Source organism: Manis pentadactyla, chromosome X (genome assembly GCF_030020395.1).
Source record: "Manis pentadactyla isolate mManPen7 chromosome X, mManPen7.hap1, whole genome shotgun sequence".
NCBI classification, from domain to species: domain Eukaryota; kingdom Metazoa; phylum Chordata; class Mammalia; order Pholidota; family Manidae; genus Manis; species Manis pentadactyla.
Genome location: NC_080038.1, coordinates 42,830,544 through 42,974,722, shown reverse-complemented (window position 1 = coordinate 42,974,722; position 144,179 = coordinate 42,830,544). Strand labels below are relative to the sequence as shown.

General features: G+C 43.7%; 3 protein-coding genes and 1 long non-coding RNA gene across 14 annotated transcripts; 1 reads left to right on the top strand and 3 right to left on the bottom strand.

Annotated features, from left to right (window-relative positions):
- Positions 1-17,616: 17,616 nt before the first annotated feature.
- Positions 17,617-30,359, bottom strand: SUV39H1 (SUV39H1 histone lysine methyltransferase). Of its 3 annotated transcripts, XR_005031135.2 has the most exons (7): positions 30,163-30,356; positions 27,939-28,084; positions 25,952-26,614; positions 20,089-20,235; positions 19,876-20,005; positions 19,437-19,552; positions 19,036-19,162 (listed from the first exon to the last, which is right to left on the bottom strand). XR_005031135.2 is itself a non-coding variant. In XM_036917192.2 (6 exons), exons 1-6 carry the CDS (start codon positions 30,179-30,181, stop codon positions 19,029-19,031), a joined length of 1,239 nt encoding a protein of 412 aa, XP_036773087.1. In that variant the 5' UTR covers positions 30,182-30,354; the 3' UTR covers positions 17,617-19,028. The 3 variants fall into 3 exon arrangements, 1 of the variants encoding a protein (XP_036773087.1); XM_036917192.2 differs by lacking the exon at positions 19,437-19,552 and having other exon boundaries at positions 17,617-19,162; positions 30,163-30,354; XR_008995061.1 differs by having other exon boundaries at positions 19,145-19,162; positions 19,437-20,005; positions 30,163-30,359.
- Positions 30,360-34,542: 4,183 nt separating this feature from the next.
- Positions 34,543-41,330, bottom strand: WAS (WASP actin nucleation promoting factor). Of its 2 annotated transcripts, XM_036917194.2 has the most exons (12): positions 41,132-41,328; positions 40,629-40,769; positions 39,598-39,684; positions 39,396-39,498; positions 39,224-39,283; positions 39,095-39,148; positions 38,243-38,417; positions 37,250-37,292; positions 36,906-37,059; positions 36,304-36,704; positions 35,922-36,036; positions 34,543-34,836 (listed from the first exon to the last, which is right to left on the bottom strand). In XM_036917194.2, the coding sequence occupies exons 1-12, from the start codon at positions 41,258-41,260 to the stop codon at positions 34,781-34,783; spliced, it is 1,518 nt and encodes a 505-aa protein (XP_036773089.2). In that variant the 5' UTR covers positions 41,261-41,328; the 3' UTR covers positions 34,543-34,780. The 2 variants fall into 2 exon arrangements, with proteins under 2 accessions (XP_036773089.2, XP_036773091.2); XM_036917196.2 differs by lacking the exon at positions 40,629-40,769 and having other exon boundaries at positions 41,132-41,330.
- A 17,336-nt stretch (positions 41,331-58,666) lies between these two features.
- On the top strand, positions 58,667-121,987 carry LOC130682029 (uncharacterized). Its single transcript, XR_008995335.1, has 2 exons — positions 58,667-59,876; positions 121,656-121,987. It is a non-coding gene; the product is annotated as an uncharacterized LOC130682029 (long non-coding RNA).
- Positions 117,989-138,807, bottom strand: WDR13 (WD repeat domain 13). 8 transcript variants are annotated; one of them, XR_008995333.1, is made up of 11 exons: positions 138,657-138,800; positions 138,242-138,321; positions 137,320-137,560; positions 136,562-136,671; positions 136,319-136,449; positions 135,440-135,747; positions 134,492-134,672; positions 134,255-134,396; positions 132,795-132,913; positions 119,657-119,835; positions 117,989-118,621 (listed from the first exon to the last, which is right to left on the bottom strand). XR_008995333.1 is itself a non-coding variant. In XM_036917203.2 (10 exons), exons 2-10 carry the CDS (start codon positions 138,280-138,282, stop codon positions 119,813-119,815), a joined length of 1,296 nt encoding a protein of 431 aa, XP_036773098.1. In that variant the 5' UTR covers positions 138,283-138,321; positions 138,657-138,800; the 3' UTR covers positions 117,989-119,812. The 8 variants fall into 8 exon arrangements, 5 of the variants coding, with proteins under 5 accessions (XP_036773098.1, XP_036773094.1, XP_036773093.1 ...); XR_008995332.1 differs by having other exon boundaries at positions 117,989-118,604; XR_008995334.1 differs by having other exon boundaries at positions 117,989-118,604; positions 119,702-119,835.
- Positions 138,808-144,179: the final 5,372 nt, after the last annotated feature.

Genomic DNA, 144,179 nt, shown 5'->3' with positions numbered 1-144,179 from the left:
ACAACACAGTCATTCAACATTGACCCATATTATCAAGACCTCACCCCCTCCATTGCGGTCACTGTCTATCAGTGTACTAAGATGCTATAGAGTCATTAACTGTCTTCTCCATGCTGTACTACCGTCCCAGTAACCTACCTATATTGTGATTGGGAATTATAGTGCCCCTTAATCCCCTTCTTCCTCCCCACATACCCTCCCCAAACTTTCCCTTTGGTGACCACTAGTCCCTTCCCTTGGTGTCTATGAGTCTATGATTTTTTTGTTCCTTCTGTTTTGCTCTGTTTTTATATTCTACAAATGAGTGAAATCATTTGGTATTTGTCTCTCTCCACCTAACTTATTTCACTGAGCATAATACCCTCTAGATCCATCCACATTGTTGCAAATGGCAGGATTTCTTTTCTTTTTATGGAGGAATAATATTCCATTGTGTATATGTACCCCATCTTCTCTATCCATTCATCTATTAATGGATATTTAGGTTGCTTCCATATCTTGGCTATTGTAAATAGTGCAGCAATAAACAAAGGGGTTCACATGTCTTTTTGAATCTGAGAACTTGTTTTCTTTGGGTAAATTCCTAGGAGTGGAATTACTGGGTCAAATGGTATTTTTATTTTTACTTTTTTGAGGAACCTCCATATTGCTTTCCATAGCAGTTGAAGCAATATACATACTCACCAACATTGTAGGAGGGTTCCCTTTTCTCTGCATCCTCACCAGCATTTGTTGTTTCTTGTCTTCTGGATGGTGGCCATCCTAACTGGTATGAGGTGATATCTCACTGTGATTTTAATTTGCATTTCCCTGATGATTAGTGATGTGGGGCATCTTTTCATGTGCCTCTTGGCCATCTGTATTTCTTTTTCTAATTTTTTATTGAGGTATGATTGATATACACTCTTATGAAGGTTTCACATGAAAAAACAATGTGGTTAATACATTTACCCATATTATCAAGTCCCCACCCATACCCCAGTGCAGTCACTGTCCATCAGTGCAGCAAGTTGCCAGAGATCCACTATGTCCCTTCTCTGTGATACACTGTTCTCCCGTGATCCCCCACACCATGTGTACTAAACATAATACCCCTCAGTCCCCTTCTCCCTCCCTCCCACCGGCCCTCCCACACCCCTCCCCTTTGGTAACCACTAGTTCATTCTTGGAGTCTCTGAGTCTGCAGCCATTTTGTTCCTTCAGTTTTGCTTCATTGTTATACTCCACAAATGAGGGAAATCATTTGGCATTTGTCTTTCTCTGCCTGGCTTATTTCACTGAGCATGTCCTCCAGCTCCATCCAAGTTACTGCAAATGGTAGGATTTGTTTCTTTCTTATGGCTGCATAGTATTCCATTGTATATATGTACCACAACTTCTTTATCCATTCATCTACTGATGGACACTTAGGTTGCTTCCATATCTTGGCTATTGTAAAAAGTGCTGCAATAAACATAGGAGTGCATATGTCTTTTTGAATCTGAGAAGTTGTATTCTTTGGGTATATTCCAAGGAGTGGGATTCCAAGGTGAAATGGTATTTCTATTTCAGTTTTTTGAGGAACCTCCATATTGCTTTCCACAATGGTTGAACTAGCTTACATTCCCACCAGCGGTGTAGGAGGGTTTCCCTTTCTCCATATCCTCACCAGCATTTGTTGCTCGTAGTCTTTTTGATGCTGGCCATCCTTACTGGTGTGAGGTGATATCTCATTGTGGTTTTAATTTGCATTTCACTGCTGATTAGTGATGTGGAGCATCTTTTCATGTGTCTGTTGGCCATCTGAATTTCTTCTTTGGAGAACTGTCTCTTCTTATCCTCTGCCCATTTGTCAATCGGGTTATTTGCTGTTTGGGTGTTGAGGTGTGTAAGTTCTTTATATATTTTGGATGTTAACCCCTTGTCGGATATGTCATTTACAAATATATTCTCCCATACTGTAGGATGCCATTTTGTTTTGTTGATGATGTCCTTTGCTGTACAGAAACTTTTTAGTTTCATGTGGTCCCATGAGTTCATTTTTGCTTTTGTTTCCCTTTCTCAAGGAGATGGGTTCAGGAAGAAGTTGCTCATGCTTATATTCAGGAGATGTTTGCTTATGTTGTCTTCTAAGAGTTTTGCGGTTTCATGACTTACATTCAAGTCTTTAATCCATTTTGAGTTTACTTTTGTGTGTGGGGTTAAACAATAATCCAGTTTCATTCTCTTGCATGTAGCTGTCCAGTTTTGCCAACACCAGCTGTTGAAGAGGCTGTCATTTCCCCATTGTATGTCCATGGTTCCTTTATCATATATTAATTGACCATATATGGTTGGGTTTATATCAGGGTTCTCTAGTATGTTCCATTGGTCTATGGGTCTGTTCTTGTGCCAGTACCAAATTGTCTTGATTACTGTGGCTCTGTAGTAGAGCTTGAAGTTGGGGAGCATAATCTCCCCAGCTTTATTCTTCCTTCTCAGGATTGCTTTGGCTATTCGAGGTCTTTTTCGGTTCCTTATGAATTTTAGGATGATTTTCTCTAGTGCATTGAAGAATGCTGTAGGTATTTTGATAGTAATTGCATGGAATCTATAGATTGCTTTAGGCAGGATGGCCATTTTGACAATATTAATTCTTCCTATCCATGAGCATGGGACGCCATTTATTGGTATCTTCTTTAATTTCTCTCATGAATGTCTTGTAGTATGCAGAGTATAGGTCTTTTGCTTTCTTGGTTAGGTTTATTCCTAGGTATTTTATTCTTTTTGATGCAATTGTGAATAGAATTGTTTTCCTGATTTCTCTTTCTGCTAGTTCATTGTTGGTGTGTAGGAATGCCACAGATTTCTGTGTACTAATTTTGTATCCTGCAACTTTGCTGAATTCAGATATTAGATCTAGTAGTTTTGGAGTGGATTCTTTAGGGTTTTTTATGTACAATATCATGTCATCTGCAAACAGGGACAGTTCAACTTCTTCCTTGCCAATCTGGATGCCTTTTATTTCTTTGTGTTGTCTGATTGCTGTGGCTAGGACCTCCAGTACTATGTTGAATAGCAGTGGGGAGAGTGGGCATCCTTGTCTTGTTCCCAATCTTAAAGGAAAAGCTTTCAGCTTCTCACTGGTAAGTATGATGTTGGATGTGAGTTTGTGATATATGGCCTTTATTATGTTGAGGTACTTGCCCTCTATACCCATTTTGTTGAGAGTTTTTATCATGAATGGATGTTGAATTTTGTCAAATGTTTTTCAGCATCTATGGAGATGATTATGTGGATTTTGTCCTTCTTTATGTTGATGTGGTGAATGATGTTGATGGATTTTCAAATGTTGTACCATCCTTGCATCTCTGGCATAAATTCTACTTGATCATGATGAGTGATCTTTTTTTTTTTTTAAATAATTATTTTTTATTGAAGGGTAGTTGACGCACAGTATTACATTACATTAGTTTCAAGTGTACAACACAGTGGTAGAACATTTATATACATAATTAAAGGTTCCAGCTATCACCCTACCAAGCTGTTACAATATCTTGACTATATTCCTTATGCTATACATTACATCCCGGTTACTTATTTATTTTACCATTGGAAGTCTGTCCTTTTTTTTTTTTTTTTTTTTTTTTTGTGAGGGCATCTCTCATATTTATTGATCAAATGGTTGTTAACGACAATAAAATTCTGTATAGGGGAGTCAATGCTCAATGCACAATCATTAATTGACCCAAAGCCTAATTTTCATCAGTCTCCAATCTTCTGAGGCATAACAAACAAGTTCTTACATGTAGAACAAATTCTTACATAATGAATAAGTTACATAGTGAACAGTACAAGGGCAATCATCACAGAAACTTTCGGTTTTGCTCATGCATTATGAACTCTAAACAGTCAGTTCAAATATGAATACTCATCTGGTTTTTATACTTGATTTATATGTGGATACCACATTTCTCTCTTTATTATTATTATTTTTAATAAAATGCTGAAGTGGTAGGTAGATACAAGATAAAGGTAGAAAACATAGTTTAGTGTTGTAAGAGAGCAAATGTAAATGATCAGGTGTGTGCCTGTAGACTATGTGTTAATCCAAGCTAGACCAGGGCAATAAAACATCCACGTATGCAGAAGATTTCTCTCAGAACAGGGGAGGTGAGGTTCTAAGCCTCACCTCTGTTGATCCCCAATTTCTCACCTGATGGCCCCCCTGCGACTGTGCCTGTCTTAGGTTGTTCCTCCCTTGAGGAATCTTACCCGTCTCTGGCTAACCAGTCATTTTCCGGGGCCATAAAGGGAAATGTGAAGTTCGTAAGTGAGAGGGAAGCCTTATTGTTTGAAAAGGTTAGCTTTTTACTTCTTTGCATATTTATGCCCTGTGGCTTCTATGCCCAGCATTTGTCTTGAGGTATCTTTACCACTTGGAGGAGTTATGATACTCGGTAAATTTGATATGAGGCACGAATTCTATTTAAGGGTTGTAATTAGGAAGGAAGAAGAAAAGCTATAGAAGTAGCAGGCGGAAGAAAACATGGGAAGATTGATTATTTCTTTGACATATCTTCTTGTAGAGTAACTTCAGCATGTATAGGTTTTAAGCTACTACTTAAATTGCGCACACACATTAACATAATAGGAGTATAGTTACATAACCAAAGCATATCTGTAATTACCAGCCATCTCCAGTGAAACCAGGAAAACCATTAAGGCACCTCAGGCATTTGTGAAAACTTATCTATGATATGGTGGATATTGTCCAACTGAACTTGAACAGTCTGAGAGAAATCAGACAAATTAAAACAACCCATTCCTGGGGACTGTTCACATGCCATATGTTCTTTTAACAGTAAATAGTCTGTAGTTGTAAGAGTTTGGAGTACTACAATTTGCACTTCTCCAAATTCTTGGTTGAGTTCCAACAGTATAGATCCAGTCAAATTTGTTGTTTTACTGTATGCACAGGCCAGCTTAGATATCTCCTTCCTCATTCCCATGGCAAGTCCAGGAACTGGTGGGATGAGTGCATCTACAGCTGTAGCAGTGCGTGGATCTTTGTTGGGGTTTTTTGATGATCATCTTCTGGCATGAGTCTTCCAGAGAGTGTAGATGTTGGAAGTTCTTTTTCATATCGTATCTTAGTTCATTTTCGGGGTAGCCCAATTAGGCTTTGATCCTCTGTATAAACATACACAGACCCTTTGCCTACACGTTTATATGCCCTTTATACCCTTGTGTAGAACTCGTTGGAGGTTACCACACAGGAACTGCCCTTTTTTTTTTTTTTGCTTTGTTTTTGGTATCACTAATCTACACTTACATGATGAATATTATGTTTACTAGGCTCTCCCCTAGACCAGGTCTCCCCTATAAACCCCTTTACAGTCACTGTCCATCAGCATAGCAAAATGTTGTAGAATCACTACTTGCCTTCTCTGTGTTGTACAGCCCTCCCTTTTCTCCTACCCACCCCATGCATGTTAATCTTAATATCCCCCTACTTCTCCCCCCCTTATCCCTCCCTACCCACCCATCCTCCCCAGTCCCTTTCCCTTTGGTACCTGTTAGTCCATTCTTGAGTTCTGTGATTCTGCTGCTGTTTTGTTCCTTCAGTTTTTCCTTTGTTCTTATATTCCACAGATAAGTGAAATCATTTGGTATTTCTCTTTCTCCGCTTGGCTTGTTTCACTGAGCATAATACCCTCCAGCTCCATCCATGTTGCTGCAAATGATTGGATTTGCCCTTTTCTTATGGCTGAGTAGTATTCCATTGTGTATATGTACCACATCTTCTTTATCCACTCATCTATTGATGGACATTTAGGTTGCTTCCAATTCTTGGCTATTGTAAATAGTGCTGCAATAAACATAGGGGTGCATCTGTCTTTCTCAAACTTGATTGCTGCGTTCTTAGGGTAAATTCCTAGGAGTGGAATTCCTGGGTCAAATGGTAAGTCTGTTTTGAGCATTTTGATATACCTCCATACTGCTTTCCACAATGGTTGAACTAACTTACATTCCCACCAGCAGTGTAGGATGATTCCCCTTTCTCCACAGCCTCGCCAACATTTGTTGTTGTTTGTCTTTTGGATGGCAGCCATCCTTACTGGTGTGAGGTGATACCTCATTGTAGTTTTAATTTGCATTTCTCTGATAATTAGCGATGTGGAGCATCTTTTCATGTGTCTGTTGGCCATCTGTATTTCTTTTTTGGAGAACTGTCTGTTCAGTTCCTCTGCCCATTTTTTAATTGGGTTATTTGTTTTTTGTTTGTTGAGGCGTGTGAGCTCCTTATATATTCTTGACGTCAAGCCTTTATCGGATGTGTCATTTTCAAATATATTCTCCCATACTGTAGGGGTTCTTCTTGTTCTATTGATGGTGTCTTTTGCTGTACAGAAGCTTTTCAGCTTAATATAGTCACACTTACTCATTTTTGCTGTTGTTTTCCTTGCCCGGGGAGATATGTTCAAGAAGAGGTCACTCATGTTTATGTCTAAGAGGTTTTCCCCTATGTTTTCTTCCAAGAGTTTAATGGTTTCATGGCTTACATTCAGGTCTTTGATCCATTTTGAGTTTATTTTTGTATATGGGGTTAGACAATGGTCCAGTTTCATTCTCCTACATGTAGCTGTCCAGTTTTGCCAGCACCACCTGTTGAAGAGACTGTCATTTCGCCATTGTATGTCCATGGCTCCTTTATCAAATATTAATTGACCATATATGTCTGGGTTAATGCCTGGATTCTCTAGTCTGTTCCATTGGTCTGTGGCTCTGCTCTTGTGCCAGTATCAAATTGTCTTGATTACTATGGCTTTATAGTAGAGCTTGAAGTTGGGGAGTGAGATCCCCCCTACTTTATTCTTCTTTCTCAGGATTGCTTTGGCTATTCGGGGTCTTTGGTGTTTCCATATGAATTTTTGAATTATTTGTTCCAGTTCATTGAAGAATGTTGCTGGTAGTTTCATAGGGATTGCATCAAATCTGTATATTGCTTTGGGCAGGATGGCCATTTTAACGATATTAATTCTTCCTAGCCACGAGCATGGGATGAGTTTCCATCTGTTAGTATCCCCTTTAATTTCTCTTAAGAGTGACTTGTAGTTTTCAGAGTATAAGTCTTTCACTTCTTTGGTTAGGTTTGTTCCTAGGTATTTTATTTTTTTTGATTCAATTGTGAATGGAGTTGTTTTCCTGATTTCTCTTTCTGTTGGTTCATTGTTAGTATATAGGAAAGCCACAGATTTCTGTGTGTTGATTTTGTATCCTGCAACTTTGCTGTATTCCGATATCAGTTCTAGTAGTTTTGGGGTGGAGTCTTTAGGGTTTTTTATGTACAGTATCATGTCATCTGCAAATAGTGACAGTTTAACTTCTTCTTTACCAATCTGGATTCCTTGTATTTCTTTATTTTGTCTGATTGCCGTGGCTAGGACCTCCAGTACTATGTTAAATAACAGTGGGGAGAGTGGGCATCCCTGTCTAGTTCCCGATCTCAGCGGAAATGCTTTCAGCTTCTCGCTGTTCAATATAATGTTGGCTGTGGGATTATCATAGATGGCCTTTATTATGTTGAGCTACTTCCCCTCTATTCCCATTTTGCTGAGAGTTTTTATTATGAACGGATGTTGGGTTTTGTTGAATGCTTTTTCAGCATCTATGGAGATGATCATATGGTTTTTGTCTTTCTTTTTGTTGATGTGGTGGATGATGTTGATGGACTTTCGAATGTTGTACCATCCTTGCATCCCTGGGATGAATCCCACTTGGTCATGGTGTATGATCCTTTTGATGTATTTTTTAATTCGGTTTGCTAACATTTTGTTGCGTATTTTTGCATCTACGTTCATCAGGGATATTTGTCTGTAGTTTTCTTTTTTGGTGGGGTCTTGGCCTGGTTTTGGTATTAGGGTGATGTTGGCTTCATAGAATGAGTTTGGGAGTATTCTCTCCTCTTCTATTTTTTGGAAAACTTTAAGGAGAATGGGTATTATGTCTTTTCTGTATGTCTGATAAAATTCTGAGGTAAATCCATCTGGCCTGGGGGTTTTGTTCTTTGGTAGTTTTTTGATTACCAATTCAATTTCGTTGCTGGTAATCGGTCTGTTTAGATTTTCTGTTTCTTTCTGGGTCAGTGTTGGAAGGTTGCATTTTTCTAGGAAGTTGTCCATTTCTCCTAGGTTTTCCAGCTTGTTAGCATATAGGTTTTCATAGTATTCTCTAATAATTCTTTGTATTCCTGTGATGTCCGTCATGATTTTTCCTTTCTCGTTTCTGATTCTGTTGATGTGTATTGACTCTCTTATTCTCTTAAAAGTCTGGCTAGAGGCTTATCTATTTTGTTTATTTTCTCAAAGAACCAGCTCTTGGTTTCATTGATTGTTTCTATTGTTTTATTCTTCTCAATTTTGTTTATTTCTTCTCTCATCTTTATTATATCCCTCTGTCTGCTGACCTTAGGCCTCATTTGTTCTTCTTTTTCCAATTTTGATAATTGTGGCATTAGACTATTCATTTGGGATTGTTCTTCCTTCTTTAAATATGCCTGGATTGCTATATACTTTCCTCTTAAGACTGCTTTTGCTGCATCCCACAGAAGTTGGGACTTTGTGTTGTTGTTGTCATTTCTTTCCATATATTGCTGGATCTCCATTTTAATTTGGTCGTTGATCCACTGATTATTTAGGAGCATGTTGTTAAGCCTCCATGTGTTTGTGAGCCTTTTTGCTTTCTTTGTACAATTTATTTGTAGTTTTATACCTTTGTCGTCTGAAAAGTTGGTTGGTAGGTTTTCAATCTTTTGGAATTTACTGAGGCTCTTTTTGTGGCCTACTACGTGGTCTATTCTGGAGAATGTTCCATGTGCACTTGAGAAGAATGTGTTTCCTATTGCTTTTGGCTGTAGAGTTCTGTAGATGTCTATTAGGTCCATCTGTTCTAGTGTGTTGTTTAGTGCCTCTGTGTCCTTACTTATTTTCTGTCTGGTGGATCTGTCCTTTGGAGCGAGTGGTGTGTTAAAGTCTCCCAAAATGAATGCATTGCATTCTCTTTCCTCCTTTAATTCTGTTAGTATTTGTTTCAGATATGCTGGTGCTCCTGTGTTGGGTGCATATATACTTAGAATAGTTATATCCTCTTGTTGGACTGAGCCCTTTATCATTATGTGATGTTCTTCTTTATCTCTTGTTACTTTCTTTGTTTTGAAGTCTATTTTGTCTGATACTAGTATTGCTAACACCTGCTTTTTTCTCTCTGTTGTTTGCATGGAAGATCTTTCTCTATCCCTTGACTTTTCATCTGTGCATGTCTTTGGGTTTGAGTTGAGTGTCTTGTAAGCAGCATATAGATGGGTCTTGCTTTTTTATCCATTCTATTGCTCTGTGTCTTTTGATTGGTGCATTTAGTCCATTTACATTTAGGGTGATTATTGAAAGATATGTACTTATTGCCATTGCAAGCTTTAGATTCGTGTTTACCAAAGGTTTAAGGTTAGCTTGTTTACTACCTTACTGTCTGACTTAACTCGCTTATTGAACTGTTATAAACACAGTCTGATGATTATTTCTTTCCCTTCTTTTTCCTCCTCCTCCATTTTTCATATGTTGGGTGTTTTGTTCTGTGCTCTTTTTAGGAGTGCTCCCATCTAGAGCAGTCCCTCTAAGATACCCGGTAGAGGTGGTTTGTGGGAGGCAAATTCCCTCAAGTTTTGTTTGTCTTGCAATTGTTTAATCCCTCCTTCATATTTAAATGATAATCGTGCTGGATACAGTATCCTTGTTTCAAGGCCCTTCTGTTTCATTGCATTAAATATATCATGCCATTCTCTTCTGGCCTGTAAGGTTTCTGTTGAGAAGTCTTATGATAGCTTGATGGGTTTTCCTTTGTAGATGACCTTTTTTCTCTCTCTGGCTGCCTTTAATACTCTGTCCTTGTCCTTGATCTCTGCCATTTTAATTATTATGTGTCTTGGTGTTGTCCTCTTTGGGTCCCATCTCTCAGGAGTTCTGTGTGCCTCTGTAGTCTGAGCAACTATTTCCTCCCCCAGTTTGGGAAAGTTCTCAGCAATTATTTCTTCAAAGACATTTTCTATCCCTTTTTCTCTCTCTTCTTCCTCTGGTACCCCTATAATACGGATATTGTTCCTTTTGGATTGGTCACACATTTCTCTTAATATTGTTTCATTCCTGGATATCCTTTTATTTCTTTCTGCATCAGCTTCTATGTGTTCCTGTTCTCTGGTTTCTATACCATGAATGGCCTCTTGCATCTTATCCATTCTGCTTATAAATCCTTCCAGAGTTTGTTTCACTTCTGTAATCTCCCTCTGGACGTCTGTGATCTCCCTCTGGACGTCTGTACTCTCCCTCCAGACTTCATCCCTTAGCTCTTGCATATTTCTCTGCAGCTCTGTCAGCATGTTTATGATTTCTATTTTGAATTCTTTTTCAGGGAGACTGGTTAGGTCTGCCCCTGCAGATCCTTTCTCAGGTGTTGTTTGAACTATCTTGGACTGACTGGACTAAATTTTTTTGCCTTTTCATGGTGATAGCGGTGGCTGTAGGCAGGTTGCAGGTGTGTCAGCTGGGAGAAGAAAGTCCTTTCCTGCTTGCTGGATGCCTTGCTCTTTGCTGCCTGTGACAGTTACCTGCACTCCCGGAGCAGCCACTGGGTTAGTCCCCTAAGCTGCTGTGGGCAGGGTCTCCATCAGAGCAGCACAGAGCCCTGCGGCGAGTGGCAGGCATGCCAGATGCGCTCCTCCGTGCTAGCAGCACCCCTGCCGGGCAGCTGTGTAGCAGCAGCGGCCTTTGCGGCTGGCCCAGGCGGCTGTGCATTGGGCTGTGATTCCAGTCGACTGCTGGGAGTGCGCCTGCTCCCTCTGGCTCCGCTGCAGTTGTGCGCAGGGCTCTCCCACATGGGCCTCTACCGGGCTCCTCTGGCTTCACTGCCGCTGGTGTGGGCGAGCCGTGCCCGGGCTGTTCAATCGCACCACTGCAGGCTCGCACAAGCCTCTCTTGGTCCCGTCTGGCACCGCTGGTGCACAGATCTGCTCCCAGTCACTTCCGGTGCTGCCGTCCCTGGCACACGCTGCCACTCTCCCGCTACTGGGCTGGTGTGTTGGGGTCCGCGCCAGTTGGAGGAACGACTGGCAAGCTGCTTAGTGCCGTGAGGGGCTTCAGAGCTGCACTGCCTCCCTGGGGTTTAGGGTGCCTAAGTTTCCCTGGGTTTCCCAGCTGCTGGCTATGTGTGCCGCGACAACTTCATCCAGCTATGGGGTCCCTGTCTCTTTAAGACTTGCAGAAAGCACTTGCTATTCTTTTGTCTCAGGGGCGCTGGTTCCGGGGACCTGCCCACAGGTTTGCTTTTCCGTTTCTTTAATATCCAGCACCCCGTGCACCTTGTGTCTGCGTTCCGGGTGCAGATTTCTAGAGCTGGTTGTTTAGCAGTCCTGGGCTTTCACTCCCTCCCGGTTCCAACTCCTTTCTTCCTGCCAAGTTTTGGGGTGGGGGAGCATTCGGGTCCCGCCTGGCCGCGGCTTGTATCTTACCCCCTTCGTGTGATGTTGAGTTCTCACAGATGTAGATGTATCCTGGCTGTTGTACTGCATCCACTGGTGTCTCTCTTAGGAATAGTTGTATTTATTGTATTTTCATAAATATATGTGTTTTGGGGAGGAGATTTCCTCTGAACTACTCACGCCACCATCTTCCCATGTTCCCCCTCAAGAGATCCTTTTTTCTCTGTTTTTTGGCTTCTTTGTTTTCTTGCTCCCTAATTTCCAGATCACATACAACTTTTTCAACCTGTGTAAGCCTGCTATTGATTCCGTCCATTGTATTTTTCATTTCAGATATTGTATGAGAGTGAGTTCTTACAACTTGGTGGGTTTCATTCCCAGGGTGTCAGAACTATGAGTACTATTAGGTGAATATCCCAGAACATATCTCTCATCTTTTACATGTATATCTTAGGATAGAAGTTTTCTGATCTCTAATGTATGACTGCCGATGTGAAGTCTTTGAGCACTTCCTGGGCATATGGCCCAGGATATGAGGTTTCTCTTTGTGCATTCATGTTTGCTTTGGTCAAATAATGGATCACCAAATATGGCCTCACCCTGTTCTTGGGACTTACAAATACGTTGTCTTAACCTCAAATAAAAAAGGACTTTGCAGGTATGTATTAGGTAAGCATCCTGAGATGAGGCAAGTATCTTGGATTATCCAGGAGGACTCCAATCATAAGGGTCTTTGTGTAAGGGAGGCAGGACCTTCAGGATCTCAGAAAACTAAGGGACTGTGTATTTTGAGCTGGAGAGGGTCATGTGATAATGGAGAGAGTTGAAGCTAAAACACTCAAATCCTGTGATCGCTTTGTAGGCTGTGCTGTAAGATGTCATGGCTGCCATCTGGTGTATTTTCTGGGTACTTTTTTCAGCACATGGAGTGTCTAGCTTGATTGTGGATGTGCATTGCAGGATTTGAAGTCTCTGATCTGTTTGTTTTGTATGTTCCAGGATGTGAGGTCTCTAAATTGTTCGTCCATGTATTTTGCTGGGTTGGAATTCTCTGACCTGCGTGTGGGTGTGAGTCTAGGCTGTGAAGTCTCTCACTAATCTTTTTGTCAGTGTACATCCCAGGACATGAGCCCTCTGATCTGTTTGTGGGTATATTCCCCTACATGTGAGAATTAACTGTCTCCATGTGTGATTTGTAGGTTTTCAGGTATCTGATCTGTTGGTCTCTGTCCAAGGATGAGACTCTCTGAGGTGTGTGAGTATGTTTCCCAACATGTGATTTCTCTAAGCCATTTGTGGGTATGTCTTCCAGAATATGTGTCTCTCTCCACTTTGTGTGTGTACTTTGCTTGTGGGAGGTCTCTGATCTGTTTGCAGCTATCTTCCTAGGATTTCAGGTCACTGATATGTTTCAGGGTATGTGTCTCAGGATCTGTTATCTATAGTCTCTTTGTGGGTGTAGTCCCCAGATGTAAGGTCTCTGACTTGTCTGTCTTATGTTCCAGGATGCAATGTTTGTGGTTTGTGGGTGAGTTTTGCAGGATTTTATGCCTGTGATCTATTTGAGGGTGAGTCCTAGGATATGAGGTTTCTGATCTGTTTCTGTGCATATTTCCCAGCATGTGAGGTCTGTGAACATGTTGTCACTGTATGTCCCAGGATGTGATATCTCTGATTTCTTCATCTGTATTGTCAAGCATTTGAGGTCTCTGATTTGTTTCTTGTTATTTGTTCCAGAATGTGAAATCCCAAACTGTGGGTATATATTCCAGTGTGTGTGGTCTCTGATCTGCTTGTGGGTGTATATGCCAGTGTTTGAGGTCTCTAATCTTTTTGTGCATTTATTCCCCAGGATTTTATAGTGTATTTCCTAGAATGTGCATCTCTCTGGTCTTTTTTAATGTATATCCCAGGGTAGGCGTATCTGACACCTTCATGGGTGCATGTCCCATGGTGTGTGCTCTCTTATGTTTTGTGGGTGTGTTGTAGGATATGAGGTCTCTGTTGTGATTGTGGGTGTATGTCCTAAGACATGAGTTCTCTGACCTCTTTTTGGGTTTATATCCTAGGATGAGAGGTCTTTCATCTAGTTCTGTGTGTATTTTGAGCTTGCAAGGTCTGTTACCCATCTGTGGGTATATGTCCGAGAAGTGTCTGATGTGTTTGAGGGTCTGTGTCCCAGGATGTCAGATTTGTTTGTGTGTGTGAGATGTCTGATCCCTTTGTGGGTGTATGTCTTAGGATGTGAGGGCTTGTTTTTGTATGTTTGTCAACAGCGTGAGGTCTCTAATCTGTTTGCGGCTCTATGTCCCAGACTGTCAGGTTCTGACCTGTATTTCTTTGTACCAGCATGTGAGGTCTCTGAGGTATTTAGGATTTATGTCCCAGGGTTTGAGTCTCTGGTCTCTTTGTGGGTGTAGGTCCCAATATATGAGGTCCCTGATCCATTATTTGATTTATTTCCTAGGATATGAGTGCTCTGGTCTGTTTGTGGGTATGTGCCCCACCATGAGAAGTATCTATTCTTTTTGTGTGCGTATGTTACAGGGATTGAGGTCTAAGGTCTGCTCGTAGGTATATATTCCAGGATGCTAGTTCTATGAAATATTTGTGGGTGTGTTTTTACGCATGTGTGATTTTTTATCTTTTTCTGCGTAGGTCACAGGACGTGAGGTCTGTTCTTTTAGGGTGTGTATTTCCTAGAGTGTAGAATCTCTGAGCTGTTTGTGTGTGTGTGTGTGTCCCAGGCTGTGAGGTCCCTGATCTGTCCGGGTGTATATGTCCCTTGATCTGAGGTCTCTGAATTATTTGATGTTCTGCATCCAGCATGTTAATACTTGGAATTAAATTTGGGGGTCTATAATCTAAGTCTCAGAAGGCTTTCTGAATCCTGGATTCTGGGGTTCTGAGCTTTTCTGGTCTACATTCCAGGGATGAGTGTATTCAGCTATTTGTGTGACTGTGTCTATTGGACTGTCTCTGAGCTATTTGGCCCCTGTGTCCTAGAATACGTGGTACCTGAGCTCTTTCGGTTTTGGAGTTCTTGTTCCTTGACCTGTTTGGGATGTATTTTCAGGTATGAAGTCTCTTCCTTTTGGGTGGTCTCAGTCCTTGAGTGTGATACATCTAACTCATTAGGGTTACTATTTTGTTCCAGGGTCACAGACTCTGAGCTTTTTATGGGGCACGGTGTGCCACTTAGTGAGTTTCCTGAGCTGTTTGGGGTCTTTATTCAGTGTGTTAATCTCTCAGTTCTGTGGTGGTCCCTGCAGAATATGGTGTCTCTGAATGACTTAGATGTCTCTCCTTTCAGGTATGAGGTGGCTGAGCTGTTTGGGGTCTGTGACCCTTATCTGAGGACTCTGATGTGTTTGAGTGTCTGTGCCCAGGGTGTCACCCCTCTGAACTGTTTTGAGCCCATGTTTCAGGGAATGAGTTCTCTGTGATGTGGGTTGTCCTTGGGTGTGATTTTTTTTGGAGCAGTTTCAGTATCTATGTCCAGAGTTTGAGGTCTTTCTACTGATGTCTTCCTACTATTTGGAGCCTCTGAGGGGCTTCACCCACTGTGCTCCAGAGTGTGAGATTTCTGATCTCTGTATCCCTTGCTTTTGAGGTCCCTAACTGTTGGGGGCTGTTTACAAGGGTGAGGTAGCTCCTGCTGGGGGGATCTCAGTCCCAGGGTATGAGGTCTTTCACTTACTAGGGGTCTATTTCCAGGGTTTGAGGTATCTGAGCAGTTTGGGGTTCTGTTACCAGTTTATGATGTCTCGGGTATTTGAGGGGTCTGTGTCCAGGTTGTTATGTCTCTGAGCTGTGTAGGGGTCTGTGTCCTTGGGTGTAAAGTTTGTTAACTCTGAGCATTTTGGCATTGTATGTCTGGTATGTGACATCTCTGACCTGCATGTCTGCTTTCCAGATTGTGAGGTCAATTAACTCTTATGGTGTGTTTGTCCCATAATGTGAGGTGTTGAACCATGTGGGCCTGTGTAGCCAACATGTGCTGTTTCTGAGGTTTTTGTGTCTGTATTCCAGGTTAGAAGTACTCTGAGCTGTTTAAGAGCCTATGTGCATGATGTGAGGTCCCCAAGTGGTTTTAGGTCTGTGTCCCAGTTATGAGGTCTCTCTGCTGTTTGTGGCACAGACTTTGAACAGAATGTAAGGTTTCTAGACTCTTTGGTGAGCTGTGTCCATGAGCATCGGATGTCTGAAATCTCTCTGGATATGAGTACAAAGTGGGAATTCCATGAATGCTTTTGGGGTCTGAGTCCAAGGTGTGACATTTCTGAGTCATCTGGAGGTCTGTGTTGAGTGTGAGAATTCCAAGTTCTTTGGGGATTTCAGCCGAGGATCTGAGGTTTCTAAGCCATTTGGAGTCTGTGTCCAGAATGTGTGATCTCAGAGTTATCTGGGGTCTGTATCACAGGGTGTGAAGTCTCTAAGCTATGTAGAGAGTATGTGTCCAGACTGAACCAGAGTGGGAAGCCTCTGAGCTGTTTGGAGATCTGTGTATGAAGGCTCTGAGCTTTTTTTTGGGAAACCTAGTCCAGTACATGACATCTATGAACAGGAATGTATTGAGGTTGCAAGGTCTATGAGCTGGTTTAGGGCCTGTGTTCTAGCATACGTGATTTTGGAGTTCTCTCGTATCATGGTTCAAGGTGTGAGGTCCCTGGGTGGTCTGGCGGTCTGAGAAGAGGGTGCTGTCTCTGAACTGTTTGCCCATCTTTATCCCAGTTTGTGAATTCTCTGAGAAAGTGGTGGGTCTTTATCCCAAGTTGTGAAGTCTCTGAGCTTTGGGTGGGGTCTGTAATCAGATTTTCAGGTCTCTCAGCTCTTCGGGTGTAAGGGTCAAAGTGTTGAATTACATGAGGCATTTGGTAGTCTTTCCTAAGACGTCCTATGAACAGTTTAGGGGTTTATGTCAGGTGTGAGTTCTCTTGAGCTATATCTACATCTGTTTCCCAGAGACAGAATTCCCTGAACAGGGTTTGTTTCCAGTCTGAGATCTCTAAGCCCTTTGGGCATCTGTGTCCGAGACTGAAGTCTCTTGTTTGTGGCATGTGCTCTAGGGAATGTCTCTGGGATGTTCAGTGCTCTATTTTCTGAGTAACTTGGGGGATCTGTGTCCAATGTATGAGGTTTTGAAAGCATTTAGGGGCCTGTGTTCAGAGGATGAGGTCTCTCGGAGTTTGGGCAGTCTGTGTCCGGGGTATCACATCTCAGCTGTTTGGGGTATGTCCCAGGGTGTGAGGTCTCCAAGCAGTTTGGGAACCGAGGATCAGTGGGTGAAGGTTCCAAGTTGCTTGCGTGGCAGTATCCCAGGTTGTGAGATCTGTGTGATGTTTGCAAATCTCTCATCCAGAAAGTTGTCTGATGCATTTGGGGTCTGATTCCCAGCATTTGAGGTCTCAGTGCTCTGTGGGAGTCTGTATTCCAGTTTCAGTGTAGCCTGTAATTTTAGGGTGTGTGCAGGTATGAGATCTGAACTGTATAGAGATATATATCCCAGGTGTAAGGTCTCGGATGTGTCTCAGTCACTACCCCGGGTATGAGGTCTATGAGCTGTTTGGAGGCCTGTCCTAGCTGCCCTGTATGTGAGGTCTCTGAGCAAAAACAAAGGGTACTGGCTCACATTCAGGTTAAGGGATGATAAAAGTGTATTTGAAGCATCATTATTTCCTCTGCTTTATACCCTGGCACATATAGGTGCTCAATAAATATTTGCAGAAATAGCCTCCCCCAGCACACACACTTTTCTCTTTGAATGCACTCAGCAGGCTTTGGGTTCAAAGCCTCTTAATTGCAGAGAGGGTCCAGCTAGAATTCTGTATTTCTGTATCCTCATTTCATTTATTTCTCTGGTTATTTTTGCTTGTTCATGGCAAGTGATAATGGTTTTTTCATTCAGACAATGGATTTAGCTTGCTTTTTCAGTGCATTTAAAATTTAAGTATAAAAAAGCAAGCTTATTTTAGGTCAAGATATATGCAGATGATGATGCAAGAAGTGCAGTGTGGGAAGCGATAATTAAATGGCTGAGGTTTGAGTAACACACTCCTGGGCACCCCACCTCCTGGCCTCAGCTTCCAACCCCCACCTGCACCATGCCTTCAATCCCCACACCTTGGTTTGTTCAGTCAGTAATTCATTTTATTGATGTCTACCCCAGGCTGGGTAGGGCTGAGGGATATACAGAGGAGAATCAGATTCAGCCCATTCCTGAAGGTCAGCCTGGGGGCGGAGAGCATGGACACACAGACACACACACACACGCAAACAGACACACAGATCCAGCATCTGGTGGCAGGGCACACAGCCTCATGTAGGGGCACTCTGGGCACAGGTAGTCTGGGAAGGCTTCCTAGAGAAAACCTCACAGGGGTAGCAAGGGGCGAAAGCCTTCACCTTTTGTACGTTTGTGGCCAGGTAACTTTTTGAGTCCAGTGGACCCAAGGTGAGTGCAGAGGGCTGGGGGCTGGGGCTGGCAGGCAGCACAGGCTTCCTGCTTAACTCACCACACCCCCATTCTCGGCCTGTACTTTTGTCTTCTGCCACAGGGCTCTTTCCTGGGATCCACCTCCATAGTTTTCAAGGCTTCCCTGAGACAATCCACATGGACCAGGTGCTCTGCCCAGTCAGTGCCTGACACCTCACCAGCACCCCATCAATGCACATTTTCATCCTAAGTGCTATCTATACAGCCTAGCTAGGGCTCTGTTCCAGCTCTGAGTAGTCCCAGCAGTCATCACACCACAGGTCAGGGCTCCCAGTGCCCTCTGAGCTCCAGAAAGCCCTGAGTGCCTTCTATGCTCTCCCAAAGGCAGAGCTGCGTCTCAGCCCACGTTAAGGGCTGGAAAAGTCTGAACCACCTACCCATCATGGTCAGTGGGCCAGGAGCATCCAGACCCCTTCCAGTAGCATATGGGTGTCCACTTCTCAGATGCACAGCCCTGAGACCCTACAGCTCTTAGGCCAATGCTAGCTGGCGCTTGAGCATGAGCAGAAACCAGACTAAGCCCCCAGCCCTGGAGACCTCCTTTCTTTCACAAGCACAGAATTTCTGTGGTAGGGAAATCAACCAGGCTGGGAACTCTGGGCTCTGATGTCACCCTGCCCTGGGGCTGCTTCTCCACACCCTCAGGGCAGTAGGGAGAGGGCCTACACAAGACCCCTCAAGCTCTAGGCAGAAGCAGGTACAAAAGCAGATGTCTTTCTATTCTGGGGCTGGGCTGGGGCTCACCCTATGGACCTACCTCCTTGACAGGCCAGGAATGCCAACTGCAGAAAGCTCTGGTGTTGAAAAATTATTTCTGAAGGTAGGCTGGGTGGGGGGTTGTTAAGTGCAACCCACAGATGGGGCCAGGACAGGCAGAGGGGACTCCCAGAGTCAGTCCTCACTGCAGCCCCACAGCCCTGAGCATGGGGCACGTGGGGGGCAGCAGGAGGCCCTGGCAGTTATTCCTCAATAGGAGGGCAGAAGTGGGTGGGTGGGGTGGGAGGCTTCAGGCCCCCATGGTCAGTCTGGCCTGACTCCAAAAGGCTAGAAGAGGTATTTGCGGCAGGATGCAGTCCCACACTTGCACTCGATACGGACACGCTTCTTGGGGGAGCCAGGGAGCCCGGCCAGGCCAAAGTTGGAGTCCATGCGGGTGCTCTCCATGTCCACTGGGTCCACTGTAGAGTCACAGCCAGGGAGGGTGGGGAAGGAGGGGATGGTTAGAAGGCCTAGGTGTTGGGTCCAGCTGCCCTTTTTACCAGGAGACCCAGAGAGAGCAGGGCTGGGGCTGGGGTCAGGAGTGGGGCATGGGGTCGGTGGTTTGGGGCTAGGGCCAGGACTCAGCACTGAAGGGGTGCTCAAGTTTAGGAAGATGGCCAGGGGCTCGGGAGAGGCAGGGGGCTGTCAGAGGTTACCAGGAGGGTCATGTCAGGCTCAGAAATGGAGGGTCACCTGGACATCCAGAGGGGCATCTCAACTCTCCTGCCAAAGATCCCCCCTCAAGTGTCTCAGAGGTGGCTAGTTTGTCAAGAAGGGGATTGGATGGAGGCCACAAGGGTGTCCAGAGGCTTGGAATGAGGAAGGCCAAAGGGGGTTAGGAAGAGGAAGGGTTGGGGAACTGGGGAGATTCAGGTAAGACCGAACTCAGGAGAAGTGCCTTAGCTATCCAGCCAAACGTCCTCCACCAGGAGCCCTGGGAGAAGCTGGTATGAGTATCTCAGGACTGGGGTCCAGGGGCTGGTCATGAGGGGACCCCCAAGGGGTGTGCAGGGGTCAAGGAGTCCAGATGGGAGGCGGAGGGTCAGGAAGAGCATCTTAAAGTTCCTTGGGGAAGGGTCCTCGTGTCTCACATCACTGTGTGCCCCTGGCCCGAGTCCCTTGCCACCCCCACCTTGCATGTTGTAATCAAAGGTAAGCTCCTCGCCTGCCCGGATAGTTCTCGTGGCAAAGAAAGCGATGCGGGGCAGCCGCTCATCAAGGTTGTCTATGAAGACGTTGTATACCTGGAGGTTGGGGTCACACTGGGCAAAAAACAACAGCAGGAGGGTGAGGAGGGGCCCCAGCCTGCTCCTCCCAACCCCCCTCCCGCCTGCAGGGTACCCACACTGTGGTTGACAAAGTGGGAAATGTTGCCATAATAGGCAGCATCCACTGTGTACACATCCTCCACGTAGTCCAGGTCGAAGAGATAGGTGGCGCCCTGGCGGTCGTAGATCTGGCCCCGCCGCTCTGCCTCCTCTGAGGTAATGATCTGAGAAGAGGGCCATGGGGAGGGGAGATTGGCCAGAAGTCTCAGGAAGGCCAGTGCAGCTCCTGAGCCCCAGCCTGGCCTCTCAAGAGGAAAGCAAGCTAGCAAAGTGGCACCCCTGCCCCGTGGCTGGCTCAGGAAGGACAGCAGGCACAGAGACACGGGAGGTGGTGATGCAGAGGGCCTGTCAGTCCTTCTTGGGAGACTGGGCCTCAGTTGCCCGCCACCCATCCCTTCTCAGGCCTCTGGGTAGCATGGGGAGTTTCCTAGTGGTGGGCCATGGCTGGCCACAAGGTACAGTAGTGAGAGAGACACCCATAATGGGACAGAGTGAGCAGACCCAGATCAAGAGCAAGAAAAAAAGATCCAGAGCTCACTGAGAGAGGTGGGGAGAGCGTGGAGAGAGAGGCTGACAGCTTAAGAGCAAGTGTGGGAGCCAGCACCAGAGAAGCAAGCATGCAGGGCTGTGCAGGCAGCAAGGACATGGAGCAGGGAGAGAAGGAAGAGACGGAATGGTGGGAAGAGGGGGACAAAATGAATGGGAAAGAGATGCAAACAAGAGAGCTAGAGGCAGAGCGCTGGAAACAAGACTCTTAATATGGAAGACCTAGGTCCAGAGAGAAGACCAAGACCACTGAGACAGTCTGAGATCGCAAGGAAGGCTGAGGCCAAAGCCTCAGAGAGAGAAGGAATATGAAAGGGAGGAGCTGAGATCACACGTGAGGACCCTGCCCTTGGCCCTGACACAGTGCAGTGCCAACAACTGGGACTTCAGACAGCAGGAGGCCTCCCCTCCTGCCCCCTGGGTCCCCCACTGTCCTCAGAAACTCGAGGCTGTAACGCCATGCTAGCCCCATCCTGCCCCTTGCCTCCCACATGCTGGCGGTGGGTTCTCCACCTCCCCCTGCCCCACCAAATCTCTCCTCTCCATCCCTCATGTCTTCTCTAACCCCCAGGCCAACCACAGTCTTCCAGTAATCCCCAAGTGGAGCCAGTCATGCCCATCTCTGAGTAAGAGGCCCCTCAGCACCCAAGACTGCTCCCTCCTCAGCCTAGCCTGCCTCCAGACCAGGGCAGACCTGATTCTCCACTCCTGGGCTTCCTGCTACCTCCACCCACCTGAGACAAGTGCCCACACAGTGCACAGCACACAGCAGACACGCCATAAATGCCTTTTATTTTTGGTCTGCTTTCTAGCCTGGTGACCTGTCCTGTGTCCAGCAGCAGGCCTACATGCGACTCAAACACTGCCCCCATACACACACACTCCTTCCTTTCCTCTCCCTTGGTCAGAGACCCACTGCCCACCACCACCCCACTGCCGACACTGGACACAGACCCTAACCCACCCCAGCCTCCTTCCTCACTCACCCTTATACCCGCCGGTGACCATGTTCTCTCTACTTTCAGTTTTGACCACCCTCCGTTTTCTCCAGCCAGGATGGAGAAAACATGCCTCACACCATCACCTCCAGCCTCTGCTACAGGCTAAATGCTGATCAACAATGGCTTGAGAAGACCAGCATCTACCCCTTGAGTCATGCTGCTCACTGCCAGGCACTCCAACTCCATTCCCTAAGGAACTTGGCTCTCCCACACTCCAAATTTTTGCCTGTTTGTTCACTCATTCATTCAGTGGATTTTTATGAGGCCTACCCTGTGCCTGATCCCAGGGGTCAGGGGCCAGTGTCAGCTGGGGTCACAGTATGGTGACAGAGAAGTGGACTCAGACACCCACTGTGCGAGAAGCTGATCAAGAAACCCAGTGCTTAGGGTTCCCAGGGCAATGGAAAAGAGATACACCATCTAAAGCAAGGTGCAGATTATAAAAGGGCTTTGAAACCCGATTTAAGAGTGTTACTCCTCTTGAGGGACACAATGGAAGCCACAGAAGCATTTTGAGGAGTACATCAAGGTCAATCTCCCTCTGCCTCCCAGAGAACATGCACTCTTCCTTGTGGCATCAGCTCCAACAGGTAACACTTCTGTGTGCAGCCATCCTGAGCCTCCCACGTCCCCCCACAGAAGCAGCTGCCTCTGGGAAATGCTGGGATCAAAGGGCAGCCTCTGCTGGGCTGCTGAGCTTAATGGGTGGTGCCTGAGTCATCTCCTTTTACCCCTTCCTGACCAGAGGGAATGCCTCACATCTTCCCCAGTCTTCATCTGCCGGCCAGTTCTGCCCCTACCTGCTCCGTGAGTCTCACCAGGAGTGAGTCACATGGCAAACCCCACGACACAAACGGTTCCTTCTGTCTTCTTTTCAGTCCCACTTTAAGGGTTGGTGTGCCCTGAAAACGGAACAAACCAGTCCATATCCCTGTTCCCTAGCAGCTCTCCAGTGACTGGAAAAGATCCATGGGCTATAAGCTGGCAGTTTGGGAAGGATATCGATGTGAATGGGGAACAAGGAGACTCGAAGTCTGGTCGCTGCTCTGCCCCACCTGGATATGGGATCCTGAATGTTCTCTCCCTGTTTACTCAGCCAAAAACAAAACCAAAAATACTCTACCAGATCTACCAATTTTAGACCCTTGGGCCTTTTTAACCTACTTTACTATCCTGGTAACTCTGAGGACACAACACCTCCCTAGGCCTCAGTTTTCTCATCTATACGATGGGGACAATGACAATAATCCCAACCTGACAGGGGCTGTTGTAAAGATCCAACGATATCAGGGATGTGACAGCTGTTTCTATTTTTTAGTTGGGACATGAGCAACGCTAGGAGTGGTTATGAGTACTGTTATCTCATCCAAATCTAACATGCTCCCTGATTAAGTGCCCTTTCCCAAGAAAGGAAAAACTGCTAATTAAATAATGACATGCCATCATTTAATTAAACTAATTAAGTGAGACCTTCATTTCAGAACTGTTAAAATGTGAAGAAAATGCATGTTAATGGATAAAACAGGCTCTCATTCTTTGCTGGGTAAGGCTGGGGATGTTCTGACGGAAAGTGGATGGGTGAAAAGGGGAGGAAGGGTGCTCCCGTGGAAGGATTGTTAGTGCAGAGGAGGAGAGGCATGAGAGCGAATGCTGTGTCTGGAATGTAGGATAGCATGGTGAACCGGTATGGGGTGTATGTCCTCGATTACATAACACCAGACAGGGTTGGGGACAGCCATACATAATCAAGTAAATACATACTTCTGCAATGAAGTTTATGAATAGTCACACCAAGTAGTACAGACAGATCATAAATAGGCCCATATCAGGTCTGGTTGGATTCTGTGGACACATGAGTTACAAAAAACTTCTGGTTTTCTGAGCATTTTGAAATTCTTGAATTTTGGACTGTAATGGCTAACATTTATTAAAGACTTAACTGTTCAGGTACTTCTTCAAAGAGCTTACATACTCATTTAATTCTTATAACAAGTGTATGGGGTGGGTACTGTTATCATTTCCATTCTACAGATTAGCAAACTGAGCCACTGCAGTGGAGCTAGGATTCAACCTTGGGCAGTCAGTCTCCAGGGCCCACCCTCCTGACCACTTGTCCATGTTGTCTCCTCACAGTAGGATGCAGGAAGAGGAGTTTAGTTCCAGCAGTGTCTGGGGGCCTATGGTGCCATCAGGAGGCCCCAGAGATCTCAGGGTATCAGAGGAGGGCCTGCAAGTCACTGAATGTGGCAGGAGGGAGGCCTAAAAATAGCTTAAAGAGTGTGTGCAGAGTGGGAAGAATGGGGACAGGGAGTGAAGCCCCTAGAAGTTCCAATGTTTACAGCATGAAGCAGTAAGGACCCTAAGGCAGAGCTGCCCAAGCAGTATCTGGACCACGGGATTAGTGGGGGGTGGCTGCAGGCTCTGCCACTTCCTCGCCTGTCAGACTTCTGTGTTGTAAACAGCTGCTTCTCGAGATTGTCAGTACAGTGAGGCTAGAGACACACCTTGCTCTGGACGTCCTCTAGAAATGTCAGGCTCCTATGGGGCTGGACACCTCCTCCATACCAGTGATATCCCTCTGAGGTGTTAACATCTCTACACTGTTTGGGTCCCTCTGAGCTCTGGACATCTCCTCCAAAGTATCAGGACACCAAGATGTGACCACTTCCTCCAGGCTATCAGAGTCCTCTTAGGTGTGGATCCGATCTCCTTCAGACTGTCACATTCCCTTTAGGGCGAGGACACTTCTTTTTCCTGACTGTCAGGACAGTGTGGGTATAGACGCTTCCTAAGTCAGACTTCCAGGGTCCTCTGCAGTGTGGAGAGCTCACCCCCTTCGTCCAGGTCACTCTAGGACGTGGCCACCTCTTCGTGTAGATTGTTAGTCCTCTCTCCCCAGACTTACTGGAACCCTCTGGGGTGTGGCTACATCCTCCTTACTCCAGACTGTCAGGTCCTTTGACATGTGCACATTTCCTCCACTAGACAATCAGGATTACCTGGGGGTGTGGCCATCTCCTCATCCAGACTATCAGGGTCCTCTACAGGACCTCTACCTCTAGACTGTCTCTACCCCCAGGGTTATGACCCTCTCTACTTCATAGTTCGTCAGAGCGGGAGCCTCTCCTCTTTATCAGTGTCATTACTACAGTGCAGACATCCTCAGGTGTGTGTCCCTTAGGCCAGCTTCTGTTACTTCCCAACCATACCACACCCCTAAGAGACCTACAGACACAGAAAGGCATTTGGGATTGTCACTGTGACAGGGCACACTCACAGATTTGAATGGTCAAGGTCCAGGGATGTTCGGTGTTCCTGAACACTGAGATACATGAGATGGCCCTACATAACAAAGAATTGCCCTACCCCAAATGCCCACGACGATCCACCTTAGAACGTGACACACGCTACGGCAGACACTTGATAGTTATTCACCCAAACCCTTTTTGTTTTTCACGGGGGCACACAGCTAAATCATACTTCCCAGGTGCTCCCTTGCACCATGGTAAGGCCAGTGACTCAGTTCCAGCCAGTGGGTGTGGGCAGAAGTGATGTGCACTGCATCCAGGCCTGGCGCATTAGAAACCTCCACTTCTACCCCTACTCTTGGCCCACTTGCCAGGCAATGCCAAGGATCAGATGCAGCTCCAAGGCTCTAAGGCACAGAAAAGGCACAAGAGGGAAAGAGCCTGGGTGGTCACACCACCATGTAGGATATGACTCAAAAACCCACGTTAGACTGGGACAGGAGCAAACAGACTTCTACTGTGCAAAGGCACTAAGATTTGGGGGTTGTCTGGTATGGCAGCTAGCCTGCCTAATACACCTGGCCTTTCCCCAGTTTCCTCTAAGTCTAGAGGTAGCAGCAGCCAACCTCCACAAGGCATGTCTACAGCCTACTCAGACTATTTGTGTTCCTTTTGTGCAGATTAGTGAAAGATGCTCCTTCTGGGCAGACACTGCTTGGTGATAAGCTGGACCCTTGTGAAATGAGAAGAGGAAGTGCCTCTTTCAAGTGACACAATCCTGTACAGACCACATGGCCTGTTAAAAGGGATGCTGCCTGGATTTCAGTTCCCACTTTCCTCTGTGCTAGGCACCCTTATGCAGTCAACCCAGTTCAAAAGTATTTCAATGTGCTTTGAGCCACCAGCTTGGAATACCCCTGCCAGGGTGTCCCTGTCACACTCGGGTTAATGCCACCCTGGCCTTTCCCACGGTGAAAGCAGAGAAGCTGCAGGCACACAGAGAGGTGAGCTGGGTGCACACAGTGGTAACACATGGTGGAAAGGGCAGCACACACACATATATACGCCCAGGCCCTGCTCCCTACCTCTCCCACGTACTCCATGACAAAGCTGTTCTTGCGGATCTTCTCCAGTGTGCGGACACCCCAGCCACGCCCATCATCCGTGCGGAAGATGCAGAGGTCATAGCGTATGCCCTTCTGTACCACGCGGTTGGGGCAGTCATAACCACAGCGGCAGCGGGAGTTGCACTCATAGATAGGCAACCCGGCACGCAGCCGCACCTGACCCTGGTCATTGTAGGCAAACTTGTGCAGTGAGGCCCCGGGGCAGCAGCCGCCAGAAGGTGCCCACAGACAGTCCTGGCACTCACAGCCCACGGCCACCTGGTTGAGGGTGATGCCCTCACCAACACGGTACTCGTTGATATACACAAAGGCCCGTGGGGGGCCGTCCAGGTCCACTTCATTTTCCACAGTGATGCATCCCAGATGGCTGCGCTTGGCATTGAGCTCCTGCTCCCAGCGCTGCAGCGCCCGCCTCTGCTTGGCTTTCTGTACAAGGTAGTTGGCCAGGCTTGGGTCCAGGTGCCGGGGTGGTTTAGATCGGTGGTGCCGCCGAAGCAGCTCCCTTTCTAAGTCTTTATGGAACTGTTTGAGAATGCGCACACACTTCAGATTCTGCCGTGGCTCCCAGGTGCTCTCTGAGTCTGGGTATCCACGCCATTTTACCAGGTAATACTCCTGCTCCTGTTGTGGGGGGGGCAGGGGGATGGGGCACTGTAAGTGGCAAGACCCTTGGGCAGCCCTTGCAGGACTTTCCTCCCAAGCCAAGATATAACACCCAAACCACTCGGCTCCCTTTTCTGGAATGACTCCATGCAGTGGTTAAAAAGCATGTGCTCTAGAGTGAGTATCACTAGGCTCAAGTCTTGCTCTCCCCCTTACTATATGTCTAAATTCCAGCTCCTAGTTTCATCTCCCAAACCTACTCCCCACTCTGTCTTCCCCATCATCAGCTCCATCTTTCTAGCAGTCTGGGCCCCAACTCTTCGAATCATCCTTGACTCCCTTTTCTTATTCCCCACATCCACCTTCAGCAAATCCGGCCAGCCCCACCTTTGGACTACATCCAGAATCCAACCACTTGGGCACTTCAAACCATGGTCACTGCCACCACCTAATCACTAGCATGGACTGCAGTACTGGCCTCCTCACTGGTCCCCTTGCTTCCACCCTCGCCTCCTACGAGTCTGTTCTCCGCACAGCAGTCAGAGGGTCATTTCTTGCTGAGAGGCAGTTATAAGAGAGTTTAACTACACAGACTCTACACCTTGGGCACAAATCCTGAATCTGCCATTCCCTAGCTGTGTGGCCTGAGGCAAGTTACTTAACTTTGCTAAGCCTTGGTTTTCTCATCTGTAAATAAGGTGAAAAGATGGTGTTTTTCTAGAATTCATTATGTAGCAGGTACTGTTCTAAGCAACTAATGGGAATTATTAACTAATTTAATCCCCACAACTCTGTGAGGTCGATACTACTAATCTTCCTGATTTTACAGATGAGGAAAATGAAATACAGAGAACCTGGGTAAGTATCCTGGGATTGCACAACCAAGATTTGAACCCAAGCATGCTGGCTCCAGTCTGTTCTCTTAACTATCTTGCCATTACCTCCTCTGACAACAGTTCCCACTTCACAGCGTGGCTGGGGAAATTAAATGAGTTTCTGAGAGGAAGTGCCTGACACACTGAAAGTGCTCAATAACCATTAGCTATCATCAGCTCCACTCCTGGGCTCAGCATCTCAAACTATGCAATTGTTTTGTATTCCTACGGTGGTGGGAAGAGAGACTTATTTGGGGATGCATTCTGCCTCCTGCCCCCCTCAGAAAGCCACTTAGTTTCCCTACCTATAAAATGAGGATGGTAAGAGAAGCCTACTAATCCTATTTTTTTTAAGATCAGAATAGAAAGTTCCCTTTGGAAACAGATATGAGCAGTGGGAGGCAAGGGGGTAGGAAGCCAGCTTCCTTGAGACACCCCCACCTGGGCCACGGTCACCCCAGACTCACGCGTATCTTCTTGTAATCACACAGGTACTCGACTTCAAAGTCATAGAGGTTTCTCTTAGAGATGCCAAGGGCAGGGCAGGAGAGCTTGGCCAGGCGGCACAAATCCTGTAGCTGATTCCAGGATGACTTGCAACACACACTGCAGCCTAGAACAAGAGGGCCAGAAAAAAACATTACTGGGCATTCTGGAGAGGCCAGGGGTCAAAGTGGACCCCAAATCCTCCCTGGGACTTCCAAAGGACTGCCTGAGTTGGTGAAATTTAATCCACAGGCCTTCCCAATGCTAAGACCCTTCTACAACAAAAACATAACAGTTTCTTCAACCCCAATGCTCCCTGCCCAGAGCTACCCCTGGCGCAGCCGACCTCAAAGGATAATCTGCTGCATGGATTGCCCTAAAGGAATCTATTCCGAGAGCTTCCAACCCCCTCTATACTATTCCTAAAACCTGCCTGCAAACCAGCCTTGGGTTCAGGACCTAATCATTCTCCCCACTTTGCAAAAGAAAGACAACAACCCCCACCTCAGTAGGGTGCATTGCCCCAAGAGGGTGGGTGGGGATAGGATTAAAACCTCTGGGGACACCAATCAAAGGCATAACTGGAAAGACTGGTCCACAGTCCCTTATCTGAAACTCCTGAGGCCAGATGTGTTTTGGAATTCAAATTTCTTTGGATTTTACCCATGTAGTTCTAGGTATATCCTGTTCATCACTGAAAACCCCCAGTGTGGTCAGGGGTAGCAAGCTGTAATCAAACGTATTAAGAGTTCTACCACAAAAACCTAATTTTTCACATTCAGTAGGAGAAATAAAGATTCAAGATCGTCGCACTCAACAGTCCCACCTTATAGTCTAGTTTTGCCACTGGATGGTGCCAAATTTAAGTTTTCAGGACTTTTTACATTTCAAAGTTATGAACAAGAGATTGTGGAGTGGTATTAGATTACAGGAAGCTTTCTTGATTAGTCTGGGTGCTGTTAAAAAAAAACCACACGGTATATTTTTTCACATTGCATTCTGACTTTATCTCATCCACATTTCTGTGAAGGGTAAAGCTCACCCAAATGGGTATTCTCTGAATTCAAGAACAACAAAACTGTATAGGTACATGGCAATGATTCTTCTAAATATACCTAGGATGTTTCCTGTGTTACTCCAAATTTTCAAGACACACAGATTAAAAGGAAAAAAAAAAGACTTTTGACAGATTCAGGGCATTCTTAATGTGCTTTCTTAATGTGCTTTAGAAGCCATTTTATCAAATCATTTCACAGAACACTTGTTCCAAACGTAGTCAGTCCTCATTCTATTTTTAATATTTTCCACCTCCTATACAAAAATCAAACATTTAAACTTATGATGAAAAGCTCTAGATGTCAACCTTTTATTTCGTGGGCACTTCCCCCTCTCCACTTAGGCAGGCCTAGTGGAGACTCACCCTGTGCCTATGTTTTCCTTTATGACGCCTTTTTCTTTCAAACCCTTTAACTTACATTTGAAACCCCACTAAAGTGGTCCAAGTAACATCTCCAGCTACTGGCTCCGTACTGACCACAGGTGGATTCTCCCACCCATCAGAGTCTCCCCTCACACTTGTGGAACCCATCCACCCCACAGCTGTCCTCACCCAGAGGAGCCCCCACAAAAAACATACTGAGAAAGTCACCCCTCTTTCCTTGCACACGAGGGAGTCCAGCTGTCCCAAAGGGGAAGCCCCCTTTCTCTCTTCCTGGGGGCGGCCTCTCTACTGCAAACCCTCCCTCCATCACGGTGAGAGGAAATACCCTCCCCATGAAGAGTTCCCTGGCCCCCCACTCTGGAAAAAAGGTCCATCCCCTTCCCTTCCCTCCCCTTCCGGCGTCTCGCGTGGACACCAAGAGGGTAACGGTCACTGGAGGCCGATTTTCCCGCGCGCGGGCGCGGACTCCACGACAAGCCCCCGCGGGTGCGCGCGCCGTACCCTCGCGATCAAAGGTGCGCGACCCCCTCTCGGGTCCCCACTTAGCCCCGCGCCCGCGGCTTTCCGAGGCACGCGCCCCCTCCTCTCAGCCCCGCCCAGCCCCGCGCACCAGGCCCGCGCTCCCTGAGCCCCATCCTTTCGGTGCCGGGCTTCCGGTTCCCGGCTCCGTGGTCTCGGGCGCCGGAGTCCCGAGCCCGCGACGCCACCCCTCAAGCCCATTCGGCCCGGCCAGCGGGCTCGCGCCGCTGCCGCCAGTGCTTCACCTTTTAAATTTTCCGCCATCTTTCCCCACGGCTAACGACATTCGGGCCTAACCGGCCTCGCGAGAAGCTAGCTCGCGCGGGCGTGGCCGAGAACACGCAGCCTATTGGCCGTGGAGCGCTGAGAGCAGCTCCCGCGCGGACCAACCGGTGAGCCGTGACCGGACCCCTCCCCGCTACTCTGCTCGGTCCCGAAGGCGGGGGCTCGCCGCGCTTTCCCAGAGTGCGTCCGGGCGACGGCGGCGGCGGCGGCGGCAGCTGAGGTTGCCGGAGGCTCTGCCTGTACGTCGGTGTATCTGCCCTGGTGTCAGCCAATCACATTGTCAGCCAGACGGACGGGGGAGATTCTCTATCCTGTCAGACCCCCAATTACCACCGTCAGTCAATCCATCAGCACATGTTAACCGCAAGCAAGCCGTGGCTCCTCGGATGGACTAATGCCGTTAACGCTCAGTCCTCTAAATCGGACTAGGGGTCCGTCCTCACAGTCAACTGTTTCATCAGCCCCTCCCTCCATTCACGCTAGCAGTCTACAGCTGCATCCATTCAAACACTCGGCTAGCTGCGAGGTCCTTAAGGCAGACATACGTCGTTTGCTAATAGTTTTGCTGCTAGTCAGCCAGCCTGACATTCCCTTAGACTGTTCCTTCACACAGGCAAGCAGCCAGTCTCTCCATCTCCCCTTGCCCTGGGAGCTGCTCTGAATCCCCCTGGGAAACCATCTCAAGCATTACTCTGTAAGCCGCAGCCAGCAGCCATGCCCTCAGGCAGGCTGTGATTAGGTTGGGACAGGCTGTTTTTGTCAGTATCCAATATAGCCCTGTCATGCAGTCACACTATCCACTGCCAGTTGTTCACTCTAATTCCCTCAGGTTGCTTCTCATTCACACCATGATCAGGCAGTTATTCCCTCAGAGCAAACAATCACAGCAGCTAAAGCCTCTAATGCCACCTGTTTGTGGGTCAGGAGTCTTGTCATTTCTCAGGTGAGGCATGCCCACCATTGGTCAGTCAGTCAGTATCCTCTGACCCATTGGGCCCCCTCAGGGTGGCTGTGATTCTTACCTTGTACAGCCATCTAGTCAGGCAGCCACACTGATCTTTCAGTTGGTCAGCGGGCCTGTGACTCATTCAGTCTGCCCTTCATCATATTGTCAGTTATCCAGGTAGCCATTCTCAGCATCCAATTGACCACACAGTTTGTCAAGCATGCTGAGATTCGGTCAGGGTGAACAGTCAGTCATCAGATGCAGTTGCCTGTCAGGTGGTCCCAGATCTGTTCCATCAGTCAGCCTGAAATTCCCTCAGCGTAGCCCTCCTTTACACATCACCAGACAGTGTAACATCCAGATACTCCTTTGGGCCAGGTGTTATTCCTAGCAATAGTCAGCTATTCACAACTTCCCACCACCCAGGCAGGCAGCAACACCATGGGTCAGCAGTCAGTCCATGTGCTAGTCCCTCAGGAGGCTACTTGGATTCTATACGGTCAGACCACCAGCCCAGCCAGTCCCAGGTGGGCTGTAATTTAGTTAGATATTCAGCATCTCACAGCATCAAGAAACCACACTGTCAGTTCCTCAAACTACCCCTCTCCCTGTTGGTCCATGTGTTAATGTAGTCAACCAAATGGCTATATAGTTAACCAAACAGTTATTCAGTCTGCCTGCCAGTTCAGTGGTGAGCTGCATGGAAGAATGGCTGGTCAGTTCCATCAGCCCTTGCTTGCCACCTGTGAAACTGTCAACAGCATTAAGTCCCATGGTGTATCCCCCTTCCCTCCCTTATGCCTTCTAGAACAGAGTCAGATGCTGGTCATTACATGTCCCCAGTCTCCCCTGGCAGGCAGGACTCTCCCACTCCCAGGAGTGTGGGAGCCCTGTCTAACCCATGAGAATGGTTTAAGGCATGACTTATTTCTGCCTGAATCTAGAGGGTCTTTGTGTGCTAGGGAGTATCCCCTGGTCCTCCCCAAACACTAAAAGTAGTGGTTAAGGGCATGAATTCTGGAGCCTGGCTACCTGGGTTGAAATGTCAGCTCCACCATTTACTAAACTGTGTGACCTTAAGCAGTTTCTTCATCTGTAAAACCTCAGATGAATGACCTTGGGGTGGGCATCTCCCAGTCATCTGGAAAATGAATCTTTCTGGACTAGAAACTTTTCAGGAGACCTCAAAAGTAAGAGGTACCCTATTACTAACTACCACTTGTCTGTTCAGCATTAATTTAGTGCCAACTGTGTATACTGCCTTGCCCAGCACTGGGGCCAATAAAAGGTTTTATCAATTCCAAACCACACAGGTTGGACCTGTTTTTAATGTGAACCTCATATTGGAGGGTACCACACATACAGAAGAGTACACAGGCCATGGGTGACTAGCGTAATGAGTTTTCATATGAGAACATACATATGGAACCAGAACACAGTATAAGGAACAACATCACTAGCCAGGGTTCCAGGAGCAGTTAATTTTTTAATGTCTCTGAAATCAGGCTGCATCTCTCAGGCACTGGAGGGTCATATTTTAACTGGCAGTACTTTTTTGTCTTCCTTAGTAATACATAAAATAATGGTGAATTTTATAATCAGTGGTGACTCAGGATCATCAACAACCAGTAATAACAGTAATAGTAGCAGCAACAGTAGCAGCAGCAGCTAATGTTTACAGATGCCTATGAGGAGCCAGGCCCTTTGCAAACACTATCTAGTTTAATTCTTGCCACAGCCCTGTGAAGTAAGCATTTTTATCTTAGTTCAAACACTGAGGAAACTGAGATCCAGAGAAGTCAAGCAACTTTCCCATAGTCGATTCTTTTACCCCAAGTCTGTGCCTGCTCCAGCCGGTGCTCCTGGGGATACAGAGGCAGTGTGATGTAAGGTCTGTTCCAGGACAAAGCCTCCTGAAGCGGTCCTGAAACCCTGGATTTTGAGGGTTTTCAGGAATAAAGGGTGTAGAAGAGGGGCAAATGATACTAAGAGGCCCTTCCTAGCTTCAGTGTTTTCCCGGGGCACCTGGCTGGGGCAGGGTAGGGAGTGGAGTGGGTGGTGAAGAATAGTGAAAGAATTCAGGGGACCCCAAGACTACCTCTTTCTCCAGCTTCCAGGGTTGCATGGGAATGCTTAAGGGGCAAAGCCAGCTACCACTCCCCATACCTCCTCCCTTGCTCTGCTTTCTTCTCTCCCCTTACCCCAGCAACCTGCACCTTGGATGGTTCAGAAAGTCTTCTGCTGGTCTTGCAGATGGAAAAAGCCTGTCCTCTCTGGATTCCTCCTCACTTTTTATCTTCCTCCCCTCTCTCCTCCTCCTCTAAAAGTGGATATGTCCTCCTCTAAAAGTGAGATATTGAATCCACCAGACTTCAGAAATGGAAAAGGGTAGGCACCTTAATTCTAGGCTCTTATGTGCAAGAGCTTCTAATTCCTCCCTTGGAAATGGCTTTACACACCAGGGACAGTTTTGAGTTGCTCCTTTTTTCCTGGGGAGCAAGTCCTGGAGGAGAAGGGGAGACCCAGTGGGATCTCAGTTGGAAATCAGTTATATATTTCACCCCTACTGTATAGATGAAGAAACTGAGACTCAGAGGTGAGACATCTTGCCTGGGTTCTACAGCAGATCTATTTATTAAGTTGTTGCCTCTTCCATTGCCATTGGGTGGGACTTGGTTTACACTGAGAACTCAGCAGAACTAAAATTTAAAATGGAGAAGGGGACCCTGCCCATCAAGAATCTGGTGTATGAGTTGTGTGAATGGATGCTGGGGAAGTCTGACCATTGAGTACTCTCTTAATCTAGTATCATGTTCATTGAATAGTTTAAAAAAATGAGGAAATAACTCTCCCATTTATTCATCACACTCATCCTCATGCCAAACTTTTCCCCACCTCAGGGCCTTTGCACTGGCTGTTCCCTCTTCCTGGAATGCCCTTCCCCCCAAATATTCACCTGGTTGACTCCTCTTTCTTTACATACAGCATAAAATGTCACCTCCTTCAAATGGCTTTCCCTGAATGCTCCATCTGAATGCCACCTCCCCTCAGCTCATCATTGCACCTATCATGATTTGTAACTATCTTCTGTTTCCATTTGATTCCTTGTTTCTGGGCTGTCTCCTTCCTTAGAATGTTGGTGTCAGGAAGGCAAGAATTTTTGTCGGTTTTTTTTCCCCCCACTGCTTTATTCCCAGCTCCTAAAGTAATGCCTGGCAATAAATGTTTGTAGAAGAAGGAAGGGCAGTAGGAAACAAAGAAATAAAGCTAACTGGGGGAACATATGAATGAATGTATACATGTAAGGCTAAAGAAATGAAATGGGATAGACGAATAAAAGGGAGTTTGGAGAGAAGGACCCCAAATTCCCACGTGGAATATAAACAAACTGAGATTTAGAGAAATGAAAAGACAGTTGTTTTATTTTGTTTAAAGATCCTTGTGTAAGAAAAACTGATACATTTTGTATACACAGGGTCCTTACTAAGGCAAGTGTGGGGACCCTTCAGAGGTAACAGTATTGGAGAGGGTGGTGGGGAAGAAGCGGGACTTGGGCGCCTGGAAGTCTAGAGGAGAGGTCAGGGAGCAGGGGCTGCCAGGAGACAAGGCACAGAATAGGTGGAGGGGGTGACTCAGTCTTCCCATTCGTCATCCTCATCCTCATCGCCAGCCTGGTCCTCCCCTTCATCTGAAGAGAAAGTGGAATTCAGGACGGGTGGGAGGGTTCAAAGGCCCCGGGGAATGGGGGTTCTAGGGCCTGAGAGGTCAGGGCTCAGAGTCCTGGGGGACTGAGGTCTCCTGCTAGGAAATCAGATCTGGGGCCTGGAGGTTGGGTTAAGAAGGGGACCACTCAGAGGAGGAGAGTTAGGGTTTCCATTTGGGACAAGTGGATAGGAGGTATCCACTTTTAGAGGAGGCATCCTCTGAGTGGTCCAAACTGGAGCCAAAGTAAGTATTATTGTCAAAAATGTGTTTGATTGGGGTTTTATTGTCACACAAAGGGCTCGTATTACCAGGTTTGTCACTTGAAGGGATGAATTTAAATGTTATTAGCAAAGGTGGTATAAATTACAATATTATTGCTTCATAGCAAGTAAATGTTAATATTGTTGACACATAATGGAGTTAATGTTGTCAAAAGATGAGGTTTGTTGTAATATCATCATAATGGATTTGTGCTCATCTTGTGGACACATTCTTGGGTTAATATTAATATTCTTGTCAAAGTTGGAGTTAATTATATTATTGTCACACAATAGTTTGGAATTCATCTTATCCTCATCTAATTGTCATATAATGACAGCAGTGTTGACACTTCAGGAGATAGATGTTAACATTACTGTAAAAAGATTGGGTTAGTTATAGTATCACATAATGAGTTAATGTTAATCTGCTGGCACCTGGAGTTAGAGTTAATATTATTGTCAAAGGTGGGGTTCTTCACAATGTCATCATGTAGTATGCTAATGCTAACACCGCTGGACATATGGGATTAATAGTAATATTGTGGACATATCTTGACATTAATGTTAATACTGTCAAAGATAGAGGTAGTTATATTATTGTTGTTACATAATGATCTTATTATTGTTACATTATGGCAATGTTAACACTGTCAGAAAGGAGGTTATTGATACAGATTCATGTTAATACTACAGATGGGGCTAATGTTACTATTGATAGTGACTGTTGGGTTGAACCAGGGTCACCATGCTGGCAGGATGGGCTTTGGGGAGAGCAGTCTGCTGGCTCATGGGGAAGGGGGACTCCTACCTGAGGAGTGGATGGCTTTGCTTCTCTTCTGCATCACGTGCATCAGGGCCCCCACCAGCCCCTCTGAGCTCTGAAGTGGCAGCTGCAGCGCTGAGCTCTCTGGGGCCCCAGGAGTCTGCAGCAAGCAGGATGAAGCACAGAGGGCTCAGGGCTTGTGATAGGAGTATTTCTCCCTACCCCTCATCATTATTCTTCCTCCCACACACTCCAGTTCCCTTCAAGACTCCTAGCTTATCTCTCCCCTACCAACTTCCCAACACTTTCCCTGAATCCCCCAAACCTGGGACTCCCACCAGTCTCAGCTCTGGTCACCAAATAGCCTGACTTACACAGTACACCCCAGAGTCCCAGACCCCCAATCCTCTATCTTGCCCGTCCTCACCTTGTTCAGCTGAATTCCCTGCCGGATTTGATCCAAAAGTGCCCCCCGACCCCCACCAGGGGCCAGGCCCCCTGTAGGCCCCAGAGCAGGAGGAGGCGGGGGGACTGGCCCATCCCCAGAGCTGGGTGGTGGTGGTGGTGGTGGCGGTGGTGGCATGGGGGGTCCCCCAACTCCAGGGGGCGGAGGGGGCAGTGGTCCAGAACGTCCTGTGGCAGGATGGGGTGGTGGTGGAGGGCCCCCTCGGCCTGGGGGTGGGGGTCCCCGGGGAGTTGGTGGGGGTGGAACACCTCCCAAAGGTACCGGGGGCAGTGGACCAGAACGGCCCTTGTTACTCCCCACAGTAGGGGGCCTGGGCAGCTGGTTCCCTCCTCGGGATGGCGGTGGGGGTGGTGGAAGCGGCTCTGAGGGAGCAAAACAACACATGGCTGTTAGTTTTCTTCAGAGCCTCAGGTTTGCTCAGTTGTGAAATGGGTATCCCATTTGATGAGTCCCAGTTCAAGCAGTATAGGGGTTTCCATGAGGACTGAGTAACTACAGTATATCTCTTAGAAACCAGCAAGCAGGGTTGGAGCAGAAGGGGGTGCCCAGAAAGGGGGACTCACCTTGACGCCTCATCTCCTGCCGCACGGCCTCCAGCCCACCCTGGTCCTCAATGAAGTCATAGATAAGTTTGGAGGTCTCAGCATCGGTGAGCTGGGCCTCACTGATTCCCGCCCTGGAGAACAGGCTCCGCAGATCCGGGTCCAGGTTGTTCACCTGCCCAAGAGGAAAAATGCCCGGGTCAGGGGGGAGGAATAAGGTGAGGAAGGAAGGGGCATGGATTATCATTGAGTCCACCCCAGACAGGGATCTGAGATGGGGGTGGGAAGGGAAGGGACTGAGCAATGGATTACAGAAGGGTAGGTGGGAGTTGAGTGGGGTTCCAGGAGACTTTGAAGTTACTCACGTCAAATCCATTCTGGGGGTCCCACCCCACGTGGCTGACATGTCTAGGGGAGGTGAGGAGGCCCTGTTGAAGCCCCATTGCTCCTCCTTCCCTCCCTTCCTAATGAAGCCCTCTCTGTTGCCCTCTCCTGCCCAGAGGGACTCTGAGGGGACATAATTAATGAATGAGTCATAAGTGAATGAATGAGTGACAGCTGTAATTATGGAATTAGAAGAGGTTCCTAGCTTGGGGTGCCCATCTGTCCGCCCATCCCTTTTTCCACATCTATCCACCTAGCCATTCATATTCACCTGTCAGACCACTGATCTATCATACATTTGTCTTTGCATTCTTCTGTCTACACACATCTGTTTACCCATTTGTCCACCAGTCTGTCCTCACACACACTTGTGCATCCACCCATTCATCTACCCATGTGCCCACCTTTCCATCCATCCACTCATTTGTCTACACCTTCAACCACACACTTCTATTAATCCATTGAAGTGTCCATTCATCCACATATCTGGCCACCTATCCATCTTCATCCATCTTGTCTGGGAATCAGCCTATATATCCATCTGTCCACACATTCATCCACTCAGCCATCCATCTACCCACTCACTTCCCATTTACCCATCCACCCATCCCTCCAACCACCTATCCATTCATTCTCCAACCCACACATTCATCCATTCATCCACTTATCCATTTACCCATCCTCAGCCCACCCAGGATGGGACTAACATGAGGCAAGTGAGGTACCTAATGTGCAAAATTTAGCAAGGCACTGAGTCTCAGAGTCATGAACTGTACTTGCATGACCCTGAGAATGACTGCCCCCATAAATTTTGCAACCTTGGTGCCTCACTTGCCTCTCGCTAGTTGTGGCCTTGCACCCACCTACCCACCCATCCATCTGCCTATCCTTCCATTTACTGAGCTCTCCCCCGTCCACCTGTTCATCTGCCCCTACCCCCGAGATCTGTGGGCCCACTGGGGTGAGGTTCTCACTTGAATCCACTGGGTGCACCAATATCAGCCTTGCTGATCTTTTTCTTCCCTGAGCGTTTCTTATCACCTGGGCCAGGCCCAGGTGCTGGGAGCCCACGGTATCGTGAACTTGTGATATCCGGGTTCTGAATGTCCACTGTCACCAGCCCGAGGGACACTGGGCAGGCTGCTGGACCTGTGAGGAAAATACGGTGACTGGACCACTGACCCACTTACCTACCAACCAAAGCATAGAGGCAAGAGATAGGAAGACTTTTGAAGGAATCTCTGTGTGTGTTTGATGGTCACAGGAAGTGGGTGAGAGGTCCAAGTAGGGTTTATGCAGAAGTGGGTAGGTGGGTCCTGCAAACCATTCCCACATTCACTGATTCAGTTATTTATCCACTTACCCTTATCACTCAAGCATTCATACATTCATTCACAGGCTGACTAATTTGTTAAATTATTTTGCTCATTGACTAATTTGTTAAATTATTCATTTACTCATTCATTCAATCATTGCTTTCTCCAGTAATTGAAATTTTATGTCACTTATTCATTTATTCACTGTCCAATCACCTACTCATTCATCAGTTTCCTCAATCATCCATTCATTCATCCATTTATCCACATATTCATTCACCTATACATCTATATACTCACCTGTAAGTCTATCTATATTTTGTCTTCCCATCAATTTATCCCCCCACTCAACCAACCATCCACCACTCATACATCCATCCACCCACTTATTTACCCACTTGTTTCTGCACCCACTCAACTACTCATCCATCACTCACTCCCCACCCATCTATCCATCCACTACTCCATCCAGCCATCTACCCAAAGACACAAGGAAGAATCAGCACTCACCCCCTTGGTCTCCACCTGGGTGTGGGGGCAGAGGTGGGAGCCCTCCTCTTCTCTCTAGGAAAATAGAATGGGTAGAAAGCTATCACAACCCTGCCACAGGTTCCTGGGCTAGCCCATTATTACCCTTACTTGCACTAGATGACTCATCTTCATTGGCTGGTGTTGGGGGTGGGGGTAGCTGGCGTCTGTCTGTGGAGAGACGGGTGGACTGGGAACCAGAACCATGAAAGGGTTTTTTCCAACTCCCACCTCTTACAGTCACCTCTGCCCAACCTCCTTTCCTCCCTCAAGGCCTCCTCACCTCCACTTTGTCTCTGATTCCTCTTTTGTATCTTCTCCTGTACCAGGGCCCTGAAGGCCTGGGCCTCGCCCTCGTCTGCAAAGTTCAGCCCCACTTGGCAGTCCTGCACATGCCTTGGGGTCAACAGCCTTCCAGGCCCCCCACATCTTTCCCACCTCCTCCCATACCCCAACTGAGGCCTAGGGGTTGTGGGGTCACTTACATCTCCAGCGAAGGTGTGGAAGAAGTGGGTGGGAGTGGAATAGACCAGCTGTGAGTACAGCTCCTGTTCCCAGAGCAGCTGGCCAGCCTGAGGAGGTAGGAACACTGGCACTGAGGGGTGGAGCATGATGTCTAAATCTGGGGCCCCAAGGTGTGATTTGGAGATTTCCAGCTCAGCCTCAGAGAGTTGGGAGTCTAGGTGTCAGACGCGGTGGGGTGGAGTACAGTATGGGAGTCAGACACTGCAGTGAGAGATTTGGATTTAGGGTTCAGGGCCCTAGATGAAGGGCTTGGGAGCTTGAATTTGGGCATTTTGGACTTCAGTTCTAGGAAACTGAGCCCATTCATGGACTCCACCCTGCATCCTTCCATTATGGGGGCCTTCATTTGGGCAGACAGGGTTCCAGTACTGGGAGTTGGTGTTGAGATTTGAGGTTCAGACATGTAACTTGGGAGGTTTTTTTTGGGTGGGGGTCAGCCAAGGTGTGTGCAATTTGAGGTTTGTGGAGCAGAGTGATGGCTTAGTAGTTTGGTCAATATTTGATGGCCCTGGAATCTGATGTGGATTCATCTTTTGGAGTTCAGTAGGATGAACTTGGGGTTTATGTTTGGAGAATGCAGGTTGAGGGTTTGTGGAACAGATATTTGGCTTAGGAGCTACCTCGGTATTTGGGTGTTCAGGAGTTTAATATAAGAATTCTGGGGTCTGTGCCATGGGCTAAAAGGACAGATTTGGAGTTCAAGACTCAGTGAATGGCATACTCTGGTTTGGGGTTTGTGGAAAAGATTTATGACTCAGGAAAGAGGCAAACCTGCAAACCTCTGGAATTTAGGAGTTTTGGGGATCTTGACATGGAGACTCTGGGGTCAGTCATTGCAGATTTAGAAAGGCAGAGTTTGCTGTCCAGATGAAGTCTTTGGTTTGGGGGCTCAGGGGTTCACTGGTCTGTCCAAGGGCTCAGGGCTATGGACACAGATTCGGGTTTGCAGGTTGAAAACTGGTCTGCATGACCAGTGTGGGGCAGGGATCACCTGAAGGCCATAAAGGCGGATGAAGTAGGACTTGTGGGGGTTATCCTTCACGAAGCACAGAGCACCGCAATGCCCCTTGGTCCAGTGCTCAGCTCCAGGTGGCAGCGCCAGGTACAGCTGGACAACTGCGGTGGCCAGCGTCTGGGAGGGGAGACAGGGTTCAGTGGAATCTGGTCAGGGGCAGCCAGAGGGTCCAGGAGCCAGACCTAGTTCTTCCTTGCTGGTTGCAGTCGTAGCTCCAAAGGAAGAGCCACAGCCAGAGGGAAAGTGAACAGATATCAAGATCTTCCTAGGAGTGGTGGATTCTAGGAGAGGAGATGATGGAGAGGGAAAGAGGAGGAGGGAAGGAGAAGGAAGGGGCTGCAGGAGAAGGATGAGGAAGATGAGCAGAGGAAGAGGGAGGATGGGGAAGATGAAGAGGCGGAAGAGGAGGAGAGGAAGAGGAGGAGAGGAGGAGGAGAAAAGGGGGGGAGACAGGGAGGGCCAGGGGATCCCCAGCTCACCCAGCATTTCCGTCCAAGCATCTCGAAGAGTCGCTGGTTCTCATGGTCCTGGAGGAGGGTGGAGGGTATGTTCTGCTGAACTGCTCCTCCGCGGCCCCCGGGTCTGCCTCCCACAGGACCCCCACTCATGGTGCTGCCTGCCCTTGTCCTCTCTGGCCAGGCTCTGGGTACAGGGTAAGAAGAGGAACTTCCGCAGTGAGCAGGGGAACAGGAAGTGCAAAAAACCACAAGGGAAACAAGCCCTCTAAGGGCCCCTCAATGGGCCTGGCCTCTTCCTCCCTAGGACAGGGCTGGACCCTCCTCTCTCAGACTAGGCCTTCCTCTATTTGACTGGTTAGATCCAAATTTTGGACCAGCTCATGTCCTCCCCTCCTTCTTTCTTATTCTCTGCGGCCCATCTCCCTCTGACTGGCTCAGACCCTCCTCCCTCTGCTTGGCTGGCAGCAAGACCTAGGCCACTGTAGCACTTCTGTAGGGCACACCACAGTGGGGAGCAGTCATGGCACTGGGTAGCCTCCTTCTTCCCCAAAGCATCCAGTTAGTATGGGCCTGGGGTCCAAGGCCCCTAGTGCTGAAGGGTTACTGCATTAAAACTTTTCCTTTAATGACATGGTGAGTGCCTGGGATCCCACCCCTCTCCCGGGACCCCCCATACCTCACACGCATCCAGCTCACTTCCTGATCCCTTCACCCTGCCTCCCCCCAGCTCCCAAATTACATTCCACTTATCATGCCCCCTTTTAAAGAAAGGAATTTGTAGCATATATGAATTCCTAAACAACATTTTGTTTAGTTTTCAGTGCTTAGGAACTTTAAAAGTACGTAATCCTTGGAGACTTGCTTTGTCCCCTCACAACGCTCTTATTTTTATCTAACAAACATTCTTGCAGCACAGAACGTGTGTGCCAGGCACTGTCCTGACCTCTTTATAAATACTGACTCATTTAAATCCTCATGACAGTGGGGCACACACTGTATTGTGTCCTTTTGACAGAGGCATAGAGTGGTTAAATGAGTTTCCCAGTATCTCCCAGGAAGCAAGTGGTAGAGCCTGGATTGCATGCCAGGTAGGCTGGGTCCAGAGCACACACTTTTCATCCCTATGCTCCATGCCTTCGATCTGTCTGTTACTAAGATCTGTGTTTTCCTGTAGCAGTAGTTGTTCATTTTCGCCACTATGTAGTATTCCATTGTGTGGCATTACAGTTTGTTTATTCATATTCTCACATTAACAGATATTTGGGCTGTTTCTGACTTTTGCTTTTGGGAGCAGTGCCACTGTGTTTGTTCCTGTACACATCTGGTCCATGCAGGCCTGCCCATGCTCAGCAGGGGGAACTGTGAAGTTGTAGGATTTGTATATCTCTGACTTTACCAGATAATCCCAGGCTGTTTCCCCAAGTAAATGCTAGCTCAGTCCTCACTGTTCCCTGGGCCTCAGTATCCCATTTGGGGACAGGATGTTGTTAGGCACACATACAAAAGTTTGGGGAGATGGTCTGGGGTGTGACTGACATTCCTGTGACACCTGAAGGGAATCACATCTCAAGGTGGAACCCACAGCCCTGCCTGGAAAGCTGTGCGGCTCCCGCCTGCAGGTTCAAAGCTTCTCTCCTAAGCCTAGGCTCAAAACCCCTTTTGGTGTGGCAATCCAACTCACTCCCTCCTGTACCCCTCACAGTTCCACCTATGGTGCCACTGCCCCACTGAACCAGGCAAATTCATACTCCAGGCCTAGAGCACCTTCCAGCCTGCTCATTAGGGCGAACTCCTGCTTGCCCTTAAGGGGCCATTGCATTCGTTCATTTTAAGACGCTGTGGGCCAAGCATTATCTCCAGTATCTGGGACAAACTAGACACTCAGCAAATGTTCACTGAAGGAATGAATGAAGGACTAATGTCTAATTTGATTTAGTGTTTTTCTGAACTTTTTCTGACTGCCTTACATTTATTAATTCATTTCATACTCACAGGTGACTCCACGATGTAAGCACTACTGTTATCACCATTTTACTGATAGGGAAGCTGAGGCCCAGAAAAGCTTAGCTAACTTGCCCAAGATCACACAGTTTGTGGTGGATCTGGGGCCAATTATGTGAGAAATGATTCCTAAACTAAGTACTACATGGGGCCAAAATAAAATTCTTCATTCCGTCTCTTTTTTTTGTTCTCTACCCTCCTACCCCTCTTTCTCTGTCCCTCGATCTATCCCCTACATTAAGGGGCCTTAAACCTCTGCTACAGTTGCTGGTTGTTTTTTAAATTAACATTTAAAAGTTGTATATTTCCTCATTTTGTTTGGGAGAAAGTTGCTTCAGAGATGCAGGGAAGTCAGAGTGAGACACGAAACCAAAGTTAGGAAGACAAAGTGAATTTTATTTCACCCTGTACAACAGAACAGACCTGCCTAAGGTTAGACAGGCACAGGCGGTTTACTCTGGGGCTTCTTTCATGGGGTCTTGGCAGGGCAGAGAAGTCCTTGAGTGACGATCTGTGGCCTTGGAGGCCTGGTCTAAATGGTAAAAAGAAGCCAGGGGCTGCTCTGATGGTTACTGTGCCTGTCTGTGGATGTTTTGTTTTATCTGGGAGTGTCTGTGCTTAGAAACTTTTCATTTGGGTATGTTGTTTTTTTTCTTGTCTGGGGAGTGTATGGACATTCCAAGTAACTCCTAGTCCTTGAAACATCAACTATGTAACTCTGAGTCTTTTCTGGTTCTCTGGTTTTATCCAGTTGACTCTTTGAGTCCCTTTTACTGGGCTTTACTGGCTCTATTCTCCTCCACCTGCTTATGTCTACCTTTCTGCCTAACAGTTTTACTTTTAAGTAGCAGACAGGTTTAAATTTATATTTCGCTCTAAATAAAAATCCTAATATAGATTTTTGTTATTTTATTTCCTAGTTGAATGAGTTTCTTGACCCTGGAATATAGTGATATATTAATCATTTTAATATTTTTCATATCATTCAGATTGTTGAATTACTCTGTTGACCTGCATTAATAATTTGGAACTGGTTTATTTCACTTTTATGTGGTCCCATTGATTCTTGCTTTTCTGCATTGGATGACAGTATTTGGTGAGGTGATGAACTCAAAGGTAATTTGCCCTCCTGGGCCTTCAGACAGATTTAAATATGAGAACAAAAATCTTAGTCCAACTTTGACTGTTTTCAGCAGGAGAGTGGGTTGAGTACCAGTGAGTCCACCACATTTGGGAACAGAAGTTCTAACTTACTTCTCATTAATGCAGTGAATACCCAGGAACCCCGAGAACCAGGTTATACCTTATAGCTTACACCCACCTAATGCCCTAGCACCTCCTGCTGCCTACCTTCCCCCAGGAGTCATCATATGGAAAATCATTTCCTATTTATATCTTATGCTTATTCTGCTTTATTTTGAGAGGATATTACCTACAAGATCCCCACTGTGAAGCCTCAAGACATGAGAAGGTAATAAGACACAGTCAGTTATAAGATATGGGGGTGTCTTCCACACTCTGGTCTCTACCACATGACTGAGTCCACAGAGATGTGAGCATGGGGAGGGTTCTACTGCTGTCCTCTAAGATCAAACTGAGACCAAGATAGCAAAATTTCCTTTGCCATGCCATCCTTCTCCTCTCCTTACCTTCCTGCCCCTAATGGTCCTCTGGACAATGACTGAGGAATGCTTCCTGGCTTAAGGAAACAGTAGCTCCCAGCCCTCCGACCCAATGCTCCCTTTTAATAATAAATATCTTGGGATGCCTCATTTTACCATCCTGGAATGACATCCATGTATGTTACAAGTCTCAGTGGTGTGGGGTTTTCCCCCAGCATCTCAGACCCCTGCCTGTTCAATGCTGAAGCACCCCCATCATTGTGACAAAGTCTGCCTAAGTCTGCCTACTAGGAATTCCCAAAACACACCCTGAGGGCAGGCAGGAACAGGACCCTTGTCTGTCTTGTTCATTGCTGTGTCCCCACCACCCTAGCCCAAGGTGCTGCACAGAAGCTCAATCAATATTGTTGCACAATCATTGTACAATCTAGATACCCATGCTGAGATTTACTGCTCTCCTCCCACAAGGCTCCTCTGCCTTCTCTTCAAGCCCTGACTGCAAAAGAGGGAAATATAACAACTCAGAATGTGTGTGTGTGTTGGGGGAGGCACCCCCTCCCACAGAAGTCTCTACACTGATGCTATGGGCAAATGGGTGCTGTAGGGGCCCTCAGGAGAGAGGCTGATTTCTACTCCTGGTGGGGGGTGGAATGAGGACAGGGTGTGCACAGAAAAGCAGAGACACTTGTAGAGAATGGTTCAGTGGTTAGAACCACAGATTCTGGAGGCCTCTAGCCTGGCTCTGGTTCTGGTTCTGGCTCTGGCACTTACCAGCTATTTAAAGGCTGGTAACCTCTCAGTGCCTTCGATTAGGATAATAAGTGAAGACTAAATAAGGTAATTCATGTAAAGATGATTAAGACAGAGCTTAACACATTATCGTTATGCATTATTGTTGTTTTGATGAAATAGCCGAGTAACTAGGATACATGAACTATCATCCCTTCAGGCTAGTATTCTCCCTACAGTAGCTCCAATCATCTCTTCACCTCCTCCATTAGACTTTCAGTTCCAACCATCCCAGAGATACTCTGAGGGCCCAGCCAGGCTCCTCCAGGGCCTTATTCCTGGAGGTCTCCCTTCCAGCCTCCGAGGTCCCAGCCACCACATGTTGCCTGCCCTGCTCAGGACAGACTACACCAGCCAACCCTCTCCTTCCCTTCTTGGTTTATGACTGCTAACCTTGAGCCAGCTGGGGAGTCAAAGGTCCCCTCCCTAGTCCCTGCACTGCCCACACTCCCAGTCACCACCAACTTTCCCTAGATGGGTGCTTCTCTCCCTGCACCCCAATCTATGATACCCCAATTGTCCATCCCCCAGCCTGTGACATCATAATGTTCACACCCAAGTGTGTGGTGACCTCACCAGCGTCCAAATCCCTGTGTGTTTCTCTAGGATGCCCACTTTCAGGTTTGCGTGTCCCAAGAGCAGCCCCCACCCTTAACTGTGAGGCCAGGAGTGTTAACACTGCAGCCTGGAATGGAGCACAGCAGGTGTGGGAAGAACGCAAAATGTTACAATCCACCCAGGATTGACCTTGCAACATACTGTTTGTTTGTTGGGGATGAATACAACGACTATCTCATCCCCTAATTGAGAGGGGAATGTTTCAATCCTGCTTGTCCCAAGATCCCCTCCTGGCTCCCAGCCGCCTCAGACGAGCCCCAGTCTGGTCACGCCCTCAGCCTCATATCAGCCATCTTAACCACTCCTACGGTCCTCCATTCCTTAATTTCCAAGCAGCTCTCACCGCCCCTGAGCCAACAATTGGCTCCGAGGTGGTGAGAACAGGATGACAGACTGCTCTGGGCTCCGACTGGTCGTGACCAAATTCCCGTTCCGGATATTCTTTTAAACTACCCCAGCCTCAGGGAATAACATAGCCCCACCTCCGCTTCCGGGCTCCAGGGTCCCATTGGCCACGAGTTCGGGGCATGCGCAGTGGGTGCCAGACCCGTGTGCCGGGCTGCTGCAAGGCCTTGGGGTATCAGGTGGTGGGCTCAAAAATCACCTCAGGGGGTTAGATTTTTTCCTCTGTAGAAAGGGCAGAAGGTGGTACTTTTTGCAGACAAGGGTCCTGTTTCCTGCCTGCCCTCGTGGTGTGTTTTGGGAATTCGTGGTAGGCAGACTTTAGTTGTCACCATAATGGGAATTCTTCGGCATTGGGCGTGACGCTGGCGCTGGGCGATCCAATCATAAACTCTGTAACAAACCCAGGAAGATCTTTGTCCCTGCGCCTAGTGGTTCTTGCCTTCATTTATTCTCTAGCTTATTCAAAATAAGAAGCGTTGAGTTCAGGTTTTAAGAACACCCTCAGAAATTGCTTTAATAAAATTAAATGCTGCCGCAGGACAGGCACACTCGGGTGTCCAGCTCTCCCAACACCATAAATCACAGAGTGAACATCTTGTGGTCTTTGGATTCAATGCATTAAAATAACTAATTTTACTCCTGACCAAACCGGGAGGAAGTTTACAGCAATAAAAAAACCCTGACGGCAAGGGTTTTGACAACGCGTGTTTAAAAGAATAAATATTCCAGTTTTCAGTATGTGAAGTTGATGCCGGGGTTCTTGTTCACGAAGCCGAAGAATGAGCTTCACAAACAGTCAAGGTAGGAGAGCAAGGTACAGGCTTTTATTTAGAGAGAAAGTGAAAGGACAGCGCTCCCGGCTCATGCCAGGAGGACACAAGAGAGTCCGTGGTGGTGCGTTGTCTAGGGGTTTTATAGGCAGTTGAGGATTTTTCGAGAACGTGAAAAAGAGTTTAGGGGTGGGGACTTGTTAAGTGGTCCCTGAATATTAAAAATTAACTTAACATAAGGAATTTCCTGCCTTGATTTCTCTCTAGGACATCGGCGCCTTGGTCTGGGAGCACATCAAAAGGCTGCCTGCCCAGCCCCCAAGGTGGGCCGAGGTATTGTCTATTTGCTAAAGAATCCTGCCTCTTGAACTTCCTGGGTGTTAAAATGCAATCTTATCTTTAAGATGGAATTCTTTTTGCCTTTCACCATGTCGTCTACAGCTGCATCTGTATGCTAAGTTAGTTACTCAGTTTGCAAACTCACCTCGTCTGATCTGAAGGAGGAAAGATAGTACATAGGCTTGGGCCTTTTAGTATGCTAAAGTGAATCTTACACATGGTTACAAATGGTTAGCATAATAAAACATGTGCTACTCTTCTTTATCTGGGAAACATTAACTGATCTCACTGAAGAATGATTCTAGAGCTTAATGTTTAACATAGAGTTTTAGTAGGGGGGTTTCCTTACATGTAGTTACATTGCTCCGACTGCAAACATCCCTCCCTGCCCCCTCCGGAGGCCCGCACCCCACCCTGACCACATCCACGGTCCCCGACTCAAAGTGATACTTTGGGAGCATTAGGCCTGGTCAGACTGGACAAGATTGCTGTGATAGACATGTTGTTTAACATATATCACAGTGATGCGGGGGTTCGTGTTTGCAGAGCCGAAGAATGAGCTTCACAAACAGTCAAGGTAGGAGAGCAAGATACAGGCTTTTATTTAGAGATAAAGTGAGAGAATAGAGGTCCTGGCTCATGCCAGGAGGGGACAAGAGTGTCCGTAGTGGTGCGTTGTCTAGGGGGTTTTATAGGCAGCTGAGGATTTTTTGAGAACATGAAAAAAACTTAGGGGTGTGGTCTTGTTAAGTGGTCTCTGAATATTTAGAATTAACTTAACACAAGCAACTTTCTCTGATGATTTCTCTCTGAGATACCAGCATCTTGGTCTGGGGGCATATGAAACAAGGCCACCTGCTCAGCCCCCCAAGGTAGGCTGAGGTATTGTTTGCTAAAGAGTAAGTTAAGAATTTCTGACGTCTTAACTTCTTGGGTATTAAAATGCAATCTTATCTTTAAGGTGGAATCCTTCCTGCTTTTTACTGTGTTCTTTATGCCTGGGCTTACTTCCTAATTTAGTTGCCCAGTCTGCAAAATCACTTCATCAGATCTGAAGGAGGAAAGACAGTACATAGGCCTGGGCCTTTTAGTATGCCAAAGTGAACCTTACACATGATTATAAATGGTTAGCATAATAAAACATGTGCTACTCTTCTTTATCTGGGGAACATTAACTGATCTCACTGAAGAATGATTCTAGAGCTTAATGTTTAACATAGAGTTTTCGCAGGGGGGTTTCCTTGCATGTAGTTACATTGCTCTGACTGCAAATATCCCGCCCTGCCCCCTCCGGAGGCCCTCACCCTACTCTGACTACATCTACAGTCCCTGTCTCAACAGGTAATACAGCCAGTTACCTACTTTAAAGTTTGCAATCTTTACATTATATATATGTAAATTATGTGTCAGTATATCTCCTTATGAAATATATAAAAATACCTGTAACTAAATACATGGTTCGTAGGGATATAGAGGACACAGATGGAGCAGTGGGGCCGCAGTTCACTGCCCTGGGTCAGTCACACGCTGCAAAGAAAGTGACTCTTGATAATTTAACATGGTGCCCCCAATTTTAGGAAGCCTGAGCCCTGAGCCCTGAGCCCCGAGCCCCCTGTCTTCACCAGGTGGGGCAAATTTCCCTATGTCACTGGGAAACTCCAAGTCTATGCCCAGCACCGCCTTCACTGCTGAAAAACGTAAGCTGACCTTTGCATTAGCTCTGGTCCTAGGAAGTTTGTTAAGTGTGTGTATGAGCGCTTGGGGTGCTGGGTAGAACAAATCAAAGGTTCAGTTAAAGTGTGAGCACTTTGTCATCTTTGAATGTTTCCGATGATGGCTGCATTTGTAACATATACACTTCAGTTTAGTATTTCCATTCAGGGGCCATAGTTGGTGAGGGGTAGACTGTTTTTGTTTGGGATCCTGCCCTAATGGTTATAGTATGGTATAGCCCAACACTCAATAAGCTATATAGTTTCTTTTACAGAAATATAACCCCAAGGTGATAAAACAAACACCGAGAGTGAAACAAAAGAAATCTTTAGCCTATGAATAAAACGATGAGCCTATTTGAATAAAATAAAATGCTTTTAAAAAACCTCCAATGAATATGTATTTGCATTGTATGTCTGTAGTCCTTTATATTATATGGATTTCATCACCATCAACCCCAGTTTAGACCTTGATTACAGACATCTTAAAGAGAAAAGTAGGTTTTTTTTATTGGCTAAGTTTGACAACTATGGAAAAACAATTTGTATGTTTATCATCTTAGGATCAATGGAGCTTTCAGTAAATGGCGGGGGTGGGGTCGGGAGGGGCGGGGGTATAAATATATACATATGAATTGTGTTCACATAGCTGTGTGAGTGCTACAAGGTGGTCAGGAAGCTTTAAAAACGTTTCATTTTTTGCAAATGATGGTATTTTAAAATCAAAGCAAAATCTCTTAAAACTTTTTCACTTTCAATTTTCTTTGATTTATGACTGAAAGATATTTTTTCAATGCATAATTTTATTATTGCAAGTGATTTATTATTATTTGCCAGTAATTCTAGGGCATTTTATGTGCCACTTGTCCCCTTCTCCCTGCTGCTCTCACCTTTTCAAGTCCGGATCCTCTGCAGAGCCTGCTCTCCTGAGTCACACATTCCCTTTCCTCCAGATTCCCAGCTCTGAGCCTTGCTCAGCCACTGGAGGTCAGCTAGTTCCCTCTTTGGATAATATAGGGCTGAGCTCCCAAGAAGGCTGGAAGTAGTTTGAGGACAGGAATAGTGAGTGACTCATATTTTTGTGTTCCCTCCACAGTGCTTTGGTCAAATCAGACCAAAAGATGGAGAAAGTGTATCATATGTATGTGACAAAGAATTTATCGCTTCTTTATGTGTGCAGCAATCCATTTGTCTCTTAGACCCTAATTCCGAATTCTCTGGTTTAATAGTTTTCAATTTCACTCTTGCAGGCATCAGCCACTTGGCTCTCCCCAAAACACACATTAACCACAGCCCAAGGCCAAATAGCACTGCACTCATCACCAACTGGGCAAACTGAGGGAAGACGGATGAACAGGAAGACTGCTTAGAGGGAGTAGAATTAGAACTTTCATGATGAAAAGGTTTCTGTTTCAGAGTTTTGGATAAGTATGGAGCTTAATTCTTTTCCTAAAATTTTTATTGAAGTACAGCTGGCATATTACTTTCAGGTATACAACATAGTGATTTGAAATGAATAAACAAACAACAAAAACACCCCAGAAACGGACTGATAAACACAGAGAACAAGCTAGTGGTTGCCATAGGGGAGGGGGGCAAGGGAATGGGCAAAAATAGATGAAGGGGATCAAGTGGAGCTTAATTCTTTGTGTTCTTTTTGTAATCCTGAGAAAGGACTATCCTATGTTTTTATTTTACTTTTCCATCTGTAATGTGTCTTTTTTCCTTTGTTAATAAGCATAAGTAATATCATGTCTTTAGGGAAAATAAAAGCTTCAAAATGCAACTTGAGAACTAAAGTATAAGGTAAAAGGAGAAAATCCCCTTTCATCAATTGTTATAGAATAGTCAGGATATATAGATATAGGTAAAGATTGATACATATTTACTATCCATAGTTGTTCTAAAAGGAATGAAAGTTAGATAAAGGAGGTGGTTGAGGGTATGGATTTGGGATTGGTTGGTTTGTGTGTCACTTGTGCTCAAGGTCAAATTGTTTGCTATCACTAGGAATTAGGTAGCTTTGGGAGGCAGTATCTCCAGGATAACCAAGGGCCCAAGATGTTAAATACATAAACCATAAAATACATTAAAAACACACAAAATAAAAAACATGATTAAACATAACTCCATCCTCAGCACTGATAACCATAGCCTCTTCATGACAGAAGTTGACAGCTGATACCAAAAAGCTACTAGAATGAATAGGTGAATTCAGTAAAGTCATAGGATACAAAATCAAAATATAGAAATCTATTGCATTTCTATATACAAATAATGAACTAACAGAAATATAAGTTAAGAAATCAATCCCATTTACAATTGCATCAAAAATAATAAAATACCTAGGAATAAATTTAGCCAAGGAGGTGAAACACCTGTACTCTGGGAACCATAAGACATTGATGAAAGACAGTGAAGAAGACACAAGTAAATGGAAAGATATTGCATGCTCGTGGATAGGAAGAATTAATATTGTTAAAATGGTCACCCTGCCCAAAGCAATCTCCAGATTCAATGCAATCCCTATCAAAATACCAATGGCATTTTTCACTGAACTAGAGCAAATATTCTTAAAATGTGTATGGAACCGCAAAAGACCCCAGATAGCCCAAGCAATCCTGAGAAAGAAGAACAAAGCTGACGATATCACACTCCCTGGGTTTCAAACTATACTACAAAGCTACAATAATCAAAACAGTTTGGTACTGGTATAAGAACAGACACCTAGATCAATGGAACAGAATAGAGAACCCAGAAATAAACCCATGCATATATGGTAAATTAATATATGACAAAGGAGGCAAGAATATACACCAGGGAAAATAGTCTCTTCAATAAATGGTATTAGGAAAACTGGACAGCAACATGCAAAAAAATGAAACTGAACCACTTTTTTACACCATAGATACACACACACATCTCAGAATGGATTAAAGACCTAAATAATAAGACCTGAAACCATGAAACTCCTAAAAGAAAAGATAGGCAGTAAACTCTTGGACATTGGTGTTGGGAATTTTTTCTGGATGTGTCTCCCTAGATAAGGGAAACAAAAACAAAACTAAACAAGTAGGACTACATCAAACTAAAAAGCTTCTGCACAGCAAAGGAAACCATCAACAAAACAAAAAGGCAACCTACTGAATGGGAGAAGATACTTGCAAATGATAAATCCAATGAGGGGCTGATATCCAAAATATACAAAGACCTTGTAAAAATAAACACCAAAAACACTAATAATCTAATTTTAAAATGGACAGAGGACCTGAATAAACATCTTTCCAAAGAAGACATACAGATGGCCAACAGACACATGAGAAGATGCTCAACATCACTAATCATCAGGAAAACGCACATCAACACCACACCTCACACCAGTCAGAATGGCTAATAGCAACAAAACAAGAAATAATGTGGAGAAAAGGGAACCCTTGACACTGCTGATGGGACAGCAAATTGGTGCAGCCACTATGGAAAGCAGTATGGAGGTTTCTCAAAAAAATAAAACTAAAAATACCATATGACCCAGCAATTCCACTTCTGGGAATTAACCTGAAGAAAACAAAAACACTAATCCAAACAGATGTATGCACCCTTATGTTTACTGCAGCATTATGTATAATAGCCAAGATAATGGAAGCAACCTAAATGTCCATCAATAGGTGAATGGATAAAGAAGAGGTGGTACATATATACAATGGAATATTACTCATCCATTAAAAAGGAATGGAACCTTGCCATGTGCAACAATGTGAATGGACTTAGAAGGTATTATGCTCAGTACAATAAGCCAGGCAGAGAAAGACAAATACTATATGGTTTCACTTATATGTGGAATCTAAAAAACAAAACAAATGAACAAACAAAACTGAAATTGGCTCATAGACACACAGAATAGACTGGTCATTGCCACTGGGTAGGTGGGTGGGGAATAAAAGTGAGAGATGGGTGAAATAGGTGAAGGGGGACAAAATGAGTGAGAAAGTTTGATATCTTGCTCTGGGCAATGGTTACATGATTATATACACATGTCAAAATGTATCAAGCTGTACACTAAGATCTGTACATTTTAGTGTTTGCACCTCAATGTAAATTTTGAGTTAAATAAAAAAGTTTAAATTTTTTAAAAAGTGGAAAGCTGAGGCACAGAAGAGTAAAGTGATTGTCTAGAGTGAAGTAGCAGGCCTCTAGATGTCTCAACTCAGTTTACTTCACTGTCACTTTTTCCCCAGCAAGTTAGCATGGCAGCCATCTCCGTAGTTCATTAATTGCCAGTAGATCCTCTCTCCTTGAGCATTATGTCATTCTGTGCCAAACTGCTATGCAAAAGCCAAAGTAGCTTTTAGTGCATCTTCCAAAGCAGAACTGATGCTGCTCAGTGGAGAATGATGTTAAATGGCATTGCCCTTCATGTTAGAAATTTCCACCATTGCTTTGCATTCATGTTTCTGAAACTCTACAAACTATATATTTTGCTCTAATCAAATAATTTAAACATTTACATTAGTTAGTAATTTAATAATAAACGTTTCAGGACCTGCTTTAGATCTCCCATATTTATTATTCTGATTTAATCTTCACAGCAACCCTATGAAGCAAGCACTATTATCCCCATTTTAAATATGAGGAAAGTGTGGCATGGAGATGTAAAGTAATTTGCACAGCTTGTTAGCAGCAGAACCAGAATTCAAACCCAAGCTGAGAGACTCTGAAGTCCCTCTCTCTTTACCACCACACACTGCCTTTGCAGGAATTTTGTTCTCACTGCAAGGAAAGGTTTAGAAGTTGCTAGTTTTCTTTAAAAAAGAAAATGGTAAGACAAGCCACAGACCGGGAGAAAATGTTTGCAACAGACACATCTGATAAAGGATTGTTATCCAGAATCACAAAGAGCTCTTATTAAAACTCAACAATAAGAAAATGAGTTAACAAGACTTATTGTGGTGATCATTTTGCAGTGTAAACATGTATCAAATCATTGTGTTTTCACCTAATACATACATGTGAAACTAATACAGAGCGTCTCAGTTTTTTTTAATCTGTTAAATTAATCAGTTGAATCAATTAAAATTAATTTAAAAAGTTAATTTAAAATTGTATTTCAATTTAAAAAATAACTTTTTAAAAAGAAAATGATCGATCTGATTAAAAAATGGTCCAAAGATTCTGAATAGACACCTCACCCAAGAAGTTATACAGATGGCAAATAAGCGTAGGAAAAGATAGTGCACATCATATGTCATCAGGGAAATGTAAATTAAAACAATGAGATACCACTGCACACCTATTAGAATGGCCAAAATGCAGAACACTGACAGCACCAAATGCCGACGAGTATGTGGAGTTATAGGAACTCTAATCCATTGTCGGTGGAAATGCAAAATGGGACAGGCACTTTGAAAGGCAACTTGTCAGTTTCTTACAAAATTAAGCATACAATCCAATGATCAAATTCTGTGTTATTTACTCAAGGAGTTGAAAACTTACATCCAGACAAAAACCTATACATGGTGTTTACAGCAGCTTTGTTCATAATCGCCAAAACTTGGAAGCAACCAAGGTGTACTTCAGTAGGTGACTGGATAAACAAACTGTGGTACATTTAGACAATGGAATATTATTATTCAGTGCTAAAGGAAATGACATATCAAGCAATGAAATGACCTATGGAGGAATCTTAAGTGCATATTACTGAGTGAAAGAAGCCAACCAGAAAAGGCCACATATTGTATGCTTCCAACTATATGACATCCTGGAAAAGGCAAAGCTGTGGAAACAGTAAACAGGTAAGCGGTTGCCAGGGGTGAAGAGGAAGGGAGGAGGATAAATAGGTAGAGCGCAGAGGATTTCTAGGGCAGAGAAGATACCCTGTGTGATACTATAATGGTGGGTACATGTCATATGTTTGTCTGAACCCATAGGATGTACACCAAGACTGACCCCTAATGGAAACGAAGGACTTTGGGTGATAATGATGTATCACTGTGGGTTCGTTGATTGTAACAAATGTATCACTCTGGTAGGGGATGTTGATAGCTGGGGAGGCTGTGCATGTGGGTGTGGAAGGACAGTGGGTATATGGGAACTTTCTGCTCGATTTTGCTGTCAACCTATCACTGCTCCAAAAAGTAAAGTCTAGTATTTTTTTAAAAAGATTAATTTTGAAACAATTCCATAGTCACTTTAAGGACATTGGAATTCTGAGATTATAGACCAGGTTATGATTATAAACAAGGTTATGGATGTGATTGGTCAAAACTATACACTTTGTAGCAAGCTGTTTCCCCCTCCAAATCTCTGAACTGTAGTTTTAGTCAGGCTGAATGACTGCCTGCCATTCTTTTCAAATGTAAGGTAGTTAATGGATAAAAAGGAAGCCACTATTCCTTTGTCCACATTTCCATTAGAGCAATTCTTAAATTGTCTCTGGTGGTAATTGTTTGACATAATTGGTTTTGTATTCAATGATTTTTCCCCTTTCAGTTCTCTGCTTGGGAAAACAGGTAGAACAAAGAGAACCCCAGGCCTGGCCCTGAGTCTTTTGGCCTTCTGTTAAATTGCTGGCTTTCTAATTAGGGACAGCTGGGGAGGAGCCCTGCTGCTCTCTCTGCTCCCTGCTGCTCTCCCTGCTCCCCACTGCCCCCCAGAGCTCTCTTCTGCTCCCCCTGGTGCTCACTGCTCCCTCCCTGATGCTCCCCATTACTCCCCTGCTCCCTGCTGCTCCCTCTCCATCCCCAGGCCCAAGGCTGCCCTTCTCACTCCTGTAAGAAACAAGAAATGAGTGCCTCTGAGCTGAGGCTAAAGCTCTTCAACCAGAAACCACATCTGCTACCTCCTTTCACAAAGCAGCTTCCTACAGTGCGCCTCTTGGCAACACCTGGGCTCAGAAACAATTCCTGCTGCCACCCTCTGGGAAATGAGAAGCAAAGGGAAAGATTCACCCTTTTAATTAATTCCTTTACCAACCAGTTGGTATATGTTTGAAATCGTCACAGTAAAAATAGCATCTGCTTTAGGCCTTAATCAGCCACCGAATCCTACTGCCTTTGCTTGGCTGCAGTTCTCCAATGATTCCAGAGAGATTAGAAATTGTTTTCTAAAAACATTTATAAAGTATCTTGTTACACATGGCAGTCACCTGGCACCATGTAAGAATGAGACAGGCCTGCCTGTCCTCCAAAAAGTTATCACTGAAGGAGAGCATAGGGCTGCAGGATGAAGAGCAGACTTGGGGTGAAGCAATACAGGTGTGGAAAGTAACGTCCCTTTAACATATTCCAACCAGAGAAACATACATTTTGGGTTAAGAAAGGGTAGAAAGCAAAGAACAGGCTGCCAGAAAACAAGATTTTATTGGAAGCAGTTATGATTAAATCCCATGTTGCTAATTAATTAAACAAGACCCCCTTAGCCAAGACTCCATGTTTTCCTACATGGTATTCTTTCTGTCCTCTTCATCATTATTTTTACTATTACATTACATGTTATTTACTTTTTGGCAGTTACCATCTAGATAATATGTCCTTGTGGTCACCTCTCTAATTCCCCTGTCTCCAGAATTCTTGTTCTTTTCTCTGTTTCTCTGTGTTTGTGGGACCACAGGAGAAGGATGATAACCCCAGGACCACACAACAGAAAACAGAAAATCAAACACAGGACATCCACTTTCTTAGAAGTCTCCTTAGCAGTGTACAGCGGAGACCCCTGCTGCTCCCAGGACACCCCAGGGTACTAGGTACCTCACCTCCCTGCTCCCATTTCTTCATTTCTCCAAGATTGCTTCTGGCCACTTCCTTGAGTCAATGTATGGCACAGGACCCAACTTTTAGCTATTACTATCATTTTCCCTATTGTTCCTTAAGCATATCTACCCTTCTACAAAGGCTGTCGTTCTTTTAGGGACTATATGTAGAATATCGGTGACTTATTATAAATTATTAATTTGTGATAAATATTACATACATTTTTTAAGTGTAAGAGAATTTAAATACATAATGTAGACACATAAAATTTTTCTTTAAGTTTTGGTATCATTAACGTACAATTACATGAACAACATTATGGTCACTAGACTCTCCCTATTATCAAGTCCCCACCACATACCCCATTACAGTATTACAGTCACTGTCCATCAGTGTAGTAAGATACTATAAAATCCCTACTTGTCTTCTCTGTGCTATACTGCTTTCCCCTTGGCCCCCCCTACATTATGTGTGCTAATCATAATGCCCCTTTTTCCCCCATAGCCCTCCCTTCCCACCCATCCTCCTCAGTCTCTCTCCCTTTGGTAACTGTTAGTCCATTCTTGGGTTCTGTGAGTCTGCTGCTCTTTTGTTCTTTTAGTTTTTGCTTTGTTCTTATACCCCACAGGTGAGTAAAATCATATGATACTTGTCTTTCTCCGCCTGGCTTTTTTCACTAAGCATACCCTCTAGCTCCATCCATGTTGTTGTAAATTGTAGGATTTTTTAAAATTAATTTTATTTTGGTATCATTAATCTACAACTACATGAAGGACATTATGTTTACTAGGTTCCCCCCTTCACCAAGACCCCCCACATACCCGTTCACAGTCACTGTCCATCAACATAGTAAGATGCTGTAAAATCACTATTTGTCTTCCCTGTGTTGCACAGCCCTCCCTGTCCCCCCCCACTATACATGTTAATCGTAATGCCCCCTTTCTTTTTTCCTGCCCTTATCCCTCCCTTCCCACCCATCCTCCCCAGTCCCTTTCCCTTTGGTAACTGTTAGTCCATTCTTGGGTTCTGTGCTTCTGCTGCTGTTTTGCTCCTTCAGTTTTCTTTTGTTCTTATACACCACATATGAGTGAAATCACTTGGTACTTGTCTTTCTCTGCTTGGCTTATTTCACTGAGCATAATACCCTCTAGCTCCATCCATGTTGTTGCAAATGGTAGGATCTGTTTTTTTCTCATAGCTGGGTACTATTCCATTGTGTATATGCACCACATCTTCTTTATCCATTCATCTACTGATGGACACTTAGGTTGCTTCCATTTCTTCACTATTGTAAATAGTGCTGCGATAAACATAGGGGTGCATATGTCTTTTTCAAATGGGGCTCCTGCTGTTATGGGTCTCAGATTGGGCACGCCGGAGCAAGAGTAAGGAAACAGGTCCTCACAGAAAAGCAGATTATAAAAAGGGAGCCTTTATTTTAGCCAGCCAGTGTCTGCCAAGGAGCAAGCTCTCCAAGTGCAGCCCTGAACCTCTGTTACAACATCCTTTTAAGCATTTTTACCACATCCTGCTTAGTTTTGCAACTTTTCCGTCTTTGCCTAAATTCAGAAAGCTATATTCCTTGTTCAATGCTCGGTGGGCTTAAGCATCCTGTTTTTCCCACCTGCTGCAGGAAATGTGTGATACTGCTGGTCTCTAACAAAGCGATGTACAGAAGAAGCAAAAATAGCATGGAGTTAGTTGAACATCCTGTTTCTCATGGGATTTATATCTTTTCCTTTAGTTTCTCAGAAGTTGGTATGTGACTAGAGTCTGGGGCTAACTTTACAGAGAGCTTTGTGCCCTATTTTTATGTCTGAAAATGCTTCAGCCCCTCACAGTCTCCCCTCTCTTTGTAAGAGAGTCAAACCATTGACTCTTCAGTTTTTTTGGCTTGGTAACTTTCTCTAATGAAAAGTAGCTTTAATGCCGCTAGTCTCTTCTGAATATAACTCATGAGGCAATTCATAACACAGGACCCTACAGTAACTACAAGCAGGAGGAGAGCAAGGGGACCTGCAAGGGCTGTCAGGAGGGTCGTTAGCCAAGGGGACCATGAGAACAGGCCTTGATACCAGTTTGCTGTTGCTTCTCTCTGAATCTCTCTTTCTTTGAGGTTCTGTCTCACCATAGCCAGGGTATCTCGAATAATGCCTGATTTGTTTGCATAGAAGCAGCAGGTTTCACCTAAGGCCATGCAAAGTCCCCCTTGTTTCATAAAGAGGAGGTCCAGCCCTCTCCTATTCTGCAAGACTACTTCCGCTAGGGAGTCTACAGCTGACTCTAATTGATGAACTGAGCTCTCTAACATCCCTAGATCTTTATCTACTTGTTTACTGAGCACTTTGAAATTGGCATCATTTACAACAAAAGAAGCAGTCCCTACTGCTACTGATCCTGCTATTCTCAGCCCAACTAGGAGGGGCACTAGGATGGGGGCTGTTCTTTTTGTTCTAAGAGAATATATTAAGCCCATGTGTTCTCTACCGGCTTCCCTGTTATAAACTTGAGGGAGGATGTGAACCAAAATATAGAGCTCGGGTGCCCTTAGGTCTCCTACTCTAGCTGTTATTAATTGCTCAAACAAGGGGTTAATCTGCTGGTACAAGCTAACCACGTGGCAGATGGGCTAACCAGGAAGTTAACTTTTTCACGAGAGGCAGGGGAAGTGTAGTTTAGTTTCACAGAGTTTCTGAAGACAGGGATTTTTGGTTGAATATGAAGGGGAATGGATGCAAAACCCTGTGCCTTGCACATCTCCCAAGGTAAGCAAGAGGTGCAATCTCCATGGGCAGAGACCTCTGTCCCTGATCTCATCTAGACTAAAAAGGCGAATGTTTTCTTCTTGTCCCAGGGTCGCATTTGCGGCTAGACCAACATAATAAGGAGGTTTGGGATTTAGGCAGAACTAGCAATCATTTGTCAAATTGACAGTGGATTGATTTACAAATCTGTAGACTGACTCTAGCATCTCAAGTATCTGGTCCGGGGGTCTTGCAGTGGTCATTAACAGTCCGGGGTCAGGAGGTTCTGTTAAACTAATATTCCCACTTGATGGCTCAGTGTGGGGCTTTGGCATTGGGGTGGGGAGTTGCAGTGTTCCTCTCGTCGGAAGGGCACCGGATTTAACAAGGGTACCTCTCGGAGGGGGACCACGGGGTTCAGAAGCTGGGGTATTTGAACTCTTTGGATAGTGAACTCGGTTCTTGGGTCCTGGCTCCTTATATATAGCCAGAGCCCCCAAGTCCTTTCTGTCTCCCAATCCTTTCCCACCCTATAAGGGTCCTAATTTTTAACTTTTAATTTTAGTGGGTTCATCTTTCCAGCTGTATCGAGGTCAGGGAGGCTGTCTCGAGACAAGGAAATATAGGGCTCATGGTCTGTCCAGGGGTCTGTGGTTTCACATCCCCAATTTGCACAATGATAGTGTCCATTTCCCTGACAGTGGGCCCCCTGATTTGCTGGGCAAACATAAAAATCCAACTTTTGGAATGCTCTTTGAAAAGCCTTGTCATCCTTATTCTTAGGATACTTATAAGTGGATAGTTCTGGCCATAGTTAAAAGAGATTAAATCTAAAAACTGGGGGATCACTTCCTGTAAAACTAATAATATTCTTTCCCAAGGCTGTATTGATTAAATTCCATGAGTAATTTCTTGGCCAGTGGGGGGTGCTGGGTGGCAAGGCTGGGAGCAGGTAGAGCCTCTAAAAACAATATTAAAACAATATATCTGAGTTTTTGGTTTTCCTTATGAGTCTTATCTTTAGCAGGTCTTGGTTGGGCGGCGGCTTCACCACTGTCCAAGTAGTGGGGTTTTCCTCCCCCTCTCTCGCCAGCTTCAACTGTGTGTGTTGGATCCATGGTCTTACACCAGCAACCTTCACAGCTGTGGGGGTTGTCAAGACGACTGGGTAAGGTCCTTTCCACCGGGCCCCTAGCACCTCAGTCTTATGTCGTTTCACCCACACAAGGTCTCCCGGCTGGAACGAGTGTGGTTCTGGCAGATCGTTTCCCTGTATGGCAGCCTTCACCAGGGAGTGGATTTGGTCTTGCATTCTTTGTAGGGCCTATAAGGACTGCGCAATTACTTGATTAGAGGTTTCTGTAGCTTTTTCCAAGCCTACACGAGGGAGGATAGTTGGGGGTCGACTAAACAGAATCTCAAAAGGGGTGAGCTTTAAAATATATGGGGTGCACTTTACCCGGAGAAGTGCCAAGGGGAGGATCTGTACCCACTCTTCGCTAGTTTCTAAAGTTAACTTAGTAAGAGTCTCTTTCAGGGTCTGAATCATCATTTCAACCTAGCCTGAACTTTGGGGCCTGTAAGCACAGTGAAGTTTCCATAGGACATTCAGGGCACTAACAACTCCTTGGGTCAGTCGTGCCACAAAAGCCGGTCCATTATCAGACCCCATAGACAGAGGCAACCTGAACTGGGGGACTATTCATTTAAAAGCTTTTTCACAGTCACTTGGGCTGTTTCTGTCTTTGTTGGGAAAGCCTCTACCTACCCAGAGAAGGTATCTACAAAACTAACAAATATTTGTACCCATATTGTCCAGGTTTTATCTTAGTGAAATCTACCTCCCAATGTCACTCTGGGGATTCTCCTCTCTCTCTATTTCCCTGTACCTGTGTAACCTGTCGGGAGGAATTTACTTGTTGACAGACAATGCAACTTTCCCCTATTTCACAGGCCATCCTACTCACTCTGGGGATTCAGAAGTCTTTCTGGACTGTCTATCATTTTATTTTTACTCAAATGGGTGCTACTGTGTATCTGTTTCAGCAAGTCCTTTCCCAGCACAGCAGGGAGCATAACTCTCTTATCAGGGTGGATCATCCAGCCTTCACTGTTTTCTTTTGCCCCATACTCGGGCGGCCAGGTCAGCTGCACGGTTTCCCCTTGCCTCAGGCGAATTTCCTTTTTGATGTCCTGGACAGTGCATTATGGCCACTCTCTTAGGCAGCCAAATTGTCTTCAAGAGTTCTAAGATCTGGGGCTTGTTTACAGTGAAGTCATGGGTAATGCTGAGATACTCTTGCAGAACACTCAAACATTCTAGGGCAAGTTGCTCCTGGCCTTTTGACTTTTAACTGATCTCACTGAAGATGTCTATATTCCTAGTCTGGTATCTTTACCCTAGAGAATTAGTGTGCCCTTCACTTTGCATAATGCTGAGCACCGTTTTGATAGGGAATTTACACTGTTGCATTGCTTTGACTGTAAATATCTTGTCATGCTTTTTCCAGAGGCCCTCACTCTACTTTGTCTAAGCCCATGGTGGTTGTCTCATTTTCCCCTCTGCAGACAGAGACTCAAGCTGCTGCTAGGGAAAGGGGGCGATGACCGCTCTGGCTGCTTCATGCTGAGAAGGGGCGCAGTAAAGGGTGCAGTTAGGTCTCCATCAGTGGTCAGTTGAGAGGGCCTCAGAAGATGGGCATTTCTATTCCAGGTTCCATTTCTGTTACTATTTGTAGTTTTATGGCTTCTAGGCAAGATAGAACAAATTGTGTTATTAGGTTAAATAGCAATATCTGGAGTTGAATTTTTCATTCTGGAAAGACAAACTTGATGAGATTAAGAATGCATGGTTGAATACAAGAACTAGAAATAGTAAAACTTTAACTGAAATCGTGGGAGAAAACTAACACATTTGGAGAATAATAGTTAGATATTTTGGGGAAACTAGAATTCTGGATCTAATTTATGTCTCAATGACTAGTATTAGTATTTAGTATAGATAAAGGCTGCATTATTGAAACAACACTTTTCTCTAACATCACCCTCATTTTTATTAGAAGTAACCATATTAAGAAAATAATTAACACTTGGCTTGATAATTTGTATAAGTGCATCAAGAACAACAATTGATTATATAGGCTTTTCTTTAAATGTGCTTTGCTGGAACTTTTTATAAGGAGTTTCAGTTTGAACTTTTAAAGGCCTCTTGAGGCCAGAAAGCCAAGGCAGTCTTGCCATCAGGTTGTGCCTGCAGTACCTGTACATTTGGGTGAATTCCTCTCTTCTTAAGGTCTCCAAGACATCCTGAGGTTCCTGCACCTGCCAGGAAGTGACCTTCCTTACTCACCTGGTAAGGCTGCTGGGAACCCTGTAAGCAAGGTACAAGGCTAATTCTTCCAAGGGGCTTTGTTGGCTTTATAAAGTCAACCTGTTCCTTAAAGCTGTCTGTTCACATCTGAGTCCACACACTTGTCTCTCAGGTATAACATTCAAGTCAAAGCCTTGGTAATATAACCAGTGTTTTTAATTGGTCCTCTTACAAGGAAAGCAGATTCTTATTGAACTTATGCAAATAAACATACTGCCATGAAATATAAAAATAGTCACTGAGAGTTTTTAAATTCTGGAGGGATCAGGTAGAGAGAAAGATAAAGTTTCAATTCTGCTTATAAAGACAGTCGTTTAATAAACTGTGGTCAGCTTTAGAGAAAAAGCTTAAAACACTTTAAGAGCAACATTTGAAACAAAAAGCCATGAAATCATCTTCCTTAGTTTACTTAATCCTATGTAACCAATACTTGTTCTGCTGAAATCTAGTTCTTTACTAGTGTAGGAGTGATAAAACAGTAACTATAAATGAAAAGAAGACTTACAAATGACAATGGTTAAAGATCTGACGAGAGCTTACTGTAAGACAGTTGACATAAGGAAACTGGGATACTACCATAACAAAAAAACAGTCAGTAACAAAGTTTAGCATCATTCCCTTTGACAGTGCTTTCCAGGTAATTAAGCAGATAATTATATATCAGATAAATAAGCTAAATTAGCCAAATACTTTCCTCAATGAGAAAAAATATTCCTCTGACCTGTTCCAGGGGCCCTCTGGAACATATCAGAGTTAACTAGAGGTAAAAGCACCTTTTTGAATTTGATTTTGGGAAGTTGTCAGAAGAAAGTTTCTTTGGCACTTGCTTAAATAGGATTATAGGTTGCTAGGAAGCAATACTTTTCTATTTAACCAGAATGACAACAAAAATACCTCCAAGACAAATACAGAAGGTTACAGTTAGGCAAAGTTTAGCTTTTAGTGCTCTTAATATTAAGATCTCATTTTCTTAAATACTCAGACAACTCATTGAGACTTTAAGCATGAGAAACTGCTTTGATAAAACAATTAGAGAACCCTTTGCAATCTTTCAACATTAAGAGCAGACTGTTTAAGAAAACTTTGCCCTTGTAACTGAAAACAAAATTCTAATTTTGCTATATACTTGATATCAAAACTTATTTGCTTTAATTTTATATAGCATGATCATATCAATTCTTCCACAAATTTTCTACAGTTTCCTTTTTACATTCAGAGTTTTTCCTCTTTAAATAAACAGCTGTACTTTAGAACAAAGTTACATTCTTTTATCAGAGTTACATTCAGGGTTCTTCCTCTTTAAATAAACAGCTGTACTTTAGAACAAAGTTATATTCTTTTATCAAAAGACACATTCTTTAGCATGGAGAAATGTTTTCCTTATTACTTTAAGTAGTTTTATTAGAACTTAAAACCAATAGGAACCTTAATTTTCAGTGAACACTGAGAAGTAGGCTATTGTAAACTGTTACACTAGCATTCTTTAGATTGACAAATTTATGAACATTTTATCATTTTTGGAAATGTGCTTTACAGCACAGTTTCTCAGGCATAAAATATGTCTATATAACTTAGCAAACTTTAAGAATTTTGGTTACTACAAAAATTCTCAGGCTGTTTGCATATATATACACTGTTATACATTAATACAGTATTATTATTAAGATGTTTATTTGCTACACTTAGTTTACTCATTCCTAACAACTATGCTAGATCACTTACAAGACCTTTACTGAATATTAGACAAAGTCAAGCCTCTAAGCATTTTATTCTTGAAAGATTTAGCAGATAACATCAACTTAAATGACTTTAGGTAAACTTAGGCAGCTGATAACCATAAGGACATGTTTATTTCAGTTTAACTTGAATGTAGCATTAATGCTTAATATCTTTTACTAAAATTTTTTTGGAAGTTTTAGAATGCCCAATTTAGAAATTTTAGAAAGTGCTTGTTTTTAAATCAATTTTTATTAATACCATACGGAAGTAGAAAAATATTTTTCATTTACACATTTAGACACACAAACATACAGATTGAGACGTAATGACTACAGTTAACATTACTTCTCATACAAGAACATATAAAAGACACACTAAACCGCTTGCGCACATCAGGTGGCCACCACAGAACCAGACAGATGGGGAGGGCGACGTCCCGCCTCTACCTCTGACTTGGGGAGTAATGCTGCGTCCAGCCTCCCCATTGAGTCAAATGAGCGCTCAAACCAGAACCAGAACCAGAACCAGACTCACCTCCGGAGGATTTCCAGATGGCTCCTTAGAAACTCTGACAGTTGAGGACGTGCTGACACCCATAGGCCCACAGGTGGTCAGCGATCTCAAGGTCTCAAAAGAACTGCTCAACGATTGTGCCCGATCCCTGATGAGCCCCCAAATGTTATGGGTCTCAGATCGGGCATGCCAGAGCAGGAGTAAGGAAACAGGTCTTCACAGAAAAGTAGATTATAAAAAGGGAGCCTTTATTTTAGCCGGCCGGCATCTGCCAAGGAGCAAGCTCTCCAAGTGCAGCCCCGAGCCCCTATTACAACATCCTTTTAAGCATTTTTACCACATCCTGCTTAGTTTTTGCAACTTTTCCGTCTTTGCCTAAATTCAGAAAGCTATATTCCTTGTTCAATGCTCGGTGGGCTTAAGCATCCTGTTTTTCCCACCTGCTGCAGGAAATGTGTGATACTGCTGGTCTCTAACAAAGCGATGTACAGAAGAAGCAAAAATAGCGCGGAGTTAGTTGAACGTCCTGTTTCTCGTGGGATTTATATCTTTTCCTTTAGTTTCTCAGAAGTTGGTACGTGACTAGAGTCTGGGGCTAACTTTACAGAGAGCTTTGTATCCTATTTTTATGTCTGAAATTGCTTCAGCCCCTCACACTGCATTCTTAGGGTAAATTCCTAGGAGTGGAAATCCTGGGTCAAATGGTATTTCTATTTTGAGGAACCTCCATAAGGCTTTCCACAATAGTTGAACTAGTTTGCATTCCCACCAGCAGTGTAGGAGGGTTCCCCTTTCTCCACAACCTCACCAACATTTGTTGTTGTTTGTCTTTTGGATGGTGGCCATCCTAACTGGTGTGAGGTGATATCTCATTGTGGTTTTAATTTGCATTTCTCTGATAACTAGCGATGTGGAGCATCTTTTCATGTGTCTGTTGGCCATCTGAATTTCTTCTTTGGAGAAGTGTCTGTTCAGCTCCTCTGCCCATTTTTAAATTGGATTATTTGCTTTTTGTTTGTTGAGGTGCGTGAGCTCTTTGTATATTTTGGATGTCAACTCCAACACTACTTTTTTTTAATATAAAAAATAAATAGAAAGGAAGGGGCGGAAGATGGCGGCGTGAGTAGAGCAGCGGAAATCTCCTCCCAAAACAACATATATCTATGAAAATATAACAAAGACAACCCTTCCTAGAATAAAGACCAGAGGACACAGGACAATATCCAGACCACATCCACACCTGAGAGAACCCAGCGCCTCGCGAAGGGGGTAAGATACAAGCCCCGGCCCCGTGGGAGCCGAGCGCCCCTCCCCCCAGCTCCCGGCGGGAAAAGAGCAGGCAGAGCGGGAGGGAGACGGAGCCGAGGGCTGTCGAACACCCAGCCCCAGCCATCCGGGCCAGAGTGCAGGGCCCTCGATACTGGGAAAACAGGGCAGCAAGAACAGTGAGCAGGCACTGGAGGCTGGGCGACAGAGGACATAAGAAAAGCGCGCGACCATTTTTTTTTTTTTGCTTTTTTGCTGCTTTGTTTTGGCGAGCGCTTTTTGGAAGTCTTAAAGGGACAGGGACCCCAATACTAGGGAAACAGGGCAGAAAGACCGGTGAGCAGAGGCCTGAGGCTGGCACCGGAGAATAAAGAAAAACGAACGACCACCTTTTTTTTTTTTAATCAAAAATTTTTTTTTTTTTAATTAAAAAAATTTTTTTTTCTTGTTTTTTTTTTGTGGTCGTTGTTTTGTTTTGGCGGGTGCTTTTTGGAAGTCTTAAAGGGGCAGGGCGGGTCACTTAATCCAGAGGTAGGGAATCCGGGATCTCTGGGCACCCTAACCCCTGGGCTGCAGGGAGCAGGGAGGCCCCTTACGGAGATAAATAGCCTCCCAGCCGCTCCTGCTCCAACGCGACTCCACCATTTTGGAGTAGCTGCCCGAGCCAGGCCACGCCCACAGCAACAGCGGAGATTAACTCCATAGCAGCCGGGCAGGAAGCAGAATCCCTGTCTGCGCGCAGCTGCGCAGCACAAGCCACTAGAGGCCGCTGTTCTCCCAGGAGAGGAGGGCCACAAACCAACAAGAAAGGAAGTCCTTCCAGCCGTCACTCGTCCCAGTTCTGCAGACTATTCCTATCACCATGAAAAGGCAAAGCTACAGGCAGACAAAGATCACAGAGACAACACCAGAGAAGGAGACAGACCTAACCAGTCTTCCTGACAAAGAATTCAAAATAAGAATCATAAACATGCTGACAGAGATGCAGAGAAATACGCAAGATAAATGGGATGAAGTCCGGAAAGAGATCACAGATGCCAGAAAGGAGATCGCAGAAATGAAACAAACTCTGGAAGGGTTTATAAGCAGAATGGATAGAATGCAAGAGGCCATTGATGGAATTGAAATCAGAGAACAGGAACGCATAGAAGCTGACATAGAGAGAGACAAAAGGATCTCCAGGAATGAAACAATATTAAGAGAACTGTGTGACCAATCTAAAAGGAACAATATCCGTATTATAGGGGTCCCAGAAGAAGAAGAGAGAGGAAAAGAGATGGAAAGTATCTTAGAAGAAATAATTGCTGAAAACTTCCCCACACTGGGGGAGGAAGTAATCAAACAGACCACGGAAATACACAGAACCCCTAACAGAAAGGATCCAAGAAGGGCAACACCAAGACACATAATAATTAAAATGGCAAAGATCAAGGACAAGGAAAGAGTGTTAAAGGCAGCTAGAGAGAAAAAGGTCACCTATAAAGGGAAACCCATCAGGCTAACGTCAGATTTCTCAACAGAAACCCTACAGGCCAGAAGAGAATGGCATGATATATTTAATACAATGAAACAGAAGGGCCTTGAACCAAGGATACTGTATCCAGCACGACTATCATTCAAATATGACGGTGGGATTAAACAATTCCCAGACAAACAAAAGCGGAGGGAATTTGCTTTCCACAAACCACCTCTACAGAACATCTTACAGGGACTGCTCTAGATGGGAGCACTCCTAGAAGGAGCACAGCACAAAACACCCAACATATGAAGAATCGAGGAGGAGGAACAAGAAGGGAGAGAAGAAAAGAATCTCCAGACAGTGTATATAACAGCTCAATAAGCGAGCTAAGTTAGGCAGTAAGATACTAAAGAGGCTAACCTTGAACCTTTGGTAACCACGAATTTAAAGCCTGCAATGGCAATAAGTACATATCTTTCAATAGTCACCCTAAATGTTAATGGGTTGAATGCACCAATCAAAAGACACAGAGTAACAGAATGGATAAAAAAGCAAGACCCATCTATATGCTGCTTACAAGAAACTCACCTCAAACCCAAAGACATGTACAGACTAAAAGTCAAGGGATGGAAAAACATATTTCAAGAAAACAACAGTGAGAAGAAAGCAGGGGTTGCAGTACTAATATCAGACAAAATAGACTTCAAAACAAAGAAAGTAACAAGAGATAAAGAAGGACACTACATAATGATAAAGGGCTCAGTCAAACAAGAGGATATAACCATTCTAAATATATATGCACCCAACACAGGAGGACCAGCATATGTGAAACAAATACTAACAGAACTAAAGGGGGATATAGACTGCAATGCATTCATTCTAGGAGACTTCAACACACCACTCACCCCAAAGGATAGATCCACTGGGCAGAAAATAAGTAAGGACACGGAAGCACTGAACAACACAGTAGAGCAGATGGACCTAATAGACATCTATAGAACTCTACATCCAAAAGCAGCGGGATATACATTCTTCTCAAGTGCACATGGAACATTTTCCAGAATAGACCACATACTAGGCCACAAAAAGAGCCTCAGAAAATTCCAAAAGATTGAAATCCTACCAACCAACTTTTCAGACCACAAAGGCATAAAACTAGAAATAAACTGTACAAAGAAAGCAAAGAGGCTCACAAACACATGGAGGCTTAACAACACGCTCCTAAATAATCAATGGATCAATGACCAAATCAAAATGGAGATCCAGCAATACATGGAAACAAATGACAACAACAACACTAAGCCCCAACTTCTGTGGGACACAGCAAAAGCAGTCTTAAGAGGAAAGTATATAGCAATCCAAGCATATTTAAAAAAGGAAGAGCAATCCCAAATGAATGGTCTAATGTCACAATTATCGAAATTGGAAAAAGAAGAACAGATGAGGCCTAAGGTCAGCAGAAGGAGGGACATAATAAAGATCAGAGAAGAAATAAATAAAATTGAGAAGAATAAAACAATAGCAAAAATCAATGAAACCAAGAGCTGGTTCTTCGAGAAAATAAACAAAATAGATAAGCCTCTAGCCAGACTTATTAAGAAGAAAAGAGACTCAACACAAATCAACAGTATCAGAAACGAGAAAGGAAAAATCACGACGGACCCCACGGAAATGCAAAGAATTATTGGAGAATACTATGAAAACCTATATGCTAACAAGCTGGGAAACCTAGGAGAAATGGACAACTTCCTAGAAAAATATAACCTTCCAAGATTGACCCAGGAAGAAACAGAAAATCTAAACAGACCAATTACCAGCAACGAAATTGAAGAGGTAATCAAAAAACTACCAAAGAACAAAACCCCCGGGCCAGATGGATTTACCTCGGAATTTTATCAGACATACAGGGAAGACATAATACCCATTCTCTTTAAAGTTTTCCAAAAAATAGAGGAGGAGGGGATACTCCCAAACTCATTCTATGAAGCTAACATCACCCTAATACCAAAACCAGGCAAAGACCCCACCAAAAAAGAAAACTACAGACAAATATCCCTGATGAACGTAGATGCAAAAATACTCAACAAAATATTAGCAAACCGAATTCAAAAATACATCAAAAGGATCATACACCATGACCAAGTGGGACTCATCCCAGGGATGCAAGGATGGTACAACATTCGAAAGTCCATCAACATCATCCACCACATCAACAAAAAGAAAGACAAAAACCATATGATCATCTCCATAGATGCTGAAAAAGCATTTGACAAAGTTCAACATCCATTCATGTTAAAAACTCTCAGCAAAATGGGAATAGAGGGCAAGTACCTCAACATAATAAAGGCCATCTATGATAAACCCACAGCCAACAGCGAGAAGCTGAAAGCATTTCCTCTGAGATCGGGAACTAGACAGGGATGCCCACTCTCTCCACTGTTATTTAACAAAGTACTGGAGGTTCTAGCCACGGCAATCAGACAAAATAAAGAAATATAAGGAATACAGATTGGTAAAGAAGAAGTTAAACTGTCACTATTTGCAGATGACATGATACTGTACATAAAAAACCCTAAAGACTCCACCCCAAAACTACTAGAACTGATATCGGAATACAGCAAAGTTGCAGGATACAAAATCAACACACAGAAATCTGTGGCTTTCCTATATACTAACAATGAACCAACAGAAAGAGAAATCAGGAAAACAACTCCATTCACAATTGCATCAAAAAAAATAAAATACCTAGGAATAAACCTAACCAAAGAAGTGAAAGACTTATACTCTGAAAACTACAAGTCACTCTTAAGAGAAATTAAAGGGGAAACTAACAGATGGAAACTCATCCCATGCTCGTGGCTAGGAAGAATTAATATCGTCAAAATGGCCATCCTGCCCAAAGCAATATACAGATTTGATGCAATCCCTATGAAACTACCAGCAACAGTCTTCAATGAACTGGAACAAATAATTCAAAAATTCATATGGAAACACCAAAGACCCCGAATAGCCAAAGCAATCCTGAGAAAGAAGAATAAAGTAGGGGGGATCTCACTCCCCAACTTCAAGCTGTACTATAAAGCCATAGTAATCAAGAAAATTTGGTACTGGCACAAGAGCAGAGCCACAGACCAATGGAACAGACTAGAGAATCCAGACATTAACCCAGACATATATGGTCAATTAATATTTGATAAAGGAGCCATGGACATACAATGGCCAAATGACAGTCTCTTCAACAGGTGGTGCTGGCAAAACTGGACAGCTACATGTAGGAGAATGAAACTGGACCATTGTCTAACCCCATATACAAAAGTAAACTCAAAATGGATCAAAGACCTGAATGTAAGCCATGAAACCATTAAACTCTTGGAAGAAAACATAGGCAAAAACCTCTTAGACAAAAACATGAGTGACCTCTTCTTGAACATATCTCCCCGGGCAAGGAAAACAACAGCAAAAATGAGTAAGTGTGACTATATTAAGCTGAAAAGCTTCTGTACAGCAAAAGACACCATCAATAGAACAAGAAGGATCCCTACAGTATGGGAGAATATATTTGAAAATGACACATCCGATAAAGGCTTGACGTCCAGAATATATAAGGAGCTCTCACGCCTCAACAAACAAAAAACAAATAACCCAATTAAAAAATGGGCAGAGGAACTGAACAGACAGTTCTCCAAAAAAGAAATACAGATGGCCAACAGACACATGAAAAAATGCTCCACATCGCTAATTATCAGAGAAATGCAAATTAAAACTACAATGAGGTATCACCTCACACCAGTAAGGATGGCTGCCATCCAAAAGACAAACAACAACAAATGTTGGCGAGGCTGTGGAGAAAGGGGAACCCTCCTACACTGCTGGTGGGAATGTAATTTAGTTCAACCATTGTGGAAAGCAGTATGGAGGTACATCAAAATGCTCAAAACAGACTTACCATTTGACCCAGGAATTCCACTCCTAGGAATTTACCCTAAGAACGCAGCAATCAAGTTTGAGAAAGACAGATGCACCCCTATGTTTATTGCAGCACTATTTACAATAGCCAAGAATTGGAAGCAACCTAAATGTCCATCAATAGATGAATGGATAAAGAAGAGGTGGTACATATACACAATGGAATACTACTCAGCCATAAGAAAAGGGCAAATCCAATCATTTGCAGCAACATGGATGGAGCTGGAGGGTATTATGCTCAGTGAAACAAGCCAAGCGGAGAAAGAGAAATACCAAATGATTTCACTTATCTGTGGAATATAAGAACAAAGGAAAAACTGAAGGAACAAAACAGCAGCAGAATCACAGAACTCAAGAATGGACTAACAGGTACCAAAGGGAAAGGAACTGGGGAGGATGGGTGGGTAGGGAGGGATAAGGGGGGGAGAAGTAGGGGTTTATTAAGATTAACATGCATGGGGGGGGTAGGAGAAAAGGGAGGGCTGTACAACACAGAGAAGGCAAGTAGTGATTCTACAACATTTTGCTATGCTGATGGACAGTGACTGTAAAGGGGTTTATAGGGGAGACCTGGTATAGGGGAGAGCCTAGTAAACATAATATTCGTCACGTAAGTGTAGATTAGTGATAGCAAAAAAAAAAAAAAAAAAAAGGGCAGTTCCTGTGTGGTAACCTCCAACGAGTTCTACACAAGGGTATAAAGGGCATATAAAAGTGTAGGCAAAGGGTCTGTTTGTGTTTATACAGAGGATCAAAGCCTAATTGGGCTACCCCGAAAATGAACTAAGATACGATATGAAAAAGAACTTCCAACATCTGCACTCTCTGGAAGACTCATGCCAGAAGATGATCATCAAAAAACCCCAACAAAGATCCACGCACTGCTACAGCTGTAGATGCACTCATCCCACCAGTTCCTGGACTTGCCATGGGAATGAGGAAGGAGATACCTAAGCTGGCCTGTGCATACAGTAAAACAACAAAATTGGACTGGATCTATACTGTTGGAACTCAACCAAGAATTTGGAGAAGTGCAAATTGTAGCGCTCCAAAGTCTTACAACTACAAACTATTTATTGTTAAAAGAACATATGGCATGTGAACAGTCCCCAGGAATGGGTTGTTTTAATTTGTCTGATTTCTCTCAGACTGTTCAAGTTCATTTGGACAATATCCACCATATCATAGATAAGTTTTCACAAATGCCTAAGGTGCCTAACTGGTTTTCTTGGTTTCACTGCAGATGGCTGGTAATTAGAGATATGCCTTGGTTATGTAACTATACTCCTATTATGTTAATGTGTGTGTGCAATTTAAGTAGTAGCTTAAAACCTATACATGCTGAAGTTACTCTACAAGAAGATATATCAAAGAAATAATCAATCTTCCCATGTTTTCTTCCGCCTGCTACTTCTATAGCTTTTCTTCTTCCTTCCTAATTACAACCCTTAAATAGAATTCGTGCCTCATATCAAATTTACCGAGTATCATAATTCTTCCAAGTGGTAAAGATACCTCAAGACAAATGCTGGGCATAGAAGCCACAGGGCATAAATATGCAAAGAAGTAAAAAGCTAACTTTTTCAAACAATAAGGCTTCTCTCTCACTTACCAACTTCACATTTCCCTGTATGGCCCCGGAAGATGACTGGTTAGCCAGAGACGGGTAAGATTCCTCAAGGGAGGAACAACCTAAGACAGGCACAGTCGCAGGGGGGCCATCAGGTGAGAAATTGGGGATCAACAGAGGTGAGGCTTAGAACCTCACCCCCCCGTTCTGAGAGAAATCTTCTGCATACGTGGATGTTTTATTGCCCTGGTCTAGCTTGGATTAACACATAGTCTACAGGCACACACCTGATCATCTACATGTGCTCTCTTACAACACTAAACTATGTTTTCTACCTTTATCTTGTATCTACCTACCACTTCCGCATTTTATTAAAAATAATAATAATAAAGAGAGAAATGTGGTATCCACATATAAATCAAGTATAAAAACCAAATGAGTATTCATATTTGAACTGACTGTTTAGAGTTCATAATGCATGAGCAAAACCGAAAGTTTCTGTGATGACTGCCCTTGTACTGTTCACTATGTAACTTATTCATTATGTAAGAATTTGTTCTACATGTAAAAACTTGTTTGTTATGCCTCAGAAGATTGGAGACTGACAAAAATTAGGCTTGGGGTGGAATAATGATTGTGCATTGAGCATTGACTCCCCTATACAGAATTTTATTGTCGTTAACAACCATTTGATCAATAAATATGAGAGATGCCCTCACAAAAAAAAAAAAAAAAAAAAGGACAGACTTCCAATGGTAAAATAAATTAGTAACCAGGATGTAATGTATAGCATAAGGAATATAGTCAAGATATTGTAACAGCTTCGTAGGGTGATAGCTGGAACCTAGAATTATGTATATAAATGTTCTACTACTGTGTTGTACACTTGAAACTCATGTAATGTAATACTGTGTGTCAACTACCCTTCAATAAAAAATAATTATTATAAAAAAAAAAAAAATAGATGAATGGATAAAGAAGAGGTGGTACATATACACAATGGAATACTACTCAGCCATAAGAAAAGGGCAAATCCAATCATTTGCAGCAACATGGATGGAGCTGGAGGGTATTATGCTCAGTGAAACAAGCCAAGCGGAGAAAGAGAAATACCAAATGATTTCACTTATCTGTGGAATATAAGAACAAAGGAAAAACTGAAGGAACAAAACAGCAGCAGAATCACAGAACTCAAGAATGGACTAACAGGTACCAAAGGGAAAGGAACTGGGGAGGATGGGTGGGTAGGGAGGGATAAGGGGGGGAGAAGTAGGGGTTTATTAAGATTAACATGCATGGGGGGGGTAGGAGAAAAGGGAGGGCTGTACAACACAGAGAAGGCAAGTAGTGATTCTACAACATTTTGCTATGCTGATGGACAGTGACTGTAAAGGGGTTTATAGGGGAGACCTGGTATAGGGGAGAGCCTAGTAAACATAATATTCGTCATGTAAGTGTAGATTAGTGATAGCAAAAAAAAAAAAAAAAAAAAAGGGCAGTTCCTGTGTGGTAACCTCCAACGAGTTCTACACAAGGGTATAAAGGGCATATAAAAGTGTAGGCAAAGGGTCTGTTTGTGTTTATACAGAGGATCAAAGCCTAATTGGGCTACCCCGAAAATGAACTAAGATACGATATGAAAAAGAACTTCCAACATCTGCACTCTCTGGAAGACTCATGCCAGAAGATGATCATCAAAAAACCCCAACAAAGATCCACGCACTGCTACAGCTGTAGATGCACTCATCCCACCAGTTCCTGGACTTGCCATGGGAATGAGGAAGGAGATACCTAAGCTGGCCTGTGCATACAGTAAAACAACAAAATTGGACTGGATCTATACTGTTGGAACTCAACCAAGAATTTGGAGAAGTGCAAATTGTAGCGCTCCAAAGTCTTACAACTACAAACTATTTACTGTTAAAAGAACATATGGCATGTGAACAGTCCCCAGGAATGGGTTGTTTTAATTTGTCTGATTTCTCTCAGACTGTTCAAGTTCAGTTGGACAATATCCACCATATCATAGATAAGTTTTCACAAATGCCTAAGGTGCCTAACTGGTTTTCTTGGTTTCACTGCAGATGGCTGGTAATTACAGATATGCCTTGGTTATGTAACTATACTCCTATTATGTTAATGTGTGTGTGCAATTTAAGTAGTAGCTTAAAACCTATACATGCTGAAGTTACTCTACAAGAAGATATATCAAAGAAATAATCAATCTTCCCATGTTTTCTTCCGCCTGCTACTTCTATAGCTTTTCTTCTTCCTTCCTAATTACAACCCTTAAATAGAATTCGTGCCTCATATCAAATTTACCGAGTATCATAATTCTTCCAAGTGGTAAAGATACCTCAAGACAAATGCTGGGCATAGAAGCCACAGGGCATAAATATGCAAAGAAGTAAAAAGCTAACTTTTTCAAACAATAAGGCTTCTCTCTCACTTACCAACTTCACATTTCCCTGTATGGCCCCGGAAGATGACTGGTTAGCCAGAGACGGGTAAGATTCCTCAAGGGAGGAACAACCTAAGACAGGCACAGTCGCAGGGGGGCCATCAGGTGAGAAAATGGGGATCAACAGAGGTGAGGCTTAGAACCTCACCCCCCCGTTCTGAGAGAAATCTTCTGCATACGTGGATGTTTTATTGCCCTGGTCTAGCTTGGATTAACACATAGTCTACAGGCACACACCTGATCATCTACATGTGCTCTCTTACAACACTAAACTATGTTTTCTACCTTTATCTTGTATCTACCTACCACTTCCGCATTTTATTAAAAATAATAATAATAAAGAGAGAAATGTGGTATCCACATATAAATCAAGTATAAAAACCAAATGAGTATTCATATTTGAACTGACTGTTTAGAGTTCATAATGCATGAGCAAAACCGAAAGTTTCTGTGATGACTGCCCTTGTACTGTTCACTATGTAACTTATTCATTATGTAAGAATTTGTTCTACATGTAAAAACTTCTTTGTTATGCCTCAGAAGATTGGAGACTGACAAAAATTAGGCTTGGGGTGGATTAATGATTGTGCATTGAGCATTGACTCCCCTATACAGAATTTTATTGTCGTTAACAACCATTTGATCAATAAATATGAGAGATGCCCTCACAAAAAAAAAAAAAAAAAAAAAAAAGGACAGACTTCCAATGGTAAAATAAATTAGTAACCGGGATGTAATGTATAGCATAAGGAATATAGTCAAGATATTGTAACAGCCTGGTAGGGTGATAGCTGGAACCTAGAATTATGTATATAAATGTTCTACCACTGTGTTGTACACTTGAAACTCATGTAATGTAATACTGTGTGTCAACTACCCTTCAATAAAAAATAATTATTTAGAAAAAAAATAAATTAAATAAATAAATAAATAAATAAATACCAGGCACTTTGAGGATAACTGTATGGGATATTGTTACAATATGAAGGCAAATGATGAATTGAGGGCATGAAACACTGTGTGATATGATTTTAATTGTATAAAAGAAAAAACTTGTAATGTATTGTTATTTATAAATATGCTTATTTATAAACTTAAATGTACCTTACAAGGTGAGTGATGAGTATTGTATGGATTGTGCTGATGAACCCTGAGCATTTTGAATCCACACTTATATACAGTAGACATAATTGAATGGTTATATGTAAATAATCTGAAATTATGCAAATCAAGCTAATCAAGCCAATAGTACTGGATATATTTCTAGAAAGTTAGGTTGAGACTTGAAATATTTATTTTATGTTTCTGTACTTCTGAATTTTCCACTAAAATCAAGTATTACATTGTTATTTTTAATTGTAAAATATACACTCACAAGTTATTACTATCAGAAAGCTGCATGCTTTATAAGAATACATAAGAGGTAAAAATGATACGTACAAGTAAACCCAATTTTATAAAAATACAGCTATGTAAATAAAAACATGGAGATTTAGAAATATGTAAAGTACAGAAATGAGAAATTATTCCTAGGATGATAAAATCACAAAACAAAGCTGTGTGGCTCCCCTTCACCTGAAGGCCGCGCGCGTGCGCACACACACACACACACACACACACAAACACACACACACACACACACACACACACACAAACACACACACACACACACACACACATCTCCTCTGAGCCTTGTGTGGTGCACATTGATGAACTGATGGAGACCATCTGACTGCTCCTCTGAGGATGTGCCCCAAATAGCTACTTCCCACTTAGCACACCTGGCCTCATGCACTGATCCTCAGAATCCACTGGAGGACTTGTTAAATAAAACAGGCTGCTAGGCCCCATTCCTACACTTTCCCATTCAGTGGATTTAGGGTCCGATACGAGAATTTGCACTAGTAACAAGTTTCCAGTGATGCGGCTGCTGCTGATACACGGACCACACTTTGAGAACTACGGGCCTCGTGTCTGGGTGCGCAAATGGAGGACATATGTAACCTCCAAGGTGAGTGGGGCCCCAGACCTCATGGCTCGCTGGTGGGCGATCCCTCCTCTGTAGCTTCTAGTCCTTCTTGACAACACGGGAAAACTGTGGGGATCTAAGCTGGAGTTAACTAGTGCGGACGTACAAAGCCTAGGTCAAGTAGAAATTGAATTCTATAAATTATTTCTGATGAGCAAGTGCAGTTTCCACCTCAGATTCAAAGAAAGGCGAGTACGGTAGGTTCCCCGCAAATCCTCTGGCAGGCAGCCTTCTTTCCAGCAACTTTCGCAGTTTTTTCAGACCTGATGGGCGGGAGGAGCGGCGGTGTTTAAAGTGCTGGTGGGGTGAGGCCATTGCTGGTTTAACATTTCTGAAGCAACCCTGCCACCAAAAGGAAAATAAAGCCTCAAGCTAGGGGGGCAAACAGGATGAGCCTGACTGAGAAAGGAAGGAACGCTCCGTTGAAGCAGAAAATCCCGAAGTCCTGAGAAAGAATCCGGAAGCCAAGTTTTGAAGATGATGCCAGTGATTGTAGATGGGACTGTTAGAGCGTCAACACGGATTGGATTGTCATTGCAGTGGATTGAAATACACTAAGTATAAACATGTTTAAAATTCACAAGTTCATGTTGACACAAATAAAAATAGTTTATAGGTCACCTTGGGAGGATGTTGGGGAAATAATCCTTTGTATTGAAAACTGGTAAATCCAGGGAAAGAATCAAGCATTTATCCTGCTTTTCTGATACAAGCCAAAGAGTTGGCATTGGGTAGTTCTCCTTTTCAGATGTATTTGGGCTAATAAATGAAGGACCAAGAGAACCAGAGCATTCCCCTTAGTCACCCCTTGTGAATAAATGGATCAGGGCACTGCTCATCAGTGACAGATGGGATCACAAAAGAGAGAGAACCAACAGTATCTACCTAATTCTGGGGGCACACATCATCCTTATGAAGCTCTCCTGAATATATACAAAAAATCAGGGTAATGTGAAGGCTGACTGGATATTTAATGATCTTTAGGCCTTATTAATTTTAAAGCTGAGAAAATAGTATTGCGGTTAGATTTTCTAAAGAGTCCTTATCCTGATGCACTCCTATGTTTATTGCAGCATTATTTACAATAGCCAAGGTATGGAAGCCACCCAAACACCCATCAATAAATGAATGGATAAATATGTGGTATATATGCATAATGGAATATTATTCAGCCATAAAAAGGAAAGAAATCCTGCCATTTGTAACATGGGTGGACCTAGAGGGTATGATGCTAAGTAAAATTAAGTCAGACAGAGAAAGACAAATGTCATATAATTTCACTTACATGTGGAATCTTTAAAAAACAAATTGAACAAAAAAGAAATAGACACATAAATACTGACAACAGACTGCTGGTTACCATAGGGGAGAGGGGTGAGGGGATGGGTGAAATGGATGAAGGGGGCAAAGAGGTACAAACTTAACATTATAAAGTAAATTCGTCACAGGAATGGAAGAAGTGTAGGGTAGAGAATATAATCAGTAATACTGTAGTATCTTGGTATGGTAATGGGGTAACTACATGTACCCTGGTGAGCATTTAGTAATGTATATAACTATCAAATCACTATGCTGTACATCTGAAACCAATATAATATTGTATTGATAGGGAAAACATTACAAGGACAGCAATCTAGCCCAGGTGGCTTCCTTCTGCTTCTCAGCAAAAGCAACAGAACACTCCCTTAATTCCCGCTCTGCCAGGCACTCAATCCCTAAGCTCACTCCCTAAACTTACTCCCCCTTGCTTGATTGCTGTGCACATAGAAATGTTGCAGATAAAGAGGCAGAAATATATTGCTCCCCTTGCCTTTGTTCAGGGCTCAGACCCAAGGAGATCACTCCCCTCTGAGCCCGCTGGTGTAAAAATAAAACCTCAACACTCCAAGACCTCTGAGTGCCGCTTGGCTCTTCTATCAGTGATCCAGTTCAGGTTTTTCAGGGTTTTCTGTAACAGTATATCAATTATATTGCAATAAAAAGGAGTCCTTATATTTCAGAAATACAGATTGATATATTCTAGATGAAGTAATATGATGCTTTGATGCTTGGGATTTGCTTCAAAATAGTCTGAGAGGGTAACTACACATATGTTGAGCATTTAATAATGTATATAATTGATGAATCACTAGGTTCATCTGAAACCAGTATAATATTGTATATAAACTATATTTCAATTAAAATTATTTATAAAAATAGCAAAATAATTTGAGTGGTGCATAGTAGGTACAATGTAGATAAAACAAGATTGGCCATGAGTTCATAAAGGTTGGAGTTGGCTAATTATTACAGAATGTTCATTTTGCTGTTCTCTAGACTTTTGTATAGGTTTCTAATTTGCCTTAATGAAAAGTAAAAGTAAAACTTGATTACTGGAACTATACATTCTATAAGCACAGTGACCTTAATTCAGAGCTAGCTTTGAATACACTACTAGAACAGACTCCAATTATATAATTAGTACATGTGCAGCTGTCAATTAAATGTGATTTAATAAACTATTAGATGTCCTAGTTTTGTATAATCCTGAGTCATGTCACCACTTATGAGTCATTTTCCAAATCCATGGCACCTCCTTGGTGTTAGGTACATAGTTCAGTCCACGTTTAGCTTTTTGTTTTCTCATAAAGACAGGGTTGAATTAGGGTGTTACTGCATTTTGTATGTCCTTGAAATTATGTTTTGTTCATAAGGTTCTAGTAAACACAGAGGTTCTCAACTTACCCTGAGCCATTTCATAGTTCATTTCACATGTAGGAAATTCATGTTTCAACCACTTGTGAGAAATGAAACTTCTGTCCTAACCCTTCAGTGACTACCTGCCAAATGAGACACACTCCTTCCTTTAACCTACAAGGCTTGACAACCCTATACCTACTTCTCCTGCCTCATCTCTCATCACGTCTCCCTTGCAGTGTAAATCCCAACAGCAATAACTATAATCACAATAGCCAACACTTACTGAGCACTTACTATGTGCCAGGCACTCAGTTTTCTAAGTACTTTCCACATAATAATTCACCAATCCTCACAATAACCCATGAGGTAGGTACTATTATCCCCATTTTACAGATGAAAACTAAGGGACAAGTTGAATAATTTGCCCAGAGTCACACAGTAAGTGGCTGAACTGAGATTTGATCTAAGCTATAAGGGTCCAGTAGCTCTTTTAAGTTTTCCCAGAAATGACGCAGAATTCTAGGTCACCATGCATTTGGCCATACTCAATCTCTGGTCAGGAACTGTAAGCAAAAGCTTACTCACTTTTTAAAGACGTTGTTTAAGCATCCCCTTTTCTCGGTGGCAGTTCTCTTTTCCTCCACATAGACAAGAATTCATGACTTTTCTTTCTTTTTGTTTTCTGAAATAAAATAAGCAACTTCAGATATCATTGTTAGTGGTGTGGACCAGAAACAGGATCTCAATACAGGTATAAACCAGTGCTTACAGCTTTGCCTCCACAGAATTATATTCTAGTATGGAAAATTTCAATCAGAGAAAAGTAGAATAGTATAAGGAATCTCTGTAGATTCATCACCCAGTTTCAGTGGCCATCAATTCACATTCATCTTGTTTCATCTAAGCCTCCACCCACTTCACCATCCTCACTGGATAATGTTGAAGCAAACCCAGATAGCCTATCGTTTTTATCCATGAATATTTCAAGATTTCACTGTAAAGGACAATTCTTTTGAAGTTAGCCATACATAATTATTGTAGCTCAAAAATTAAAAAATAATTATTCAATATCATCAATTCTGTAGTCAGTTACCTTTCCTCTCTCTTTATTTATCAGTTTTCAGAATAAATGTGTTGGTTCATTGGCATCCTCCAAAAGTAGCCAATAATGATTTTTACCATCATTAGTCCCTCACAGCTAGTTGGTATATTTCAGTCTATTGCAGTTTTTACTCTTTTTCGTGTTCAAATGGCCCCATCTTTGGCCAGTGGGAGCCTTTAAAACTTGGTTAATATGACTCCAGTAATTTCCAATCAATTTCTTGCTTTGGGGTGTGACAAGACTTTTAAAATAGAATATAATTACATAATGATTACTATATTTACATGGTTCCAAGTTCAGTAATTATATGTTGTATTAAAAAAAATCTACCTTCTCTCCCTCTCCCCCCTTCTCCCCTCCCTCCTTCCTCCCATAGAAAAGCCTTTTTATCTTCTTTTTTTAAAAAATTTTATTTTGGTATCATTAATCTACAATTACACGAGAAACATTATGTTTACTAGAGTCCCCCATCACCAAGTCCCCCCACATACCCCATTACAGTCACTGTACATCAGTGTAGTAAGATGCTGTAGACTCACTCCTTGTCTTCTCTGTGTTGCACAGCCCTCCTGGTGCCCCCCCACACATTATACATGCTAATCGTAATGCTCCCTTTCTTCCCCCCCTCCCCCGCTATCCCTCTGTTCCCTTCCATCCTCCCCAGTCCCTTTCCCTTTGGTAACTGTTAGTCCATTCTTGGGTTCTGTGATTCTGCTGCTGTTTTGTTCCTTCAGTTTTCTCTTTGTTCTTATACTCCACAGATGAGTGAAATCATTTGGTACTTGTCTTTCTCCACCTGGCTTATGTTACTGAGCATAATACCCTCTAGCTCCATCCATGTTGTTGCAAATGGTAGGATTTTTCTTCTTATGGCTGAATAACATTCCGTTGTGTATATGTACCACACCTTCTTTATCCATTCATCTACCGATGGACACTTAGGTTGCTTCCATTTCTTGGCTATTTGTAAATAGTGCTGTGATAAACATAGGGGTGCTGTCAGCCTCCTCCCTGTCTCCAACCCGCAGATTAAGAAGGTGACACAATGAGATGTCAAAGACCTGAACGGACCAGCCAGGGGACTCAAGGCGTAACAGCTCAAGAGTGATGCCAAGAAGGCACTCCTCATATTTATTGAGTAAATGAACATCTGAAGAAATCTGGGTAGGGGGTTCAGCACATGACCATTATCTATCCTTAAGTCCAGCCCAAGGGCGGGACACTCCTCAAGGACACCAAAACCATGTGAGAGCGGTCACGAGCTGTAGGAACTTTTTATGGCTTTAATCATTCTGTCCTTGACCAAACATCAGAGGTCCTAGGAGAGACAGTCAAGTCGCATATCTTCATACATTTGATTTCTATATTACTTGATTTGTACATTAACCCCATTAATCCCACATTTCCCCCTTATTTTTTAATTAAAGAAAACCAAAACAGTAGATGCAATATAAGTGAGAAGTCCATTTTTAGATCTTGGTATCACCTTAGCTAGGCGAAAGCAGTAGAGAATGCCCCACATAACTGGGGGGACAAGGTTCCAAGCCTCGCCTCAGTTGGCCCCCTTGCCTTCACCTGTTGGCCCCCTGCGACTGTGCCTGTCTTAGGTTTTTCCTGTCATGAGGAATCTTACCCATCTCTGGCTAACCAGCCATCCTCCGGGGCCATACAGGGAGATAGTATACGGGAAAAAGAGGCATTTGAAGTAGATTGATGCTCTTCTCATATTCCTGCATCCAGCTACAATCATAAAAATCATAAAGTACAAAAATTCATTGCACGGGCCCTCATGAACAATCATTCTTTAGGCATTATTTCTTGAAAAATAGCATAAGCATGAATAGGCTTCAACAGACTAGTAGTGAAATGAAGTGCCCACATTATAAGAACAGGAAGACAAACGCATAATAGAAGTAAACCTGTAAGTATTGGCCATATCCAATGAAACCAAGAAAACCAGTGTGATAATCCAGGCATTTGTGAAAACTTATCAATAACATGATGAATGTCATCCAACTGATTTCGAATAATTTGAGAAAAATCAAACAGATTGAAACAACACATCCCTGGAAGTTGTTCACATCCCATATGTTCTTTTAACAATAGATAATCTATGGTAGCACGATTTTGAAGTACTGCAATTTCATACTTCTCCCAGTTCTTGGTTCAGTTCAGATAATATAGAAGCAGTCACATTTGTAGTTCTACTGTATGCACAGGCCAGTTTAGATGTTTCGTTTTGCATCCCTGCAGCAAGTCCAGGAAGTGGCAAAAGAAATGCAGCAGCAGCTGCAACAGCAGTAGGAGTCAACAGCTTCACGTTGTTGTCACAGCTAGATGGCAAAGCTCAAGGAAACCTTCTATGTGTATATCCAGGATGATCTATGACAGCAGGAAGAATACATCCCACACCACAAACACCTTGATATTGTGAAGAAAAGGCTCGATATATTTTGTTATCACATAAAAACACCCAGCCATTTGGGAGTCTATATCTGTATGGCCATTTTACACGAATAGTAGAGTTACCATAAGAAGGTATTTGAGTACAATTAATACATATACAATCAGTGATTATGGTAGTCCTAACAGGTAAATTTAATTGAATATCACACACAAGAATGGCAGGAGAACAGATAATATTTATACCTGATATATTAGTAAACACCATAGGAGGAAGCCATATTCCTATTAAATTCTTGGTTAACAATCCAGTAATGGAAGAATCTCCTGCTATACAAAAGGATGACTTATTCAATCCTTGGCCTGCTAGTTGCAGCATAGGTTAGGTGAGGAGAACTTCCGTTCTGGAACAAGAGATATATTTAAATACACATGACTACTCTTATATGATATGTCAGGAGATCCTTTTTGGAATGTTTCACAGGTATAAATTCCAATATCTTTTCGAGTCAAAACTGTTTTATAAATATCATATCAACTATTCTCTCTATGAGTTTGATCTGTAGCATTATGCCACCCAAATCTTCCTCCACTTGTTTGCCTATATATTTCCTCGCCATTCTTTTTCCATACTACTGGACCTGCTGGAGTAGAGCAGGTGGATACACAATGAAGGACTACCCCTCGACCTAAATATGGAGGACTGCTTACACTAGCTGTGATAGTGCAAGCTTGTGCAGTGTATGTGTAAATGTTATTGTCAGGAATAAAAATATCATTATCTGGTGAGCTTCAGCTCTCCGTGGGCTGCGTACAAACTGTTGATGAGGTCTGTTGATGATCATCTCTCGGAGTAGACTTCTCTGAAGGTGTTGATATTGGGAGTTCTTCATATCGTATCTTAATTCTCTTCCTGGGTAGCCAGATCAGATGTTGATCCTCTGCAACAACGCAAACAAACCCTTTGCCCCATTCTTTAATATGACCTTTATACCACTGTGAAGAACCTATTGGAGAACACCATACAGGAACTGCTGTAGTTTTAGAAAAAGAAATAGTGTCAGAAAAATGTACTTCCATAGCTGATCGTCTGTCACCTTGTAAAAGATCAAAATTAAGAATATGTAAAGCATGTATTAATCATTGATTTGCAGTTAATCTGATCATGTTGGGGATCAATCCCCCTTTTTGTTTTAATAAATAATGGTTAAGAGTAAGATGATGATGTTCAATCAGAGCTTGAGAGGATTAAAGATGGCAGCGTGAGAGGAGAGACAGAGGCTTCCTCCTAAAACTGGATACAATTAGAAAATTTAACTGGCGCAACTAATCCTGAGAGAGCAACAGGAAAGAGGACGCGTCAGACTGCACGCACCTGGAGAAAAGAGCAGACGTCAGCGAACGGGGTAACGTACCAGAGCTGTGGCTCCACGGGACCCGGGCCCCTCCCCCACCCCAGCTCACCAGCGGGAGGAAGAGAAACGGAGCAGGGAGGGAGGGGAAAGCTTGGGGCTGCTGAATACCTAGCTCCGGAGATATGCGCTGGGAGCACAAACCTACATTTCACGGTGCTTTCATAAGACTCACATGACTACCAGGTTGGAAAGTTAATACAGGCAGAGTTCCTGGGGAGACTGGGATTCTGGCTGCTTGTGGAAAGCAGGGATCCATATCTGGCTGCTCTGGGACAAAAACTTATACCTGTGTGCCTGGCCCACTGGCTCAGGTGGTGGAGACAGGCACAGGAGCCAGGAGGCGCGGAACAGCTCTTTCCCACCCCCAGGCACCAGTACCGCTCCCCTGCGACCCCTGACATTGCTTCAGGGGCTCAGCAGCTCCAGAATAGTGTTTCTGGACACTAGAGGGCACCATATACAAACAAGAAACACCAAAGGAAACTTGTCCAGAGTAAAATTGTTACTACAACTCCCGAAAAAGATTTAAATGATATGGACCTCGTGACTCATCCTGAAAGGGAGTTCAAAATAAAAATCATCAACATCCTAATGGAGGTACAGAAAGACATCCAAGAACTCAGGAATGTATTCAGGTCAGAGATCCAATCATTAAAGAACATGATGGAATTAAAAGCAGGTTGGATATGGTGGAGGAGACAATAAATGAAATAGAAACTAGAGAAGAGGAATACAAAGAAGCTGAGGCACAGAGAGAAAAAAGGATCTCTAAAAATGAAAGAATATTGAGAGAACTGTGTGACCAATCCAAGCGGAACAATATTCGCATTATAGGGATACTAGAAGAAGAAGAGAGAGTAAAAGGGATAAAAAGTGTCTTTGAGGAGGTAGTTGCTGAAAACTTCCACAATCTGGGGAAGGAGATAATCTCTCAGGCCATGGAGACCCACAGATCTCCCAACACAAGGGACCCAAGGAAGACAACACAAAGATACACAGTAATTAAAATGGGAAAGATCAAGGATAAGGACAGACTGTTAAAAGCAGCCAGAGGCAGAAATAAGATCACATACAAATGAAAGCCCATCAGACTAACAACAGACTTCTCAGCAGAAACCTTACAGGCCAGAATGGAGTGGCATGATGTATTTAATGCCACGAAGCAGAAGGGCCTGGAACCAAGATTACTTTATCCGGCGAGATTATCATTTAAATTTGAAGGAGGGTTTAAACAATTTCCAGATAAGCAAAAGCTGAGAGAGTTTACCTCCCACAAACCATCTCTGCAGTCTATTTTGGAGGGACTGCTATAGATGGAAGTGTTCCTAGGGTTGGATAGCTGTCACCAGAGGTAGTAAAATCATGGTAGGGAGGGTGGAGCAGCTGATTGCGAGGCAAATGCAAAATTAAATTGACTATCCCCAAAGCCAATCAAGGGATAAAGAAAAAGTATAGAATCTGATATCAAATACATAAAGAATGAAGGAGGAAGAAAAAAGAGGAGAAATAGAAAAGAACCTTTAGATTGTGTTTGTAACAGCATACTAAGTGAGTTAAGTTAGACTCTTAGATAGTAAGGAAAGTAACCTGGAACCTTTGGTAACCAGACAGAAAATAAGTAAGGACACAGAGGCACTGAACAACACACTAGAACATCTAAAGCCTGCAATGGCAATAAGTACATACCTTTCAATAATCACCCTAAATGTAAATGGACTGAATGCACCAATCAAAAGACACGGAGTAATAGAATGGATAAAAAAACAAGACCCATCTATATGCTGCTTACAAGAGACTCACCTGAAACCCTAAGACATACACAGACTAAAAGTTAAAGGATGGAAAAAGATATTTCATGCAAACAATAGGGAGAAAAAAACAGGAGTTGCAGTACTAGTATCAGACAAAATAGACTTCAAAACAAAGAAAGTAACAAGAGATAAAGAAGGACATTATGTAATGTTAAAGGGCTCAGTCCAACAAGAGGATATAACCATTATAAATATATATGCACTCAACACAGGAGCACCAGCATATGTGAAACAAATATTAACAGAACTAAAGAAGGAAATAGACTGCAATGCATTCATTTTAGGAGACTTCAATGCACCATTCACTCCAAAGGACAGATCCACCAGACAGAAAATAAGTAAGGACACAGAGGCACTGAACAACACACTAGAACAGATGGACCTAATAGACATCTATAGAACTCTACACCCAAAAGCAACAGGATACACATTCTTCTCAAGTGTACGTGGAACATTATCCAGAATAGACCACATACTAGGTCACAAAAAGAGCCTCAGTAAATTCAAAAAGATTGAAATCCTACCAACCAACTTTTCAGAACACAAAGGTATAAAACTAGAAATAAATTGTACCAAGAAAGCAAAAGGCTCACAAACACATGGAGGCTTAACAACACGCTTCTAAATAGTCAATGGATCAACGACCAAATTAAAATAGAGATCCAGCAATATATGGAAATAAATGACAACAACAACACAAAGCCCCAACTTCTGTGGGACTCAGCGAAAGCAGTCTTAAGAGGAAAGTATATAGCAATACAGGCATATTTAAAGAAGGAAGAACAAACCCAAATGAATAGTCTTATGTCACAGTTATCAAAATTGGAAAAAGGAGAACAAATGAGGCCTAAGGTCACCAGAAGGAGGGACATAATAAAGATCAGAGAAGAAATAAACAAAATTGAGAAGAATAAAACAATAGAAAAAATTAATGAAACCAAGAGATGGTTCTTTGAGAAAATAAACAAAATAGATAAGCCTCTAGCCAGACTTATTAAGAGAAAAAGAGAATCAACACACATCAACAGAATCAGAAATGAGAAAGGAAACATCACGACAGACCCAACAGAAATAAAAAGAATTATTAGAGACTACTATGAAACCCTATATGCTAAGAAGCTGGAAAACCTAGAAGAAATGGACAACTTCCTAGAAAAATACAACCTTCCAAGACTGACCAAGGAAGAAACACAAAATCTAAACAAACCAATTACCAGCAAAGAAATTGAAGCGGTAATCAAAAAACTACCCAAGAATAAAACGCCTGGGCCAGATGGATTTACCTCAGAATTTTATCAGACATACAGAGAAGATATAATACTCATTCTCCTTAAAGTTTTCCAAAAAATAGAAGAGGAGGGAATACTCCCAAACTCATTCTATGAAGCCAACATCACCCTAATACCAAAACCAGGCAAAGACCCCACCAAAAAAGAAAATTACAGACCAATATCCCTGATGAACGTAGATGCAAAAATACTCAATAAAATATTAGCAAACCGAATTTGAAAATATATCAAAAGGATCATACACCACGACCAATTGGGATTCATCCCAGGGCTGCAAGGATGGTACAACATTCAAAAATCCATCAACATCATCCACCACATCAACAAAAAGAAAGTCAATCAGAGCTTGACCTGTAGAATTGTAAGGAATGCCTGTTTTATGAGTGATATTGTATAGCTGAAAAAATTTCTTCAGCATAGAGGAGAGGTAAACTGGAGCGTTGTCAGTTTTTATGGTAGCAGGAACACCCAATACTGCAAATGCTTGTAAAAGATGAGTAATGACATGATGAGATTGTTCTCCTGTTAAAGCAGTGGCCCAAGAAGCAGAAGAATACGTATCTATAGAAACATGAACATGTTTAAGAGTTCCAAATTCAGGAACAATGGTAACGTCTATTTGCCATAGGGCATTAGGGCGTGTTCCTCTGGGAATGGTTCCAGCCTGTAAATGGGGAGAATTGATTTGAGAACAGGTTGAGCAGGATTTCAAGATATCTTGAGCTTCAGAGGCTGGAAGGGAAAAACGCTTTTGCAAAGTAAAGGAAGGAGCATGAGTTAGGTCTTGATAATGTTGAGCCAGTGAGTAATAAACTGGAGAAACAAGTTTGTCCACTTTATCATTACAGTATGATAAAGGACCTGGTAAATTAGAATGTGATCATACGTGAGTGATAAAGAAAGGGTGCAGACGGTGATGGATACACACCTGCAATTGAGAAAATAAAGTGTTAATAGGAGATTGTACGGTGCCCGACGTCACAGTTTCTAATAAAGGAACAGAAAAGGCAGTATAAGCAAAGTCAGTAACAATATTGAGAGGACTTGGAAAGTCTTGCAAAGCTTGCAATACAGCGCATAACTCATTTTGTTGTGCAGAAGTAAAAGATGTTTGAAAGGTTTTTGCTAGACCAGGACAAGTCGTATAGGCTGCTTTAAAAGATTTCACACAATCTGTAAAACAAGTCACAGCATTTATTAGGGGATCGGGGGAAGTTTTGTGAAGAAGAATCCACTGATGATGCTGAAAAAAGGAAAATAACTTATTTTTAGGGTAATGGCAGTCAATATTTCCTAAAAAATTAGAGAGCACAATTTGCCATTGAGTATTCTCTTGAAATACTTGTATGATATTTTGTTTAGATAATGGAAGAACAATGGAATGAGGATCGTAACCAATCATCTGCCTTAGTCTCTGCCGTCGTTTGAGGATGACGGAGGCTACTTTGTCATTGTAAGGTTGTAATGAGGGTTTAGATTGATATTGTAAAAATATCCATTCCAACCAACTGTTATACTGACAGAGCAGTCCTGTGGGAGAAAGGGGAGTAAAATAAATTAATAGAAGTAAGAGTTTGTGTAAACCAACCTTTGATAATTGAGCCTTTTGAATGTGTTATTCTGTCCATTTGAGTTCTTCCTCAGCTTTTGAGGTTAAATTTCTTGGACTATTAAGATCTGGGGGTCCTTTTAAGGTATTAAAAAGATGTAATTTATAAGTAGGAATACCTAATAATGGTCGAATCCAATTAATATCTCTTAAAAACTTTTGAAAATCAATTAAAGTTCTAAGATGATCTCTCCTAATCTGAATTTTCTGAGGAATTATTGAATTTTATTTCCTAAATAATCCATTGGGTATTGTATTTGTATTTTATTAGGAGCTATCTGTAAGCCCCATTGTTTTAACTCAATCTCAGTCTCATTGAGAATATTCGTGAGGGACAAATGCTTGGGCAGGGCTATGAGAATATTGTCCATATAATGAATGATATAAGCAGAATGCCATTTTTTCACGTACAGGCCGAAGAGCTCTATGCACATAATTTTGACAAATTGTAGGGCTGTTCAACATTCCTTGAGGAAGGACTTTCCACTGAAATCTTTCTGGAGGAGCCTGAAAATTCAAGGAAGGGACAGTGAAAGCAAACTTTTCTCTGTCCACCACGGCCAAAGGAATTGTTAAAAAGCAATCTTTAGATCAATGATAGCCATATTCCAGTCTTTTGGAATCATATCTGGAGAAGGGAGACCTTGTTGTAAAGGTCCCATAGGTTTAAGAACCGCATTAATTTTTCTTAAATCATGTAAGAGTCTCCAATCTCCTGACTTCTTCTTTATAACAAATATGGGGGAATTCCACAGGCTTGTGGAAAATTCTAACCTTCCTAGCTAAAGTTGGGTTTAAACTAATGTGTGTAAGGCTGCCAGTTTTTCTTTATTGAGGGGCCATTGATCCACCCAAACAGGCGTCTGAGTGGTCCACTGTAATGGTATAGGAGCTGGCAGCCGTGTATCAATGACCCCTAAGAAAAAGATTGAATTGAGGAAGGTTCATCAAAAGACAGTGTAGTGTGCCATTGTTGCATCAAGTCTCGTCCCCAGAGAGTAATTGCTACATCAGCAATTAAAGGTCTTAGTAAAGCTAATTGTTTTTCAGGGCCTAAGCAATGTAACATAGCCAAACTTTGCCATACCTGAGAAGCTGTACCAATACCTGACACTTGACTATGCTTCTCTTGTTTGGGCCAAATTTTTGGCCAATGTTTAAGAGCAATTACAGACACATCAGCTTCTGTGTCTAACAACCCTGTAAAAGACTTGCCTTGAATGCTGATTTTGCATTGAAATCTGTCAGATGTGATTTTTGTATTAAGCCATATTTGTTTATTTGTACTTCCAAATCCACCTTGTCCCCTTTCATAAGGTGTTGTTGAAGGTGGGAGATAGGGAAGTAAAAGTAACCGGGCAACTCTTTCTCCCTGAGGTATATATAATGCTTTATCAGATAATACCATTATTTTAATCTCATCCATATAATCTTGATCAACAATTCCTGGTCTTAATATTAATCCTTTTAGTGTCCAGCTACTGTGGCCTAAAAGTAATCCTACAGAATTAGCTGGTAAAGGACCAAAAATTCCTGTATTAAGTAATTGGACTCCTTGTGATGGATGTAAATATACAGATTGAGAAGAGGCAAGATCTACAGCGACACTTCCTCTAGTTGCTGCTTGTAAATCATGCCATGTTCTTTTAACTGGGGGAAATGCGTCTGTATTATTTTCTAGGGCCTCAGAGGCTGGCCCGATTGAAGGTTTAAAGACTGAGACTCATTGATAGGATTACCGTCCTTATCAAATTTTGAACGGCATTCAGTAGACCAATGTCTCCCTTTCTTACATTTTGGGCAAACAGACAATAGTTTATTTTTAAAGTTTGGCTCTCTTGCCCTCTTTTGTGATCGGCAATCTCTCCTCATATGCCCTTGCTTGCCACAACCAAAACATGTCAGACTTTTAAATCTTTCTCTTGACTTTCCTCTCATAGCAGCTGCTAGCAGATTAGCTTGGTATGTAGGAGAACCCACATCAGCACAGGCCTTGATATAATCTTCCATTCTAGCTCCTGCAGCTTTCAAATATCTAAGAACTCTCTGACATTCTGTATTTGCATTATCATAGGCTAACATTTGCAACAGCAAATCCCTCAAATCTCGATGTGCTACTGTTTGTCTCAAGTTATCTTGCAACCTTGCAACAAAATCGACATATGGTTCATTGAAACCCTGTTTAAGCTTACTGAATGATAAAGCGGGCTGTCCAGCCACTTGTATTTTTTCCCAAGCTTTCAGGTAACACAGATGCACCTGTGTCACTGCGGTGTCCTCATACCCTGCTTGCCTTTCTAGCTGCAGCCAATCTCCTTGTCCTGCTAGCTGTTCAGCAGTTATAAGAATCGGAGGATTGGCATGCTGATTTCTCAGAGCTTGTGCCTTTGCTTCCTCGTACTACCACGTTTTGAATTGTAGAAATTCAGAAGAGTCTAAACAGGTATGAGCCAATAAGTCTCAATCATGAGGAATCATCCTTTCTTGTTCTGCTAATCCTCTCAGAAGACCCACTACATACGGGGAATTAGTGCCATAAGTAGATGGCTTGTTTGAAATCTTTCAATGTTTTATAGGGAATAGGTTTATAAAGTGCTCTGACTCTGCCTTGTGGAAAATCAGAATCCTCACCTGGCCCAAAAGGAGTCAAGTTAATTGGTGCCACTAAGGGTGCCAGATAAGCATCTATGTCACCTTCCCTCTGGGCTTTACATATTCCTGCTGTGGAAGGCAGACTCAGCAGAGGCAGGAACTGATGTTTTTTCACAAAAATGAGACGAACAGGGCTCTCGTCCTCACTCTCTGGAGAGGAAGAGGAGAAGGATGAAGAGGAGTCAGATGAATGTGGGGATGAGGAATGTCTACTTAATTTTACCACATCATCTGGCAATTCTCTCTCTTGCTCATGTGTCTGATTTAGCATCAGAAAGTGGGGGAGATTGTAGAGGCTGTAAGGCGAGAGTGATCAGATTACATAAAGACCAGACAGGCACAGGGATAACATCCCCCTGTCTGTGCGCCTTCTTAAAATCTCTTAACACATTATTCCAATCAGCCTGTTTAAGAGTTCCTTGCCATAACCAATGACAATGTTTCCTAATATATTTATGAAATTGAGCAAAATCCCTTTTAGATGTTTTCACTCCTGATGTTTTTAGGAGGGCATGGAGTAATTTTAAATGATCCTCCGGTTTAGCTGCTTTAGTTTCATTATGGCCCATTATAGTGTCCCTGACGTCTCGACCTTGTCCCTACGTATACTTTTCTCGGGAGCCTTACTGGGTCGATGATCTTTGGAGCTTCCCCGCTCTGAGTTTCAAGGGTCGCCTGGAGCAGAGGTTCCCTGCTCTGAGTTTTGACCATCTTTCAGGTCCTTGTTCGGGCACCACTTGTTGACCTCCTCCCTGTATCTGACCCGCAGATTAAGGAGGCAACACAATGAGATATCGAAGACCTGAACGGACCAGCCAGGGCACTCAAGGCATAACAGCTCAAGAGTAATGCCGAGAAGGCACTCCTCATATTTATTGAGTAAATGAACATCTGAAGAAATCTGAGTAGGGGGTTCAACACATGACCATTACGTATCCTTGAGTCCAGCCAAAGGGCAGGACACTCATCAAGGACACCGAAACCATGTGAGGGCAGTCACGAGCTGTAGGAACTTTTTATGGCTTTAATCATTCTGTCCTTGACCAAACATCAGAGGTCCTAGGAGAGACAGTCAAGTCACATATCTTCATACATTTGATTTCTATACTACTTGATTTATATATTAAGCCCATTAATCCCACAGGGTGCATATGTCTTTTTCAAACTGGGCTCCTGCATTCTTAGGGTAAATTTCTAGGAGTGGAAATCCTGGGTCAAATGGTATTTCTATTTTGAGGAACCTCCATAAGGCTTTCCACAATAGTTGAACTAGTTTGCATTCCCACCAGCAGTGTAGGAGGGTTCCCCTTTCTCCACAACCTCACCAACATTTGTTGTTGTTTGTCTTTTGGATGGTGGCCATCCTTACTGGTGTGAGGTGATATCTCATTGTGGTTTTAATTTGCATTTCTCTGATGACTAGCGATGTGGAGCATCTTTTCATGTGTCTGTTGGCCATCTGAATTTCTTCTTTGGAGAAGTGTCTGTTCAGCTCCTCTGCCCATTTTTTAATTGGATTATTTGCTTTTTGTTTGTTGAGGTGTGTGAGCTCTTTTATATTTTGGATGTCAACCCTTTATCGGATCTGTCATTAATGAATATATTCTCCCATACTGTAGGATGTCTTTCTGTTCTATTGGTTGTGTCCTTGCTATACAGAAGCTTTTCAGCTTGATATAGTCTCACTTGTTCATTCTTGCTTTTGTTTCCCTTGCCCAGGGAAATATGTTCATGAAGAAGTTGCTCATGTTTATGTCCAACAGATTTTTGCCTGTTTTTTTCTAAGAGTTTTATGGTTTCATGACTTACATTCAGGTCTTTGATCCATTTTGAATTTACTTTTGTGTAAGGGGTGAGACAGTGATCTAGTTTCATTCTCTTACATGTAGCTGTCCAGTTTTGCCAACACCAACTGTTGAAGAGGCTTTCATTTCCCCATTGTATGTTCATGGCTCCTTTATCATATATTAATTGGCATATATGTTTGGGTTAATATCTGGACTCTCTATATTCTGTTCAACTGGTCTGTGGGTCTATTCTTGTGCCAGTACCAAATTGTCTTGATTACTGTGGCTTTGTAGTAGAGCTTGAAGTTGGGAAGCCAGATGCCCCCTGCTTTATTCTTCCTTCTCCAGATTGCTTTGGCTATTCGGGGTCTTTTGTGGTTCCATATGAATTGTAAAGCTATTTGTTCCAGTTTGTTGAAGAATGTTGTTGGTATTTTGATAGGCATTGCATTGAATCTGTAGATTGCATTAGGCAGAATGACCATTTTGACAATATTAATTCTTCCTACCCAAGAGCATGGGATGAGTTTCCATTTGTTCGTGTCCTCTTTAATTTCTCTTAAGAGTGTCTTGTAGTTTTCAGGGTATAGGTCTTTCACTTCCTTGGTTAGGTTTATTCCTAGGTATTTTATTCTTTTTGATGCAATTGTGAATGGAATTGTTTTCCTGATTTCTCTTTCTATTAGTTCATTGTTAGTGTATAGGAAAGCCACATATTTCTGTGTATTAATTCTGTATCCTGCAACTTTGCTGAATTCAGATATTAGTTCTAGTAGTTTTTGAGTGGAGTCTTTAGGGATTTTTATGTACAATATCATGTCATCTGCAAATAGTGACAGTTAGACTTCTTCTTTACCAATCTGGATTCCTTGTATTTCTTTGTTTTGTCTAATTGCCGTGGCTAGGACCTCCAGTACTATGTTGAATAACAGTGGGGAGAGTGGGCATCCTGTCTTTTTCCTGACCTTAGGTGAAAAGCTTTCAGCTTCTCGCTGTTAAGTATAATGTTGACTGTGGGTTTGTCATATATTGCCTTTATTATGTAGAGGTACTTGCCCTGTATACCCATTTTGTTGAGAGTTTTTATCATGAATGGATGTTGAATTTTGTCGAGTGCTTTTTCAGCATCTATGGAAATGATGATGTGATTTCTGTCCTTCTTCTTGTTGATGTGGTGGGTAATGTTGATGGATTTTCAAATGTTGTACCATCCTTGCATCCCTGAGATGAATCCCACTTGATCATGGTGTATGATCCTCTTGATGTATTTTTGAATTTGGTTTGCTAATATTTTGTTGAGTATTTTTGTATCTATGTTCATCAGACATATTGGTCTGTAATTTTCTTTTTTGGTGGGGTCTTTGCCTGGTTTTTGTATTAGAGTGATACTGGCTTTATAGAATGAGTTTGGGAGTATTCCCTCCTCTTCTATTTTTTGGTAAACTTTAAGGAGAATGGGTATTATGTCTTCTCTATATGTCTGATAAAATTCAGCAGTGAATCCATCCGGACTTGGGATTTGTTCTTGGGTAGTTTTTTGATTACCGATTCAATTTCTTTGCTGGTAATTGGTCTGTTTAGATTTTGTGTTTCTTCCTTGGTCAGTCTTGAAAGGTTGTATTTTTCTAGGAAGTTGTCCATTTCTTCTAGGTTTTCCAGCTTGTTAGCATACAGATTTTCATAGTAGTCTCTAATAATTCTTTTTATTTCTGTGGGGTCCGTCATGATTTTTCCTTTCTCATTTCTGATTCTGTCAATGTCCGTAGATTCTCTTTTCCTCTTAATAAGTCTGGTTAGGGGCTAATCTATTTTGTTTATTTTCTCAAAGAAACATCTCTTGGTTTCATTGATTTTTTCTATTGTTTTATTCCTCTCAATTTTATTTATTTCTTCTCTGATCTTTATTACGTCCCTCCTTCTGCTGACTTTGGGCCTCATTTGTTCTTCTTTTTCCAGTTTCAATAATTGTGACTTTAGACTATTCATTTGGGATAGTTCTTCCTTCTTTAAGTAGGCCTGGATTCCTTTATACTTTCCTCTTAGAACTGCCGTCACTGTGTCCCATAGAAGTTGGGGCTTTATGCTGTTGTTGTCATTTGTCTCCATATATTGCTTTATCTCTGTTTTAATTTGGTCATTGATGCATTGATTATTTAGGAGCACGTTGTTAAGCCTCCATGTGTTTGTGAACCTTTTTGCTTTCTTTGTACAATTTCTTTCTAGTGTTATGCCTTTGTGATCTGAGAAGTTGGTTGGTAGAATTTCAATCTTCTTGAATTTGCTGAGGCTCTTTTTGTGGCCTAGTATGTGGTCTATGCTGGAAAATGTTCCATGTGCACTTGAGAAGAATGTGTATCCTGCTGCTTTTGGTTGTAGAGTTCTGTAGATGTCTCTTAAGTCCATCTGTTCTAGTGTGTTGTTCAGTACCTCTGCGTCCTTACTTATTTTCTGTCTGGTGGATCTGTCCTTTGGAGTGAGTGCTGTGTTGAAGTCTCCTAGAATGAATGCATTGCATTCTATTTCCTCCTTTAATTCTGTTAGTATTTGTTTCACATATGTTGGCACTCCTGTATTGGGTGCATATATATTTATAGTGGTTATATCCTCTTGTCATACTGACCCCTTTATTGTTATGTAATGTCCTTCTTTGTGTCTTGTTACTTTCTTTGTTTTGAAGTCTATTTAGTCTGATACAAGTACTGTAACACCTGCTTTTTTCTCTGTATTGTTTGCATGAAATATTTGTTTCCGTCCCTTTGCTTTTATAGTCTGTGTGTGTCTTTGGATTTGAGGTGAGTCTCCTGTAAGCAGCATATAGAGAGGTCCTGCTTTTTTATCCATTCTGTTAGTCTGTGTGTTTTGATTGGTGCATTCAGTCCGTCTACATTTAGGGTGATTATTGAAAGGTATGTACTTATTGCCATTGTAGGCTTTAGATTTGTGGTTACCAAAGGATCAAGGGTAGCTTCTTTACTCTCTAGCCATCTAACTTAACTCTGTTATTAAGCTATTATAAACACAGTCTGATGATTCTTAATTTCTCTCCCTTCTTATTCTTCCTCCTCCATTCTTTATATGTTAGGTGTTTTATTCTGTAGTCTTTTGTATTTCCTTTGACTGCTTTTGTGAGTAGTTGATTTAATTTTTTGCCTTTAGTTAGTATTTGGTTTGTCTGCTTTCTTTGGTTTTAGTTTCTCTTTTGACATCTATTTAGCCTTAGGAGTGCTTCCATCTAGAGCAGTCTCTTTGAAATGTCCTGTGATGGTGTTTTGTGGGAGGCAAATTCCCTCAACTTTTGTTTGTCTGGGAAATCTTTAATCCCTCCTTCATATTTGAATGATAATCGTGCTGGATACAGTATTCTTGGTTCTAGGCCCTTCTGTTTCATTGCATTAAATATATCATCCTGTTCTCCTCTGGCCTGTAAGGTTTCTGTTGAGAAGTCTGATGATAGCCTGATGGGTATTCCTTTGTAGGTGACCATTTTTCGGTTTCTGGCTGTCTTTAATACTCTGTCCTTGTCTTTGATCTTTGCCATTTTAATTATTATATATCTTAGTGTTGTCCTCCTTGGGTCCCTTGTTTTGGGAGTTCTGTGGGCCTCCATGGTCTGAGAGACTATTTCCTCCCCCAGTTTGGGGAAGTTTTCAGCAATTATTTCTTCAAAGACACTTTGTATCCCCTTTTCTCTCTCTTCTTCTTCTGGTACTCCTATAATGCAAATATTGTTCTGTTTGGATTGGTCACACAGTTCTCTTAATATTCTTTCATTCCTCAAGATCGTTTTATCTCTCTCTGCCTCAGATTCTCTGTATTCCTGTTCTCTGATTTCTATTCCATTAATGGCCTCTTGCACCTCATCCAGTCTGCTCTTAAGTTCTTCCAGAGATTGTTTTATTTCTGTATTCTCCCTCCCTACTTGCTACTTTAGCTCTTGCATATTTCTCTGCAGGTCCATCAACATGGTTATGACCTTTATTTTGAATTCTTCTTCAGGAAGGTTGGTTAAATCTATCTCCCCAGGCCCTCTCGGGGGATGTCTGGGTAATTCTGGACTGGACCAAATTCTTCTGCCTTTTCATGGTGATAGAGGTAGCTGTAGGCAGGTAGCATGTGTGTCAGGTGGGAGAACAAAATCCTTTCCTGTTTGCTGGTCACCTTGCCTTCTCCACTGTCTGTGTCGGTTACCTGCACACCTGGAGCAGCCTCCAGGTTTATCCCCTAAGCTTCTGTGGGTGGGGTCTCCGTCAGGGTAGCCCGGAGCCCTGTGGGGAGTGGCAGGCATGCCGGGTGTGCTCTTCTGTGAGAGCGGCACCCCTTCGCGGCTTGCCCTGGTTTCTTCTGCCTGCGCCAGGTAGCTGCACCCTGGCAGTAGCCTTTGGGTCTGGCTCAGGCAGCTGTGTGCCAGAAGGAGATTCTGGGCAGCTGCTGGGGGCACGGCTGCTCCCGGGCTGCTTTGCCGCCCCCGCAGGCATGCACAGTGGCTCCTCAGCCCCTCGACTGCCACTGCGGTTGCATGCAGCCACTCCCTGGCCACTCTGCCACTGCCATGGGCGCTGTTTGCCCACTGCTGCCACTGGCTCACACGCCTGCTCCTGGGCCACTCCACCACTGCCACTGCCACCACTGGCTCATGTGCCTGCTCCCAGGCCTCTGCGCCGCCACCACTCTCAGGCTACTGGGCTGCTGTGTTGGGGGCTTCACCAGCTAGGGGAATGACTGACAGGCTGCTTATTGTCATGAGGGGCTTCAGAGCTGTGCTGCTGCCACCCAGGGGGTTAGAGCACCTGGAGTTCCCCGGGATTCCCAGCGGTTGAGCTGAGTGTGCCAGGTCGATTCCATCCAGCTGTGAAGTCTCTGTCCCTTTAAGACTTTCAAAAAGGACTTGATTTTATTTTATGCCAGGGGCACTGGCTGTGAGGACCTGCTCACAGATTTTACTGTTCCATTTCCCTAATATCCAGCACACCACGCAATGTGTGTCTGCGCTCCTCATGCAGATGTCTAGGGCTGGGTATTTAGCAGTCCTAGGCTCCCACTCCCTCCCTGCTCTGACTCCTTTCCTCCTGCCAGGGAGCTGGTGTGGGTGGGGTGCTTGGGTCCTGCCAGACTGCAGCTTGTATCTTACCCCCTTCATGAGGCGCCAAGTTCTTGCAAGTGTAGATATAGCCTGGCTGTTGTCCTGTATCTTCTGGTCTCTCTTTTAGGAATAGTTGTGTTTGTTGTATTTTCAAAGATATATATGGTTTTGGGAGGAGATTTCTGCTTCCCTACTCACGCCGCCATCTTGGCTCCTCCCCACCTTATCTTCCTTTTTAATTGACTTTTTTAAAACAAGCTGTTTATATAATTTTGACTTACCCTTCCATTAAAATTATGTCATCAGCTACTTTAAATATATATATATATTCAAAAAGTAACTTCCTAACAGTGAAATTTCTGGATCAAAATGTATATAAATTGAAAACTTTGATAAATATTGCCAAACTTCCTCAAAAATACTGAATTTTCTACTTCTGTTGTCTGGCATTCCAACATGGGGATACCTCCCTGCATGTTTGGTGAGACCTCAACCCAGGAGAGGGTTCATGAGTCTGATCGAGAAATAATTCACTAACAGATTGGACAAGTGTAGGTAAGGAAGGAATTCATTAAAGCGAGAGTAGCAGTAAATGGCAGCAGCCATGCAGGCAGTAGAGAGCAAAGAAGAACTGAGGGAGGAAGGGAAAGTTCACTGAACTCCTGCTTGACATAAGGCAGATCCCTTGCCCACTCCTGAAGCCAGAGTCACCTGGTGTCCAGTGTCCACTTGATTTGCACATGGGAACTAAGCCACTATCACCCCAGGGTTTGGGGGAGCCTCACAGCACTGGATGGAGTGAGATTATGTTCTGAGAACTTCCCAAAACCAAGAAAGGATATTTTCAGGCAGGCTACTAAGGAGCATGACGGTACAGCTGCAGTCCTGTCGAGGTCATCCAGGTGATGGGAACTTGCAAGCCCAAATCAGAGATCTCAGTTGCCCTTCCCTACATGTCTGAAGAACAGAGAGAGTGAAGGCTTGTGCTCATGTCTAGAAAGTTGAATGAAATAGCAAAGTAACAAAGATGCTTACCACTAGGAAATGGGTCTCTTATTAACCTCACAACAGGCTTGGAAGAGCATGGAGATAAAATTCAATAAGCTGAGGAGCAAGAAGGTTTTCTTTAAGGCAAAGTATGCACTTGAAGAATGGGGAGTGTGCACAGCCCCAGAGGAGAGGCATGCTTAAAGGCTTAGGATTTGGGTTTTTAAGGATTTCAAGAATGAGGTAAAGAGCCAAAAGGAGTGTAGTCTGATGTGTGGTCTCGTGATGTCTATCTCTTGACATCTTATTGAGACAGGGACTATGGACTTAGTCAGAATAGGGTGAGGGCCTCTGGAGAAAAAACAGAGCAAGATAATTACAGTCAGAACAATGTAACAATGTGCAAAGAAGTCCCTATCAAAACTCTGTGTTAAGCATTAGACAAAGTCAGAGTCACATTAATTCTGTAGGGTAAAGGTACCAGACTAGGAATGTAGACATCTTCAGTGAGATCAGTTAAAGTTCAAAAGGCCAGAAGCAACTTGGCCTGGAATGTTCGAGTGTTCTGTAGATAAAGAGAAATGTCTCAGCATAACCTGTGACTTCACTGTATCAGTTAGATCATGACACTTGTAAAATTTACCTTAGCTTGCTGAAAGGCCCAGCTTATTTTTAACTGTACCTATGTGCTGTATTTCCTTCTCTGATCCTAATCAAGTAATCTGCAACCTAGGAAAAAGAATAATTTAGTAAGCAAGCCCAACTGTAAACAGCCCAAGAAGTTAAGAAGTAAGATTCTTAACACACTTTAGCAAACAGGCAACAGCCCAGCCCACCTTGGGGACAGGGCAGGCAGTCTTAATTGACATGCTCCCAGAGGGAAACTGCTATCCTGAGAAAGAATCAGAGCAGCAAATTTCTTCTCTTACTCATCAAAAATGAGCATTCTGTGGCCTCTCAACAAGTCTGCACACCTAGCCCTTTGCCCCCATTCCTGAAAATCCTCAACTGACCATAAATCCCCTAGACAATGCACCACCCATACTCTCTTGTCCTGTACTGGCGTGAGCCAGGAGCTGTGTCCTTTCACTTTATCTCTAAATAAAAGCCTCTACCCTGGCTCTCCTACCTTGGGTGTTTGCTAAGTTCATTCTCTGAGTCTGAAAAAAGAACCCCGGCATCATTATGATGTCTATCTCCAGTGATAGAGACATTAATATGATCATTCCTCCAGATAAACCTAACACAAGGAATCTATTGATCCTGTAAGTCTCCAAGATAATGGCTACCCTCAAGCAGTGGAAACATACCATCTAGAACTGTTTTCCCTGCCTTAAGATAGGGTTGATTGTTGGCTAATTACTATAAAATGTTATGAACCTTACCTCCTAGCTCCCTGGTTTTAAAAATGGAGTCTTAGCTTTAAGATGGAGTCCTTCCTGTTCTCACCAACTCTTTGTATCTTGGCATTTTCATCATAGGCAGGAAAAATTAATCATGATACTTGTCCCATGTCCCTGCTCTACCTCACTCCTACCTACTATGTATCATCAGAGTTCTTCATACCCTCATCTACACTGGATATTATGAAACATATACATTTTTATCAATCTGAATAGTGAAAATATTTCTTTGGTTAGAGTATCTTCACTTATGAGTGAAACTGAGCCTATTTTCACCTGTTTATTGGCTATTTATTTTTTATGAACTTCCCATTCATATCTTTTGTCCACTTTCTATCCATTTTCTGTTTTTTCTTATTGATTTATAAATTAAAGAAGTTAGCCCTTTCTTTTGGGTTCTGGACCTGATTTGGGGTTATTCCCCACACATCCAACAAGCAGTTCTTGAGATAACAGCTAGATCTCCCCAAACTGGACTCAATTCTGACACCATCTACCCAGAGAGAGCATCAGATTCCACAGATTGAGAGCTCAGTCCCACAAGATGGCCTCCACACACACACTTCAGAAGCCAGTCACAAGCCCAAGTCTCCCGTACTTCTGACTGGCTATAAATCAAAGGTTCCCACAATGCTCTCCTTGGGTCTGATTAATTTGCTAGAGTGGCTCATAGAACTCAGAGAAATATTTTACTGACTAGATTACTGGTTTATTATAAAAGGATGTAACTCAGGAACAGCTTGATGGAAGAAAAGCAAAGAGCAAGGTATGTGCAAGGAGCTTCCATGATCTCTGAGCACGCCACTCTCCCCACATCTCCAGTGTTCTCCAACCTGGAAGCTCTCCAAACCCCGTCCTTCTGGGTCTTAGTGGAGGTTTCGCTACATAGTCATAAATGATTAAACCATTGGCGATTGGTGATTGGACTCAATCTCCATCTCCTTCCACTTCCCCCACAGAGGTCCCGGGTGACTGAAAGTTCCAATCCTCTAATCACAAGGCTGGTTCCCCTGGCAACCACCCCCCCTCCAGAGGTAAATTTCAGTCACCTTATTAACATAACAAGAGACACCTTTATTGCTTCCCTTACTGGGGAAATTCCAAGGGTTTGGGGAACTGTGAGCCAGAACCTTGGACAAAGACCAAATTACATATGAGAAATGAATGACCAAATAAATATTTCTTGTAAATCACAATATCACACCCTTTGTCTTTCATGTGTTGCAAACATTTCTCCCAGTTTATCATTTGTTGATTTTGTTTTGGGTATACTCAGTCATTTATGCATTTTTCAACTATGTCTTGTATAGTGAATCTTAAACTATGAATTTTGCTCTGACATCAGATTTACCTATATCCTATACATTTTGACACATGTTTTCAGAACAAAAAGGTTTTCAATATTGATTTATATATATTCAATCCTAGATTTTCTGCAAATTTTACTTTATACACTGATACAAGAGTCCTTTAAGAGATACATTAAAAATTTTTTTTCTAAGCTATTGCAGTTTTGTGATTTGTTCTTGTTAAAAAAAATCCAAGTTTATTGCATTATGGTCAGAGAATGTAGTATATATCCATTCTACTTTGTGGAATTTATTGAACTTTTCTTCATGGCCTAATATGAGGGTCAATGATTATTAATGTTCCACCTAGAAGGTGTATTCATGGTTATAAGGGAATGAGCTTGATATTGATGCTGGGGTTCTTGTTTGCGGAATGGAAGAGTGAGCTTCACAGTCAAGGTAGGAGAGCAAGGTAGAGGCTTTTATTTAGAGATACAGTGAAAGGACAGAGCTCCCAGCTCACGCCAGGAGGTGACAAGAGAGTCCATAGTGGTGCGTTGTCTAGGGGGTTTTATAGGCAGTTGAGGATTTTTCGAGAGCATGAAAAAACTTAGGTGTGGGGACTTGTTAAGTGGTCCCTGAATATTAAAAATTAACTTAACTGTAAGGAATTTCCTGCCTTGATTTCTCTCTGGGACACCGGAGCCTTGGTCTGAGAGCATATCAAAAGGCTGCCTGCCCAGCTCCCAAGGTGGGCTGAGGTATTGTCTACTTGCTAAAGAATCTTGCCTCTTGAACTTCCTGGGTGTTAAAATGCAATCTTATCTTTAAGATGGAATTCTTCCTGCCTTTTACCATGCCATCTGCAGCTGGGTCTGCATGCTAAGTTAGTTGCTCAGTTTGCAAACTCACCTCGTCAGATCTGAAGGAGGAAAGACAGCACATAGGCCTGGGCCTTTTAGTATGCTAAAGTGAATCTTACACATGGTTACAAATGATTAGCATAATAAAACGTGCTACTCTTTATCTGGGGAACATTAACTGATTTCACTGAAGAATGATTCTAGAGCTCAATGTTTAACATAGAGTTTTAGCAGGGGGGGTTTCCTTGCATGTAGTTACATTGCTCTGACTGCAGATATCCCACCCTGCCCCCTCCGGAGGCCCTCACCCTACTCTGACTACATCTATGGTCCCTGTCTCATTCCCCCCCTCTACAGATAGAGACCCTAGCTGCTGCTAGGGAAAGGGGGTGATGATCGCTCTGGCTGCTTCATGCTGAGAGGGGGCGCAGTAAGGGGTGCAGCTAGGTCTCCATCAGTGGATGGCTGAGAGGGCCTTGGAAGATGGGCATTTCTATTCCAGGTTCCATTTCTATTACTATTTGCAGTTTTGTGACTTCTAGGCAAGATAGAACAAATCATGTTATAAGTTAAGTAGCAATATCTGGAGTAGGATTTTCCATTCTGGAACGACAAACTTGATGAGATTAAGAATGCATGGTTGAATATGAGAACTAGAAATAGTAAAACTTTAATTGAAATGATAGGAGAAAACTAAAACCTCTGGGAAATCATAGCCAGATATTTTGAAGAAGCTAGAATTCTGGATCTAGTTTACGTCTCAATGACTAGTACTAGGATTTAGTATGGACAAGGCTGCATTATTGAAACAATACTTTTCTCCAAAATCACCCTCATTTTTATTAGAAGTAACCAGATTAAGAAAATAATTAACACTTGGCTTTATTATTTGCATAAGTGCAGCAAGAAGAGCAATTGATTACATAGGCTCTTTTAAATGTGCTTTGCTGGAACTTTTTGTAAGGAATTTCAGATTGAACTTTTAAAGGCCTCTTGAGGCCAGACAGCCAAGTTAGACTTGCTATCAGGTTTTGCCTGCAGTACCTGTAGATTTGGGTGAATTCCTCTCTTCTTGAGGTCTCCAAGACATCCTGAAGTTCCTGCACCTGCCAGGAAGTGACCTTCCATACTCACCTGGTAAGACTGCTGGGAACCCTGTAAGCAAGGTACCAGGCCAGTTCTTCCAGGGTCTTTATTAGCTATATAAAGTCAACCTTAGTTCCTTAAAGCTGTTCATATCTGAGTTTATGCATGCGTCTCTCAGGTATGACATTCCAGTCAAAGCCTTGGTAGTATAATCTGTGTTTTTAATTGGTCCTCTTACAAGGAAAGCAGGTTCTTATTGAACCTATGCAAATAAACATACTGCCATGAAATATAAAAATAGTCAACTGAAAGTTTTTTATTTCTGGAGGGATCAGGTAGAGAGAAAGATAAGTTTCAATTCTGCTTATAAAGATTAGTCATTTAATAAACTGTTGTCAGCTTAAGAGAAAAAGCTTAAAACACTTTATGAGCAACATTTGAAACAAAAAGCCACTTCCTTAGTTTACTTAATCCTATGTAACCAATCATCTTCCTTAGTTTACTTAATCCTATGTAACCAATACCTGTTCTGCTGAAATCTAGTTCTTTAGTAGTTTAGGAGTAATAAAACAGTGACTGTGAATGACAAAAGACTTACAAATGACATTGGTTAAAGATCTGATGAGAGCTTACTGTAAGACAATTGGCATAGGGAAATTCGGATATTTCTGTAACACAAAACATTCAGTAACAAAGTTTAGCATCATTCTCTTTGACAGTGCTTTCCAGGTAAGTAAGCAGGTAATTATATATCAGATAAATAAGCCAAATTAGCCAAATACTTTCTCCAATGAGAAAAAATTCCTCTGACATGTTCCAGGGGCCCTCTGGAAAATATCAGAATTAACTATTAGAACTTAAAACTATTAGATACCTTAATGTTTAGTAAACACTGAGAAGCAGGCTATTGTAAACTGTTACCCTAGCATTCTTTAGACTGACAAATTTATGAACATTTTATAATTTCTGTAACTATGAGCTTTACAGTACAATCTCTCAATTAACTTAGCAAAACTTTAAGGTTTTAGGTTACCACAAAGATTCTCAGGCTGTAGGTAGGTATACACACTGTAACACACAATTATTAAGGTGTTCATTTGCCACACTTATTTAGTTCACTCATTCTTAACAACTATGCTAGACTACTTACAAAACCTTTACTGAATATTAGACAAATTCAAGCCTCTAAGCATTTTATTCTTGAAAGATTTAGCAGATAACATCAACTTAAATGACTTTAGGTAAACTTAGGCAGCTGATAACCATAAGGACATGTCCGTTTCAGTTCAATTTAAATTAGCATTAATGCTTAATATTTTCCATTAGAATTCTCTGGAAGTTTTAGAATGCCCAATTTTCACAAGCACTTGTCTTTAAATCAATTTTATTAATACCATCCGGAGGTAGAAAAATCTTTCATTTACACGCTTAGACACACAAACATACAGATTAAGACATAATGACAACAGTTAGCAACACTTTTCATAAAAGAACATATACACAGATAGATAAACTGCTACAGAGATTTGAGTTACTGATATTCAATTGTCTTTCCTTTTAGCTTATTTGACTAAAAGTATCTCAGTTTTCAAGAATACACTCTACAGGCAAGCAGTTTATATAACTGGGTTACGGTTTACATGGCCCCAGACTAACAGGGCCAATGAAGGCTCTGAACTGATAGGGACTGTGTGTCTCCAGGTGGCTGGAAATGAAATGCAAGTACAATTCTAGCTCCAGTCATTTAAAGCCAGGCTGTATTGCAGAAGATTAATTTCTTCTGTTTCAGGGAGTCTAGTTTAAAAACCTCTCAATTTTTGAAGATAATGAACCCAATAAGTAGAATAGATTTCCACCAAAATAACTTAGAAAAGTAGTTCTATATTGTAGGCTACAGGACTTTTGACTATTTTCTTTCCTTGCATTAAAATAAATTTAGCTGCATAACCTTATTATATTGCATACTTCTCTCAGGGACCAAGCCTCTCCATCAGAGAGTTTGTATTGAGGTCAGCCTTGTGTGCAGAAGATAAAGCACTTTTTCAGGGTCTGGGGATCAAAATTGCTCCCAGTTCCTCAGAATGCATGCCAGAGGCGTGTCTGGCTTTAACCTTGAAGAGGATGCTCCCATCTGAAAGAGAAAGACAGGTGTCCAGCACCTGGTCAGCCTTTCTCTTTGTGAGGGCGTCCCCTCGCCTTGGAGCTTAGGTGATAGTGGTCAATCACCCCCTCTGCCTACTGGATTTAACCACTCCTTACCAGCGTGGCCTGCACCTTGCCTTGATTCCCCTCTTGCCTTCCCACTCAGCAAGAGTCGCCTCGGAGCTCTGGATTTAGTGGGACATTACCAGTGTGCTCCTACTTACGTCTTTTGGGAGTTTCCCTAGTTTTCTCTGCATGAGCTTTCTTTGAGAGCCCCCTGCCTGTCTGATAAGTGCAGGGACTGTGCGACTTCTTGCTGCCAGAGCCCTGATCTAAGTCACAAGCCTGTTTTGCTTTTCCCGGGGCTGCAGAAAAGGAAATGCCTAGCCTCGGGACGACTGCCTCTAAGGAAAGGAGATGAACAGAACTGAGCCATTTACATGTTGGTCTCAGGTTTCAGCTTGATTACTTTACAGACTTCATTTACATTACACAGGAGAAAGTGGCGCAGGCCTAAGAGGACTGCTTTGAATGGGGAGCAAGGGAGCTTTTTGCTAAGGCTAGAAATAAAATTCAGGGACTGCCATGGACATTTATGGGGGGTGTGTGTCTATACTCTCAAACACCAGTTTCTGCCACTGCCTGGAAATTATCCCACTAGTCACCCACTGTAAGAAATCTGATCTATGAGACAAGAGGTCACGGGTCATCTGCGACTCTCGCATAGGCAGCAGCCTAGCCGGAGGTTCACTCAGTGCCCTCGAATCAATCGGCCAGAGCCGATATCCAAGGACCACTGTCTACTAGTCCGGTCTGCCCTCAGAATCCGCAGATTAGGATAGGAAAGTAGGAAATTGGCTCAGCCACTCCCCGACATTCCCGTCCGTCTGGAGGCAGGGGATCAAGCAGCGGCAGACACCGGGAGACCTTTCACCCGAGACTTAAGACTGGTAGCCAATGCTAATCATCTTTTAAGTGGCTAATGGGTGCCCAGACACATTTTTATGAGGTAAAAAGTACAACATTTAGTTAGGAATAAGAGCGGAGCATGGATCTCCTACCTTGTGGTGGTGAGCATCGGGTTCCGTGACATTGATGAAGTTAGAAGGGAGTTAGGAATGCCCCCTGCCTCACTGAGACCAGGGCGGCTTGAAGAAGCAGGCTGGAAGTCAGAGGCAGAGACAGAGAGGTGCTCCTCACGGATACCCAATTGGGCTGTCAGGGTCTGATTCCAGACACGCGGGCCTTCGAGAAGCCACTGAAGTGTAGCCTCAGCCTAGACTCTCGCAGTTGTCCATGGCTTTCCTCAGTCCCTCACATCCGAGGAGATGCCTCTGAAAGGGAATCCCGGCCTCCACTCATCTGACATTCTTGGCTCCCAAGGGAGACGGGGGATCCACTGAGGGAGACGCAGGGGAACCTGTCGCTTGAGACTTTGAGATCGGCAGCCAGGCTAGTCCGATTTAAGTGGCTGAGAAGTGCCCAATTCTGTGTGCCACAGACAGCTTCCTTCTATAAGGACAGCAAAAGAAAAGGCCGGCTTGGATGCCGATACTCACCTCCGAAGTAATCCCGGATGAGCCCCCAAAGATGATGCTGGGGTTCTTGTTTGCGGAGCCGAAGAATGAGCTTCACAAACAGTCAAGGTAGGAGAGCAAGGTAGAGGCTTTTATTTAGAGATAAAGTGAAAGGACAGAGCTCCCGGCTCAAGCCAGGAGGGGACAAGAGAGTCCGTAGTGGTGCATTGTCTAGAGGGCTTTATAGGCAGTTGAGGATTTTTCGAGAACATGAAAAAACTTAGGGGTGGGGACTTGTTAAGTGGTCCATGAATATTAAAAATTAACTTAACTAGGTGGAGCCAAGATGGCGGCATGAGTAGGACAGTGGAAATCTCCTCCCAAAAACATACATATTTTTGAAAATACAACAAATACAACTAATCCTAAAAGAGAGACCAGAAGACACAGGACAACAGCCAGACTACATCCACACCTGCAAGAACCCAGCGCCTGGTGAAAGGGGTAAGCTACAAGCCCTGGCCCGGCGGGACCTGAGCGACCCTCACCCCAGCTCCCGGCGGGAGGAGAGGAGTTGGAGCAGGGAGGGAGAGGGAGCCCAGGACTCCTAATCACCAAGCCCTAGCCATCCACACCAGAGCACAGACACAGTGCATGCGTGGGGTGCTGGTAACTAGGGAAACAGGGCAGCAAGATCTTTGAGCAGGTCCCGAAGCCGGCGCCCCTGTGACAAAGAAAAGCGAGGGCTTTTTGAAAGTCTTAAAGGGACAGGGACCCCACAGCTGGACAGAAGCATTCTGGGTCTCAGTCCAGCAGCTGGAAATTCCAGGGAACTCCAGGAGCACTAACCCCCTGGGCAACAGCTCTGAGACCCCTCACGGAGGTAGACAGCCAAACAGCCCCCCGTCCATTACCCCTCCGGGGCCCCAGCATAGCAGAGCAGCAGCCTGAGGCTGGCCATGCCCAGAGCAAGGGAGCTTCCTCCATACTGGCCGGGCAAGATACAGGGACCCAGTCTACACGCAATTGCCCAACACAAGCCACTAGGGGTCGCAGTTGTCCCAGTAAAGAAAGGCCAGGAGCAAGTGGAAAGCCTTAGCTCTCCCAGCTGACAGAAAGCCAATAGCCCACCACTGCACCTATCAACATGAAAAGGCAAAAAATTTTGATCCAGACAAGACTAACCCAGACAGCTTCGACATCTGCTACATCTTCCCCTGAAAAGGAACCCGGGGAGATATATTTAACCAGTCTTCCTGAAAAGAATTCAAAACAAAAGTCATAACCATGCTGATGGACTTGCAGAGAAATATGCAAGAACTAAGGAGGGAGAATACAGAAATAAAACAAGCTCTGGAAGGACTTCAAAACAGAATGGACGAGATGCAAGAGACCGTTAATGGACTAGAAAACAGAGAACAGGAACGCAGAGAAGCTGATGCAGAGAGAGATAAAAGGATCTCCAGGAATGAAAGAATTTTAAGAGAGCGGAGTGACCAATCGAAATGGAACAATATCCGCATTATAGGGGTACCAGAAGAAGAAGAGAGAGAAAAAGGGATAGAAAGTGTCTGTGAAGAAATAATTGCTGAAAACTTCCCCAAACTAGGAGAGGAAATAGCCTCTCAGACCACAGAGGTACACAGAACTCCCAATACAAGGGATCCAAGGAGGGCAACACCAAGACACATAATAATTAAAATGGCAAAGATCAAAGACAAGGACAAAATATTAAAGGCAGCCAGAGAGAAAAAAAAAAGGCACCTACAAAGGAAAATCCATCAGGCTATCATCAGACTTCTCAACAGAAACCCTACAGGCCAGAAGAGAATGGCATGATATACTTAATGCAATGAAACAGAAGGGCCTCAAACCAAGATTACTGTATCCAGCACGATTATCATTTAAATATGAAGGAGGGATTAAACAATTCCCAGACAAGCAAAAGTTGAGGGAATTTGCCTCCCCCAAACCACCTCTACAGGGCATCTTACAGGGATTGCTCTAGATGGGAGCACTCCTAAAAAGAGCACAGAACAAAACACCCAACATATGAAGAAGGGAGGAGGAGGAATAAGAAGGGATAGAAATAAAGAATCATCAGACTGTGTTCATAATAGCTCAATAAGTGAGTTAAGTTAGATAGTAAGATAGTAAAGAAGCTAACCTTGAACCTTTGGTAACCACAAACTTAGTCTGCAATGGCAATAAGTACATACCTTTCAATAATCACCCTAAATGTAAATGGACTGAATGCACCAATCAAAAGACACAGAGTAATAGAATGGATAAAAAGGCAAGACCCATCCATATGCTGCTTAAAAGAGACTCACCTCAAACCCAAAGACATACACAGACTTAAAGTCAAGGGATGGAAAAAGATATTTCATGCAAACAACAGAGAGAATAAAGCAGGGGTTGCAATACTAGTATCAGACAAAATAGACTTCAAAATAAAGAAAGTAACAAAAGATAAAGAAGGACATTACATAATGATAAAGGGCTCAGTCCAACAAGAGGATATAACCATTATAAATATATATGTACCCAATACAGGAGTGCCAACATATGTGAAACAAATACTAACAGAATTAAAGGAGGAAATAGAATGCAATGCATTCATTCTGGGAGACTTCAACACACCACTCACTCCAAAGGACAGATCCACCAGACAGAAAATAAGTAAGGACACAGAGGCACTGAACAACACACTAGAACAGATGGACCTAATAGACATCTACAGAACTCTGCATCCAAATGCAACAGGATACACATTCTTCTCAAGTGCACATGGAACATTCTCCAGAATAGACCACATACTAGGCCACAAAAAGAGCCTCAGAAAATTCCAAAAGATTGGAATCCTACCAACCAACTTTTCAGACCACAAAGGCATAAAACTAGAAATAAACTGTACAAAGAAAGCAAAAAGTCTCACAAACACATGGAGGCTTAACAACACGCTCCTAAATAATCAATGGATCAATGACCAAATCAAAATGGAGATCCAGCAATATATGGAAACAAACGACAAGAACAACACAAAGCCCCAACTACTGTGGGACACAGCAAAAGCAGTCTTAAGAGGAAAGTATGTAGCAATCCAGGCATATTTAAAGAAGGAAGAACAATCCCAAATGAATGGTCTAATGTCACAATTATCGAAATTGGAAAAAGAAGGACAAAAGAGGCCTAAGGTCAGCAGAAGGAGGGACATAATAAAGATCAGAGATGAAATAAGTAAAATTGAGAAGAATAAAACAATAGCAAAAATCAATGAAACCAAGAGCTGGTTCTTTGAGAAAATAAACAAAAGAGATAAGCCTCTAGCCAGACTTACTAAGAGGAAAAGAGAATCAACACAAATCAACAGAATCAAAAATGAGAAAGGAAAAATCACGACGGACCCCAGAGAAATACAAAGAATTATTAGAGAATACTATGAAAACCTATATGCTAACAAGCTGGGAAACCTAGGAGAAATGGACAACTTCCTAGAAAAATACAACCTTCCAAGACTGACTCAGAAAGAAACAGAAAATCTAAACAGACCAATTAACAGCAACAAAATTGAAGCGGTAATCAAAAAACTACCAAAGAACAAAACCCCCGGGCCAGATGGATTTACCTCGGAATTTAATCAGACATACAGAAAAGACATAATACCCATTCTCCTTAAAGTTTTCCAAAAAATAGAAGAGGAGGGAATACTCCCAAACTCATTCTATGAAGCCAACATCACCCTAATACCAAAACCAGGCAAAGACCCCACCAAAAAAGAAAACTACAGACCAATATCCCTGATGAACATAGATGCAAAAATACTCTACAAAATATTAGCAAACCGAATTCAAAAATACATCAAAAGGATTGTACACCATGACCAAGTGGGATTCATCCCAGGGATGCAAGGATGGTACAACATTCGAAAATCCATCAACATCATCCACCACATAAACCAAAAGAAGGACAAAAACCACATGATCATCTACATAGATGCTGAAAAAGCATTCGATAAAATTCAACATCCATTCATGATAAAAACTCTCAACAAAATGGGTATAGAGGGCAAGTATCTCAACATAATAAAGGCCATATATGATAATCTCACAGCCAACATCATACTGAACAGCGAGAAGCTGAAAGCTTTTCCTTTGCGATCGGGAACAAGACAGGGATGCCCACTCTCCCCACTGTTATTCAACATAGTACTGGAGGTCCTAGCCATGGCAATTAGACAAAACAAAGAAATATAAGGAATCCAGATTGGTAAAGAAGAAGTCTAACTGTCACTATTTGCAGATGACATGGTATTGTACATAAAAAACCCTAAAGACTGCACTCCGAAACTACTAGAGCTAATATCAGAATTCAGCAAAGTTGTACAATACAAAATTAACACACAGAAATCTGTGGCTTTCCTATACACTAACAATAAACTTATAGAAAGAGAAATCAGGAAAACAATTCCATTCACAATAGCATCAAAAAGAATAAAATACTTAGGAATAAACCTATCCAAGGAAGTGAAAGACCTATAACCTGAAAACTATAAGACACTCTTAAGAGAAATTAAAGAGGTCACTAACAAATGGAAACTCATCCCATGCTCTTGGCTAGGAAGAATTAGTATCATCAAAATGGCCATCCTGCCCAAAGCAATATACAGATTCGATGCAATCCCTATCAAATTACCAATAGCTTTCTTCAGTGAACTGGAACAAGTAGTTCAAAAATTCATATGGAAACACCAAAGACCCCGAATAGCTAAAGCAATCCTGAGAAGGAAGAATAAAGTGGGGGGGATCTCACTCCCCAACTTCAAGCTCTACTACAAAGCCACAGTAATCAAGACAATTTGGTACTGGCACAAGAACAGAGCCACAGACCAATGGAACAGAATAGAGACTCCAAACATTAACCCAAACATATATGGTCAACTAATATTCGATAAAGGGGCCATGGACATACAATGGGGAAATGACAGTCTCTTCAACAGATGATGCTGGCAAAACTGGACAGCTACATGTAAGAGAATGAAACTGGGTCACTGTCTAACTCCATACACAAAAGTAAATTCGAAATGGATCAAATACGTGAATGTAAGTCATGAAACCATAAAACTCTTAGAAAAAAACATAGGCAAAAATCTCTTAGACATAAACATGAGTGACCTCTTCTTGAACATATCTCCCTGGGCAAGGGAAACAAACGCAAAAATGAACAAATGGGACTATATCAAGCTGAAAAGCTTCTGTACAGCAAAGGACACCATCAATAGAACAAAAAGGTACCCTACAGTATGGGAGAATATATTCGAAAATGACAGATCCGATAAAGGGTTGACATCCAAAATATATAAAGAGCTCACACACCTCAACAAACAAAAAGCAAATAATCCAATTAAAAAATGGGCAGAGGCACTGAATAGACAGTTCTCTAAAGAAGAAATTCAGATTGCCAACAGACACATAAAAAGATGCTCCACATCGCTTGTCATCAGAGAAATGCAAATTAAAACCACAATGAGATATCACCTCACACCAGTAAGGATGGCTACCATCCAAAACACAAACAACAACAAATGTTGGTGAGGTTGTGGAGAAAGGGGAACCCTCCTACACTGCTGGTGGGAATGTAAATTAGTTCAACCATTATGGAAAGCAGTATGGAGGTTCCTCAAAAGCTCAAAATAGAAATACCATTTGACCCAGGAATTCCACTTCTAGGAATTTACCCTAAGAATGCAGCACTCCAGTTTGAAAAAGACAGATGCACCCCTATGTTTATTGCTGCACTATTTACAATAGCCAAGATATGGAAGCAACCTAAATGTCCATCAGTAGATGAGTGGATAAAGAAGAGGTGGTACATATACACAATGGAATATTATGCAGCCATAAGAAAAAACAAATCCTACCATTCGCAACAACATGGATGGAGCTAGAGGGTATTATGCTCAGTGAAATAAGCCAGGCGGAGAAAGAGAAGTACCAAATGATTTCACTCATATGTGGAGTATAAGAACAAAAGAAAACTGAAGGAGCAAAACAGCAGCAGAATCACAGAACCCAAGAATGGACTAATAGTTACCAAAGGGAAAGGGACGGGGGAGGATGAGTGGGAAGGGAGGGATAAGGGTGGGAAGAAAAGAAAGGGGGCATTACGATTAGCATGTATAGTGTTGGGGGGGCACAGGGAGGGCTGTGCAACACAGAGAAGCAAGTAGTGATTTTACAGCATCTTACTATGTTGAAGGACAGTGACTGTGAACTTGGTGACAAGTAGTGATTTTACAGCCTCTTACTATGTTGATGGACAGTGACTGTGAACGGGGATGTGGGGGGGACTTGGTGAAGGGGGGAGCCTAGTAAACATAATGTCCTTCATGTAATTGTAGATTAATGATACCAAAATAAAATTTTAAAAAATTGATAACTAAAAAAAAAAATTAACTGTAAGGAATTTCCTGCCTTGATTTCTCTCTGGGACATAGGCGCCTTCATCTGGGAGCATATCAAAAGGCTGCCTGCCCAGCCCCCAAGGTGGGCTGAGTTACTGTCTACTTGCTAAAGAATCTTGCCTCTTGAACTTCCTGGGTGTTAAAATGCAATCTTATCTTTGAGATGGAATTCTTCCTGCCTTTGCTATGCCGTCTACAGCTGGGTCTGCATGCTAAGTTAGTTGCTCAGTTTGCAAAATCACTTTGTCAGATCTGAAGGAGGAACCAGCACATAGGCCTGGGCCTTTTAGCATGCTAAAGTGAATCTTACACATGGTTACAAATGATTAGCATAATAAAACATGTGCTTCTCTTCTTTATCTGGGGAACATTAACTGATCTCACTGAAGAATGATTCTAGAGCATAATGTTTAACATAGAGTTTCAGTAGGGGGGTTTCCTTGTATGTAGTTACTTTGCTCTGACTGCAAATATCCTGCCCTGCCTCCTCCAGAGGCCCTCACCCTACTCTGACTACATCCATGGTCCCTGTCTCACCGTTGCTGTTGTGTTTCCATTATTTAGTTCTTGCATTTCCTGGAAGTTACACTTTTTTTATGTTGCCACTTTATTATTTCGTACATACAAATTTATGACAGAGCATTTATTATGAACTATTCTCTTTGTTGTTGTAAGTGTTCTTCAGTCATTCTGGATTTTCAGTGCTAAATTTTGAACTATGTCATTCTTTGTTTTCTGGTCATTTGACATGTTTTCAGTTAGTGTTTACTTGTGTGTTCCTTTTCTTTAGGCTTCTAAGAATCTAACTACTACAAACACAGTTAGTGCTGGAGATTTTTTACAAGGGTTCCTGATTGTAACCTTGGGACCCTTGGTAAGATAGGGAACATTCTTCTTGTCACTTCACCTGGCAGTCATTTGGAATTTCATCACTTCCAAAGCTGATGGCTTAGTGCAGCCCCTTATTGCAGCTCCCTCTCATGTGACTTCTCAAAGAGAGGCTTTAATCACTGCCACCCAATAGAGGTGCCTCTGTTGGGATGAGTTGTTACCCTGTCTTCATGCGGCATAACTGCTCAGACATCAACTTCTGGTCTCATTAGCTGTGGCCAAGGTAGCAGGAGGGGTCTCAATACATGGGGAAAGAACCATTTTAATCTGGACCACAAGCACCAAATGGGGCTCCCCCTTCCTCCCAGGAAGGAATGTAATTGGCAGCCATTTCAAGGCTTCTGGAATCTGGCACAGAGCCTGTGCAGGAAAGTTAACATAGCAGGCCTGAGGCTGTTGTCCTTAAAAGGCCTGCTTACAAGGTTGGCCCTTGGTTAGTGTTACTGGCTAAATATTGTCCCCTCTCCATGTACCCAAATTCATATGTTGAAGCCCTAATCCTCAATGAGACTGTATTTGGAAATGGGGCCTTTAAGGAGGTAATTAAGGCTAAATAAGGTCATAAGGGTGCAGCCCTGATCCAACATGATTGGTGTACTTAAAAGAAGAGGAAGAGACCCCAGAGATCTCTCTTTCCATGCATACACAGAGGAAAGTCCATATGAGGACATAGTGAAAAGGCTGATGTCTGCAAACCAGGAAGATAGTTCTCACCAGAAACCAACCATGGTGGCTGCCTTGATCTTGGACTTCTAGCCTCCAGAACTTTGAGACAATAAATTTGGGGAGGGTTCTCACCATTCTCTAAATAATGAGTGGCTCACTGTACTTAACTATACAAACACTGTGGTTTATGCTGAACACCTGCTTTCCTTCTGGGCATCTGGGATTTTGGTACATGCTATCCAAAGGGTGCCTGTGTGACTGTCCCCTGACAACAATCTTGAACTCAGGCTCATTCTTTTTTATGGCTGAATACTATTCCATCTTGGAGATAGACCACATTTTGTTTATCCATTCATTAGTTGATGTGCTTCCTTAAATTTTGCACTCTAGATACTTTGTTCACTTAATCCTAATGCTGGGAGGTGAGTCCAGGAAGCAGTAAGGTCTAAAATGGGTATAACTGAAAGGCAGGTGGCTGTCCTCCAATCCCTGACTCAGGGACCCTGGCTCCTTACATATCATGGCTCTGCCTTCTTCACCAAGTTGTGTAAAAGTTCTGTTGAATCTTTAATTTTATGTGTCAATGGAAAGCAACCTGCATTTAAAAACATAAACATCCAGATTAGCTGGGAGAAAAACAAGAATAAATTGTTTGCAAGTTTTAATTATAATTTTCTAAATTACAGGTTTTAAAGAAAGTTTCATAGTTTTAAATACAATCCAATAACTCATGGCTAATAAGAATTATTCAAGAGCTCTTCAAGGGGGCTTTAAATGATACAAACCTGTCATTATAGCACAACTTCTATATAAATGGTAGCTGTTGATAAAATTAAACATGAAGATCTTTCTACTTCAGAAAACTGTATTTCCCTCTGTTTTCTCTACTTCACCCCACCCTTGAACTAGAGACATTTTATTGAACAATTTTAACCAATAGTATTTGTATTAATTACCTTTTGCTGTGTAACAAATTATCCCCAAAACTTAGTGGCTTAAAACTATAAACATTTATTATTTTCCACATTTTCAGAGGGCCAGGAAGTCCAGCGGCACTTTAGCTGTGTGGTTCTAGCTCCAGCTCTCTCACGAGGTTTTGGCCATGATAGTGGTTGAGGCTGTGGTCTGATCTGAAAGCCTGTTTGGGCAGAAGGATCTGCTTCCAAGCTCATTCACATGGCTGTCTGCAGGAGGCCTCAGTTCCTCACCACATGGGACTCTCTATAGGGCTTCTTGATACGTCATCACAACATGACATGTGGCTTCCCCCAGAGATGATCTGAGAGAGAGAGCAAGAAGGAAGCTTCAATACCTTTTATGAGCTAGTCCTGGAAGTTAAACATTTACCTCACCAAATCCTGTTTATTAGAAGTGAGTCACTAAGTCTAGCTCACTCTCAAGGAGAGGGGAATTAAGTACCACCATCTCTTGAATGGAGGAGTATCAAAGAATTCATATTCTAAAACCACCCCACCAATAATTACAAGTCAACTTTCTTTAATAATTTTATAATGAAAGATAACATGGAACCTAGTATATCTTATACATAAACCACAGGCAGTGCAAGTTAAGACCCTGCTCTATGCCCTGAGCTGCAGGGGGCCGCACGCTTTGGAGTGCTTTCCTCAGAATGATCTGAAACGCCCTCTGGTGGCGGGGACTGGCTGGTGCCAGAAGTACCATTTGAATGAGGAGCCCCAAGTCTGGCCTAGGACCCCTGTGGGCCATGATCTCCATTTCTCCTTTTTGGAGGTGCTCTCTCTTACCCTCTACCCTATGTATAGGATCAGACAGATGCCCTGATGACCTCTGGTACTTACATCAATGATGCTGACCCAAGGCTCCATGTGGCCAGCATTCCAGGGCACTGACCTGGCAAGTTGAACACACCTGCTGGCTGGACTGGCATTTGTTTTACAGGATCTCATGAGACTAAGCCATCAGAATGGTGGTGACATGCTGATTTTGAGTGGATTTCATTTATGGCCTTTTATAGGCTATGTTCAAAGCTCTAGGTCTGAACAATGTACTGCCAGCTCTTGGGCTTGAGCTGTATGTGTGGGCCATGCACCTGCTCTCACCGGTCAGTATTCCAACTACGGTGCCACCTCCAGTACAGAGCACCCAAAAGGGGCAGAAGTGGTGGCAGGCACTTTACCCTGTCTGACCCCTGCCACTGGTATCCAGGCAAGGCATTCCCTCCACAGGCTGTAACCAGGTATCAGGGGTATCAGGTAGGCCTCTGGGCCATGTGTACCTCCTTCAAGGACTTTTGAGCCTAGTGCTCTGCAACTCCAACAGTCTCTAAACTCACCAATGTGGTGACACCATGCTCCCCCAGGTCAGTCTCAAGCCATACCAGGAATGGACATTCTTTGTATAAATGGGACTTCTCTTCTCACTCTGCTGTGGGCCCCTTGCCTAGCCTTCTCCCTGGTGGTGGTGGTGGCAGTCAAGCTTGCAGTAGGTCTCATTCCAGGAATGCAGCAAGTACTGTTTAAAGAGTTCAAGAGAAGTCATGGTTAGATGTGTTGCTCTACATTTTGCTATAAAATTCCGAACAGTAAATTTAACATGACCAGAAAATGAAGTGTTGTTCACATTTACCTGCATACTCTGTGTAAGGCTGGCTTTTGGAGTCCTTATCAACAAAGCCCAGTAACAACTTCTAGAAGTCACTGGAAGCCAGTATTCATAGGCAGCCCAATGGATGATGCAGTGTCACAGTCAGATGTAACCAGCATTAAGTAAATGGTATTAGGGACCTGAAGAGGCAAGAAGGTCTACAGTTTTCCAGTACAAACAGGTTCTAAAGAGCCATGGCATTATGAGTAATAATGGTATTGCTACCTCCTTGTGGTGGGAGAAGAAGTCAATCAGTTATGACACTGTGAAATAATAGAACATATATATATGTATATATATATTATATTTATATATATCGGTCTCTGTTCCGGTTCCTGGCACAGAGCTTCTGAAACGCTTGTAATTTTCTAAGCGATAAGAGCACTAAGAGCAACTTTTATTCTATTAAGATGGCTCTGGTGGGCTTCTGGATGACTCCTGGATGGGGGATGGTCAACAGAAATGACAAGTCATGATTAGAAGCTTGAGATTTTCAGCCTCACCCCCAATCCTCCAAAGAGGGGAGAGAGGCTGATAATGGAGTTAATAATTGATCAGGCCTACATGAAGAAGCCTCCATAAACCGCAATAGCACGGAGTTTAGGGAGCTTCCAGATTAGCAATCACATCCACACCTGGAGGGTGACACACCCCAACTCCAAGGGACAGGAGCTCCTGTGCTCAGGAAACTCCCAGACCTGGCCCTGTGTATCTGTTCATTTGGCTGCTCACCTGTATCCTTTCTTGTGTCCTTTAATAAACTGGTAAAAGTAAGTGTTTTCCTGAGTTCAATGAACTGCTCGAACAAATTGATCAAACCTGACAAGGGAGCCGTGGGAAGCTCCGATTTGTAGCCACAACTTCTCTGGGTAACTTGGGGTCTACTATGTGCAATTGGTGTCTGAAGTGGGGTGTGGGGGACAGTTTTGTGGGACTGAGCCCTTAGCCTGTAGGATCTGACTCTATTCCCAGGTAGAGAGTGTCAGAATTGAGTTAAACTGTAGGGCACCCAGCTGGTGTCACAGAATTGCTTGGTGGGGCAAAACCCCTACACATCTGTTGTCAGAAGTGAAGTGTTCTGTGAGAGCATAAAGGAGACACACAGCAAAGAGAAACACAGAAGGAGGTGAAAAATTGGATGTTTTTCCCCTTTGGATACATTTGACAATAAAGAACTTAAGTAGAGAACATAAGATGGTTCCCAGACTCGAATAGGAGGAGATGGAGCCTGGACACTATAGGGATTCTTCAGGTGCAATGACTGGACAATAAACAAATAACCTAAGTCCTTCTCTACACTTTGTTCTAAATCTTCATCAGTTAAGTCACACTTCTTCATACAGACCCATGATTTTATAATATATTTTTTAATCCAAATTGCTTATGTAGACAGAGGCCCTGCAGAAAATATTTGTCTGGGACCCCACACACCTTAGGGGCAACATGGTAGGCACCCCATAGGATGGTCCTTAATTATCCCTGCTTCTGGTGTTCATGCCTTGTGTAATCCCCTCTCCTTGAATGTGGCCTAGATTTATGGACTCACTTCTAAGAAACAGAAAATGGCAGAAATGAGGGGATATTATCTCTGAGGTTAGTTTATAAAAAGACTACAGCTTCCATCTTAGGTGCACTCTCTCTCACTTGCTGGCTCTCTCTCCCTCTTGCTCTCTCATTTCCTCCCTCAGCTGGAGCCCAGCCAGTGTGTACAGAAGTCCAGGCTATCCTGTTGGAATGGCCACATGAAGAAGAAAGGCCCCAGAGGATGAGAGGGGACATGGATGAGAACTGAACACCCAGCCAGCAGCCAGTGCCAATAGCCAGTTATGGAAGTGGCCCTTCTTGGAAGTGGACCCCCCTGCCCCAGTCAAGTCTTCAGATTGCAGCCCCAGATGCAACCTCATGAGAAACCCTGAGCCACACTGTCCAGATAAGCTGCACCCAGATTCCAGACGAATAGAAGTTGTGAGATAACAAATGTTTGTGCTTTTAAGTCATTCCAAGAAAAAAATTTTTTTAAACAGAATGTATCTAAGGATAATGATTAAGCCTATTTTCAAAGAACTTAGTGAATGCCACATGTGAATTATGAAAATGAACAAAAATTTTTATAGAGAAAAAATATTGAGATATAATATATAATAAGTCTGCAACATAGTACACATACTATGCCAAGAATATCAAGTAAAGAGATTCAGTAAGTCTGGAGCAGGTTCTAAACATCTGTATTTTAATACAACTTTATGGGTAAGTCAGATGTGCATTGAGAACTACTGGCCTCAAAGATGCTATATTTAAATAGAAAGAGTAAGATGGTGACCAAGTAAACATTTATAATAATAACTGACATTATGGCTAATCACTCTTATTGTTATTGTCTAATATCATTAGGTAAAGTGCCACCAGGACTCTTGACAATTATAGGAAAACTCATTGGAATGGAAATATTTCATAAGAGTTTTGGTTAGTGCTTTCTCTGAGTTACAACATATTATGAAAAGCAAGGGCAAAAATCTCCAGGGACTTCCTGTAAAGCATACACTTTCTAAAATATTTATATTAATAACATTTTAACCATACAAAAAAATTTAACCTGGGGAAGGCTGAGGCACTCTTCTAATTTGCCAACTCTTCCAGTGTAACTCATCAATGGTAGCACATCAGGTAAGTGGACGTATTTCTAGCACCTCTTTTTATAAGGCAAAAGAAGAAATCTTTGTGAATTTCCAGAGGTTAGGTGTGAAATTTCAAAGATAGTTTTAAGTGCAGAAGAGATCCTAAAAGTTGAATTTTATTTTATTTTATTCTATATTTAGGTCTGATTTGGGGATGGCAAAAATCAAAACATTGTTAGAGGAGATCTGAACACTTGATGAAGACTGGATCATAGGTGCCTGAGAAATAATACTGGTTACCTATTTAACCAAAGTGACAACAAAACATAAAAATAAACAGAAAGCAACATGATTGTAAAGAACTTAAGTGAGAAAACATTGATAATCAGAGAAGACATAATTTTTATTAAGCCAAAATTATTAAACTAGTCTCATTCGCCGAAGATTTACCTTAATTATGTGAGCTTGGATTCTTTAAAAGTCTCTAGGTTAGTTTCTGAAGGAAGAATCTTTTCAAGTCTAGCAAGCAAATTGTTAAAAGTTCAATTTCTTCCTTTCCTTGGAATTAGGACTATTTGATTTGTATTAGTGTTTAGTTATCTCTATATTCCAATCAGAACAGAACTCCTTGAAGAGACTTCACAGAACAATTTGTTGACGCCTTCTGGAGACAGGAAAATGTTGCACACTCACCCTCACACATCACACACTGAAGTACATACACACAGGCACAGATACACACAGAGAGCTTAAAACTTCAAAATGCCAGCTCTGGGCATAGACTAACAAACCAGACGCCCTGTCCTCTCATGTCCAACATCCCTCCATCCTTTCATACACAGATGACACCAAATGGTCAGATCATAAAGCCAAATCCCCAGGAATCACTGCCACCAGTGGGCAATACCTTGGCTACAACAAAGCCCAAACAAACATTTAACACACAAATGGACAGCTATTTTCCCTTGTTTGACCCCTCCAGGGAGCAGGGTGATATATGGTAAAAATGTCTTTTTCCTGCACTTTGGTTATTCACTGCTGCTGGAATAGCCTTTCTCAAACTCCTCATCTATCTCTTTGCACTCCTGCTCAAGAACCTGCAGTGGCTCCCTCCTTCCTGTTACCACATGGATCCAAGTGACTATTTCCTCGGCCTCCATGCCAGCCTATCATCTGGCAGAATATTCACTGCAGCCATGGTGCTCACTGTGTGTCGCAAGTCATCACAAGCAAGGCCAGGGCTGACTTTTGCTCTGAGTCTGCATCACTGGATGGATTTTCGGGGCCATTGGGAATGTGTTTCCTGACAGGGCAGAGGTTTGGCCTGTTCTATTCACTGCTGCATCCTGGCACAGTGCCTGGCAAACAATAGAGATTCAGTCCACATATGTCAGAAGAATGGAGTCCTCAGCCCTCAGCTGAGCCTGGAGGAAACTGAGGCACAGCATGGTGAGGTGACTGGCTCAGGATCATGGGTTGAACAATGCGGGAACCAGGATTTTACCTGGGCCCCCAGTTACTTACCCAGTGGCCAGTTCTTCTCTCCCCAGTCCCTTCCCTCATGCCTTCCCTGGCAGTGGTAGGGAATGCGGCTGAGCACCCCCCAGGCCACTCTCAAGGAAGCACTTGCTGCTCAGCGGCCTCTAGCTATCAGCTCTGCAGGCGGGCCTCAGCTGCTCACAGCCACCCCCCTGAGGTTCTACTCTGCCCTGGCCAGCCACAGCTGGTGACAGAGCGAGGCAGAGGTATAAAACCCAGTGTTTCCTCCCAGGAGAAGCCCCTTGGAATGGGCCACCCTCCCTCCAGAGCTCTCTCTGGGCTGGCCTAGGCTTTGTGGGAACCTGTGCCCAATCCCACATCCTCCCACTTGCCACCACAGGAATTGATCCCAACAAATGTTTTATACTCCAAATTCTGCTTTCAGACAACTTGCAACACTGGCTGTCCAGTGAAGGCCCAAGAAAATGTCCCAGTGATCCCAAGTGCCTTAACATTGCCTCCACCAGGAATTATACTAGTTTGGGGAAAGCAGATGAATGGTATGGGTACTTTGTTTATCAACTGAATGTAGATGTCTGACTAGTCGAAAGAGTCGCTAAAGCTCACCTGAGAAAATTGGAGGGGCATGGCGCAAAGTAAAAGGTGCAGAAGCAACCATTTGCATGTCCTTGGTGCTGTGTTCCATAAAACTCTGCCAACACAACCCAGCCAGTGGGTCAAAGCATGGAAACACGGGCTGCTTTTTATTCAGAACACGTTTCCATCTTGTTCTGAAGGGATAAAAAAAAAAAACACAAAAAGCCCAAGAAAACAGCAGATGGACTTCATTTTTCTGGATCTGGGAAATCAATCTTCTGGGAGCAGTGTGAAGAATCATGTCAAGCAGGTTGTTCTAGCTTAAGAAAAACTCAATAATGAAGAGTTGAAAGTAATGGTACTTAGCACTTGTATAATCTCTCTGATGCAAGAATGAGTAATATTGTGTTATTTTGGGAGCTGAGCATCAAGCCTGTCATAAAATGCTGGAACATCACCCTGCACAGATGGAGGGGACAGCCTCAGGGACTCTGGCCTGAACCTCAGCTATGGTAGGAGGAGTTTGGTGACTTCTTTTTTATAATTGTGTGCTAATTTCTTTATTTTTTACTTTAATTTTTTTATTTAAGTATATTTGATATGCAACATTATATTGGTTTCAGGCATACAACATAGTGATTCAACAATTATATACCTTACTAAATGTTCACCACAGTAAGTGGAGTTACCATCTGTCACCATACAAAGATATCACAATATTATTGACCATATTCCCTATGTTGGACTTTCATCCCTGTGATTGATTTATTTTATAATTGGAAGTTTGTACCTCTTTATCCCCTCTACCTATTTCACCCATTCCCCCACCACCCTGTAATTTCTAACCATTATTGCTTCATGCTCTGGGATTATGGCCACTGTTTTTTTTTTCTTTAAGTAACTTGAGGTTTCTTGTAGTTCAGTAATTGAGCAGTGCACATATTTTTTATTGAGATGAGGCTGTCAGGTGGAATTTGACCATCAGCTACTTTTGTCTTTGAATAACACCTGAAGATGGACCTAAGGTAGACAAATCATGATCTAATAGCAGCATTCAACACGGTATCTATGGCCACTCTGAGTTGCTGCCAAGAGGGAACACCCAAGGCCACCAGAGTCCCCTTCCTTGGTTTCAGGGGTGGGAAAGCACACCAAATGCAAACAAATTGATCATGCCCTTGACCAGTAAGAAGGGTCCGTTTTGACTGTTTAGTGCTTTTTTCCATAATTTTATTTTATCTTGGATTTCTATTGCAACTGCTTTTCACTCTGCTTTTACTTTTCTTACAATTTTTATTCATTATTTAAAAAATCCTTCAGAATCACTTCAATGTAGACATAATTTGGTTGATTTTGGAATTTTTACTCAATCTACATGCCCTTGTCACTTAATGTATGGAATTTAATCGATTAATATTTATTGTCAGAATTTAAAATCTGTGTTTTATGTTTTCAGTACTTTTTATGTTTCCTTTGTATTTCTTTAGTGGTCTGCCTTTTGTTTCAAAATCATTTCTCATTCTTTTTCAAGTGATTTGGAAGTTCTACCTCCTGTTTTTAATTCAATTTGGGATTTTTTAAAAACTTGGTTGAATCTACATTGATCTAATTATTCGCAGTAGGAATGAAAGAATATCTATTCATTCCTTCTCTGTTGTGTGAAGCGGATGTGAACACTCCTGGGGGCACACAGACAGGAGTCTGGATGCTCTAAGAGTCACACAGACTGGCTAAAGGCATGCTTGGGGTAACACGGACTGGGATGTGGACCTGCATGAGTCACACAGAGCGCAATTTGGAAACTGGGGTCAGAGAGACTGGATATGGACAGTCCTGGTGTTACAAAGGCTGTCGTATGAGCAGTTCTAGGGCCACACAGCCTGGGGTGCCAACACTCCTCAGGTCACAAAGACCAGGATGTGGACACTCCTGGGTACATACATACTGGGGTATGGACCTTTTGTGGTCACACAGACTGGGTTGTAGACACTTCTGGGGTCATACAGACTGGAGTCTGGATACCTGTGGGTCAAACAGACTGCCTTATGGAGACTCCTTGGCTCACACAGTCAGGTATGGATCATGGAAATGTTATTATCCCAGTCCAAGATGCCACTAGAATCTACATTTATTTCTGTGCACAGTTTTGTCCACATTCCCTCACCTCATGACACCTGGTTGCAGTCTGTATTTCATCAGTAGTGACCACTTTGAAGTCCTTAGTATTTTTCATCCACTGTATCTGAATTCAGACCAGAAGACCACTAATGCTGGGGTATTTACCACAAGCCCAGGTTTGAAGTCTTACCAAAGGGGCATAGATGTCAAAAGACTTAACAATGGTGCAGGTTCAAGGTGAGAAAACAGCATGGATAATGAAATAGTTAACACATGCCTGGGTTCGTGCTCTAAAACAGGAGAGTATTGATGGTGGCATTACTAACCAACGCTCTTGTTTAAGGTTAGGTCAGAGGGGCATTAACAGTGGTAGCCTTGTCAGAGTCCCCAGAGGAAGGCAATACCACCAGAGGGGAACAGAATGGAAGAATTAACAGGGACTGTGGTTCAAAGCCAGATAAGAGAGGCACTGATGTAGAAGAGTTAATACACAGGGTTCAATAATAGACCACAAAATCCCTGATGGTGGAATAAAGAGACCCAGATCTGAGGTTAGGTCAGAGGGGCCAGGATTTTTAATTAGTTAACAATTGTTCTGTTTGACTAGACAGAGAGGTGTTGATGTTAGAATAGTTAGCAAGTGCTTGAACTCAAGACTAGAGGGCACATTCATGATGTACTAGCTAACAGAGGCCCTTGTTTTAGGGTCAGACCAGAGAAACAGGGATGAGGGCAATTGAATAAATACCTGGGTTTGAGGTTAGCCAAGAGAGGAATGATTCTAGAATAGTTAACAGAGCCTGAGGTTTGAGTTCAGATCCTTGGGGCACTGATGATGGAAGAGCTAACTGTATAAGTTCGGTGACAGACTTACAGGGCACTGGTGACAAAGCACTTACCAGAGAATCTGGTTAAGGTCAAACCAGAGGGGAATTGATGGTGGTACATTTAACAGAGGTCTGGATTTGAGGACAGGCCTGGAGAGGAGGGATTGTGGAATAGTTAAATGGCTGTGTTGGATAATTAACCCAGTAGACCTTTGAATATGGAAGAGTAAACAAGTCCTGGTTAAGAATCAGAAAGATGAGTCAGCAAGGATAGCAGAAGACCTTTGATTAGGGGCCAGGATGACATTGAAGGTGGAATGACAATAAAAGAGACCCTGGCTTGAGGACAGACCAGAAGGACATTGATATTGTGGTGGTTAATTGTGGACCGAGTCTGAGGTCAGACCAACCTCAGCATTGTGAGCTTAAGGAGCATTGTGGTTTAAGAGTTAAAATGGCCTGGGTGCAAAGTCAGATCAGAGAGGATTGAGGGTTGGATAGTTAAAAAGAAGCCCAGGTGCAACCAGCAAGGCTTTCTTGGATAAAGAATTAATGGAGGTCAAGCTTTGATCTGAGACCAGAGGGGCCATTCAGTTAGAATATGAAATAAAGGCCTGTATTCAAGGTCATACCAGAAGAGCAGTAACGTAGGATACTTCACAGAGACCGCCATTTTTAAGGTAGTCCAGAAGGGCACTTAATTGTTTAATAGAGGCAGTTAGGCCAGAGAGAAGGGGTCTTGGAATAGTTAAAAATTGAATCAGAGGACCTCAATGTTGGAATAGTAACAGAAGTGTCCACTCATGGTCAGAGCAGAGGGGTGCCAGTGGTGGAAAGCTAACAAAAGCTCAGGGGTTTGGTTGGATAAGGAGCCTGTCATGTCAGATTAGTTAAGAAATTGCCCATGTGAGAATTCAGATAAAGGGGGTCTTGATGGAGTAAAAGTTAACAGAGCCTGGATTTGAGGTCAGACCAGAGATGCCTTGATGGTTCTGGAGTTCAAAATGGACCAGCTAGAGCACAAAGCCAGGAATGGTGAGATACTGACTAGAGGCCCAGATTCAAAGTTGGACTGAAGAATAGTCAGCAAATTTCAGTTCCAAATAAGATCAGAGGAGTAATGATGGTGGAATAGCTTGTAGAAGCTCATGTTCAAGTTGATCAGAATGGAGTAATAACGGAATAGTTTATAGGCACACAGATCTAAGGTCTGCCCAGAGGGGACTTATGCTTTGAGTGATACCAGTGTCCTAGGTTCAATATCAGATCAGAGGGGCAGTTACAGAGGGACAGTAAATAGAGGCCAGGGCTCAAGATAAGATCATAGGGGCATGAATAGTTCATTGAGGTCAGGCCAGAGGAGCACTGAGTGTGGAAAAGTTAATAGAGGCTCAAGTTGAAGTTTCAGATTTGAGGAGCATTGATAATGAGTTAGCTGAGGCCTGGATTCAAGAGCAAAGAGTGATTGACAGTGGACTTATAGAGTCCCAGGTTGGAGTTTAGACCACTGTGACACTGATAGTGGAGGAGTTGAAAAGACGTAGGTTCAAAGTTAAACCAGGGGTTTTGATGGGGTGGAAGCAGTACTAGACTGGAAGACAATAGCTGGTGGAATATTATACAGAGGCCATGTTTTGAATGAGATTTGACCAGTAGTACACTGATGGGCAATAATTAACAAAGACCCAGCTTCAAGCTCAGACCAGAGAGGCTCCTGATGAAGTAGTTAAACTCACAAATTTGAAGTCAGACAAAGGGCATGGGGCAGTTAACAGAGGCCTGGACTTGAGGCAAGACTACAGTAGTATTGACGGCGGAATGTTTAAAAGTTCCAGATCTGATGTCAAACCAGAGGCACAGTATAATAGACAAATTAACAGAGGCCCAAGTTTCACCAATAAGATATTTTTTATTATTTGCTCACTATTTCCTGTTAGGTTGTCAGTGAAGAAAAGGTACTATGAAGATGAATTTAAAGTAGAATGTCAACTCATTCTACTAGAGTGCCACCTCAAAATTTCACAAGGAGCAAACTCCCACACTCATGTGTGACAACATCCATGACCAGCCATCTTGTATCCAGGCTCAATAAAGAGAGTGTGAATAAAAAGGCTAAAGAAATGAAGAACATGTTCGTGAAAAGTGAGGCCCCCCCAAGTGTTCTTGCCCGTCACTGAAACATAACATGCGGGAAAGTCTCACAGCAGCCTGAACTGACCTCCGAGGAAAGGTTTATTTCAAATCTGGCCCCTGGCTGGCATCTGGAAACTTATACTATGTAAGGGTTACCAGCCCCTACAGATGCTAAGAGGGGCTCATGTGCTTAAACTGTTCACATAAGCACTGTGGTTTATGCTGAACACCTCTTTGCTTCTGGGAGTCTGGAAGGTGGGTGTGTGCCAGGCAGGGGGTGCCCATGTGATCAGCCCCCTGTAAAAACCTGGGAACTGAGTCTCTAATGAGCTTTTCTGGTTGACAATGTTTGGCACGTGTTGTCACAACCCATGGCTGGGGGAATTAAGTGTGTCCTGTGCGACTCCACTGGGCCCGGACCCTTGGAAGCTCGTGCCTGTCTCTGCTAGCCTTGGCCCATGCACCATTTCCCTTTGCTGATTATGCTCTATATCTTTTTGCTGCCATAAATCATAGCTGTATATACAACCATATGCTGAGACTGAGAGTCCTAGCAGACCATGGAGTCTGGGTGCTCTTAGGGACCTCCGACAGAGATACATGATCTGGATCAAGAGCAGGCCAGCTCTCAGGTCCCTATCGCTTCACCATGTACCTTAAGGGCTGTCAGAGGGAAGCAGCAGGCAGAAATGTTTTTGGCTACAAGCAACCACACTGTCAGGTAGTGTGGCGTGAACAAACAGGTTATTTTCCTTCCCCAACAAGGCTGCTGGTGTTTTCTCAGCAGCTCCACACCACTAGGCCAGCTTACAGTCTGTGACTGTGCACTGAGCACATATCTCTAGATGCTAGTCACACTTCCCACTGATGCATCTGGTTATGGCAGCCTATGGAGCTGGATGGGAGGAGTTGGAGCAATAGCCTCTTTGACATTTCTGGCAACTCTGATAATTTCTTGGGGATGCAGGTCACTGACGGGGCAGTTTGGTTATTCATCTGTCTAGCCCAAGCTTTCTCTCCACATTTGAAGCTCCCCTCAAATGTTGAACATCGCTTTGTGATTTCTGAGTCATTCTAGGCCTTGACTAGGAGCTCTGGGTGGGTGTGGAAGGAGCTAAGGGTGGTCTGTGGTTGGAGAGAGAATCCCCATCCTCTCTACCCCCACCACCCCTTAGGAGCCGTGAGCTCAGCCTTAGGGTCCACAGTTGTACCTGTACCAGCTTGGCTCTGCACGTCCCTAACACCTCCACTCCCTACTTGTGGGGAACCCTGGCGCCAGGGGCAGCCTGGGAGCCTGAGCTTCCCTGAGGAGTCAGCAGGGCCCTGCGGACTAATGGGATGAAACCCCTGTGCTGGAAGCCAACATTTCCCCCTCAACTCCTCCACTGCCACCACTCTGGCCCAAGTCCCCATCACTGCTCAGCCCCACTGCTGCAGGGGCTCTTGACTGGTCCCCCACTTCCCCCTTGCCCCCCAGTCTGTTCTCACAGTGCCCACAGGGATCCTCTTACAACCAAGTTGGACCACACCCTCCTCTGCTCAAATCACTGCTCAGCCCCACTGCTGCAGGGGCTCTTGACTGGTCCCCCACTTCCCCCTTGCCCCCCAGTCTGTTCTCACAGTGCCCACAGGGATCCTCTTACAACCAAGTTGGACCACACCCTCCTCTGCTCAAAACTCTCTGGTGATGCACCCCTCACTCAGAGTAACCAAGTCCTCTCCATGCCCATGAAGCCCTCCAGGATTGGGCATGTCCAACCTCTTCTCCTACCATATTCTGGTCTAGCCACACCGGCCTGTACAGTGACCCTTCTGGCACACTCCAGCCTCAGCACATTTGCACTGCCATTTCTCTCTGCCTAGCATGTTATTCTCCCCCCGACACTATGGTGCTGCCTCTCATTTTATTCAGGTATTTGTTTAAATTGCACCAGCAAGAACGTCCTCCCTGATCACAGCACCCACAAGAGCCCAACTCCCACTCCTGCAACTTATCTCCTCTCTTTGCCTTATTTTTCCTCACGTCATTCATCTTGAACTGACTTAAATTTATTACACGTTTTTGTCTACTATCTATCGCCTCCACTTGAATGCAAGCCCCATGAGGGCAGGGATTTTTATCAGTCTAGGTCACAACTGTACCCCAAGGCCTAAAACAGTTCCTGGCATATAGTAGGTGCTTAATAATTTCTGTCCAATGCATGACCATGTAAAACACTTGAAGTGGTGCCTATGATACTGTAGATATTTGGTAAGTGGTTGTTGAATGAGTAAGTCAGCACATGAATGAATATGGGAACCCCTCTATCTTGGGTCCTAGAGCCGCCCTCCCACCCCCAGCAGACCTGGCAGTAAGCCAGCAGCACAACCACAGGAACTTTATTTATAAACACAAGGCTGGAGCGGGAGCTGGGTGAGAAGGTAGACAGTGGTAGGGCCTGAAGGTTCCTACTTCTGCTCCCGCCTCCAGACAATGACCATGCCACTGGCGTCACTGGAAGCCAGCAGGCTCTCATCACAGTTGAAGCTGACGTCCAGCACAGGTGCGCTGTGGCCCTGCAGCTTGTTGACAGCAGCCTTGGCTGCCCGTTCCACGTCAAAAAAGTGCACACACATGTCTTCACTGCCTGTCACTGCCCAGATGAGACAGAAAGGCCATCAGGAGGTGACACGGGAAGCAGGGGGGTGCCCTGGGTGTGAAGTCTCTGAGGCGTCTGAGGTGGTGAGGGATTTACATCAAGGTGTGAGGTCCCAGTGTGGTTTGGGTGGTGGGGGCGGTTGGGGAGGACCATCCTAGATGGGAGGTCACCTAGCTGTTTTGGTTCTGTGTCCAGAGTGTGAGGTGTCTGAGCAATCTGGGAGGCTCTGTGTCTCAGGCTGGAAGGTTTCTGGGCCATTTGGGGGTCTGTGGTCAGAGTGGGAGGCTGCTGAGATGTGAGCGTTCTCAAGGCCCAGGAATTTAGGGCACCAGGGTGTCATACATCTGAGCCAGATCAGCACCAGCCCTGGGCCTTGCCCCTCCCCAGCCACCCAGACACCCTGACCCTATGGGACTCACCCACACAGGCCCCCTGGCGGAAGGACATGAGGGGGCAGAAGATACTGCGCACAGGGTGGGAGCTCTGTTCAATGGGGAAGCTTCTCTTCAGCTGCAGGGTGCCCTCGTTGTCTACCACCCTGAGGGGAGGATGAGAGCAGGTTGAGGCACAGCCTCAGTTCCAGACAGGGATGAGTGGGGGCCCAGTCTGTGTCCCCACTCCTGTGCCTGAGTTCTTTCCAAGGGCATGAAATCCAGTTTGGAGATGACTGCATAAACCTGTAAAGCAAACGCTGGCCCCTGAGGTAGTGACAGCTCAGACACTGTAGCTGTTGGATAAATGGTGAGCCTCTATAGTTTAATTCCCTAGTTTCTCTTTCTAAGGGGCTCTGAGAGAGCCTGGTGTGAGGACCCACCCAAAGAAAGGCAATGGCTGGCCAAACTATGCAGCCCTGCACCGTGGAGCACCACATGGCCACTCAACAGAACAAACTGAAGCAATTGCAGGTGACCTGGGGATACTTCTACAGCCATTGTCTGGTGGGAAAAGTGAGCTGTGGATAAGGATGGAGGAGCTCACTTCTGTAAATTAAGGACCCACCCTCAAAATCTGTGGGGGTGTGTACAGGCCTAGGACTACAGCAGAGAGAACCAAACAGAGAAAGGTACATACAGAATTGTTAGCATGCTTTACTGGGGCAGGGGGCAGGCCGAGGTGGCAGGAGGGAGGAGGGCAGGGAGAGGATGGCAAGAATAGGCAAAACTCTTGGGAATTTCCTTAAATTAAAAATCGTATGTGTATGTGTGAGTGCTGCATGTGTGTGTGTGTACATTTTTTTAAAGGAGAAGACAAAATAGTGGAGTAGAAAGAATGCTGTTGAGCAGTGGTTTTCAGGCCTGGCTGGACATCACTTGGTATCATTTCCAATATACCAGTACCTAGTCCCACCCCAGGGCTAAAATCACTGGCCTGGACTGAGGCCTGGCCATGATGTTTTGAAGCTCTTTAGGTCATTCCAGCATGCAGCCCAGGCTGAGGACCACATCTGGTAACATCATATGTGAGTGGGGAGAGGAATCCACACCAAAAAAGAAAGGAAGGAAAACAGGCCACTGCTCTGCCCTAGCCTGTTTTATGCCTCAGTTTGCTCATCTGTAAAACGGACATGATAAGAGCACCCACCTCACAGCGTTGCTGTGAGGAATAATTGAGGTGACAGGTGTACGGTGCTGCAAAAAGGGCCTGGCCCAGCAACTGCTGTGTAAGCGCCAGCCACTGCTACTGCTATTACTGCTGCTACTGGTATCATCATCATCATCATCAGGAGACTGGACTCCCCACTCAGTGAGATAAGCCTGATGGAGGAGACAGGCTCTCAGGCCCTATGCGTCTTCATCTGATGGGAGACAGGGCTCCTGTTCCAGTCTGATGGAGGTGGCAAGCCACCCATCTCCAGGCAACCTGGAAAGGGGATACCCACCTGTAGAGCAGCAGCTTATTGAGGCAAGCATTGATAAGCAGTGAGGGGTCCCGGGCCTCGCGGCTGACCCAGGAGCGGGCGGAGATGCTGGTCACAGGGCTACCCTCATGTACCACCAGACGCTTGGCTTTTGTCAGCTTCCCTGCGACAACAGAGGGAGGCAGAAGGAAGGGTGAGGGTGATGCACTGGGAGGGTGGGAGTGCGAGCACCCAGACGCAAGCCTGGGACCTGCCTACCTGTGGCCATGTCAAACAGGAAGGAGAAAACACTGCCATGGTCATCACCCGCCCAGAGCAGCCGCCCAGGGGCATCAAAAGACAGAGAAAGGACACGGCCTGTCAGCTTGCTGGAGCCACCTTTCACTTTCTTCCCCGTGGAGATGTTCATGACATGCACGTTGTGCTTGGCATTCCCCACCTGTAGGTGAGACCCAAACACCATCATCCTGCTCCCAGTCAGTCCCTCCTGGAGTCTGACCACAGTGGGGCTGCTGTGGATGGGACTAGCTGGTCCCTACTGGAGTCTAATCACAGTGGGGCTGTGGCAGGTAGACTAGAAGGTGACCCAGGCCTTTAACCCTCCCAAGCCAGCCCCTCTTGCAATCTGACCAGAGTAGACAGCTGCTCCCCAGACCCATAATGCTGCCCCTTAGCCAGCAACCCCTGTAGTGGGCAAACCACAGGGCCATCTCAGGCCTGTAATAACTCGTCTGCTCCCTAACTGGCCCTTCCTGGAGCTTTGACTGCACAGAGGCTGCTGTAGCTGCTGCAATAGAAAGGGCCCCAGAGCACAAGCTTATTAGGCCGGCCTGCTTCTACTCCCCGCTCAGGACCAGGCCAGACTTTTCATTTCCTGCCCCTGCCGTCTGAATTTCCATCATGGGGTTGGACCACAGTCACTGCCACTGAGATGAGATGAGGGTTACCTGCTCTGCAACCAGCAGCCCCTGCAGCTGATAGGACTGAAGGGGTGCCAGGCCCCTGACTGGTGCCCCTTGGAGTGAACCTCCGCGAAGCCATTCCAGACCAAGAACTGCATCCCCATTCTGACCTCTTTCTCTCTGAGTCTGACCACAGGAGGACTGTGGGGTGGACTACAGGAACCCCCCACCATACTGATTTCCTGGGACAGCCCTCCTGGGCTGGCATCCCCACCCTCAACAAACAAGGGTCCTAGAACCTGACCACAGTGAGGTTGTTGTTGACCGGCTGAAAGGTACAGCAGAGCAATTCAGCGCCATCAGGGTCCGGGATCTCCCGGATGCAGAGGCCATCCTCAGAGGCCCAGATGCGCATGGTAGCATCGAGTGAGGTGGACACAAGGATGTCATTGGAGAGAGACCAGGCGAAATCCGAGACACCACGGGTGTGTCCTCGCAGCACATGGAGCACAGTGGGTGGGGCAGGCACCAGCTGGCACAGAGAGATGCTGCTGTCAAGTGAGCAGCAGGCCAGGCGGTGGCGGTCATCATTGGCAAAGCGCACCCTTGGAACTGCAATGCGAGGGAGCCATTTGTGAGAGTCAACACACTCATTGGGTGCTTTCGTTTGTTAAAACCTCTGATCTGTGGGCCAGGAGCCAGGACCCACTGCACCAGGCACGGTGGCCTCAGCAAAGGGCTTTCCTCAGCTGAGAAAGGGAGTTGGAACCTAGAAGGCCCTCTGCCATAAGGTCCCTGAACCTTAGCAGGTACTTTGTGGATTGCAAAAGGCTTCTGCAATGTGAAAAGGCTGCTACATCTCAGCAAGAACTTTACAGTTACCAAGGTCTGGGCAGTGTGCGAAAACCATGCTGCCCTTTGTGAGGGGATTTCTCTGCAGCAAAGGCTTTGAACTCTTCCAAGTGACTCATGACCCCAGAAGCCTTCTGCAAGGGATTCTTTACGGTAGACAAAGCACCTGAGATTTTGCAGATCACTAACTTTTAGGTTTGCAGAAGGTTTTACGTATGGCAATTCCTTCAAAGATGGGCCAGAGACTCTGTGTTCCAGAAAAGCATGCACTCGGTGGTAGTCATAATTTGAATAAATGTGTGGTGATGAGATTTACCACCCACTGACTCACCTGCCTCATCTACGTGCTGGTCAAAAACATGGTACATGCCCGCAAAGGCATAGTTTTCACTCAGTGATGTGTCCCCAGCCATGGCTCGACTTGCTTCTGCCACTGATGTGGGCACCACACTGCCAGGTGGCCTGAGCCCCAGTGGGAGTTGAGGGGTAACAGGAAGACAAGTGCTAGAGTTCATTCTGCTGTTGCTCTGTGGCCCCTCACAAAGCCCAGCCCTCAGCTGCCCCTGATGTGTACCTGTCCTCATAGACAGCACGGTTCATCTGTGCCTGCAGCTGGTAGGAGCCTCGGCTGACAGAACGGCGGTGCCCACGGGCCCCCAGGGCCCGAGGATCATCCTCGAAGTCCTGCAAACAGAGAGTCAGGGTGGACACCATCTTGAGAACAGCCCTCATGAACCTATAAGGTCTGGACTCTTTAAAATATACCCAGAAGTAGATCTATTCTCACCCTGTCCACTGCCACCACTGCCTGGACCACTGTGGTGGCCTCTGTACTAGTTTCCCCACTCCCACCCTTGCCCAGCTCATTACTCAATAAATGTTCTCTGGACAAAGAATGAGCACTGTTTCCCCAGAAAACCACTGGGCTTCATTCAAGTCTCAACTGTCATCTCCTCTGAGAGGCACCTCCCTGACCATCCCTATCAAAAATAGCTTCCCTCTGTCCCCCACACCAGTCCTATTTTATCCCCCAAGTCTGCTTTATTTTTCCTTCTTAGCATTCCTCAATACAAGCCATGACAATTACTGACTTTTTACCTGGTTTGCTGTGTTTAGCTCCTTTATTGCCAGTTTATCAACCTGTTTATCTTGTTTTTTTGTCTCTGCATTGACTTATCTCATATATTATCTTTTTTTGGTCTCTGCTCATCCTAAGAGCCTGGAACAGTGCCTCACACATAGCTTGACAAGTCTGTTGAGTGACTGTCTAAGGAGGCAAGTGGTATGTGTGGCAGGTGGTATGTGTGGCAGGTGGCATGGGGAGGAGCTCACTTCCATGCGGTCAAGGGTAGTTCGGCTGCTGCGGATTATGCTGTTACTATACGCGCGAGCGCTGCCTGGCTCAGAGAGGGGTCCGTAGCGCTGGCCCAACAGCTGCCCACGCAGCCTCAAGTACTGCCGACGCAGTGCTGGAGGGTGCCCAGCCTTGGCATTCTCCCGCAGTAGCTGGCTGCGCCGTCGGATATACTGTGTCCGAAACTGTGGAAACGTCGGTGTGCGGTATGCGTTGTACCTGTGATGGTAGGAGGCAGGGCGGGCAGCAGGCACAGGACAGAGGGAATCAATCAGCTCGGGAGATAGGGAAGGAGAATGAGGTAGATGGCAGTGAAGGGTGAGGATGGCAAGTGATCAGCAGCGATGCTGGGAGTCCCTCTGGTGCTGTGATGAGGGTGAGTCTACAGTTATAATGGCCATGGCGATGATGTCAGTGTGGGGACAATGGAGGCAGTCTGCATCTTTGCTGGAATTGGTATGAGGTGACCAAGTCAGTGTAGACAACAGTAGAGGTCAGTCTGACATGGTGATACGGGTTAGGGTGGGGCAATAGTAGGGGTCAGTATGAGATGGTGATGGGGTCAGGCTAGGGAAGTGGTGGTGACAGAGAAGTCTGGGGGGCAATAGTGGGGAACAGGATGTCACCAGCCTGGGCTCCGTCACCCCATCTAGTTACACAGTCTCTATGCGATTGCTCATATTTGACTGCATTTTCCCAGAATGCTCTTACGACCCTCCGCCAACCCGTCACTGAGGGAAAGCCCCAACCTTGCTATTGCGCATGCTCACCTCCGGCTTACCCACGAAGCCTCAAAGGACACATTTTCCGCCCAGCCTCACTTATCGCCATTGCGCATGCGCCAAAATAACTTCCGCTCCCATGGGCTCCGCTCCCACAGGATCCGACCCCACGCCTCACCTCGCATCTACTGCTAAGACCTGCTGCCACACCGCGGCCATTCCCCGTCCTCCTCTTCCGGCGTGTCAGCCCGCGGGAGCCTGCAGGACAAGGGCTGGAATGTCAGCGTCTCAAGTGAAGGGATCTAGTTCCGCCCCTTGCGCCAGGCGATCGTTGCCATAGACACCGAGTCCCTCCACGCCAGGATGTTGCGAAATGCCACCGGTTGTTAGCATGGTCATCACCCCAGCCTAGCCCTTCCCGGGCAGCGCCCTGCGAACTCACAACAGAGATCAGATCGGACCCCGCCCCCGATCGCCATAGCAACGCCACTGCCCCCGCCTACGAATCTTTGGCATTCCCCACCCATCTTGCCACCTCTGCCCCACGCCTTCCCTTCTCGGGTCCTAGAGTAGAGCCCGGGATCAGGGACCACCACCTCCGGGGCTGCCTCCGGCTCTTAAGGTCCCGGGGCGTCCCTAAGACCAGCGTCTCCCTTCCCTTCTGTCCCTCTTCTCCCTCTCGGGATCCAGGAAAGATGGCCGCCTACTACCAGGAAAAGCTGCTGAGCGCAGAGTGAGTCGATAGGAATCGTCAGGGCGTGGGGGAACCACGCAGGCGCACCAAGGCCCAGTAGCTTCCGGCACAGGCTCCGCCTCTTAAATTCTATTCCATACCCCACACCCGCGCACCCTACCTTCCGTCTCTGACGGGAACTTCTTGTATGCACAAAAATAATACCCAGGGGACACAGGGACAGGAGCGAGTATGTAAATCACTCCCTAAAAATCAGAAATCCGACCTTAAAGGAAACATGACTGTATTTTGAAAAAGTGGTATAAGCTGCTTTTTAGCAGCACAATCTTGGCCTAGCAAGATTTGAAGCACAGAATAAAAAATAGTCACATGCGCATTAGCCCCTAGAAAGTTTTCCAGTTTCTTAAGAGTGACTCATACACCTCTGGACACCCCCGTGATGAGAAGTTCTGTAAGAGGGAGGTTGGGGGGAAGTGGCGTTTGGGCTTGAAAGCTCCCAGGGAGCTTGATCTGGGTGGGTGTGAGTGTAAAGGCAGAGGTCATAATTAGGTACAAGCTTTGCGGTTTGGATCCCAGGAGGCTACCCTCACCATCCTTATTTCAACTCCCAACAGGAAGCTGCATGTCTATTCACCTTAACGTGAGGAGGATAAACAGAATTTACAACATTGAAATACAAGATTTAATAGCTTCCTATTAGATCTTAACATCAACTGACACAATTCTCAAAATTATTCTTCACACTTTTTATAATGAATACAATACTCTGAACAATGTTTTAAAGCCACCTGAAACAAGGAGACACATCTGTTAGGCAGAAAGGTAGACGTATGCACATGGACAGAGAATAAGGCCAGTGGAGTCCACTAAAAGGGACTCAAAGAGTTAACCAGATAAAACCAGAGAGCCAGAAACGACTCACAGAGTTACTGAGTTGAAATTTCAAGGACCAGGAGTTACTTGGAATGTCCACACAGCCCAGATAAAGAACATATCAGAAGACAGGCGTAGAAATCATCAGAGTGCAGCCCATGTCTCTATTTCACCAATTAGACCAGGCCTCCAAAGCCAAAGATTGTCAAAGACTTCACTGTCCTGCCAAAAATCCCATAAAAAGCTGCCTCACAGTGAACAGGCTGCCTTTGTCTCCCTTGACTCTGGCCCTCTCCTCTCTTGGAGTGTATTCAAATAAAACTTTCATTCTGCTTTGCTACTGCATCTCTGGCTTTCAATTCTTTGTTGCAGCAAGCACAAGATCTGAGGACAGTAAACTCAACCTGTAACATATTCATGAACATATTGCTTTGTGTTCAAGACAAACAAACCACACTGTTCTGTATTGACTCTGCATCTCCTTGTCCATCTAAGCTATAGGTAGGTGTCTTTTCAGGATATTAAATACCCTTCTGTTTGATGACTGATAAAGAATAAACTATTTCACTGCACAAACATGTAACCAGTAACATTTATTGGATAATGTGCTGGGCACTGTTTGAGATGATTTACATGTGTTAACCCATTTAATCCTAATAAGTAAATGTTGTGGGTCCCATTAGTATCCCCATTTTACAGATGAAGTTGAAGTCCACGGAATTCAAGGGTGACATTTTATTGAACTCTTTCCCTACTTGTGACCAACATTGGGTTTATTTCCAAGTTCTTTTTTTGTCATAACGGATGCTATTATCAATGCCTTTCCCATTCACCTTGACCACCCTGGACAGAGATCCACCCTTTCTCATTCCACCACTCAGCTTCCAAAGAACCATAGTGGGAAGAAATCACAGGAGATTGAGGAATGCCATGGAGGTTTACTGTCTCATTGCCAGAACTGATTATTTTGTTGCTTTATTGACAATATTCATGTTTTTTCAAAAATTGTTTTTAAAACCTCATTCCTATAAGGCTATAAATACCAGATGAAACAACCTAAAGATGGGGTTAAGTCTGCATTAGTTACTAATGCATAGAAAGTGTTCACAACACCTGCTGCATGAATGTTTGCTATTATTCCCAAAAGGCAGCAGAACTTGGCCACTGCTACAGGCTCTGCCAGCTAGGAGCTATGTCTTGGGAAAGTTGGTTAACCCCTTTCTAACTCAGTTTCCTCATCTGAAAAAGTGCCTCATAGTGCTATTGTGAGGGCTAAATGAGTTAATACTTGTGAAGCTTAGACTAGCATCTGGAACAGAGAAAATACCCACTAAATGCTGACTACTATATGTTGTTTTAACATCTTTTCCCAGTCATAGATCCATCTCCAGAGGTAGAAATGTGAATTAGAATGACCACAGCCACCTCTCATATTTGTTGTGTGCTCTGCATGTTTTCAGTTTTTGTTTTAAACATTGACACACTCTCATTGGATTAAAAATGGTTTTTGAACAAGCTGGTGACAGAATCACTTTCAGTTCGTTGGGAGTTTGGCAAGAAAAGGGGCAGAGTTTATCCGCATGAACAGCAGGCAAGTCAGAGGTTGTGAGTGACGTTGGTGGCAATGACATTTAGAAAAGAAGCTCAAGCCTATGGGGGGGACCACAAGTTCCACTCACCCCAACAGGATCTGGGGCTATTTTACTATCAGAGTGAAGGTTGAGGGTCCTAGCCCAGTGAATGAACAAAAACAGATTTGGATAGAAAAGACAGCTTAGTCAGAGAGCTGTTTGAAGTTAACAGCTCATCACAATATCAACTCAAGTGGTGGCAGAAACAGGCAGTGACTATGTCCTTTCTGGACTTCTCCTTCCTTCATGTGTCTCCTGTCTGTTTAGCCCCCAGAGTCTAGAAGTGCAAAGGCGAGCTCTGGACCACACTGGTGGTACCTGCCTTTCCTTACTAACACAGGCTGAAATGAAACCTGAAGTTGGGGCCCATCCTCAGGAACTAAAAGGAGCATGATTTGAGGGAAAGCCTGCATGGCTTGGGGTGACAAGGATATGCTGAGAATCAAGGCCAGAGAGCAAAAGAAGAGACATGGAGTAGAGTTGTAACTGGAGTGTAGACATGGAGTCTTTATTCACTTACCTATCCCTGAAATTTCTTGCTAAATGGAACAAGAGGGGGAGGTTGCAACATAAAGGCATCACTTAAATCGTGCCATTTTCTGATGGGAAAAGATTTGCCTCTGAAGCCAAAGTTCTCACAATCCTCAAAGTCTTAATGGTGATAACTCTCCATGGCTGGAGTCAGAAAACAAGATTGTTGCAATTGGGAAAAGCTTCACAGACCACGTGAGCAGCCCCCAGCAAGCTGAAACAGTGAGCCAGCCTTCCAACAAATATTTATCAAGCCCCTGCTACATGAAAAGAAGCTCCACATCACTAATTACCAGGGAAATGCAAATTAAAACCACAATGAGATATCAAGTCATACCAGTTAGGATGGCCAGCATCAAAAAGACTAAGAACAACAAATGCTGGCAAGGATGTGGAGAAAAGGGAACCCTCCACTCCATGTCTCTTCTTTTGCTCTCTGGCCTTGATTCTCAGCATATCCTTGTCACCCCAAGCCATGCAGGCTTTCCCTCAAATCATGCTCCTTTTAGTTCCTGAGGATGGGCCCCAACTTCAGGTTTCATTTCAGCCTGTGTTAGTAAGGAAAGGCAGGTACCACCAGTGTGGTCCAGAGCTCGCCTTTGCACTTCTAGACTCTGGGGGCTAAACAGACAGGAGACACATGAAGGAAGGAGAAGTCCAGAAAGGACATAGTCACTGCCTGTTTCTGCCACCACTTGAGTCGATATTGTGATTGGAATGTAAACTAGTTCAACAGTTATGGACAGCAATATGGAGTTTTCTCAAAAAACTAAAAATAGAAATACCATTTGAACCGGGAATTCCACTCCTAGGAATTTACCCAAAGAATATAAGTTCTCAGATTCAAAAAGACATGTGCACCCCTATGCTTATTGCAGCACTATTTACAATAGCGAAGATAACGGAAGCAACCTAAGTGTCCATCAGTAGATGAATGGATAAAGAAGATGTGGTACATATATACAATGGAATACTCTTCAGCCATAAGAAACAAACAAATCCTACCATTTGCAACAATATGGATGGAGCTGGAGGATATTATGCTCAGTGAAATAAGCCAGGCAGAGAAAGACAAGTGCCAAATGATTTCATTTGTGGAGTATAACAATGAAGCAAAACTGAAGGAACAAAATAGCAGCAGACTCAGAGACTCCAAGAAGGGACTAGTGGTTACCAAAGGGGAGGGGTGAGGGAAGACGGGTGGGGAGGGAGAGAGAAGGGGATTGAGGGGTATTATGATTAGTACACATGGTGTAGGGGGGTCACAGGGAAGACAGTGTAGCACAGAGAAGACAAGTAGTGACTCTGTGGCATCTTACTACACTGATGGACAGTGACTGCAATGGGGTTTGGTGGAGGGACTCGATAATATGCGTGAATGTAGTAACCACATTGTTTTTCATGTGAAACCTTTATGAGTGTGTATCAATAATACCTTAATTTTAAAAATTGTAAGAAAAAAAAAAAGCCCCTGCTAGGTAGGTGCCAGGCACTGGGGAAAGAACAGTAACTCAGACAAATTGTCCCTGCTTTCATTGAGCTGCTGTTGTAGCTGGAAAAATAAACAATAAATAAGATCATTTAAGAAATCAGTACTATGGTTAAACAGTAGTTTTGGTTAGTGTTGCTTGGGGAAGGATGAGAAATAAATCGAAGCAAGAAATAAATCTTGCCTTTCTGTGATAAGCCCTGCCTGGTTTTGGTGACAGCCTGCCTTTACTGAGCTCTTAATGTAACTGTAACAACCCTAATGAGGTAGGTACAACATTTAGCCCCACTCTTAAGATCAAGAAAGTGAACCCTAGAGGGATTTACTACCCATGGCCACGGAAATGGAAAATATGAGGACTAGCATTTGGATACAGGCAGGAAATGCCAACTAGTCAAGTATCAAATCAATATCCATTCCTGTCTCTCTTCTAAGCTCCTACACTGGTAGGTCCACCCTGAAATCCACACTGGCTCCCAGCTGCTGTGAGAAGCTGATGTCTTAGGCCCCCTCTCCAACCTCATTGCTTGTTGCTCTTGATTAGGTTATGCTACAGCTACACTGGCTTTCTTGCACATCCTCAGAGAACACTTCTATTCACCCCACAGTAATATTACTAGTAACAAACGCTTCATGCCAAGCACTGGTCTAAGCACTTCACACAATACCTTATTTAATCCTAACAACCCTATGAAGTTGGTCCTGTTATTCCATGTCACAGATGGGGAAACGGCAGCAAAGAAATGAAGATGTTGGGGGTTGAGTTCCTTCTCCTTGGATCTTATCTGTGCTATAATAAAGAACTGAAAGGCAAAGATGCAGTAGTGAAGCAGAATGAAAGTTTTATTTGAATACACTTCAAGGGAGGAGTGGGCCAGAGTCAAGGGAGACAAAGGCA

Excerpts from the sequence above, each read along its gene's own strand:
- WDR13 (XM_036917199.2), bottom strand. The coding sequence starts at position 138,282 with ATGGCCGCGGTGTGGCAGCAGGTCTTAGCAGTAGATGCGAG. Across the intron at positions 135,748-136,318 it reads CCAGCACGTAGATGAGGCAG|TTCCAAGGGTGCGCTTTGCC; the intron begins GTGAGTCAGTGG and ends CTCGCATTGCAG. Across the intron at positions 134,397-134,491 it reads CCTGTTTGACATGGCCACAG|GGAAGCTGACAAAAGCCAAG; the intron begins GTAGGCAGGTCC and ends CTGTTGTCGCAG.
- SUV39H1 (XM_036917192.2), bottom strand. Across the intron at positions 20,236-25,951 it reads TCATGGAGTACGTGGGAGAG|ATCATTACCTCAGAGGAGGC; the intron begins GTAGGGAGCAGG and ends CCCTCTTCTCAG. Across the intron at positions 20,006-20,088 it reads CCCACTTTGTCAACCACAGT|TGTGACCCCAACCTCCAGGT; the intron begins GTGGGTACCCTG and ends TTTTTTGCCCAG.
- WAS (XM_036917194.2), bottom strand. The coding sequence starts at position 41,260 with ATGAGTGGGGGTCCTGTGGGAGGCAGACCCGGGGGCCGCGGAGGAGCA. Across the intron at positions 39,685-40,628 it reads TCCGCCTTTATGGCCTTCAG|GCTGGCCAGCTGCTCTGGGA; the intron begins GTGATCCCTGCC and ends CTACCTCCTCAG. Across the intron at positions 37,060-37,249 it reads ACCCCCAGAATGGATTTGAC|GTGAACAACCTGGACCCGGA; the intron begins GTGAGTAACTTC and ends CCTCTTGGGCAG.